Source organism: Caretta caretta, chromosome 2, assembly GCF_965140235.1.
Source record: "Caretta caretta isolate rCarCar2 chromosome 2, rCarCar1.hap1, whole genome shotgun sequence".
NCBI lineage: Eukaryota > Metazoa > Chordata > Testudines > Cheloniidae > Caretta > Caretta caretta.
In genome coordinates, this window is record NC_134207.1 from 195,373,689 (window position 1) to 195,495,584 (window position 121,896).

Here is a 121,896-nt window from a genome sequence, read left to right on the forward strand (position 1 = left end):
CTGGATTTATTACAAAAGATACAGTCTTTGTGATCTGTGGAACAGTTCTGTCCTACTGAGGTAATACACAGATAGCTCTTAACATGTCCATAGTGTGGAGTTTAGTCTCTGCCGGGGACTAGTGAGGTCTTGGAAAGAACTAAATGAATCAGTTGATTTAAATGGAAGTCTAAGCCCACTTTAGGCAGACGTGTAGGAGGGGAATGAAGAGTAACACTATCCTTCTGGGAGGTGGTACAGGTGGTCCTACCATGAATGCTTGACATTCACTCACTCTGAACAGAAGTAATAGCCACCAACGATGCATTCTTAATAGAAAATGGTACACAGAACAGAAGCACATCCAAACTGTGAGATGTAGACACTGGATCCAGGTGTCAAATCAGACCTTTATCCTGTGACATTATGTCCAGAACGACAAGCAGCTTGAATTGTGGTTGAAAGAGATAGGGGTATCATCTTTAAGTACCAAAACTGCAGTGTCTACACTAGGGCTATTAACATAACTTGAAGCCCTGTCATGTCATAAATTCCTAAGGACTCTAGGGATTAAAAGGCTTGGAGGGAAAATGCATAGAGTAGATTCTTGTTCAACTGAATCAGAAATGAATCCAAGATGGAGCCTGGATTCATTCATCCTGTGCAGCAAAATGTGAGATTTGTTGCTTAGACCAGTCATGAATATGTCTATAGTTGGAGAGCCCCATTTCTGAAAAATTCTGTGAAAGACAAAAACCGTGGAGGATGATCCATGAAGAGATTAGCATTGTCTGTTGATCTGATCTGCTAAACTGCTTTGGACCTCATGTAAGTGCAGAGCTCTTCAGTCATGTTTTAACACAATCAAGTTTGGAGCAAAGACAAAAGAGAAAAGAAGAGAAAAAAAATAAGTCTTGCTGATTTTAACTTCTGCTATTCAGAATCTAGTGACAGCAGTGAAATTGGCTGTAAGGTCAGTACTCTGCTGCCACTCGAGAAAGCTATGAGCATCGGCAGAGACAGGCACTGATACTATTCATGGGGGAAGAGGACTCAAAATGAAATCTGGAAGAACAGTGGAAACACACACAACCAACCCACCCTTCCAGACAGCCAGTCAAAGAAAGTGGTAAACCGGTCAGAGACCATCATCACATTGGCAGCTACAAACTTTGGAGGAGTAGTGAAAAGAAAAAGAATACTCCTTTTCCCCTACAGCAGCAAGGGGAGCATAGGATTGGGCTGCAAGTTTAACCAGATAGCTACTAGACAGAGGATGAAACAGCAGGGTGGATAAAAATCAAGATTTTTTTAAAAAAAGTTTTTTTTTTAATTTAAATCAGATTGTTCTGATAAAATGCTTTTGGAAGAAGAAACCTATCTAAAGATAGTTTTAATTAAGATATATTATAGCTCAAAGACATTTCATCATGGAATAAGGATTATAAATTCTAATTCTATAGTATGAGACAATATGTTCATGTAATGTTTAAGAAAAGTTTTGTAAATAGTTTCCAATAGTTCATGGATTAGGGACCCAATCTTACGGAGTTCCAGGGGCTTCTGTACATATTTAGGTTAATCTTTTTATCTACCTAATGGGACTCAGTGCTCAGTCTAGCACATACGATCACAGATGCTTAGTTTTGCAGTTCTCAAACTGTGGATTTGCGTCTCCAGAGATAACATGCTTGTTAACAGCAAAAATGTTTTTAATAAATATAGAGATAAGAAATAACAGACCTCAACCCTACTGTCCCTCCACAAATTTGTGTAGACAGAGTCAATCCCTTACCTCTCTCTAAAAGTACAAAGTTTCAAAAAGTTCGATGAATAGAAGATTGTTGGGGGCGGAATAGACCTGGACAAGGAGAAGAAGTCTGGAGATAAATGTGAGAAGGGAGGGACAGGCAGTAGAAACAAAAGTGAAACTGTTTGAGCAGCATATTCCAGTAATCTTGAGGTCTTTCTGAGTGTAGCCTTCATTGATTTGAGATCACACCATACCATTCTCTCACTAGAAGGGAAAACCTATAATGGCAGCAGGCCGCAGGAGAGATCCAGTTTGGGAATATTTTAATGAAGTTCCTCTACCTGTGGGTAAGATAGGCATGCACACAAAATGCAAACAGTGCAACAAAGAAATGCAAGGCCTGGTTGCCCAAATGAAACAACATAAAGAGAAGCGTTCCTTCTCAGGAGAAAGCTGCATTGAAGATGATGAAAGGAACATGTCTGAACATGCAAGATCTTCAGGATGGTAAACTTTTTTATTTCATACTTCTTTCTTAAGGACTGCCTGTCTTCCTTCTGGACTATTCTTGAATTCTCAAGTTTGAGCAAAAAATATAGTTGTTACTCTATGGTACTATCATTTTAGATGCAGCTGTGATAAAAAATAAATAGCTGAAATAGGCAGATCTTCCTTTTACAATTTTATCTCTAAAGTAGTACTTAGTGTCAGTGAATGCAATGAGTAATACTAAATGAGCAGTATAGTAATAATAATTAAATAACTTCATTGATTTATTTTGTTTAGAAGAATCCATCCTCAACATACAGGATTCTGAAGACTATCCACCTTCAATATCACCATCATTTTCTATAGTTTCAGCGTTATCTGCCAATGATAGTGTTTCAGTCACATCACGTATGTCACATAGCCACAGTATATCCATCACCTGTAGCAAAAAGAAGAAAAAAAACCTCCATCATCCAGAAACAACCATAGATAAGTTTGTGATAAGAACCAGCAGATTACAAAAAGAGGTGATTGATTAAAAAAATTGCCCTGTTTGTTTATGCAACAAACTCTCCTTTCCGTATGATTGAGAACCCACACTTCATTAACATGGTTCAGTCATTAAGACCAGGATACAGTCCACCCAACACAGCAGATGTCGCAGGCAAATTGCTGGATAAAGTGTATGAAAGAGAAATTGAGCAGTGTGCAAAAGGTCTAGAGGGTGAAATTGTTAACCTGAGTCTTGATGGGTGGAGCAGTGTCCACCATTATCCTGTTGTATGTGCTTGTGTGATAACAGAAGAAGGGAACGTCTTCCTTACAGAAACAATTGATACATCAGGAAATGCACATACAGCAGAATACTTACAAGAAGTAGCGGTAAACACTATAACAAACTGTGGAAAAAAATTCAAATGTCTAGTACACAGCTTGGTCACAGACAATGCTGAAAATGTATCCAAGATGAGAAGAGAGTCCCAAGCTAATAACATACGGTTGCAGTGCTCATTTGATGCACCTCCTAGCCAAAGACTTCAGTGTTCCAGAAATAAAGGCTAATGTTGCTGAAATTGCAAAATACTTCCATAACAACCACTTTGCAGCAGCTGCTCTGAAAAAAGTGGGAGGAACCAAGCTAACTCTCTCACAAGATGTGTGATGGAACTCAGAAGTGGACTGTTTTGAGCATTATAACAAGAACTGGCCAAATCTGATGACAGTTTGTGAACAAAATCGTGAAAAAATAGATGGCACTGTCACAGCCAAAGTTCTCAACGCTGGGCTTAAGAGAAATGTTGAACACGTGCTGAGTATCCTGAAGTCCATTTCTATAGCCTTGAACAAAATGCAGGGAAATAGCTGTTTTATTGCTGATGCTGTTGAAATTTGGAAGGAACCGAGTGAGATCTTAAAAAGAAATATGTAATGACAGAGTTAAATTACAAGCATTAAAAAAACGAATGGGACAAGCACTATCTCCAGCTCATTTTCTTGAAAATATTCTCAATACTCGGTACTAGGGTCAAACCTTAACTGCTGAAGAAGAGGAGTTGGCTAGGACATGGACATCCAGCAATCATCCCTCCACAATGCCAACTATAATAAACTTCAGAGCTAAGGGTGAAGCATTCAAGAAATCTGTTTGCTGATGATGTTTTAAAGAAAGCCACACCAGTGAACTGATGGAAGTCATATAAGCACTAAAATTCAGAGACTGTTGAAGTGATAATCTCATTTTTAACAGCAGCAGCTTCTTCCTCCGGTGTAGAAAGAATTTTTTTTCCTTTGGCCTAATTTGTTCCAATTTGAGAAATTGTTTGGGACCTGAAAAACCAGGCAAGCTTGTTTTTCTTTTCCAGATTATGAACAAATAGGAAAAAGAAGGTGAAGACGACTGAGTTAGCTGCAGAAGCCAATATTTTAAGTTTCTCACATTGACCTGACTGTTACAATCGATTTAATTTTGGGGTTTTTAAAAAAATATTTCATTTAACTATTTTAGTTAAAAATAAATTTAACAAAAACAAACCTGATTTTAAAAACTTGAATGTTTATCTCAATTCAAAAATTTATATGCTTGTTTTGTTAAAATATTATATGTTTGCTGTTGAAGAAAATACCCAGAATATATAATGTTATTGTTTTAGTTAAATAAAACAATTAAAATGTCTGTCTGGTGATGTTCTCCTCCTAATACAGCATGGCAATAAAATCCTCCAAATATTAATGATTAACCTGTTGACTTGGAGATAGTTCACTTCCCAATGACTTCATAAATATCTGCTTCCATTACCTTTGGTAAATTAAATAACCACACAATCATTAATTTTCTGATATAGCTGTAAAGCTAATCTGAAAAGCTTTCACTGTAAAAACGTATAGTGTGTACCTTCTAAAAATGAAATGTACATCGATCTCTGAGTTGTGAAGAATATGTATTAAGGTTATAACCACCAACAAAAATGCACTTTTACGTAGAAATCCATGATTAAATCAAGTCTTCCTGACTAGTGATTTAAATCAAATCCACCCCAGGATGAAAGATGAAGTCTTTGAAAAGGGCCTGCGGACAGCACCCCTCCCCGCTCTCTATAGCTGAAAGCAATGGAAATGTTAACTTCACATTTGCATACTATCCCAACAGCGACAGCCTCATTTTAGTATAAGTTACTAAATACTAGAGTTAAATTCCTAACAATTCCTATAGGTTGTATGTGCGAGTGGGTAAATTAGGGAAAAAAATCTCTCAGAGGGACAGACACACAGAGACAAACAAGGGGAAAAGAAAAAAAATAGGAGAGAGAGAGAACACAATGCAAGGAAAGGAGAAGTGAGGAGACAGAAGGATGAGGAGGAAGAAGAGAAGAAAAAAAAGACACCACAGGAAAACACATACCATGTTCAGTTATACAAAAGAAAAAGTAGAGTGACATATAAGTAGTGTGTTTGTTTCTTTTAATGAATTAAAAATACAAGTTAAACGTACAATTTTATAACTAAACATTCTTCAACAGTACATGACATAATGGAGCAAATAACCAATTTGTAAGCACCTAAAAGAAAATAAGGTGATAAGTAACAGTCAACATGGATTTGCCAAGAACAAATTCTGTCAGACCAATCTAATATCCTTCTTTGACAGCATAACAAGCCTTGTAAATAAGGGGGAAGCAGTAGACGTGCTATATCTTGATTTTAGTAAGGTTTTTGATACTGTCTCAAGACCTTCCCATAAACAAGCAAGGTAAATATAGCCCAGATGAACCTACTATAAGGTGGACGCACAACTGATTGGAAAAGCATTCTCAAAGAGCAGTTATCAATGGTTCAGCCAAGCTGGAAGGGTATACTGAGTAGGGTCTGCAGGGACCTGTGATGGGTCTGGGTCTATTCAATCTCTTCATAAAAGATTTGGATAATGGCACAGAGGGTTCTCTTACAAAGTTTGCCGATGATACCAAACTGGGAGGGGTTGCAAGCGCTTTGCAGGATTAGAAATTTAAAATGATCTTGACAAACTCAAGAAATGGTCTGAAATCAATAGGATGAAATTCAGTAAGGGCAAATGCAAAGTACTACACTTAGGAAGGAATAATCAATTGCACAAATACAAAATGGGAAATGACTGCTTCGCAAGGAGTACTGCAGAAAAGGATCTGGGGGTTATAGCAGATCACAAACTAAATATGGGTCAACAGTGGAATACTGTTGCAAAAAAAAAGTGATCATTTGGTGGTGTATTAGCAGGAATGCTGGAAGAAACGAGAAATAATTCTTCCACTCTATACAGCACTGATAAAGGCCTCGACAAGAGTACTATGTCTGGACACCACACTTCAGGAAACATGTAGACAAATCGGAGAAAGCCCAGGGCAGAGCAGCAAAAATGATTTAAGGTCTAGAAAACATGACCTATAAGGAAAGATTTGGAAAAAATGGGTTTGTGTAGTCTGGAGAGGAGAAGACTGAGGGGGGACACGATAACAGTCTTCAAGTACGTAAAAGGTTGTTATAAAGAGGAGAGTGATAAACTATTCTCCTTAACCAATGAGGACAGGACAGGTCAAGTAATGGGCTTAAATTGTGGAAAGAAACCTTTAGATTAGACACTAGGAAAAACGTCCTGACTGTCAGGGTAGTTAAGCACTGGAACAAATTATGTAGGGAGGTTGTGCAATCTCCATCATTGGTGCTTTTTAAGAACAGGTTAGACAAATACCTGTCAGGGATGGTCTTGATACTTAGTCAATTTCAGTGCAGTGGACTGGACTAGATGACATACCAAGGTCCCTTCTAGTCCTACATTTCTAGGATTTTCTCCTTGAAACTGCAGAGGGGTCTGACCTTGGGGAAGCAGAGCTACACAGTTTTTTTTTACACTTGCCAGTAAGCTTCAATTTGTGGGTGAACATGTAAACTTTTTAAGCCTACGCAAAGGTGTTAGGGGTACTTATAGCCACATAGTTCTTGCTCTTGACATATTCAGTCTCCAATTTCAGACTCTTGAGGGGGATTGGAAGGGTAATCTGAACCATGATTAGCAAGTCTCCTGTATATTCCATTTTACTACAGTATTTATCTCAGAAATAAACTAGTACCCTTGAGTAGTTTAAGGTTAACCCTAATAACTTTAGCTCCCACAAGTGGTAAATTGGACAGGTTTGTTGGAACCCTTCCATAATGCTGTCCTTGGCCAGCCAAATACAAACTCCAACTTCTGCGTGAACATGCAGATGTACACATGTTTAAGCCGGAATGACTAAATGAAACTGTCGTAACTTTCATCCCTCCCTCTGCCCTAATGTTTGTTTCTCTTATTTGTAGTATCACATCTAAAATTTGATTTTAAGCTCTTCAAGGCAGGGACCATGCCTTTCCACTAGCATTGTAAAGTACATAGCACACCTTTGGTCACTATAAAAGTAAACAAATAAAAAAATAAATAAAACTATAGTGTAGATAGAACCTAACAATGACCACATAACTGGATTTTACAGTGATGTTGTTAGGTCCTATCTACCCAACTTTTAATCAGACTGTAATAGGGCTACAGGACTACTATGTTGTAACTATGTACCCTGATACAATTTTAGATGTAATATAGATGGGCTATAAATTTAAGGTTACTAGTTTTAAACATATTTTAATTTAAGTATCAAAAAGCGCAGCAAAACATTAAAGTGAAGAAGCAGAGCAGCTGTACAAGCAATCATAGTAATTGGATTTTTGCAGTGACATGAATTTTGATTGGTTTATAAGATGAGAATTTATAAATTTAGCTACCTGATTAACATTTCCATTAATATGCTGGAAAATATCAATACTCATTTTCTCCTGGCTAGCTTTCCAATTTTAGGTTTGATTTTATTCAACCCTGAAAACTGCTCTTCCATGACATGGGGTGACACTGTAAGATGACTGATTAACACCACTCACTGTAATCACCTGTTATACCAAGGCGCTCTAGAATACTGCAGCATTTCTGTACCAAATTAATTACTGCTGTATTTATAAGCAGACATCTTTGGCTTTGACAACAAGTACTAAGACTTGTACTTCCTTGACAAAAGCACTGTTTAAAATGAATACTTAAAAAGATATTTTGCTTACTCTCTTAGTAAAACATACATAAAAAACACAACAGGACAGTAGTGCAACAACTGTGTTTAGAGATTAACAACACTAGAGGTAGACAGAATTGATAGTTCTAGAACATATTTGACCTTTCCATTGCATCTGATTACATACAAGTACTGAAAAATTTACAATACTTTTTCTAGCCAGGGAACTAAACATAGCATAAACATATAAGTTACTAAATACTAGAGTTGAGGTGAGGGTGACGGAAAGGGAGGCATATTAGCAATAACCAAATAAGAAGCCTAGTTCCCGTCATTAATAGCATGAAATGGATAAGATTCCAGACAATGCCATTACCGTTCAGAGATGTGAATAGCAGCAGTAAAACCAATCAGAACCTTGTTACTTCCACTCTGCCCCTAAAACCTTTAGCACAGCAGGGGCACTGGGGCTTTATGCCCGCAGACTCAAGAAAATTACCTATTGTTTACACAGCCCGTAATTACAATCCTTGCAAGTGTAAGAGCTAGATTTTTTTAAAAGCAAATTTTTATTTTGCAGAATGGATTGCGTAAGGTGTTTCTTCGGGGAAAGCATGATATTAAGCCCTTGTCATAAAAATGCTCAGTTCCAAATTACTACAAATGTGACTGGTATCTACTTATATACAAATTGTTGAACGAAACGTTAATGATGAAATTTAATTACGACCATCCAGACATTATACATTCTACTAAATGCAAATGTGGCTACAATGTACATATGTAATATTCTATCTGAGTTAAAAGCTGTTAAATGTGTGCTTGTATACAAATCTTTAACGTGGTACAGATGTGTTACCACTGAAACCTTACACTCTGATTTGAATTTTGTATATTTAAAATAGCAACCCTATTACTACATCAGCAATTTGCATTCTGAATTCTTTCCTTTTTACAAATGATTATGAACATGGCTTGAAAAATTTACAATACATTTTCTAGCCAGGGCACTAAACATAACATTGAAGTACAGTAGCTACAAAATACAGGGGGAAGAAAAGGGCAGCATACCAATCTCCTGGATCTAGCGAAGGGACAATAGTTGCAAGGGCATTCAGAACTAACTTCTTGATGTTCTGAAGGTCCAGAATTGTTTTGGATATTAGGAAGCATTGGGAGTAAAACCTGGTGCCCCAATACTGAGAGGGCACTTCTATGGCTCCCAAAGAACATAGAATCTGCACTTATTTCAGAACTGATTCGTGAGATGGGTCCCTGGGAAGGGGGGGAAGACAGGAATTGGAGGATATATCCCAATTCCACCATCTTTAGCACCCATTTGCGGGAGATAACGAACTGCCACATACTTAGGAAATGCGACAACCTGCTGCCAAAGGAGGGGCAGAGAGATAGAAAGTCTAAGATCTGCTACAGTCCAAATGCCATACTCAACAGGAATCAGATGGGCTGTTTAGAGGTGCGTGAATGAGGAGATAGCAGAGGTCTCCTCCTTTGCTGCTTATGTTTCCACTGGTATTGATCCAGCTGTCTAGGAAAAACAGATACCTGTCCTGTCACTCAAGCATTTCAGGCAAGAGTTTGCACCACTCAAAGTAAAGTTTGAAGCCTAGGGACCTAGACGTGGGTTTCCCCAGCACCAGGTGCACCAAGTACCACTAACAAAAACACACTGACTGCACATTCACAGAGGAAAAAATGACAGCACACTGTGACCACCAATGGTAAGATGGAACTGAAGGGGAGGGAACATCTCCACCCTTTATACCCTTGATTTGGAGTAACAGGGTGCAGGTGTGGTTACCCCCGGGTCCTGCTAGGGGAAACTTTCTGAGACCAATGCACAAGATGCACACACCCGTAGTGTAATGGACATCTGCAATCACTTGAAGAACTACGGAAGCACACAGAGAATAGAGTGTTTTACTTTTCCTCAGTTCACCCAAGAGCAGCTTTCACAATGGGAGCTGCAGCTGTGGTGACAGCAGCAGTACAACTAGGGCCAGAAGCAATGGCAGAGTAAAGCCAAGAGGTGGCCTCTGTATATACCCAGTTTTCAGGGAGCTAGGCTGGTGGGTATGTAACTGCCACCCAGACAGCGTCTCATTCCAAAACAACCAAGAGGCTCAGGTCTCCTCCTGCCAGAAACACCAGTGGGTTCTGTAACATTATTAATGAAGTTAACATTCTATTTTCCTTGGTTTAGCTGAGCCCTGTTCAGATTCCTTTCCTCCCTGCCCCGTATTACATCTGGGCACCTTGCTCTCCCCCAACTCTGTTAATGTTTGCTGAAGTTTATGATACAAAAGATTTTATATGACTATCAGTGACTAACTTTTATGTCTATTTATGCTTCATTTTCATGAAAACTTGAGACACCTAAATATTCATTTTACTGACTTTTATAGCATGCTCAGAAGTGCAGCAGAGCAACTGAGATCGAAGGAGTAGAAAATAAAAAATATTTGATCAAAAGTAAAGAGAAAAAGAAGGTAACTCATATTCAGCTAGGCATCACATTTCCCATACAATCTCCAGCTATCTGGATCTTCAGCCTTAACAGGTTTAAGAATGTGACTGTCCAGTTACTTAGCCACACTTTTTGTTGGAATCTTGTTCTCCAGAGTATGCAGTCCAGGCTTTCACCTTTTTCCTAGATGAAGTTCACAAACAATATTATTATTTATCTATAAAGCTTATGATTTAGGTCTTGTATACTTTACACTCTCTTTCTCATGTTTTACTTCTGCAGTTGAGATCACCTGGGAAACAATCTTAAATTCTCTAGATGTGAATGGTTGGTATAAGTGGGCAGCACATTCTCAGAAGTCCTTAACTCTGGAATGATCCATACTGCTAGGCATTTTTTTCTTTACTGGGTTGAGTGATCTGATTTGAAATTGATTAGAGTGTGGGTGAGATGGTCTTGCACTGGGGACTAAGTCTCATGTTACCACTGAGTCAACTTGTACTTTGTATTGTACATGTGCCTGATCATTAGATAGGAACATTTAAAAAAAATAAAGATCACTACATATCTGCCTGTTGAGCGTCAAGACAGCTTACACCCTAAATTTCCTAAAAACAAAAAGCACAAAATGGATAGGATTATCCAATTACAATCATACAAACATATTCCAACATGCATACAAACCACTTTCAGAATTAATTTCTGTACAATTTCTGGTCATAAGAAGAGGATATACATATATATATCTACATTTTTACAAATTTCAAAATATATTTGTGTCTTTATAAGCCATTAAAATTCAAACTAACTTTTACCATTCAATCCACTGAAAACCTGACTTTACATTATGAATTTAAAAAATGAACAGTAAAGCACAAATGAGAGGACATGTAACCTATAACTTCACTCTTTACATATGGGACTATAACTTTCAAAAACTGAAACCTAATAAAAATAAACCTCTGAAATCAATGCATTTTTGTCTTTTTTTTTTTTTTTTTTTTAAGTGTAAGGAGAAAAGATGCAAAGAATAAAAGATTAAAGGGAAAGCTTCTGCCATATTTCTAAATATTTCCTATCTTGATTCTGATTTTCTTTTTAATTAGTAATGCTATTGGAAATCTGATAAAGGATTTTTTTTTTGTAAGCCTTTGGATTTTCATCTAAAAAATTATTATTTTAAGGAAAAGTATCAGGTCTTTCTTGAACTATAAATATTATGTCACTGCAGTCTTTCCAAGAGAGGAGTTCTGACAGTTATTAGAGGCAAAACTAATCTTTGAATCAGTGACTAACATATAAGGTCATTCTGATTCCGGGCCTGAAGGCCACCAATCTGCTAGAAATTTCTTATTGTCAGCTGTTACTCAGAAGAGTCCTCACAGACCTACAATTTTTTTTAAAGATGGTGACATGACACCTATTTAAAATATTTTTTAATATAACCTGGTTAATAAACACACTAGGAATACTTAAGTACCACTACCAAAATGACTAAGTGCACCACTTTCAACTAAAATAAATGTTGCAGTTGTAGAAAAGGATGGAAGGCATAGTCAAAGTGATAGTAACATTTGACATGGGAAATTTTTTCACTTGTAAAAAAAGTTTGTTGAATGCCCTCCTCAACTCCAACACTGCTGGAATAATCAGCACACTAACATTATGCCACCAGTGACCAAGAAGTAAGAAGGCAAAGAACAGAACATATAAAGCCTGACTCCACTTCCCACAGGGTTTCTGCTTTTGAATTACCTTTAAGAAGAAAGAGGGTAGAAAGAGAGAGCTGTGGAATGGAAGAAGGAACTCAGACCAGCTCTTCACCAGTTAGTAAATTTACCTTGTTAATCATCCCCCCTCTTCTTCCATCCTGAAAGACATATCAGCATAGCTAGCAGAGACGGTAACCTTGTTTACCTGGTACTAAGTCATGTTAGCTGCCCTGCAATGAAGGAGGCCAATATTTAAATTTGCAGGACGAGTACGAGTAAGGGAAATGCAGAGATTTGATAAAAATAATCCCTCTTTCAAAATAACTAACATTTTCTATTATTCTCAATGGGAGTGAGGCCACAGGCTGAAAAAAGAGGCTGTCTCTTACTCCTGGGGGAATTCTGTGCCAAAAGACTAAAAATTCTGCATACAATATTTTAAAATTCTGTATATTTTATTTGTCAAAAGGAACACAATATAATCACACTGATTTCAATTATTTTGATAATTTATTTCAAAATGCCTGTCAGCAAGTATGTCTGTAAAAATATAGACAAATAGAAAGATTCAGGAATTTTTTTTTTTAACAAATAGATTCCTTACTAGGCATATTAATACAGAACTATGAGTAATAATTCATTAAACTACAATACAGAAATGTATTTCCCGCATCCCTCAGAAGCTGGGGAAAGGCTTGGAGGAGTCAGAGGTAATGGAGGAGTTGAGGGAGAGGGAAGGACCCCGAGAGTGAACCTGAAGGGTTGTTGGCTGTGGGTGAAAAGTATGGAACGGTTTCTTGGGGGGGGGGGGGGGGGGGGAGAGAAATGGTTAGGGAGTTGGGAAGCCTCCCACACAAAGACCCTGAACCTCTTCCATTCAGTCAGGCACATATGCCCCTGTCCCTGTAGCCCCCCCATACCATTCATCCACATGTGGTCCTGAAGCCCCCCCCACACACACACACTCAGCGCTTGGCTCAATGCTGTCCGGAGTACTAGCTCCAGAGCCTGTACTCCAGTCTGTCCCACTCATTAGCCCTTTAAACCTCAGTCTGTGACACACACATACCCCCAGCAGCCCCACTTGGCCCACTCTGCCTCCTAACCTGGCTCCACAAGAGGCTGCTGTGATGAAAGCAGCCAGCGGCTAGCTTTTAATGCTGGTCAGCCAGCTATTCTGGTGCCACAGTGGCCTCTGGTGGGAGAAAGGCAGAACTGCAGCACTTCTTCTGCAGAATGTATTTTCTATGGAGCAGAATTCCCTCAGGAGTGTTCTATGCACACATTTAATGTTTCCTGAAGTCCTTCTCACAGACTGGATCTCCCTAGGCTGAGTCCGTATTCCCAGTCTGTGTTTTTTCCTCAGCTGTCTGCCTGGGGTGGGGGTGTTCTCTATAAAAGTACTCCTGGGGGAATTCTGCATCACTGCATGTGCACAGAATTAATGTCCTCCACAGATTTCTTTGCTTCCCCACAGAAAAATGACTTCTGATAGAGAAGCAAAGGGAAGCCATAACAGTGGTCATGTGCCCCTACCTGGCAGCGCAGCCAGGTTGGTTCAGGCGCCTGGAACAGCCAGTTGAAATGTAAATGACCACAGGGGAAGGGGGGCGAGTTGTTCAGTCATGAATGTGAGAGAGAGAGAGAGAGACACCATCCCTCTTGCTCATTACTGTGGCACACTCAGCATGGAGGGGCAGCGCTTTGCGGTGTTTCTGAGGAGGTAGGAGTGGGGCAGGCTCTATCCCCTCAGACAGAGCAGAATGTATACTCCTGGGGGAATTCTGCACCACTGCGCAATGCAGAATTTTGCAGAAATTAACGTGCATGTGGAATTTCCTCCCCCACAGTAACAGGCTGCAGTGCTGCTAGCTGCCACTAGACCCGACAGAGTCCAGCTCGCACACAGAAGACACTGCTGGGGGGAGGGAGAGGGAGCTAGAGGGTTCCTGGCAACTATAGCTCCCAGCATGCCCTGAAGGAAGGAGAGAGCTGTGCACAGGAAACTCCATGCAAGCCTGGTACCGAGCATCAGACTGTTTCTCCCTCTGGATCCTGGGGGGTGTGGTGGGGGAGCGGGTCTTGGGGTGGGGGGGCTATAGCTGGGCTCCAGGGAGGAAGGGGTGCAGGTATATGGACAAGGGGGTTCACAGCTGGGATCTGGGGAGGGAAGGGGTTTGTGTGTATTGGCTGGGGTGCCCATGGCTGGGCTCGGGGGGGAGGGGTGTCTGGCCCCCCCCAGCCGGCCGGGGGATGGGGGGGGGAGGAGACAGAGAAACAGGAACTGGGTTGTCACAGGGGTTTCTTTAACTCTCTGCTCCTGCGGGAATTTGTGTGTGTGTCTGTATTGTTACAGACATACTTGCTGACAGGTATTTTGAAATAAATTACCAAAATAATTGAAACTGGTGTGATTATGTAGTGTTATTTTGACAAATGAAATTTGCAGAATTTTAAAATGTTGTGTGCAGAATTTTTCCCTACATTGTGTTCTCTACCTCCATCCCTGTATTTTATCTCTCCTTACTTCTTCCCACTCTCATTCCATGCACTTTCTCCATAGCGCACGCACACCCACCATATTTCTCTTTTCTGACTTCTCCAACAATCTCTTCCTGCACCCCATGCCAATACCTACAACCATCCATGGGACCCCACAAAGGAGTCTAGTGAAGTTTCCAAGTACTAATAACTAGCACACTGAACCCACCAGTTGCCAACAGATAAAGTTTGGAGCCAAGAGGCATTGTCCACAGACAATGCAGAGGTGAAAAGCCAACACAACTTCTGGGAATGGGGAGGGTGTTTGGAATCTTATTTGGATGGTGTCGTTGAACCCTGCTCAAGGGTTCCATTAGATGTCTCAAACTGAAGCCCCCACACATTCCTTGTGTTTCTCCTTCCTATACCAGTGTCTCATTGACACAATGGTGAAAAAGATCTCTACTACTCCCTCAACCTCCTGGCTCTTGCAAGGCAGTTGGCTCCAGTACTCTTTTAGGGATTGTCCTCCTCCCATGAAGAGTTCCCACATTTACTTCGACTGCTGAGTTTTTGTAAACAGTAGCAGAGAGAAACTGACCCTTGGGGATGTCCACACTACAAGCACTCCAGCTACCTCCCTGTAAAGCAGATACTTGCTACAGCAACAGAAGGGTATTTTTCATCACTGTAATAAATCCACTGTTCAAGAGGTGATAGCTATATCAATGGTAAAATTCTTCTCTCAACCCACTGGTGTCTACACTAGCGCCTGGGTCTGCTTCACTACATCTCTCATGGGGTGTGCATTTTTCACACCTGAGTGACATAGCTAGGTCAATCTAAGTTTTAGGTGTAGACCAGGCCTTAATCTGTTTCACATCTGCTTGATAGGTTCCGTATTGAAGATAACAATCTTTTAAAAAGAAAAGATGTGAAGACCTGCAAGCAACAATCCAGAAAGTAGCTTCCACCCATAGTAAAAGATTAAGTAAATGTAGCAAAACTGAGCAAGGCATCTCACTGGGAGCATAACACCAGTGCGCCAGAATCTGCACTACTTACTTACTGGTCTCTGGGTGGAGTTTAAGGTGTTAGTTATTACCATAAAGCAAGAAATAGCTTGGGACTAGCTACCTGAAAGATCGCCTCTTATTCTGTGCCTTACTGAGACAGCTCAAGTCAACAGGGGCGCCTAAGCTGAATCTCCTTCGTTTTAAAAAAGAGGAGGCAGCTGGCAGAGCATTTTCTGTGAGGGCTCCAAGACTATGGAATTTACTCCCCTTGGTCTGAAATGGTTCAGCTTTGGTGACCATCCTGGCATACTCCAAAAGTGTCTGTTCGACAGTTTTTTCAAGAGGGTTGAGTGTATGCTTCCCACAAAAAAGAAGAAGTGGGTGTGTGACTGGCTGAGTTCCTGCTGAAATGATTACTTTAATACTGGTAGGGTCTCAATGTATTTGTGGTATTGCTAATAATTTGTTAGGGCACCTGGAGATTTGGATAGGTGTCTTATTTTAAATCGAAATAAATAAAAATATTGAATTATTAAAAGAAAACCACACATGTATAGAGAATCATAAAGCCACTCGCTATAAAATAGCATTAGTTTTAAAATATTTCTTGCTGGAAATTTTTTTAACAAAAGTACAAAGTTATTCTACATTTTTAAGTTCAACTTTCATGATAAAGAGATTGCACTACACTACTTGTATTAGGTGAACTGAAAAATATGATTTCTTTTGTTTTTTACAGTGCAAATATTTGTAATGAAAAAATAAATATAAAATGAGCACTGTATACTTTGTATTCTGTGTTGTAGTTGAAATCAATATATTTGAAAATGTAGAAAATATCCAGTAATGGTATTCCATTATTAACAGCACGATTAATCGTGATTAATTTTTTTAATTGCTTGACAGCCCTTTTGTAACCAAGCTTGATACCACCCCTTACATTCCCTGGGAATTTTGAAAGTCCCCTTCCTGTTTGCTTGGCGATATGTGCAATGGTCTCAGTGCATCCTTCCAGCTCACCATGCCTGCTGCATGCACCGGGCGATCCCTCACTTGGAGCAATGCCGAGCTGCTAGACCACATCAGCATTTGGAGAGAGGAGGCTGTCCAGTCCCAGCTGAGCTCCAGCCGTAGGAATTATGATATCTACGGACAGATTGCACGACGCATGACAGAAAGGGGCCATGACTGGGACACACTGCAGTACAGGGTCAAAGTGAAGGAGCTGCACAACACCTACCACAAGGCGCAGAAGGCAAACCGCCGCTCCGGTGCTGCGCCCACGAGCTGCTGGTTCTACAAAGGGCTGGATGCAATACTCAGTGGCGACCACCACCTCCACTGCGAAAGCCACTGTGAATACTTCAGAGGCTAACATGCCAATCGAGAGTGGAGCGAGCCAGGAGGAGGAAATCTTGGACGAGGAGGGGGACCCAGAGGTAGAGGACGACTGGGAGATCAAAGATGCATGCAGCCAGGAGCTCTTCTCTACCCCAGAGGAGGCTAGCCAGTCACAGCTGTCAGAGGTTGGTGAAGCGCAAACAGGAGAGGAGGTCCCTGGTAAGTGGCTTTGATTTTGGGAATCGCTGAAGCGAGTTGTTGGGGGCAGGAGGGTTGCAGAAAGCAGGCTTGTGTCTGTATGATGCGTGTACCAGCACATGCCTAGTCTGAGTGGCAGAGCAAGGTGTTGATTGACTCCCTCACTTCACAGGAATCTGCCTCAGACATCTCCACAAACTTTCATGGAGATGCTGGGCAATCCGTTGCCAAGGGTTCTTTGACAGAGCTACTTTGTTTCCTGCCCCATTAAGGGTAACTTTCCCATGCCACTCTGCCGTCACAGGGGGGACAACCAACCACTGCGGCACACAGGCAAGCTGCATAAAGGCCAGCACGGAAGCCGGAGTTTGGAGAAGACCCCCACTTGAGTCCCTGCTCACCCTCAGCAGCGAGATATTTTCCATAATGAACACAGTCTGTGGAAAATGTGGGGACAGGAATGATTATAAGCCCCCCCCCACAGTGCTGGCTCTCCTTAAGAGCCATGTGCCCAGTACTGTCCTTGAACACTGATTTCTCCTGCCCATACTCACCATTTTGGGGTTCTTGTGGCTCATGTGTGCTTGCCTGGTGTCAGCCAGTTAGTGACAGGTATGTGAACAGTGGCTGTGTTTCAAATAACCGAATCAGTGGTCTGTGTGTTGTAAACGATATTGCTTCTGTAAAATGTTGCATTTTGGCTTCACAGATATGACCTTCAGAGCCCAGCCTCCCTCTTCGTTATTGCCAGCTGAACGGTTGTGCAGAATTAGGAAGTGGCCATGAAGAACTAAAGAGGACTTTCTGTGTGATGTCATGATGCACGCCACAGCCGAAAAACAAGAACTGAAGGAATGGCGGGACAGCGAGAAGAGGGACCAAAAGGAAAACACGGAGCGCCAGAACGAAGCCACGGAGCAGCTCTTAAACGTTATGGAGCACCAAGCGGACATACTCCAGGTGCTAACAACACTGCAAACTGAGCAGCTCCGCTCCGCGCCTCCCCTCCCCTGCAATTGCAAAAAACTTTCCCATGCGCTCCCAGACACCACCAACACACTCTTATCAACCTCCTCCCTCCAGTCTGTACTCGTTGCATTCCTCCTACTGTCACAGTCCAGCGCTGCGGACTCGCAGTACTCACTGCACTCAACACCCATCCCTCTGCAGTTTAGCCCCACAGAAGTACAGTACCCGTTGCATTGTACTCCAGAGGACAAGACTGCATATGATACCTGAACATACACAAATTTTTAACCATCCCGGGACTCCTCCTGGGACCCTCCCTTCCCCCCATCTACCACAGTGCTAATGTGTTTTTTTATTTGTCCCTCTCTCCTCTGGTTGTAATTTTTTAATAAAGGAATTGTTTTGGTTTGAAAGCAATTTTTATTCCATTAATTGAAATCAAACAGAGCCCTGCAAAACAACACGCAATTTTCCTAAACCTTCACAGTGCATCATCTGCACCAATCACGATCACCTCCTAGCATTACAAGCACCACACTCCTAACCATAGCAAAAAGTATTAGTGGCTTTCAGATTCAAATTGCTGCCTCAAGGCATCCCTGATCCTTATGACCCCGCGTTGCCCCCTCTAATAGCCTGGTCTTTGGCTGTTCAAATTCAGCCTCCAGGTGCTGAGCCTCAGCGGTCCAGACCTGAGTGAAGCTTTCATTTTTCCCTTCACAAATATTATGAAGCGTACAACACGCAGCTATAAGCATAGGAATATTGTCATCGGCCAGGTCCAGCCTCCCATATAGGCAGCGCCAGTGGGCCTTTAAACAGCCCAAAGCACACTCAACAGTCATACTGCACTTGCTCAGCCTGTTGTTGAACTGCTCCTTGCTGCTGTCAAGGCGCTCGTGTATGGCTTCATAAGCCACAGCGTTAAGGGGTAGGCAGGGTCTACCAGGATCACAATGTGCATTTCGACTTCCCCTATGGTGATCTTCTTGTCCAGGAAGAAAGTCCTTGCTTGCTGCTTCCTGAACAAGTCAGTGTTCCGAAAGATGCATGCGTCATGCACCTTTCCGAACCAGCCTGCATTAATGTCCGTGAAACACCCATGGTAATTCACAAGTGCCTGGAGAACCAGAGAGAAATACCCCTTCCAATTAACGTACTTAGGTGGTCTGGTGCCATAATTAGTATATGCACGCCATCTATTGCCCCTCTGCAGTTAGGGAAGCCCATTTATGCAAGCCATCCACGTCACGCACGTTGCCCAGAGTCACGGTCTTTTGGAGCAGGATGCGATTAATGGCCCTGCACACTTCCGTCAACTCGCATCCAACGGTTGACTTTCCCACTCCGAACTGGTTAGCGACTGATCAGTAGCAGTCTGGAGTAGCCAGCTTCCACAGTGCAATCGCCACGTGCTTCTCCAACGACAGGCAGTTCTCATTCTTGTGTCCTTGCGCCGCAGGGCTGGGGTGAGCTCATTACAGTCCCATGAATGTGGCTTTCCTCATCTAAAAGTTCTGCAGCCACTGCTCATCATCCCAGACGTGTATCACAATGTGATCTCACCACTCAGTGCTTGTTTCCCAAGCTCAAAAGTGGCATTCCACTAAGGACAGCAGCTCTGTGAATGCCACAAGCAATCTTCTGTTGTAGCTACTATGTGTGGCGAGATCAACGTCGCACTCCTCTTGCCTTTGTAGTTTAAGGACTACTTCCACTGCCACTCGTTTCGTGTTAGTGAAAGCGAGCAGCATACAGTGCAGGATCCATTCCTGCGGACCGAAGAGGCAGAGTGCGCAGTACACAAACCGTTGAAAGATGGCGCCAAATGCAGACGGAAGCACAGAGATTGCTGGGGTGCGAAGCAATGCATCACGGGCATTGGGTCAGGACCCACGATCCTCCGTGACCCCCTCCACCTTCCCACAACTCTTAGTGGCAGAATAGGAAGAGATGCTCTGTGAACCACTCCGAATACCGATGCAAGTGCTGCAAGTGTAAACACACTGCTGCGCAGGCAGCTGACAGCGTGAACACACAACAGCAGTTTCTCCTTCAGCGCTCTCCAAGTGGCAATGTAACTGCCAGCGATGTAACTCTGCCAATGTAGATATACCCTTGGAAGGAGGCAGGTACTGAGATTTTTACCTGGGCATGGTTCCTAGACTCTGCTTATGGATTCTTTCTAACCAGACTTTGACTAGTAGTCTTGTAAATTTAAAATTCTACTCCTAACTGCTCAAATGGAGGAGCAGCTCTTTCTCCTCCTCCTGTCTCCTTGCACTGAGACAGCTGCAATGTACAAGGGTCTCCTCTACTCTATCTTTCTTCCAGATCTTGCATAGTTGAGGTTCTCTTCCCCACTAAATAGCTGTAGTGCCTACTGCTACACTTCTGGCATGTAGCATCATAACATTGACATGATTCTTGATATTTTCACTGCTGCCCCAAGACTTCCAGTATAACCACTGGGTTTTGTTAACTTTATTCTACAGATGATTGGCAAAGCTACATGCACAAACAGATAGCTTCAGTCTATCTGTTTGTAGTCAGGAAGATGACTGCATCTAACATACTGTTTACAAGCAGAATGTTACCTTTGCTGCTATAAGAGCTAGAAATTTAATTTTTGTTTTATCCTTTTTTTTAAAGTTGATACTACATCACCTAACTCATCACAGCACAATTCCCATTCATCTGAGAATGCACCTTGATAAATAAGAATAACGGGAAGAAACTAGGTGAAAATTTAGGCCTTATAGCAGGAAAAACTTCCTGAGAGCAAAATCTATTGCAGTTGGAAACTATTCCGAAGTGTAATAAGTCCTTTTACCTAAATTTAGAACAGAAAAGCAAAAAAAAATTATATAGGAGACAATTCCTGAAATAGCAGAAGATGCACCAAATTTAATAAATCCCTTCTTCTCTAATTTATATTAATTTAGATTTGCATTTCAATTTCACTTATTTATATTTACACAATAAAACACTCTTATAACAGGCCAATGCTTGAACTTCAGAGTATCCTTTACTTTTGCTTTTTCAGTACTGAATTTGCATTAAAATGATTTAACACAATGCTTAAGAACAAAGCCTTCTTGATGTTCTTTACTTCTGTGGACACTACCTCTGCCCTTAAATACCATAATTTGCAAACTAAATAAGAAATAAAAGTTGCACCCAAACTGAATATTCAAGTGTGCAAATTGAAATGTACAATATATATTTTATAAAATCAACAATAAAATGTATACTCAGTATTTCAAAACATAGAGCATGTCCTTCCCTCAAAATGATCAATCATAAGAGACCTCACACCTAAAATTTTGGCTTGTTTAAAAAAAAAATATGAAAATCAAATGAACAATGCAAAAATATCTTACTTAAAGTTCTAAATACAGGGCAACTTCCTAGAATGGTCTCAACTAACACAAGATACAATATTTCAATTCCCCACACTCCTGCTGTCTTCCTCTTAACCACAAACCTTGCTGCAAGGACTAGAACAGAAACTAGTGCAGCATTTCTTGATCTTATACATAACATGGTTCCATTCCCTCCAACACACAAGAATCCACTTTATTTTCTAAAGATTCCCAAATATCTTTACATACAAATGAAAGCAAACACTAAGAAACCTCAGGTTAAAAAAACCTGGGCACTTTGAAATATCTGGTAGTAAATCAGTGTCACCCATTTTATTGTAATGCCACCAGTCACTTTTATGAAGATTTACTTCCTGAGGTGCAATTCTTATTTTCCTCCCTCCCTGGCCAAAAAGGAATCCAATGAAAGAATACTATGAAGTGCTACTGCACATCTGGAGACAATGATGTGACAGAAAGACTTCATATGAAACTCTAGTTCCTTTTTGGTTCATTTAAAAAAGCACCGATCATACGGATTTCAATATCTCCAATGACAGGTTTCAGAGGAACAGCCGTGTTAGTCTGTATTCGCAAAAAGAAAAGGAGTACTTGTGGCACCTTAGAGACTAACCAATTTATTTATAAATTTATAAATAAATTGGTTAGTCTCTAAGGTGCCACAAGTACTCCTTTTCTTTTTGCGAATATCTCCAATGTAACTCAACAGCCCACCTGCCTGCTGTTGCCACAACTTTTCCCTTGCCAGAAAAAACTGTATTTTGTACCAACCCTCCTAGCTGCAGCATGCAAAATTCAACACACAGGAAGGAAAAAGGCAAAGCAATAAGGCAGCTTCATTTTAACTCCTCTCTTCCAATTACACCGATTTCCCCATGCTCCGCAAAGCCCACACACATTGGCTGCGTATTGCCGCTTCTGTGCCTTACCTTCGGCTCCCGCTGCCTCCCAGCCCGCCGCCTGCCTGCGCCTCCTTGCTCGGCCCACGGCCCCCTTCACCTCGCGTGTCCCAGCACCTGCTGCCCCTTCGCTCCCAGCCCAGCCGCACCGCGTCCTCTCGCGGCTCCCGCCCCCCGGCAGTGGGGACAGGCGCAGCTCAACTTGGCGAAGTGGGCGAGCGGCGCCGCGGGCCGGTGCCCGGCCGGGTTGGGCCGTTCACTGGGGGCAGCGCCCCGCCACCGGAGCTCAGGACACCGGGGGGGAAAGGGGGGGGGCAGCGCGTTCATCGCCCATCCCAGGGGCAGCGCAGCGATCAGCCCCGACCCCCGCCGGTCCCGCCACCCCACCCCAGGGCGGCGGCGACTCACCAGGGGTCGAACTCGTGGATGATGCTCTCGAAGCGGATGACGGCGAAGAGCCGGGAGCTGAAGCCGGCCAGCCAGGCCAGGAAGAGGATGGTGAAGGAGAGCAGCGACTGCCAGCCCGCCGGCTGCGACAGGCCCCCCGACAGGCCGCCTCCACCCGCCGGGGGCCCGCCGGCAGCCGCCGCGGCGGAGCCGCTGCCCGTCCCGGGCCGGCTATTCCCCAGCGCCAAGGAGCCGGCGGAGTTGGCGGGTTTGTGCCTGTGGTCGGGGGCCGAGTGCTCCGCCATGTTGTACCCCGGGCTCCTCGCAGTCCCTCCGCCTAGCGCACGGGTGGGCGGGGGGGAGGGGGGAAGAGGGAGGTCCGCCCGCTCCCTGAGCGCTACGGCGGGGGCTGTGGCTGCCTCACTGGCTTCCCCCGGCCGCCGCCTCGCCGAGCCGGGATCTGCCTCCAGACGCAGCCGTCAACATCCCAGTGCGGCGCGAGGCAGAGAGAGCGACCGGGGCGGCGCGCGCGCGCGAGCTGGGGGGGAGGGGGGCAAGGAGGAGCGGAAAGGAGGGGCCACAGGCTTAGAGAGGGGGCGGGCGGAGGGGGAAGGAGGAGCCGGCAGGAGGGAGGCAGAGAGAGGCTGTGCACGAAGCGGGTGGGGGGCGGCCGCGGCGGAGCGCGAGGCAGAGAGGTCGGCCGCGCGCGAGCCAAGGGGAAACCGTCGGGGGAGATGACGTGGGAGACAGTGGGGTGAGGCTGGGCCATGAGACGACCAGAAGGCCTAAAGCCGCGGGCGAATCAGAAGAGGTGTGAGGATAAATGAATGGGAGTCTCTTTCCCCCGCCCGTCTGAAAGAGGGCGGAGCTAGCAGAGGGGCGGGGGCATAGAGAGGAGGGAAAGGGTGAAGGGGGAGGAGGAAGAGGAGCCAATCTCCACCTTACCCTCTCAGTCAGGCCCTCCTTGTCAACCTGTCACAGAGCGACAGGTACTTCCAGGGGGCAGGGACAGGCCCATTGTCTCGGCCAACCAGTACAGGCGTGGCAGGGGAAGAGGCGGCTTTACCAACAGCGACCAATGAGAAAGCGACAGTGCGAAGTGGAAGACTGTGATTGGCGGCTGTTTCCACCAATTTTATTAAAGCGGCGGGGGGGGGGCGTAGTTTAACTGTCTCGTAAGATAAATGCGGTAGTTGGGGATTAGGAATTGCTGGGGTTGATAACATCGTGCTAGGGCTACCTGCTTCCTGTCCGGGGGGGCTCGTGCAGCGCCCGTAGGGTGGGGACGCGGCGGGAAGTCCCCGCTCGTCCCGCAGCAAGGCGGAGCGCGGCATGCTGGGAGTTGTAGTCTCGGCTTGGCTTCGCTTTGGGCCAGTTGCCTTGGCTCGCTGGGCTCGGTGGCTGGTACGCCCGGCCTGGCCCAGGTAGCCAGGGCCTGCTCTGACCAGCTGTCGGGAGCAAGGCTGCGAATGCGGAGGACGTGTGCGGGTGAAGCTGATGCAGCCTGGTGCCTTCCCTGGTGGGCACGAGTGTGGGGGGAGCAGCCAGGAGTTGTTTCCCCATCTGCTTGGGGTCAGGGCCTGGCCCCAAGCGTGAACTGTTCCCCCTCCTCGGCCGCCGCCTATTATACTGACACTATGGTCGGTAGCCCTGCCTGCCCCTCTCTGGCTGCAGATGGGGAGGGTGAGGCAAAAGCTCCTGTTCAGGCCATGTCTATCTCCAGTTGGCTGGGGTGCTGAAACAATTTTTATAGTAGGAATGCTGAAAGCCATTGAATCAAACTGCAAATCCTGTATATAATAGAAACCCCTTTAAGCTAGGGAGTGTGGAAGCATACCCAGCATCAGTAGTTCCAGCACAAATGGCAGCTGAGATATGCCTGATCTTCTGTGGCAGGAGAATTGGAGAGGGAAGCAACTCAATGCCTGGTTTTGCCCCAGTCTCACCTGCCTCTTGTTCTGTTGTGTATAGGTTCTTAGACTGTGCTCTTCAACCTAGTGTCTTGGTGCCTTCCAGTAGTGTAATTAAGCAACCTGATCACACATCTGTCACATGTTTATCCTCTCCTGGGGAGAGTGTGAGGCGAAGAAGAGCAAGTGCATTGTGTCTCCAGTTGGGTTGGGGGGAATCTGCCTCCCAAACACTGTGAAGTGTTGCTAGCTGTCATGACTTGCTAGTCTTGCAATATTTAGTGTCTTTCTTAAAGTCCCATTTCTTGAAGATCTAGAATTGCATAAATTCAGCTTTCATTTTTAAAATAGTTTGTAGTGGAAACAAGTTTGGAGGCAAATTTTAAAAGAAAACTTCTATTTTTAAATGGTTCACTAACTTTGGGGGCCTGACTCATTGGGTTCCTGACTTTTTGAGCATGTGAGATTGCCTGCACTGCTGCAAACTATATAACCAGTCCTGCTGCTGTGATCCTAATCAAGGAAATGGAAACAGAGAGAGATCCTCCATTCTTTATATGAATTGTAGTGTGAGATTAGGTGCTGTCTAGGAAAATGCATGGGGCTTCTGCACTGTTGAATACTTGTACCGCTAACTCATTATGTGGCCTTCCCTTAGGTGTAATTTTCCAAAACGGTCACTCAAGGTTTTGGTGCCTCAATTTTGGGCATTCAACCTGAGACACAAAAGGCCTGATTTCAGAGGTAATGAGTACTTGCAGCTTCCCTTTCCGTTACTATTTATGCTCAGCACTTCTGAAAATAAGGCCCTAGCTGTTTCAAGTTACATGTTCAAAATTAGTTCTTGCCTTCTGTGTCTCTGTTCCCTAGCAGTTAAGAATAATTTCCTTTGTAGGTAATTGGAGATACTTAGCTGAAAGATGCTATATAAGTGGAAGGCAATATTGTTGTCCAGGAGGGACTTTTGATTACTTTTTCCTCAATATTTGAGTTATTTTACTGTGGTGCTTGGTAGCAATAAAGAAGCTGAGCATATAGTAAGAAGCATCCAAATCTTGACACAACACCTGTCCTCATCAGAACATGAGAATTTATGTAATTTGTATAACAACTCAAATAATTACTACTGTACAAGTACCACAAAAAAGATAATATACAATCAATATTGTATATCAATAGATAAATCTCTTTTAAAATAGAGACCCCCCCTTCCTGCAGGCTTGTATGCACGGGCACAAGAGTCTATCCACATGGATCTTACTGAACTCAGCCATAGTTATTTTACTGTTTGATATATGATGCTTTATGTAGCATAACTAAATATCAAGCCTGTTTGTTAACCTCTTCATCTCACATGCACTGGGGGATTTTAGATTAAGGTCCAGGAAAACTGTGAGAAAACTACAAAATAGTGCTGCCAAATGTATGCATACTTTAAAAAACATTAATGTAGCTTTTTAATATAATAAATTTGCTTTGCTAGTCATGTTCTAATAGGCCAACAATATGTCTGAGGGAAATGAAGTTAAACACACTGAATGCCTCTCTGCCAATGTTCCCACCCAGATTTTTTTAATTGGTTCATGAGCAAAGAGCAAATGTGTCTAAAAGTTTGCCAGTAACAATCTTTTTCTGATATGGACTGATTTTTATTTCTGAACCTGTCTCATTCCATTCTTCTGGTGAGATGATTTGCTATTAACAGTTACTATCCAATCTTTTAGCAGCAACACTTCCTGGCAGTGATGCAGTAGAGAGATATTGCTTTAAAGGAATGATGGTGGTGTGTATAGGACAGTGGTCACCAACCCATCGGTCGCGATCAACTGGTAGATCCTGGAGCCTCTGCCAGTCAATTGCTATCTCCGGGCCACTAAAAGTCCGACAGTGCAGCGGGGCTCAGGCAGGGTGCCTTCCTACCATAGCCACACATCGTTCCAGGAAGCAGCTGGCTGCTGGCACGTCTCTGCGGCTCCTGGGGAGGAGGAGGCGGCTCCGCACGCTGCCCCTGCCCCCAGTACCGTCCCCATGGCTCCCATTGGCCAGGAACTGGGCAATGGGAGCTGCGGGGGTGGCGCTCGCAGGCGCAGGCAGCGCACGGAGACCTGATGCCTCCCACCCGGAGGCCGCAGAGAGATGCCAGGAGCCAGCCGCTTCCAGGAGCGGCATGGGGCCACGGCAGGCAAGCAGGCAGCCTGCCTGAGCCCCACTGCGTCACTGGCCAGGAACAGCCTGTGATATGCGCCTCCTGGCCGGAGCCTGCACCTGGCACTCTCTCCTGTACCCCAACCCACTGCCCCAGCCCAGAGCCCCCTCCTGCACCCAAACTCCCTTCCAAACCCTTCACCCTCTCCTGTACCCCAATCCCCTGCACCTGCCCGGAGCCCCCTCCTGCACCCAAACTCCCTCCCAGAGCTTGCACCCCTCACTCCTGTACCCCTGCCCCAGGTTCAGCCTGAAGCCCCCGCCCACACTCCGAACCCCTTGGCCCCAGCCCAGAGCCTGCACCCCCTCCCGCACCCCAACCTCCTGACCCAGTCCGGTGAAAGTGAGTGAGGGCGTGGGAGAGTGAGTAATGGAGAGAGGGGGGAATGGAGTGACGGAGGGAGGTGGGGCCTTGGGAAAGAGGAGGGGGAAATCCTGGGTTAATTTTAAATTCCAAAAGTGATCTTGTGCATAAAAAGGTTGGAGACCACTAGTATAGGAGGTCTTTCCTACCTCATCCCCCCCCATTTCCCTCCCCTTCCGCCCCCCCCCCCCCCCCGCCAGTTGTGGAGAGACCAGGAAAGGATTCTATATACTGAAATGAGCCTGGAAAAGTACACGGAGCATCAGAAACTTGGTTTACACAGTTCTTGGCTTGGTTTACACAGTTTAATTATTTTGATTAGGCATATGATTTTTTTAAAATTAAAACAGTTAAATTGATACAAATCCTAATATGGACATAATTATGGTACTATAATTTATCCCTTTAAGCCTATTGGAATAAGGAATACCAGTATCCACATGTTTATATCTGTATTAACTGCAGCCAGGCTAGTGGGGTTGTACTGCTTTAACTATACCATTATAGTTAAAGCTATACAATTTTTGCATGTAGATAAGCCCAGAGAACTTGATTCATTTGAATGCTAACACAAGGTAGAGTGTCTTCTGATCCCTGGTAATAAATTACTCTATTTCAAACTGTTCAAAAGTCTGGACCTCTGAATATCTCAGAGCTCAGTCAATGAATTTCAATGGTAATAAAAAGCATATTTTTGTTAAAAACTCTCATTAGTGTGTCTGTAGCTATATACTTGAATTGCTCTGTTCAAGTTGGAGCATGAAATAAGGATATTAATCTTCATAGTAAAACAGATAAAAAATAGGACATTGAAGACTCACAGGATCATAGTAGTTAGGAAAGGAAAATACCTATCCTCTGTCAGTGCAGTACATACAGTTCTCCAAAAAAACAAAAACAAAAAAACCCATAATACAATTCTCCAGTAGAGGGTGTATCTTGATGTGAGAGATTGATTTACTTCTGTGATCACTTAAGCACCAAAAATAGTACTTTCTGCTCCTTCCATCTCCTTACAAATCCTTACCTTGGGTATTGCAGGGTTTCTTTTTATTTTAATGGAAGATCAGCGCTAAGGATCGTGGACAACTGGTTCTTTCTTTGCCCAATGACCACTTAAAATTTCTCATGCAGAAGAGCAATTGTCTGTTATGACGATTCAGAGGAAGACTGAAATATCCCCATTCCCTGAGGAAAAGTTAATTTTTATTGTGTTTTTAAAATCTTCACATTTCCTTAAGGGTAGAGTTATAGTACTCTGATGGCTGTAGTATTAGATAATGAATGCTGCAATTGGGATCATGGCAGAGTTGTTAAAATTGGAGAATATCAGAAGTTGTGTTTCTGTAAAAAGGAAAACGTAAAATCAGAACTCATTCTCCAGCTGATCTACAGTGCATCTTTGACACTGAGCTGTGCATCTTTGACACTGAGCTCACTTGTGACAGAATGGCAAACAAAATTCATCTTGGAGAAAGTGGACAAGCAGGTCTATCTTGCATTTTTAATTAATTTATCACAATCAAAAGAAAAAAAATCAAACTAGGCTGTTTAGAGTAGGAGAAGATGCTGTAGTCTAGTAAGCCGTATACGGTCAAAGAGCAGTTCTAGTTTGACCTGGATGAGCTGGTCATTTTTAAACAGACGCCCAAATTCCTACTTGTCCTGTAAGAGACGACTTTAGTTATCTTAACTTTATAATCTTACGCTTCAAGACATTTCTTTTACCGGTGACTAGAGCAACGGATGTAACAACAATAGTGTACTGAATATTATGGTATTGTATAAATGAATTTAGCAAAAGGGGATTTGTGCCATGGTGAAGAGCTCAGTTAAGTAACTAGATAAGCTTATATTTGTTTTTAAAAAATGTATAGCACTATTTAAACCACAAAAAAATGTAAAACTTGAAATTCCCAGGGAAAATTATGTGCAATAGTAGCATGCATTTCAAAAAAGAAACTCTCTTGTATTAAGCTTTTTCTACATACACACACACACACACAGCATTGCTTTAACTAAAATTGATTTTCATTTAATCTCATGCCAATTTATGCAGATACACTTAAATCCAAACTAAACTGATATAAGCCATTTGTAAACTGATATAACATTGTCAACAAAGGAGTATGCACCAACTTAACTATAAACAGTTTTTGAATTTGTTTTAGTTGAACTGGTGCAATTTTTGTCTTTAGACAAGGCGTTAATCTACCATTATGTCTAACAGCAACATTTTGACTCAAATCTCATTGCCAGTAACTTTCTACCATAGCTTCCCTTTTCCAATCTCTAGAATTGAGTTGTGAAATGTAGAAAATAAGTTATCAAAAAAGTAAATTTCAAAACCCTAATCAATGCTGTCTTGTTCCCTGTTAAATGTCCCAGTTGTTTATTTCTTGCTTTCCTCTTCGTCTGCATTTTTCCTCTCCAAAGTTTTCTTTTCTTCTATACTGTATTTTGTATATCATCCCTTTCCCTTTGATACTTGTCTCTGTACTTCTTTTATTTTGCTACCGTTCCATTGTTCCTCTCCTGCTCCTTCTTTTTCCCGTTGTTACTCCTGGTGTACTTCTGCCCCACTGCGCAATGCATAATTTTGCAGAAATTAATGTTTTTTGCACAGAATTTCCTTGCCCGCACAAAAATGGGCTGCAGTGCTGCTCGCTGCCACTAGGGGCCACTGGATGTGGCAGAGCCCAACTCGCACATAGAAGATACTGCCAGAAGGATTCCTGGCCACTGCAGTTCCCAGCACACACTGGAGGAAGGAGGCGGTGGCAGCGCGCAGGTAATTTCACACAAGCCTGGGACTGAGCATCAGGCTGTTTCTCCCTCTGGGCTCTGAGGGGAATGGGGGTGGGTGTCTGGGCAGGGGACCTGCAGCTGGGTTCTGGAGGGGAGGGTGCAGGTACCTGGGCGGGGGGTGCGCAGCTGATCTCTGCGGGTGCAGGGGATTCGGGTTTATTGACTGGGGGGGAGTCCCATGGTTGGGCGCTGGAGGGGAGGGGTTGTGGGTGTCTGGTCCCCTGGCTGGGCTTGGGGAGGCCAAGGGGCAGAGAAACAAGAACTGGGTTGTTATAGGGTTTTTTTTAACTCTCTACTCCTGGGGGAGTTTTTGGGGATATCTGTATTGTTACAGACATACTTGCTGACGGGTATTTTGAAATAAATTACCAAAATAATTAAAACTGGTGTGATTATGTAGTGTTATTTTTGACAAATAAAGTGTGTAAAATTTTAAAATAGTGTATGCAGAATTTTTATTTTTTTGGCACAGAACTTTTAATTTTTTTGGTGCAGAATTCCCCCAGGAGTACTTTGTAGTTTTCCCTCCAGGCTCCCCTTTTGTACTAGTTAGCAGGTGTGTTTTGTCCTCTTCCCCTTCTCCCCCAGGCTAGGGTGCCCTAATATGCACTTCACCCCATCCCCCATGGGCTTTGCAGTTGCAGGGAATCACCACAGCATAAGGAAGCCTTGGCCACACCCTCTCCTGTCTCTAGCTAGCCCCTGAGTAGGGCTAACCAGAAAACAAGAATTCAGTTTTCTGAAAAATTGAGGTTTTGGAATTTTTGTTGTGATGGAGAATGAACCTGAGACCTTCTGAAACTGAGAGAGAGGGAGAGAGAGATAATCTGTAAATGGCTAATAGCCCAGTTTGGGTGCTCATCTAAGATGTAGGAGATCCCTGTTTAAGTCCCCGCTCTCCCTCATGAGTGCCCTAGTCACTGGGCTATTCCGGGGTGTATCTGGTTTTCCTCTCTTTGCAGTGGTCCCTTTTCCTGTCAGAATGACCAAGGTAATTCTAACACTAGACGGGTTTGGTTTGTTTTGTTTTGTTTTGTAATGGCTACCGTCCTCAACATGTATATGCACTGGGACCTCTCAGACTTGCAGATGTAATGCCAACAGACCCCGGTCATCAGCGGGCAGGATCAAACCGGGGACCTCTAGAGCAGGGGTGGGCAACCTTTTTGGCCTGCAGGCCACATCGGGGTATAGAAATTATATGGCAGGTCATGAATGCTCACAGAATTGGGGTTGGGGTGCGGGAGGGGGTGAGTGCTCTAGTTGGGGGTACGGGCTCTGAGGTGGGGCTGGGGATGAGGGGTTTGGGGTGCAGGAGGGTGCTCCGGGCTGGTATGAGGGGTTTGGAGAGTTGGGGCAGGGGTGTGGGGAGAGGCTCAGGGGTGCAGGGTCCGAGAGGCGCTCACCTCAAGTGGCTCCTGGAAGCAGTGGCATGTCCCTTCTCCGGCTCCTATGTGCGGAGCGGCCCCCAACCCCCGGAGCGAGGCCATGCCACAACTTCTGGGATCTGCTTGGTGCGGCCCCCAAACCTGGCGCCCTGGCTGGAGCGGGGCTGATCGCATGGTGCGACCCCCAACCCAGCACCCTGGCTGGAGCGCCAGAGCGGCCCCTAACCCAGCGCCCCAGCTGGAGCGGGGCCGAGCCGTGTGGTGCAGCCCCCAACCCGGTGCCCCAGCTGAAGCACTGCAGCAGGGCAAGCCCCAGATCCCACTCCCCAGCAGGAGCTCACAGGCCAGCTTAAAACGGCTCACGGGTCGTAGTTTGCCCACCCCTGCTCTAGAGCTTAGTGCACAAGCCTCTACCGCATGAGCTAAAAGACAAATGGCTGTTAGTTAAGGCTGTAGAGCAGACTCATTTTCTTTCTCTCTTTAAGTGGTCTCGGTGCCACTAGATGGGACAGAACACCACACCCAGGAGGTTTGTGGGTTACATACTTCCCCTAGCTGAGGAAGCTCATCCCGAGCTTCAGAGTCTTCCCCGTTGAAATTCCGGATGAGCCCCCACTTGTAATGCCGACAGACCCTGGTTGGCGGCAGGCAGGATCAGACTGGGGGACCTCTGGAGCTTAGTGCATGAGCCTCCACAGCATGAGCTAAAAGGTAACTGGCTCTTAGCTAAGGCTGTAGAGCAGACTCATTTTACCTCTCTCTTTAAGTGGTCTCAATGCCACTAGATGGGACAGAGCACCACACCAGAAGGTGTGTGGGTTACACAGATCTCTGGGGTACCTGTCTTGAAGAGTTGTGGTAGCTTGTCATTAGTATTGTTAGTAAGTGCCTTAATCATAACTTGGTTATCATTGATAGAGGCTTTAGAAAAGTGTTATTACAAAATGTTAATATTATTAATTGTTTAGTGTTGTTAAGGAAGGGCTTCAATGTGACCAGCACATAAAACCATGTAAATACCATTTTCTTGGCGATATCTACTAAATACTCCTATCAAGCAGGTGAATAATAACATTTAGCATATAAATAAATTCTTATCGGTTGTATTTATTTTAGGTCCTTTGAAGTCATGGTTCCTAGGCTCCCATCATGCTATGACATCAAAGCTGTCAAGTACTTCTCCTGGAGGATTAAGATAATTTTTTAAAAATATAGGGTTCTGAGACTGCTCAGTTGAAATTAATAGGTGTTTTGCCACAAATTCCAATGGGAGCAGGATCAGGAGCTTGGTGCAGAAGCCAAACCATGTACTAGTGTTTTTTTGTGATAGCCGTGACATCATAGCAAAGTGCATGCTGTGGTATCAGAAGAACGGTGCCTGGCAACTTTTGTGTTCTTGAAAAGGGGGAAAAAATTGAAGGCATGATCCAAAGCTTGTTGAAGTCAGGAGAGTCTTTTCATTGGTTTCAGTGGGCTGTTTAAGGAGTGAATGTGCTTTCTACACCCTAAGCCTAATTAATGGATACATTCCTCACAATTGTTGAAGTAAATGGATTTTTTTTATTTGCAGGTCACCTTTAAAATATGGACATATTTGATCAAAGTCCAACAATTCTGAATTTATTTTGGCAGGTTGTTTAGCTCGGAAAAGTACTACCATAGTAATAAAGATATTGTCTTTAGTCCATTAACTAATTCATGTGGAAAAATTCTGAAGATCATGTAGTGTAATGTCAGCAAAGAATTCCCCATGCTTGAAAAATTACCTTTCCAAGCTCTGTGCAGCTTTGTCCTTAAGCAGGGTTGTAGCCTAAATATACCTAGCCCTATTGTCTTCAGAAAATTTCTATTACTAGTATCTCAGACTGTATAGTGTCCTCTTTCTTTGCATTTTCTAAGTTCCTTTCTGATAAGTTAGTAAGTTCCTTACTAAGCAACTGCTTCACAGAACTAATCAACTAACTGCATCAGAATTGCAAAAGAATTTATAAAAAGAAAAGGAGTACTGTGGCACCTTAGAGACTAACAAATTTATTTGAGCATAAGCTTTCGTGAGCTACAGCTCATTCATCAGATGCATTCAATGGAAAATACAGTGGGGAGATTTATATACATAGAGAACATGAAACAATGGGTGTTACCATAACGCCACTAGCCATCACCTTCATCCCCCAACTAAAACCTCTCCAACGCATCATCAAGGATCTACAACCTATCCTGAAGGACGACCCATCACTCTCACAGATCTCGGGAGACAGGCCAGTCCTTGCTTACAGACAGCCCCCCAACCTGAAGCAAATACTCACCAGCAACCACACACCACACAACAGAACCTCTAACCCAGGAACCTATCCTTGCAGCAAAGCCCGTTGCCAACTGTGTCCACATATCTATTCAAGAGACACCATCAAAGGGCCTATTCACATCAGCCATACTATCAGAGGCTCGTTCACCTGCACATCTACCAGTGTGATATATGCCATCATGTGCCAGCAATGCCCCTCTGCCATGTGCATTGGTCAAACTGGACAGTCTCTACATAAAACAATAAATGGACACAAATCAGACGTCAAGAATTATAACATTCAAAAAAAAAACAGTTGGAGAACACTTCAGTCTCTTTGGTCACTCGATTACAGACCTAAAAGTTGCAATTCTTCAACAAAAAATCTTCAAAAACAGACTCCAACGAGAGACTGCTGAATTGGAATTAATTTGCAAACTGGATACTCCCCACTCCTGTGGTAATAGCACACCTTAAGTGATCACTCTCTTGTTACAAAAAGAAAAGGAGTACTTGTGGCACCTTAGAGACTAACCAATTTATTTGAGCATGAGCTTTCGTGAGCTACAGCTCACTTCATCAGATGCATACCGTGGAAACTGCAGCAGACTTTATATATACACAGGGAATATGAAACAATACCTCCTCCCACCCCACTGTCCTGCTGGTAATAGCTTATCTAAAGTGATCAACAGGTGGGCCATTTCCAGCACAAATCCAGGTTTTCTCACCCTCCACCCCCCCACACAAATTCATTCTCCTGCTGGTGCTAGCCCATCCAAAGTGACAACTCTTTACATAATCAAGTCGGGCTATTTCCTGCATAGATCCAGGTTTTCTCACATCCCCCCCCATCCCCATACACACACAAACTCACTCTCCTGCTGGTAATAGCTCATCTAAACTGACCACTCTCCAAGTTTAAATCCAAGTTAAACCAGAGCATCGGGGGGGGGGGTAGGAAAAAACAAGAGGAAACAGGCTACCTTGCATAATGACTTAGCCACTCCCAGTCTCTATTTAAGCCTAAATTAATAGTATCCAATTTGCAAATGAATTCCAATTCAGCAGTTTCTCGCTGGAGTCTGGATTTGAAGTTTTTTTGTTTTAAGATAGCGACCTTCATGTCTGTGATTGCGTGACCAGAGAGATTGAAGTGTTCTCCGACCGGTTTATGAATGTTATAATTCTTGAATCTGATTTGTGTCCATTTATTCTTTTACGTAGAGACTGTCCAGTTTGACCAATGTACATGGCAGAGGGGCATTGCTGGCACATGATGGCATATATCACATTGGTGGATGTGCAGGTGAACGAGCCTCTGATAGTGTGGCTGATGTTATTAGGCCCTGTGATGGTGTCCCCTGAATAGATATGTGGGCACAATTGGCAACGGGCTTTGTTGCAAGGATAAGTTCCTGGGTTAGTGGTTCTGTTGTGTGGTATGTGGTTGTTGGTAAGTATTTGCTTCAGGTTGCGGGGCTGTCTGTAGGCAAGGACTGGCCTGTCTCCCAAGACTTGTGAGAGTGTTGGGTCATCCTTTAGGATAGGTTGTAGATCCTTAATAATGCGTTGGAGGGGTTTTAGTTGGGGGCTGAAGGTGACCGCTAGTGGCGTTCTGTTATTTTCTTTGTTAGGCCTGTCCTGTAGTAGGTAACTTCTGGGAACTCTTCTGGCTCTATCAATCTGTTTCTTTACTTCTGCAGGTGGGTATTGTAGTTGTAAGAAAGCTTGCCAGTCCTTGCCTACAGACAGCCCCGCAACCTGAAGCAAATACTCACCAACAACCACATACCACACAACAGAACCACTAACCCAGGAACTTATCCTTGCAACAAAGCCCGTTGCCAATTGTGCCCACATATCTATTCAGGGGACACCATCACAGGGCCTAATAACATCAGCCACACTATCAGAGGCTCGTTCACCTGCACATCCACCAATGTGATATATGCCATCATGTGCCAGCAATGCCCCTCTGCCATGTACATTGGTCAAACTGGACAGTCTCTACGTAAAAGAATAAATGGACACAAATCAGATTCAAGAATTATAACATTAATAAACCAGTCGGAGAACACTTCAATCTCTCTGGTCACGCAATCACAGACATGAAGGTCGCCATCTTAAAACAAAAAAACTTCAAATCCAGACTCCAGCGAGAAACTGCTGAATTGGAATTCATTTGCAAATTGGATACTATTAATTTAGGCTTAAATAGAGACTGGGAGTGGCTAAGTCATTATGCAAGGTAGCCTGTTTCCTCTTGTTTTTTCCTCCCCCCCCCCCCCCCCCCGATGCTCTGGTTTAACTTGGATTTAAACTTGGAGAGTGGTCAGTTTAGATGAGCTATTACCAGCAGGAGAGTGAGTTTGTGTGTGTATGGGGGTGGGGGGGATGTGAGAAAACCTGGATCTATGCAGGAAATAGCCCGACTTGATTATGTAAAGAGTTGTCACTTTGGATGGGCTAGCACCAGCAGGAGAATGAATTTGTGTGGGGGGGTGGAGGGTGAGAAAACCTGGATTTGTGCTGGAAATGGCCCACCTGTTGATCACTTTAGATAAGCTATTACCAGCAGGACAGTGGGGTGGGAGGAGGTATTGTTTCATATTCTCTGTGTATATATAAAGTCTGCTGCAGTTTCCACGGTATGCATCTGATGAAGTGAGCTGTAGCTCACGAAAGCTCATGCTCAAATAAATTGGTTAGTCTCTAAGGTGCCACAAGTACTCCTTTTCTTTTTGCGAATACAGACTAACACGGCTGTTCCTCTGAAACATCTCTTGTTACAGTGTGTATGGTAACACCCATTGTTTCATGTTCTCTACGTATATAAATCTCCCCACTGTATTTTCCACTGAATGCATCCGATGAAGTGAGCTGTAGCTCATGAAAGCTTATGCTCAAATAAATTTGTTAGTCTCTAAGGTGCCACAAGTACTCCTTTTCTTTTTGCGAATACAGACTAACACGGCTGCTACTCTAAAAGAATTTATGTGATTTTGTTGTGAACAAGAACCACAGTGCAATACAAAGCAAGAGTTTATGGGCACTTTGAGGATGGTGTAATTTCATTCTGTTGTCACAAATAGATCTGAAGTGGTATTCTTGAATTCAGCAATGACTTTAAGTGGTTGATGTGAATTTTCTGGACACTGCAACCGCATCAACTGATTTTAAGGGCTCATAACACAAAGACTGAGTTACATCACGACAGTTACTAAGGACAGTTTAGTGGAGTGAAGGCAGTATATGGCTCTAAAATATTCTGTAATGCCTGATAGATTTATATCTCAGGGAATCCCTTATATGAAGAATGTTGTTCATTTTAGACCCCAAAATTACAGCTATTCTACATCAATGTGCGGGTATCTCAGCTTTTATTGTTGTAAAATATTTATCTCAGATAAGTTGAATGTTTATTATAAAAAGTCTTGCTCTGAGGAAATTAATCCCATAATGTTTAAAGCTTGCTGCCGAATCTGTCATTTCGTCCTTTTGGGAGGGTGCGGGGGGAAGAGGTTCTGTACTTGAGCCTTGGGAGACTGAGGTACATACCAATAAATGCCGGTTACTTTTTGAAACTGTTTTTGAAAACTCATCTAATACCTCACATTAGTTTACCAAACAGTCTAATTCCCAAAAGAAAACAGCCACACAATTTGGAGAGGTAGAAAATATTACGCTTTTTCTGGCGTGGCTTATAATTATAACTAGATTCAGAGACACGTTGCACATATGAGAACATGGCCAGAGGACAGATTCTAAAACCAAGGCAGTTAAGCCAGTATACAAGTGTGCATGCGTGAGAGAGAAAGACAGACAGACATCAGTCATGTGATGTGACTTTGGGGTAGTTTATTTGCCAGTTCAGGGAAGGAAATCAGCCAATGTGAGGTAGATGTTCACAAATTCAAAGAGTCATGTAACAAACAATCTTGTAACTCAAGCAACCCATTCTGATGAACTTGACTGTGCATTACACACTAGAGAACTTGTCATATCTATTATTTACTCCTTTTATGGCATTTACACTTCTACATTTTATATGGGTGTCTTTCATCTGAGGATTTCTAAATGCTTTACAAATACTAGTTATTCCTCACAGACAGGCTGTTGTTATCCTCATTTTACACATAAGGAACCTGAAGCACAAAGTTCTGCAAGGTCATTCAAAGCTTTTCAGATGTGTGCTCTAACACTAGACCATACTGCCTTCCATGACATGGAGTGGTATAAAGGATTGATCAGCACTCATGGGGGAGATATGTATTTAGAGTGTTTGTGTATATTTAATTGCTCTTCCAGGTATATATGATATGAAATTAGCATGTCTTTTTTTTCCTTCTTTATTATGTTGTGTCAAAGTTCCTCCTCTACCTTGGTGGGTCTTGTACTTATTGGCGGATTTGCTCGCCTTGGAGCGTCACGACAGCCCTCAGTTTGGCTGTTTTTGTGAACCCACAGTCCAGGACAACTCCTCCTGTGTCTGACCAGGAGTTGGGAGGTTTTGGGGGAAACCAGGCCCGCCCTCTACTCCAGATTCCAGCCCAGGGCCCTGTGGAACATAGCTGTCTGGAGTGCCTCCTGGAACAGCTGTGCGACAGCTACAACTCCCTGGGCTACTTCCCCATGGCCTCCTACCAACACCTTCTTTATCCTCACCATAGGACCTTCCTCCTGGTGTCTGATGATGCTTGTACTCCTCAGTCCTCCAATAGTACACATTCTCACTCTCAGCTCCTCACACGCGCACCACAAACTGAAGTGAGCGCCTTTTTAAACCCAGGTGCCCTGATTAGCCTGCCTTAATTGATTCTAGCAGCTTCTTGATTGGCTGCAGGTGTTCTAATCAGACTGTCTGCCTTAATTGTTTCCAGAAGGTTCCTGATTGTTCTGGAACCTTCCCTGCTCCCTTACCCAGGGAAAAGGGACCTCCTGCACTTGCTGCTAATCTGTTTGCTTTCTATGCTCTCCTAAAGCCCCCTGGCGTGGGCTTTTCTTACTTTTTGACCTCGCTTCAGTTCCCCCCCATGACCGGGCCAGACGCTTTTTCTTCGTTTTGGTTTTTTTTTTTGCTGTTTTTCTTTGCTGCCGTTCGAGTGCTGGTCGGCTGCCAGCTTGCTGCCAGCCTCCCCACGCTTGCCCTCCGATGCTGCTATTGCTTCAGCTGAAACCCCCGGAGGAGCAGGGGAGGACTGCCGACCCGCTCCCCGGAGGAAGGGAGTGGAAACCCCCAAACCCAGCTGTTTGCTGTTCGTTTGTGGACCTGTAATTAACCTACAAGTTATTTTTTTTCTTCTTATCTGCTTGGCATTTCTGGAATGCTCCACAAAGCCCGGGAGCGAAGACAGCTGACAAAGACATCGCCCAGGGAAGCTACAAATCATCGTGGAGGGGGCCGTAAGACTGAGTAACTTTTGAACTGTACTCTCGTGTGGGGGAAGTTTGACTGTGTCTTAACTGCGTTTGTAGGGCCATAAGGGGTGTGGCACGGAGCTGCCCCCCAATCCATCGGTGCCCGCCCCCCAACACTACTACAACCGTCACGGCCCCCCCGCCATCCGTCCCTGCTGGCAACTTGCCATCTGCTTCTGGATTTAGCTGCTTGCTCTGAATTTCGTCATCTGGACCAGACACAACATCCGACCAAACGAGACTCTTTGGACAAACGCGCGTGGGTCCACGTTCCCCCCTCCCCCGGACTGCCAACCCCACAGTTTGCCCCTACTACCTAACCCCAACTCCTGTTTCCTACCCCTGTCCAGTCTGACCCATTTGGCCCCCCTTCCCTCGCCTGCAGCCCAACAGGGAGAAGCGGTTAATCTGCTTCCCCCTCCCCCCTCCTCCTTCTGGTGCCTCCCCGTCTCTCCCTGCTTACAATGGCGGGGAATGAGAGGGGTGAGGCCCCTCTAACAACCTCAGCTGCTCCTCCCCCACCTACCCCCCCTGCCCAACCCCCAGGCCTCCCGCCCCCACCACTGCTGCCAAAACACCTGTCACCGCCCCCACTGGGGCATCGGCAGCAGGAGGCACCAGGGTGACTACTGCCGTTGCTATGCCCACCGCCCCCCCAGATTCTAGGAGAGCCCCCCCAGTTGGCCGGAAAGACCAGGGTGTGAAGAAGGGAAAGGGCCCCGCTACAACCACCAGGCCCTCCATGACAGGGGCTGCTCCCACCGCTGTGGCCTCATCATCGACCATGGCGTCTCTCCCCACTGTTCCCTCCACCAGCTCTGCGAGCGTCCCTCCCCCGACCCCCAGGACGTATGCCCGGGCGGTAGCAGCCCGCACCTGCCGCCTCGTTATCTCGCCCACCCACCGCCTCCGCTACCATCAGTAGCGGCCGGGCCCCTTCCCCACCATGACCAGGAAGCACGGCGTCCATTGCCTCCTGGTGCCCCCCTCGCCCCAGGTGGAGAGATACGTGCAGGCTTTGGCGAGGGTGGTAGGACCTACGGCTATTGTGGCGGCCTCCAAAATGTACAGGAAGATCGTCCTTTTCTTAGCATCGGAGGCTGCCGCCCAGGAGGCAGTGGAGAAGGGCCTGGCAGTGCAGGGGGGTGTTCGTTCCCCTGGAACTGCTAGAGGACCTGGGCGTCCGCCTAGTCCTGACCTCCGTCCCTCCTTTTCTACCCAATGCCGCCCTGTTACCCGCTCTCTCCACCCTGGGGAAACCCGTTTCTGTCATCAGCCCTCTCCCGTTGGGCTGCAAGGACCCCACCCTCCGTCACGTCCTTTCGTTCTGCCGGCAAGTGCAGCTTCTACCGCCACCAGCGGCGCATGACGGAGAGGCGCTCAAGGGGTCCTTCCTAGTCCCCTACCAGGGAGCCTGCTATCAGGTCTTTTACTCCACGGGAGAAGCCCGGTGCTACCTCTGCCGCTCAGCGGGGCATGTCCGAAGAGACTGCACCTTGGCCCGGCGGGGAGGGGCACCCAAGACCCGGCAGGACATCGGCTCTGTCGTTGCCGACGCCCCTGGCTGCGTGGTACCTGAAACCACCTCTCCTCCTGCTCGATCCACCACTGCTCCTGCCCGGGCCCAAGAGACACCTTCCCTACAACGCCCAGACGAGCGAGGGAGCCCCGCCCTTGCTGTTAACAATCCAGCAGAGCCCATGGAGGAGGATGCAGCAAAGATATTACCGGGCATAGGAGAGGGCCCGCCCCAAGGAGAACCGCCCCCCCCATGCTGCCTCACCGTTACCCCCCCCCCCCCGAGTCCCTGAACCATCGCCTCTGCCCCCCGACACGACCCCTGCTAACCAGCCGCCAGACGATGCTATGGAGGGCTGGACCCTAGTCCAGGGAAAGCGAGGCAAGCGGAAGGCTCGAGCTCCGCTGCACCCATCCGATGCGGAGGCCCCCTGGAAGACCAGGAAGGGAGGCACTGATACTGAGCCTTCCGCTATGCCCACGAGTGAGATCCATCCGCCGGTGTCGGGAGGGGAAGACAAAATATTACTGGAAGGAAGAATCTCCCCTCCACGGGAGACCCTCCCCTCCGAAACCCCTGAGGAAGCCCCTTCTGCCCGAATATCACCCGAACCTCCCGCGAACCCCGAAGCGACCATCGTAGTGGGCACCACAGGGGAGATCCCCGGGGTGGCAGAAGACAACCTCTCCTCCCTGTATGAGGAGATCAAGGCCCTAGGTTTGACCCCGGTCGCCCAGGGAGAGAATGACCTACTGCCGGCTGACCTCGATCTGGGCAACCTTACCCCAGTGCCCCTTTCCCCATGCTCCCTCCCCCTAACTGCCCTCCCGGGCGGGCACCCTACAGAAGGTGGTCCACCACCTGATGCCATGGCTGCCAAATCCACCACAGAGCCTGCACCTAGCATCACTGGGAGCCCCCTCCCCACCCCCTTCACCCTCGAATCTGTTCGGGAGGCACCACCTCTCAGCTGCTTGCCTCCCGAAGCCCAGAGCCTCGCCTCTGAGCCTGCCCCCACCCCTGTCCCTGCCCAGTTCACCTCTTCCTGCAATGCTATTGCCGCCCCTGGGGTTATTTCTTTCCCGTTTTTTGTGGATTTCCCCCAAGGAGCAGGCTTTGCATTTTCCTGCCGCGACCCATTAGGAGCTGCAATTTTCCCTCCGCCATCCCCTTCTACCCCAAGGCTTGAGACGGACCTAATAACTTTAGCCTGTCAGACACCCCATCGGTGGTCCGCACCCTGCCTGCCTGCCTCAGCGGACCACAAGGCTGCACCAAGAGCCCCACTAGGGAATAACCGGGAAATCGCAAACCCCCCCCCCCCCCCCCATGAGCTGCAAAAAGCATTGCGGGAGTTTTTAGAAGACATCCGGGGCTCCCGCAACAGGGTACAGCTAGCTCTCCAGCTATGGGGGGACTTTGATCAACTCCTCCAGGTCACAAGGGCCCTTATAAAGGAGGGTAGAGGGAAAGGAAGGCACGGTGCCGCGGCCTACGGGCGGGCCCACAGCTTCCATGATGATTTACTCACTTACGGGATGGGTCACGGATTGTTGCGCGACCCGCCGGGGGCCGCGAACACCCTTGCCAACAAGGAACCCCCAGCCCTCCGCATGACGCCTCTCATTATCGCAACTTTGAACACCAGAGGCTGCAGGATGGCTCTCCGCAAGTCCCAGGTGCTCTCTTACCTTCGGGAAGGGGGGTACTCTGTGGTTTTCCTGCAGGAGACCCATATGGATCTGACCGCCGAGGACAGCTGGCGGCTGGAGTGGGGGGACGGGGTCTACTTTAGCCACTTCATGATTCAACAAGCTGGAATGGAGACCCTGTTCTCCCCCAACCTACGGCCTGAGCTGGTAGGGGTCACTGAGGCCATGCCGGGCCACCTGCTGCATCTCCGAGTCCGTATGGAGGGGCTCGTGGTCAACCTCGTTAACATCTATGCCCCGACAACGAGCCAGAAGCGGCTGCAATTCTATCAGCGGGTGTCCGACTTCCTCGGCACCCTAGATTCTCACGAGTGCCTAGTCCTGGGAGGGGACTTTAACACCACCCTCGAGGAACAGGGCCGCTCAGGGGCTGAGCTGAGCCCGGCCGCCGCAAACATTCTCCAAGGAATAGTCGAACATCACTCCCTAGTGGACATCTGGCGTGACCATCACCCAGATGACACTTCCACGTTCATCTTTGTCCGGGTGGAGGCCCATCGGTCACACCACTCTCGGTTGGACCGTATTTATTTATCCCGTTTCCATCTTTCACAAGCCCACTCCTCCAATATTCAGCTGGAAGACGGTGCCCCCCTCACGGATCCGGTGGAGATGTGTGGGAGGGCCCGTGACTTCTACACAAGCCTTTTCTCCCCGGATCCGACCGATCCTGGCGCTTGCAAGGTGCTCTGGGAGGAACTCCCCGTGGGCAGGGTGGGCGACCGAGACCGACTAGAGCTGCCTTTCACCCTGGCCAAGTTCTCAGAAGCCCTCCATCGCATGCCCACCAATAAATCTCAGGGCATGGACGGGCTGACCGTGGAGTTCTACCGCGCGTTCTGGGACATCCTTGGCCCAGACCTAGCCACTGTCTGGGCTGAGTCTTTGCAGGGCGGGGTCCTCCCTCTTGCGTGCAGGCGAGCGGTGCTCGCCTTGTTGCCGAAGAAGGGGGACCTCCACGATTTACGAAACTGGCGTCCCATCTCGCTCCTTAGCACAGGCTACAAAATCGTAGCGCAAGCAATCTCGCTGCGGCTAGGCTCGTGATGGTGGACGTGATCCACCCAGACCAGACCTATACTGTCCCGAATCACAGCATTTTTGACAACCTATTTCTAGTCCGAGATCTTTTGGAACTCGGGCGTAGAGACGGTCTGTCGTTCGCCCTCCTGTCTCTTGATCAGGAGAAGGCGTTCGATAGAGTGGACCATGGGTACCTCCTGGGCACTCTGTAGGCGTTTGGATTCGGACCTCAGTCTGTGAGTTTTCTCCGGGTGCTGTACTCTTCTGCGGAGTGTCTGGTTAGGCTCAACTGGACCCTGACAGAATCGGTCAGCTTTGGGCGAGGAGTACGGCAGGGGTGCCCCCTCTCGGGTCAGCTGTACGCTCTGGCAATCGAGCCCTTCCTCTGTCTCCTCCGCAGGAGGTTGACAGGGTTGGTGCTGAGGGAGCCAGAGCTGCGGCTGGTCCTGTCGGCGTACGCCGATGACGTGCTCCTCATGGTCCAGGACCCGGGCGACTTGGCACAGGTGGAGGCTTGCCAGGCCATCTATTCAGCAGCCTCCTCCGCCCGAGTCAACTGGGTCAAGAGCGCTGGCTTGGCGGTGGGGGACTGGCGGCAGGTGAGCTCCCTCCCACCCGCGCTTCAGACTATCCGGTGGAGCGCGGGTCCACTGCTCTACCTAGGCGTTTACCTTTCTGCCACTCACCCTTCTCCGCTGGAGAACTGGCACAATTTAGAAGGCGGGGTGATAGAGCAGCTCCAGAAATGGACGAGGCTACTCCGATGTCTCTCCCTCCGAGGGAAAGCACTGGTGCTTAACCAACTAGTCCTGTCCACGCTCTGGTACTGGCTCAACACCCTGGTCCCCGCCCCGGGTTTCCTGACTAACCTCCAGACATCGATTCTAGAGTTCTTTTGGTCAGGAATGCACTGGGCCCCTGTTGGGGTTCTTCATCTACCCCTGAAGGAAGGAGGGCAGGGCCTGAAGTGTCTGCACACTCAGGTCCGTGTCTTCCGCCTCCAGGCCCTGCAGAGGCTCCTTTATAGTGCAGGTAGTTCGACGTGGAGCATACTGGCGCACACCTTCCTGCGCCGCTTCCAAGGGCTCCGATACGATCGGCAGCTCTTTTATCTCTGCCAGAGACGTTTTCCGCGAGACCTCTCCAGGCTGCCGGTCTTCTACCAGGACCTCCTCTGGACCTGGAAACTGTTTTCAACAACCAAGTCGGTGGCGGCCACCGTGGGAGAAGATCTCCTCGCAGAGCCCCTGCTATACAACCCCCAGCTTTGTCTGCAGGTGGCGGAGTCCCCCTCGGTGCGCCAGAGTTTGGTCCTGGCGGAAGTCACAAGAGTCGGAGACCTCCTGGACTACGTCCGGGGAGACTGGCTGGATCCCCTGACGCTCGCTCAGCGCATGGGGCTCTCGAGACCTCATACCCCCCGGCGCGTACTTCAGGAGGTGGCCTCTTATCTTATCCCGCCCACCCTCTACCCCAACAAACCCCTCACCCTTTCACTGTGAACATGAACTGCAGCCGGTCAGCTTCCAAATTGCGCCACGGAAATATCTATACACACTCACGCTTCACGCCCACACTGTGGTGTCCCGCCCCGATACAAAGTGGCGGGACCTCCTGCCACCTTTGGAGGGTGAGCATCCCCGGTGGGCCAGCCTGTATTCCACCTTGGTCCCGAGGCCCCTCGGGGACATTAGTTGGCGGCTCCTTCACGGAGCTGTGAGCACGGGCGTGTTTTTGACACGGTTCACCCCCATCCCGGATACTTGCCCTTTTTGCAACATGAGGGAAACCCTGGTGCACGTATATTTAGAGTGTGCCAGGATGCAGCCCCTTTTTCGGCTCCTCATGAATATTTTATTAAGCTTTTGGCTACCCTTTTCCCCTCACCTTTTTATCTATACACTCCCCATCCGTGGCCCCACAAAGTCGCGGGATCTCCTGGTTAACCTCTTCCTAGCCCTAGCTAAAACAGCCATCTATAAAACCAGAGAGGGGAGGTTGGCCAATGAAGCATCCTGCGACTGTAGGGCCGTTTTCCGATCCTCAGTACATTCACGTATCCGGGCGGAGTTCCTCTGGCGGCGTCCACTGAATCCCTTGATGCCTTCGAGGAGCGGTGGGCGCTGTCCGAGGTTCTCTGGTCGGTGACCCCGTCCGGTTCCCTCCGTCTGACCTTTTGATTGAGAGGAAGAGCAAGAGACCCCAGCCCCAGCCGTTGCCACTGTGGATACCATCATCACTGTCACCTAGGAGGGGTCCTATCAAACGTGGGTGTATATGCCCCCACCCCCAATCCGCAGCCGTGCCCATCTTGTCGGGCACTCTCAGGAAAGGAATAATCGGTGACACTGGGCGTGGCACTAGGTAACTCGAGGGGGTGGAAGACCATGGGTGTCGAGGAAGCACCCCCTCTTTAGGCCACCAGGTAACTCAGGTGGGTGGAAGACCACGAGTGTCGAGGAAGCCCCCCTGCTCTGGGCCCAGGCTAGCCTGAACACTTCTCCCTCCTGAAGGCTGCTGTGTTATACCTTGCGTCTGCTTTTGTTCTGTTGCATAGTTTTGCTTTATTCTTTTTGGTGATTCCTTGTAAGTGTTACACAAATAAAATTCTTTTCTGCTTCAAAAAAAAAAAAAATTACTCTCCTGTAGCCATCTGGCCCGACCCTGTCACAATGTGTAATGACACGAGTTATGCCAGCAGAGTTCTACGAATGTTTATTAGTAGTGGTTGCTGCTGGAGCAGAGGAGAAAGTTCAGACATTTTTGTTACCTTCATGATTTAAAAAATATTCCCTGTCATGGTGACTAAATTGTAAAAAAGAAATCTTTATTATCTAGAGGATATTGCCCATCATATGTCATTTTAAAGTGGTGAAATTTTGAGCCGATATTACTTGCTAATTTTATGGTGTTCAGGGTCTTAAGCTTACTTCTGTTGCTTACTCAATAACGACCTGATCCTGCAAGGTACTGAGGACTTCTTGTGACTTCACTGTGAACTGAGGGTTCTCAGAACTACCCAGGAAGTGCTCCGTATTGTGCAGGATTCAGCCCGAAGAGCAGAGGCATGTTTTGCCAGAACATTTGTACCATCTGTGACATTGGAGGCTTTTATAATTTTTCAGGGAAAAGGCATGTACTCTACAGGGCTTCAGACTGTGTTAAGAACAACACCCAGAAAAGGTATTGAGAGTCATGGTGAGCAAAATATAGGCACAAGGGCTAATTTAACCCTTCATGGACTCTTGATTGAAACAAAATTCCAGCTCCATATTTAACTGCAATAGTATAAGAGAGACGTATATCAAGGGTCTGATTTCCATTACTCATCTACTTTAACTTCCAAGTCAACAACTAGTCTGTTGAGATTCCTGGACTGGGTCATTTGCATTGTGATATCTTTTTGCTGACTAGCAAAAGTGATTTACTTTACCTAATCGTTTTGGCTTACACACACTAGTCTTGTTTATATAACATTTAGAGTTTGCTAAGTGCTGTACATACTGATAAGACTCTGTTCCTGCCCCCAAAGAACTTACAGTATATAAACTTACACTCATGCTACTGTCTTTTTCTAGATTATGCAGTTTATTAATGTCAAGAATAAATTCAGAAATCGGTAGGTTAATGGATCCCTTTTCTTTTGAGAATACTCTAACAGTCTTGATGTATAAGGTTCCAAACAATTAGTCAGTGGTACTAATAAAAGCATTAGCAACTTTGCCATTACTCTTAATTTGCTGAGTCTATTCCCTTTGCATCTCCTTGGTGTGACTTCCTTTTTAAGCTAAGACACACACTATGGTTTTTACTGCAGACAACGAATATGATTTGTGTGAAAATCTTAAACCATTTTTTTAATCTGGGCTGTTAATTACTGATATTTGAATTATTATGCATGCCAGTCTTTTCCTGTTTGTGAGATGAGTATCTGAGACTGGTAAGGACTAATGAACATTATTAGACTATGAATTTTTGCTCTCCTTTAATTCAGACTGTGTCAGGGCACATGTTGGTATGTGAGAAGAAAGTGTTCAAACACTGTCGTAACAGTATTCAGAGAACTAGTCAAGCTAAGGAGAATGCAGCAATGTCCCAGTTTTCTACCTCCTACCTAACTCTTGTAGTTTAGAGTGAAGTGCTGCTTCCTAAAACTCTCACATAGAGGTTTAATGTGATTTTTTTAATTAGAGGTGTATGTGTATGCGTGGGGGGAGGGGGAATGTTTCCCTGCATAATCACAGATGAGCAGAATGTGTCTCATGCATTCACTACTGGTCCTCACACCCAGATATCATGAAAACTGTGAATACCGAATGTGAGAGCTGTAAGGTCGTTCATTTAATTCTTTATTTTAGCTGAGATGGAGTATGCTATAGTAGATCAGCCAGATTCTCTAGAGTATTATAAGCACTTGCTGCCAGCATAATAGCACGATGTTCTGGAATATGATAGAGAGTGCTAAAAATTCTGAACCACAAGGTCAAACCCTGAATGCTTCCAGATATGCAATGCAGAATCATATTAATTTATGATTTCAGGGAATTGTCTCTGTCTCTGTTACAGATTAAGAGAGTTTTAGGGAAATGCAGATCCCCAATAGGTTTAAAAATGTGATTTCACTATTTTAGTTTCTCTGCCACTGTATTCTCTAATTACCCTTTCGTTTGTGCAGCCAACTTTGTGATACCTAATCTCTTGACAGAAAAGCAGACCTACTCAGCTTCCTAAGAGCAGATGCCAAAACTCCCCAGAAGTCTTAGAGTTGTATCTACTTAGCTTACGTCCTCTATGGAATAGGAGTGTATGAAATCCATAACATACTTGGTTCCTACTGGCCTGGGAAGTCAATGCCTGTGCACATGGGTTTTCAATGTCGCAGTTGTACATACTTGTGCTATGCAACCAAGTTCACTTTGAAACCCATTCTTTTCTCATCCCTAACCACCACCATGTATTAATATCACCCCACAGCATTTTAATAGGTTAACCAGAGTTAGGGTCCATCTCACCAAAGCACTGCTTTGCAAATTACTTTACCTATTGTTTATTTAAGAAACTGAATGTGGAGATGCTTTATGATCTTACAAATGATGAATGTTTAATTTGGCCTGAATTGCGTTCTGGCCTTTGTGTGTCTATTAGAACACAGAAGTGAGGCATTTGCCTGCTTTCATTGGGTTGAGTAGTCTCTGTTCTCCCTGAAGATTTGAGAAGTGTTCTTGAATTATAAATGAGACACTAATCATGGTGGTTGGTGTGTTGGCTATTCAAAACTAGTGTACAGTGTATATATCACAAGGAAATATGCACCACATATCTAGTTAGCCATCTATGAATGTTTGAAAAATATCCTTTCTTAGTCCTAACACACTGTACACTTTTAGTTGACAGAATTCTCTCTCACAGTGGCAAGGGAGCCACAGATGCTAGATGTTCTGAGCAGCTTCATTGTCCACATGCATGCAAAATCCCCTGGTTTAGCTCAGGATCTTCTAGCTACCATGACATCCATAGAACTGTCCCAGGTCACAATCGTGGGACTGTCCCTCTGGCTATACTATGGTGCTGGTATTTTGGCTGGGGTAAGAGATAAAACATAGTGGCGTTTATACTCATGCTATGAACTGATTTTACCCCTGCATGATGAGGCTGGAGTGCACCTTACCTTTGGAGCAGAGAGCTTGTTTTATTGTCTGACTTGGAAGCTAATGGAATCTGTTGGGTTTTAAAGGGCTCTGAAGAGGAATGCTTTCTTATTGACAGATCACTGGTTTGGTGGGAGATTATAATGAACTTCTGTCCCTGACCATCAATACCAAGTGGCTCCTAAATGCCCTCTATCTCAGGCGCGTCCTTGTAGACCCTCATGGTATTCTGATAACCTGCAGCAAGTGAAACAGTAAGGAATGAAATTATAATGAAAATCTTGCTTAAATCTAATTAAGAGAAGCATAGAATGTTTGAAATCTTATACTGTGGCTGTGGAGGAATTGAAGAAAGATGTCTTTGACTGTACCATAGAATACATTAATTCCCATTGCTGGTGTTTAACCACCTGGTCAATCTAGGCTATTTGCATTCCATAACAGAGTTAAGTATTTCTTGCTGTGAGGCATTTTCAAATTCTTTTGTGGATAAGATTGCTTGGATTCAGAATGAGCTGTCACCTGAAGATAGACAAGATGAAAACTTCTGTCTACCATCTGCCAACTGAAAGCTTGGGTGGAACATTTAAACAAGACTCAAGGAGAGGGTGAAGAAATTTGTCATCAGAGACCCTTAACACTAGGATCAACTGTTCCTACCTGCCACTATTCTTTGCTAACTGGGAAGTTCCCCAAGCCTCCACAGGTTTCTCCCCCTTCAATTGGTTGACAGCCCCTGGACACCCTTGTTTTATTACAGGAGTCCTGGGAAAGCCAGGGCCATAAGGAGAAAATCTTGTCTAATATGTCAAGGTTGTACAAGTAGCTTTAAAAGTTGGGAGCCTTCACTTGCAAGAACCTACAGGAGGCCCAACAATGTCAGGCAGTGATGCACAACCATGGAGCCTGGTTATGAGAGTTCAAGCCGGGGGACCAAGTTCTTCTCAGCTATTGCTGAGCATAAAGACCATGTGTGGTGGTTATCAAAGGCCAGGGCAGGCTAAACCTCCCTGACCCATGCTGTCGCCATGCCCATGTTCTGCCAGGAGGACCCGCCCTCCCTCTCCTCTACCCTGAAGCCAGTAGGGACTCAGCTCCAGCCAGCAGCCTGGAGCTCGGGCCCGCCAGCGGAACAGGGGACAGTATGAGGAGGAGGTCGGGCAGTTCTTGCGGGGAGCCCGGCCGACCCGGTACTGGTGCCGGCCAGTGGCTTGGCCCAGGGCTCCTCCAGCCACGGGGGCATGTGTGTCTTGGGGCTCCTCCACCCACGGGAGGGCCTTGGGGCTTCGGCAGGCATGGGGGGCAAGGCCTCAGGCAGAAGGTGGAGGGCCGGTGGCTTAGCATCCCCAAAGCGGGGGTTCACCCAACACCCATGAGAAAGACCAGGCTACTGACCGAATGGCAAGAGCCTTTTGAGGTGTTGACATCTAACATGTCAACCTACTTAAGGCCTGGCATGACAGAGAAGCCTTCCTCATCATCCAGCTTACCACTGACCCTGGACTAGGACTTAAGATTCTGATAACAGAGGCTGATAACACTGTCAAGTTGGGGGAGAAGCTTGGGGCTGAACAAAAAGCCCAGATGGATCTGCTGGTACAAGCATTGCCTCAGGTATTCTTCACCCTGCCCATGGCTGTACTTACCTGACCTATAATCACATTCAGACCTATCCTGGGCAGATGGTGAGGGAGAACCCTTGACTACTGCCTAAGAAGATGTGCAACATCATCAGGACCAAACTCCAAACAATGCTAGACCTGGGCATAGTATAGGAATTCCACAGAATGATGAAGCCCTATAGTCCTTGTCTCAAAGCCTAATAGCACAACAAGGTTTGCATCAACTTCCTCAAGATAAACGCAGCCTCCAAGTTTGATGCATAAGTCTTGCCACAAGTGGATGAGCTACTGGAAAGGCTCGGGGTGGCCAGATATTTGTCCACAATTGATTATGCAAAAAGCTACTGACAGATTCCATTTACTCCAGAATCCAGGAAAAAGATGGCATTTGCCATGCCCTTCATACTGTACCACTTTCTGAACATACCAGTAGGGCTGCATGGAGTGTCTGCAACTTTTCAGAGGCTAATGGATTGGGTGCTCCTTCCACATGCACACTATGCCACAGGTTATCTATATGATATATTAATATATAGCCTAGATTGGGACAGCCATGTATGTCATGTCACCACAGTAATAAAATTGATCTCCAGAGCGACCAGATTGCCAACCCAGCTAAGGTTGTGTTGGCTCTGGACTAGGGCTGAGGGGTTCGCAGTGTGGGAGGGGTCTCCGGGCTGAGCCTGGGGCAGGGGGTTGGTGTGCAGGAGGGGTTGAGAGGTGCAGGCTCCAGGAGGGAGTTTGGGTGCAGGAGGGAATACAGGGTGCTGGCTCTGGGAGGGGGCTCCATGATGGGGTACAGTGTTGGTGTGCAGGAGGGGGTATGAGATGCTGGCTCTGGGAAGGGGGTCAGGGCTGGGGAAGGGGGTTGGGGTACAGGAGGGGGTTACGAGGTGCTGGCTCTGGGAGGGGGTCAGGGCTGGGGCAGACAGTTGGGGTGCAGGAGGGGGGTCAGGGCTGGGGCTTGGGGTGCTGGAGGGGGTATGGGGTGCTGGCTCTGGGAGGTTCAGGGCTGGGGGTTGGGGTGTGGCCTCCCGCCGGGCAGCAGTTACCTCTGGTGGCTCCCGGTCGACAGCGCAGCGTGGCTGCTGCTAAGGCAGACTCCCTGCTTACCCTGGCCTCACGCTGCTCCCAGAAGGGGCTGGGGGAGGGGGAGGGGCAGGGGGCACGTGGCTCTGTGCACTGCCCCTCTCTGCAAGCACCACCCACGCAGCTCCCATTGGCCACAGCTCCCCATTCCTGGCCAATGGGAGCTGCAGGGGTGGTGTTTGCAGAGAGGGGCAGTGAACAGAGGGAGACCCCTTCCCCGCCATGGGGTTGCTTCCAGGAGTGGCGTGGGGCTAAGGCATGCAGGGAGCCTGCCTTAGCGGCAACAGATCACAATCAACTGGGAGATCCTCTAGGATCGACCAGTCGATTGTGATTGACCGGTTGGTGACTACTCCTCTAATAGTTGGACTGTTTCACACCTCTTGTTTTTCAGGAATATTCGCAGAAGAGCTGGCAGGGGCTGCAGTAACGTGGAGTTTCACCCCAGATCTGTTTCACCCCACACAGTTTGGTTTTAGGCCTGGATATAGTACAAGAACTGGACCTAGGATCAGTTTCTGGTAATGGATGAAGATAGGGCGTCCATAGTGAATCTGGGTGTTGGGATGAAGTTTGTTTGCGAGTTAGGAATGTTTTATGGGATCCACTTTTCTCAAGTCTATTTGGGCATACTTTGCTTAACATTTGTGATTTTCATTGTTATAATGCACCCAGGCTCTGATACAGCATAGCACTTAAACATGTGAGTAGTCCCACTTCAGTGCTTAAAATTAAGCTCATGCTGAATGTTCTGGTAGGTCACGTAGCACCCCACTCTGGCTCAGAAGGGGTTAAAAGCCAGCCCTTGGAGAGGGCTGGGGCTGAGAGAAAAGGCTAGGCTGATTGGGGAAGCAGCCACAGCTGGGTCCACGCCCCAATCAGGTCACAGCAGGCCCTATAAAAGGACTGTGAGCCAGCAGCTAAGGAGACACTCTCTCTAGCTGTAGAGAGAGAGAGAAGGACCTGGCTGCTTGGGAGAAAAAGATACCTGGAGTGGAGCAGGGCTATGGGAAGGCCAGAGGAGCTGGGGAGCTCCAGCCTGGAAAACCCCAGGCTGCAGGCCTTGCTAAAGGCCAAGAAAGGTACTGGGGCTGCAGAGGTGTAGCCTTGGAATAGGCAGAGGCAGCTGGTCCAACCCCCCTTGCTGATGAGTGGTTTACAGATTGCAGTCTGCCCCAGTGAGCGGGGGCTAAATAGTGACTGGCAGTAGCCACTGAGGCAAGGTGGGGATAGAGGGCTGGGGGTTCCTCTGGGTGGGGAGACCCAGATTGTGGGTTACTGCTGGGGGCAGAACCATGACATAGAGGGGGTCCGGGATGGACACAGGGGCCAACAGCAGGTGAGACACCGGCCTGCAGAGGGCGCTCTGGGCTGGAAGAGCTAATTCCTAGGACGACCAGTAGGAGGTGCTGTGCTGGTGAGTCTCACCTTGCTACAGTCAGGACCATAAGGAATTGTATGGGCACAAAGGAAAATGTGCCTAAATATTGAGTATTCATATGTCTAAATGAATATACAGTGATACTGTCTATTCATATCATGCTTAGTGCAAACTGATACTACTTTTAAGACAATTCTACTCTTCAGTTATTCATGTATTCAAAGTCTGTAAAGGGCATGTCCTGGAACAGAGACAATTTTTGTAGTTCCATTAGATAAAATATCCTTGCCAAAGATACATTCTTAGTTTATTTAGCATTTATATAGTGCTAAGCATTTACAAGGTCCTTTGTAGTTCTTTCAGTCTAAAGGCCAGATTGTGTGCTGCCCTGTACAGATATACAAGCGTGGAAAGAGTTCAAGGAGCTTCCTGGGCTCCCCTTGCGTCCCAGTACAGGGATTGGGCACAGTGCCAGTCATTGTACTCAGGAGCCTTTTCTCTTTGCAAAATAAGATTAATTCCCATTGCAGCCCATAGGAGTTATGTGTAGCTTACAGTGGGAAAAATCTACCCTGCGAGCACAAGGACTTCACAAGTCCAGTGGTGGTGCTTGATAGCTGAATGGGGTAAGGTTGAGGCTCTGGCTCACCTCAGTACTGCACTGGTTTGTAGGTGTGGGGAGTACATGCTGCACCCTTTCTAAAGGGCCACAATACACTTTCATTCATGGATACATTGTGCCTTGTCTTGAGCACAATGTTTCTTAGAGCTCTCACTGGGACAGTGCACCTATGCATCCTCCTCAACCTGGCTGGAAGCTTTGCAGCCACATTTTGGACCTAAATCTACATTGTATACACTTAGTTTATATGTATAACTTTGTTATTTCATATTACTTCGAGCATACAACAGGCTGTGTTGGACTAGAGTCCAAATGTAAATGTCATAAAGCATACTATTTAAAAGTATATGTGTGAAATGGTATTTAAATCTGAATCACTGATTTTATTTTGTTGCAATTTCAAAACCATTAGTCGACTTGTCAGATTACTCAGCCTTATCACCTAGTATAATGAAGCAGAGTTTTCTAAAGATGCTGCTATCAAGGAATGCTTGTTTTATTATAAAAAAGTCATTGGTCTCCATTGTGTACTTCATGACTCATAGAATTTCGAGATGGAAAAGACCTGGTAGGTCATCTCGTCCATCTTCCTGCCACTGCAGAATAGATCCCTACAATATATTTTACAGTCCTTTAGCTAATCTAGTTTTAAACATCTCCTCCTCAAGTAATGGGAATTTGACCACTTCCTCAGGAAACTATTGAACAGTGCAGTAAAAATGATCTTTGTGGTGATTTCCCTGATATTCAGCATAAATTTACTCTTTTTTTTAAATAAAAAGGATACCACCAACTTGAAACCTAGTCTGTTTAAAAAAAACATGGGTTAAATATATTTGCAAATGCTATATCTCTCCAAGTCCCCTGGTCAATTTTTGTGGTTTTACAATCACATTTCCCTACATTTAAAAAAAATATTTTGCTCTCCCCTGTTAAAGACCCACACAAGGAACAGGCAGTACGAGGGCTAGCCCATTGGAGGCCCTAACCAGGTATATTTTTGCCTCCCAATACTAAAACAGGCAAGTTCTTATAACAAAAAGTGAATAGGGCCCCCCTTGAACTGCTTGGGGCCCTAAGCAATTGCTCAGTCTGTTTATGCCGAGTGCCAACTCTGGGAATGGGGAGAGGGGGGAACTGACTATCATGGGGAAAACAGTGAAAATGACATTTGAAAAAGCACCATCAAATGCCTTGAGTATATAAATGGGGGAGAGGGAGAAGAGAATGGAGATTCCCCCCGTCTAATCTTTCTGTTATGGCCATTTTAAAGTTAACTTGTAGCAACAATAGGTAAACAAAACCTGATTTTTTTTAAGTTGACATCTTTAATTTCATCTTATTAGTCCTATCCCTACATACCCTTGTACTACTGTGACACTCTGTACCTCAAAGTAGCACCCTGGAACCTCCATATTCACCACTGTCCTATGATTATGTGTTTTGTACAAAGTATGGCTTGTGAAGTATTACTGAAGTCTTGATTTGTTGAACGCTAATATCCTGTTGGATTGTATGTACTATCATTGTATGCAAAATTATGAAGTATTGCTATATATGTTACTGAAGTAAGTTGTGAGATTGAGAGATGCTCACAACTGTCCCTTCAGTAGGGATGAAGGAGCAGCTATCACTGACCACATAGACATTAATGGTCCATCAACAAGAATCCACTCTCTGAGAGAGTACGTATGCAATGAAGACTACCTGACCCCACATCACAGCAAGGATCTTTCTAGCAGCTGGAAGAAAGTATAAAAGAGGACAATGACATCATCACTTGGCCTCTCTCCTCCCCCATCTGAATGCCTGGAAGACTTTGAACTAAAGAGATTGGTCCCGGGCTGGGAGGGATTCCAGTCTGAGTATTGAGGAACTGAGCTGCCTGTAACATCTCAGGGTGAGAGACTGCTTGATTCAAATCTTGCTTAGCCCATTAAAGTTAAAATTTAGACTGTTTCTATTTTTATGTCTTAGGTAACCAGCTTTGATCTCTATGCCTGCTACTTGTAGTCACCTAAACTCTGTCTCTCTGTAGTTAATACATCTGTTTTATATTTTACTTAAAGCAGTGTGTCTTTCGTTGAAGTGCTTGGGGAATCTCAGCTCAGATTACAAAGGCTGGTGCATGTCCACTGTCCTTCAAAGAAGTGGCAAACTTATTTATTAGCTTGCACTGTCCAAGGGAATCTTGAGCAGTATAAGATGGTGTATATCTAGGGTGCAAGGCTAGGAGCTGGGATGATTTGCTGGTGCCTCTCTCTGTATGATTAATGAGTGGCTCAGGGAATATTCATGCAATTTTGCTGCGTGTATGGCTCCACATCTTTATGTACTGCGATCTCTCAGCCATCAACGAGAGTTACTACTTGTCATAGGTTTGTGAGAGTTGAGGGGGCACAGCGGTCCTGCAGTTCCAGGTTGTATCCTGGGGATCCCGTCACAACTACCCTAAACAGTTCTTCCTCCATCGGATGGATACCATGGAATTGCTTATAGTCACTTCTCATGTACTAAGGGAGTTGTCATTTAGACAAGCTGTTCATGTTCTTTTAATTTTGTTTTTATGTGAAAGGTCAAATATAAAGAGTATACAAAAGATGCAGGACTCTAACATCCTATTTCATTCTGCTTCTGGCTTTTATTAAACTCTTGTTCCTGCTCAAAGATGCAACAGCAATCATTACTAGTGGCTCTAGAGTACATTTCAGCACATCTACTTGTCCATAGATGCTATTATCCATCTCTTCTCAGTGGGAAAGTTATGGGATAATGATTTGCAGTATCTTCTAAGACTACATGCAGTAGAAAAATGATTACTGCTAATCTCTGAAACAAAAAAAATCAGTTTAATTAAACAAGCACCAAAACAATAGAACAAATATGTATAGCAAAATAAGGTAAAGTTATATTTCCTCCTGTCCTCATCTTTTGTTTTTGTTTTTTTTAAAGTAGTCATTAAATGTATTGTCTTTCTTAGCCTCCACACTCTCTGCCCAAAGTTTCCCAAAATAAAGAATAATCTACAGGCCAAGATCTCAAAACTGGCTTTTAGGGTGGCCTGAAAAGCTACTCTGTGCTTAAACAGCGTGGTGGTTTAAGGATTTTTAGGGAGCCTATCTGACCAGAAGACTTCAGGGAGCCTTACAGTATACCTCCTGCTGGGTCCCCGCTTAAGACAATCTATCAGAGCTGGAATGAAAAACCACCACACGGATATGAACTCACAACACCACTTTATTTACTAAAGGAGGAGGAAGGGGAGGAGGATGGATTAAGGACACTGGAGATTTGGAATATAAGCTCTCTCTCTTGTGCGCGCTCTCTCTCTTAATAAAGCAAAGATGTTTTTCTACCTCCAGGTACTGCTGGTGGCAAGGCTACAGAATCCTGACTGGTGAGATCAGTGATGAACACCAATGATGGATCACAGGTGTCGAAGACAGGTAAGTAACCCTATCTCAGACCCACCCTATCCCTCTTTGCGTCATCTATGGGTGAGTGTCAGATCTAACTAACCGGATCTAGTCCAAGAGTGCACGTCTGCTTCCCAAAGGAAAATAACTAACAAACACCAAGATTACAACTTCGGTCAGTGAGCGGCTACTACAGGCCAGTAACTAATGTGGAAGGTGTACCACACCACAGAGAGAGAGAGCTTTAGACGCCTCAGCCCCAGAGATTCCAGCGCTCAAGAGCCCCTGGCCCCTCCCTTCGTTTGTTTATATAGAAACCGGTTACTTAGCAACAACTGTTTCCTGCTCTTTTCACTTTCCCACCTTTTGCCCAAAATAAGGGAAGAAGAAACTGTCACAACATGGAGCTCACCTTGTTCTTATCCAGACCAAGATGGCCACCTAATAAACAATACCCTAAAATCCAACTGGGTGTGTGCCTTCACCTGCCACTGTTAATTACAGCCCTGCCAAATTCTTGGGGAAGGTTAAATAATTTAATGATATAGGGTTTCATCACCTGGGCATCTAACTGTATTTTATTTCTCTCTACAAGAGATTCATAAATAAACAAGGACTGTCAGAGCAATGGATTTAGACAAATCAAACTTAACAGAGAGCCTTCTAAGAAGGCAGACAGAGAAATCAGCCCCATGATGGCCTGAAGCCATTTAGCATTAAAAACAATCAGGCAGACCCACTTCAATTTTTTACAGCTCTCCCACCAGTCTGAGATTGTTTATCTGAGATTTATTTTCACAAATAGCCATCTTTATAGTATTATCCTCATCTAAAAATGAGACAATGGTTTCAAGTCAAGATATGGTAATACCCAAATCTGTTGCCCTTAATTCCAGCACTTCCATAGTATTTTATTGGTATCTTCTAGTAGAAGTAATATAGTACTTCATATCTTCCAAAAACCAAACAAACAAAACCCAACAGCTCTACAAACATTCATGAGCTATGCCCTCTGAGCTGGGTAAATTTTCTCTCTTAATTTATAGATGTATAAACTGAGACTGAAGGTGGTTAAGGGACAAATTTTCACAAGCAGCCTGTAATTGTAGTTCTCTCAGATTTTGCCTGCCAAACCTTAGAAACTTTTAGGGCCTGATTTTTTCAGAGACTCTGAGCACACTTGTTCCTCCAGTTGGCTTAATTTGGGGAATCCTAGGTGATATCAGTAGTCAGGAGTATGAGCAAAGGAATGTAGTTCACATAGTATCTGGAGTGGAGGAGGATGGGGTTTCCACACTTTCACCTTCCCATATGAGCATTTCTTGCCTTTGTGAAGTGGCAGCTGAGAGGAGTGGATTATGGAATTCTCTCCCATCCTTCATCCTGCTTCCCTCAGCAGTCCAACTTAACTGGGTCAGTTACTCAATGGAGAAGGTGAACTGGTAACAAGATGATAGGAAGGCAGAGCTGTTCCATGACTACTTTGCTTCAGGCTTCGCACAAAAAACGTGTGACTGGATTACTTGTGAAGTCCCCACAGACGACAAAGGGGAAGGAATGCAGATCGGGATAAGTAAAGAACACATCAGAGATCTTCTGACCAATTTGAACGAATTCAAATCAGCAGGGCCAGATGCTATTCACTCAACGGTACTGAAGGAATTAGCTGAAGAAATCTTCAGTACCTGGGAAGCTGCTAGGGTAGTGGTTCTCAACCAGAGGTATGTACCCCTGAGGGTAGGCATAGGCCTTCCAGAGGCTACATCAACTCACCTAGATATTTGCCTAGTTTGACAATAGGTTACATAAACACTAGCAAAGTCAATACAAACAAATTTCATACAGACAATTACTTGTTTATACTGCTCTGTATACTGAACACTGAAATGTCAATACAATATTTCTATTACAATTATAAAAATAATTGGATGGTAAAAATAAAAAAGTCAGCAATATTTCAGTAATAGTGTGCTGTGATACTTTTGTATTTTTAAGTCTGATTTTGTAAGCAAGTAGTTCTTAAGTGAGGTGAGGCTTGGGAAATGGAAGACAAATCAGACTCCTGAAAGGGGTACAGTAGTCTGGAAAGGTTGAGAGCTACTGTTCTAGAGGTATGTATAAAACATTCAATTTGTGACTACCTAGCAGCCAGCATGGATTTACCAAGAACAAATCATGCCAAACCAGCTTGATTCCCTTAGTTGATGGGTAACTGATTTGGTGGATAGAGGTAATACAGTGGACATAATAGACCTGGACTTCAGGTATTTTGACTTTTGACACAGTCTCACATGGACATTCTGATAAGTAAGCTAGAGAAATGTGGACTTAACAGAACTCTCATTAAGTGGATACATAATTGGTTAAACAACCGAAACCAAAAAGTACCTATTGATGGAATGATGTCAGATTGGAGGGAGGTCTCAAGTGGGGTTCCACAGGGATCTGTTCTGTGTCCGGTGTGGTTTCATATCTTCATTAATGATCTGGATGTAGGAATAGAGAGCATACTGATTATGTTTGCAGATGACAGAAAGCAGGGGGGTTGCCAATACTTTGGAGGATAGAACTAAAATTCAGCAGGATCTTAATAAATTGGAGAACAGGGCTATAAACAACAAAATGAAATTAAAGAGACAAATTTAAGGTTCTACACTTAGGGAAGAAAAACCAAATGAACAAATACAGAATGGGGAGAAACTGGTTTGGCAGTAGCATTGCTGAGAAGTATCTGGGAGTCGTGGTAGATCACAGCCTCAGCATGAGTCAGCAGTGTGATGCTGTTGTAAAAAAGGCAAATGTAATTTTAGGTTGCATTAACAGAGCCATAGCATGCAAGTTATGGAGGTGATAGTACGGCTCCATGTGGCGCTGGTTAGGCCTCAGCTGGAGTACTGTATCCAATTTTGGTCACCAATGTATAGAAGGATGCAAAACGACTGGAAAGGATCCAGAGATGAATGACAAAGATGATCAAAGGGATGGAATGCAAGTCATATGAGCAAAGGCTGAAGGAACTGAGTATCTTTAGTTTGGAAAAGAGGCAATTAAAGGGGGATATGATAATGGCCTTTAGATACTTGAAAAGCTGCCGTTAAAAAGATGGAGAAAAATTGTTGCCTTTTGCCACAGGGCAAAACAAGAGACAATGGGTTCAAACTACAGCATAGCAGATTTAGATTAAATCTCAGGGAAAAACTTCCTAACTGTAAGAACAGTAGGATAATGGAACAGACTGCCTCAGGAGGTTGTGCTTTTTCACTGGAGGCTTTCAAAAAGAGGCTGGGTCACCCTCTGCCTTGGCTGGTTTAGACACAACAAATCCTGCATCTCGGCAGGGGGTTAGACTAGATGACTCTTGTGGTCCCTTCTAACCCTGTGGTTCTATGATCCTTGTTCAATGTGCCTTTCCTTTGTGATCATGATTCTTTCCGCTCTCTCTCTTATTGCCCCTCCCTTCTTACTCCCACAGTCCCTTCTCATAACTCCTCTCGTATGCTTACACAAGGAGTGTCTCCAAAAAACTCTATAAAGTTAGTTTTTTTTGTCTGGGAATTTGTTTTATTTAAATTACAAAATACTTATGTGAAGATGAAGTTAAGGATGAGAGTACATATCACTCAGTTTTACCTGCTGCTTGCCTTCCATGTTCTCCTATGTGCAAACACACATCAGTTCTTCCCTCCCTCCTTTCCCTACATCACGCACACCTGTTTTCCTTGCCCTTCTGAGTGGATATAGAATCTCCTGCACAATCCTTTTCTGTGAATTTTCCCATCTTGCCCTCTCTAATTTTTTTAAAAAGAAATGTTTTGGAAAAATGGTCCATTTTTGTTGCTATTCTTCAGAGCTGAAAGTTTATCTGTCAGAGGCTGGTAGGGAAAATCTTCCAAGAGAAACTTACAAAGATGGGCTAGCTTTCCAACAGCTGCCACCTCCCACTGTTCTCAATAGGAGTGAAGCCACATTGTTTTCAGAGTAGATGATGGAGAGGAGCACTGTGAGGTAATGAATGGAAGCAGTGGCCATCTTTGCTAAGGGCAGCTTTATTGGCTCATTCCTTTGAGATGTCTGCCATCTGAAACTGGGCAATTTTTTGTGGACTTCTGTAAAGAACAACATTATTCTTCCTATTTTTCTCCAGATGTTGCCTATGTATCAGATTTCAGCAATCTTTAGCTATTTGGAAAATTGCAAGAGTCCGTGTCCAATACTGAAACTATCCAGGACAAAACTAAAAAACTGACCCAGGGAGCTAAATTTCTTAGGCTAATTTTAATTCATAAATCAGTTTATTTCTAAATTCTTAAAATCATGCAGTGCTCAGAGAGTAAGTACTCTAATTTTTGGGTAGAGCATGCTGTATTCTTCAAAGTAGTATCCTGTAACTGCCATATTCATCATTTGTATATGGCTGTGATACTTCATACAAAGCATGCCATGTAAGATACTATATGAAAGCTCATGATCTCCTGAAACTCATTTCTCTCCAAAATATGCATATCATTATTGTGTATGAAGTTATTGAAATATGTTCTCAGTTTGGGAGACACCCACTGCTAGCTCTCCAGTGACAACAAAGGTGGTGACCCACACCCAAACAAGTGTTAAGCGACCATCACAAGCCATTGACCAGCAGGGGAATTGTAAAGAAGAGATTTACAATTCTGTAAGAGACAGTTGTGCAGGCACTGCACAATGGGGATTGCTCAACTCCTGTGACTCAGCAAGGCCCACCAGGGCATGCGTGGGCCAGTATCTTTTCTGGCTCATAAATTGAGAGTATAAAATAAGGGACAGTGGTATCATGAGTCCACCTCTCTCCTCTCCCACCTACGCTGAAGGCAACAAGAATGCTGGGACGACAAGGACTTCAAACTGAGGAGATTTAGCCTGAGTATTAAGATCTATCACCTACCTGCAATATCCAGTGGGGTGAGAAAAGCCGTATGATTCAAATCCTGCTTAGTCTAAAAGTTTAGGATTTAGAATGCATGTTTATTTTTTATTTTCTTAAAGTAACTACCTCTGACCTTTATGCCTACCACTTATCACTTAAAATCTTCCTGTAGTTAATAAAACTTGTGCTGTTTAAGAGAGGGTCTTGAGCAGTGTAAGATGGTATATTTCTGGGGTGCAAGGCTGGGTGGGGGTGGGGGGCTGGAAGATTTGCTGGTGTTTCCCTGTGCATAGTTCTTGAGTGGCTTGGAAAACATTCATGCAATTTAGCTGGGTGTGCCTCTGTGTGCTGGGGGCTGACAGCAATGCCTGCAGGAGTTTGCTGCTTGTCACTGGCAAAACATTGAGAGAGACAGCCCAGGCTGGAGAATTAAGGGGAAACAGCAGTCCCACAGTTCCAGGTTGTACCCTGGGAATCCCATCACAGCCATCTGCTATAGGTATGAGCTGCTAGGATTATATGTATTACTAAATAAATGAAAAAAACAGTGTAAAGTGTGTGTCATTTATATTTCCAGGTTGAAAGTACTGTCAGAGTTCTGTCCCTTAACTGATTGAGGGTAAATTTTGAACATGAACCTGTCACTAAAATATTTACTTTCTGAAAGGGAAGGAGTAGCAGAGAATGTATATGACTGTATGACCCCCATATAGGCATTATTTTCTTGTGTGAGTCATTAATTTGGTGTGTGATATTTAACATGCTCTCTGACATGCTGATATTCATAGAATGTCAGATATTTATTTATAAACTAATTACTTAAGTCAGAATAGTCTTGTTATCAGATTTTTTAATCAAAACCCTGGGGGGAGTGGTTGGATAATCCTCTTTGTATATTTTTGGGATTAAGTTTTAATAGTTCATCTCTCTCAATGTTAGTTTGAGTTTAGAAGTTCTGAGGAAGGCAGGCTTTTGAATAAAGGTCCAATTTAAATATAGAAAAGGGCACTATATTTTACCTACAGATATTTAGCATAATCTAGCAAAATCTGCCATACTTTTTGATGTTTATTGGCAGAAAAAGCCTGATAAATATCAATAATAAAAAAAAAGCACTTGCAGTGTGTTTTAAGAATATCGTGAAGTCACAGTAGTGGTTCTACAGTTAAGGTTGTAAGTCACTTTCCATTAGAAGCTCAATATTGAACCTGTCTTTGATTTTCACAAAAAAAAGTTTTTCTCCCTAAAATTTGTTGTCATGTCTAGTGTAAGTAAAATGCTCAGACAAAGTTTGAGGTTAATTGGACAGTGTGGTTTTTGAGTGGTTGGAAATTGCAGGGGAGGGAGTGTTTTCATAGAATCATAGAATATCAGGATTGGAAGGGACCTCAGGAGATCATCTAGTCCAATCCCCTGCTCAAAGCAGGACCAATCCCCTGTGTATGAAGGTCTTAATTTGTTTGAAAAGTGATATAAAAATGCCTTTGTCCAGGCATTACACAATTGTTTTATTCATTAGTACTAGAAAGCACCTAGTAAATAGATCTTTTTATCAGATAAGGTGCAATATGTTGCAGTTACTATGAAAATTTTAATGACAGAATTCCATCAGAATCTATTTTATTTAAAAAGTTTTTGATCAGTCTAACAAAGCTTACCAGCTCTGCTAACATACCCAACGTAATTATGCTCTCTAAGCCTAATAGCTTTGGTTCAAGGAGTGTAGTAAGTCTACAGGCATCCTAGGTTTGTACTGACTGTAACTTTCTTTTAAAAGTGAAAATTATTGTAGATCCTTGTTTGTTCAGTGAGGTGGGGCAATAGGAAATACTTACACACGTGCTTTCCTTTATGTGCTCTAGCCCCAATTCAGCAAAGCACTTAAGCATGTGAGCAACCCCATTCCTATTTAGCAAAGCACATAATATTGAAGCAAATGGGACATATTTATTTATATTACGGTAGCATGCAGGAGCTCCAGTCATGGACTAAGATCTCATAATGCTAGGCATGTACAAACATATAACAAAAAGACAGTCCCTACCTTGAAGAGCTTGCACTCCAATCAATAGGACTTAGATTGGAATAATGATCCTACAATTCAAGAATTCCTAAAGGAGAGCACTAGTATATTAGCTGAGTTTGCTTAAGTACATTGTTGAATAAAGATGGCCTTAAGCGTGTGCTTAAGTGTTGTGTTTTTTTGTTTTTTTTTTTAATCAGGACCTGTGAGAAGTGCCATTTGAGTTAAAAATGACTCTTCACAACATGTAAAATTAAGTACACGTAAGTCTTTACAAGTCAGGGCATAAATCTTACATTACATTTTCCAGTTGAAAATAAAATTGATATTGTCTGACAGCCAATAACATATCAAAATCTTAACGCCTTGCCTTTTGAATAGCTGAAACTCCTAACATCCCAGGATAATTGAGAAACATGCTTTCCTCATTTTAAAACTCTACCCGCACGTTATGATTTTATAAATATTTGAAAAGTTAAGGTTAAATCAACATACTCCTGGGTTTTACAACTGGCGTGCTTTCTTCTTCTTTACTGCTCTCCTTCTGTATCAGGGATCAGCAACCTTTGGCATGCGGCCCGTTAGGGAAATCCGCTGGTGGGCCGGGACGGTTTGTTTACCTGCAGCGTCCGCAGGTTCAGCCAATCACAGCTCCCACTGGCTGCGGTTCGCCGTTCCAGGCCAATAGGGGCTACAGGAAGCGGCGCAGGCCGAGGGATGTGCTGGTTGCCACTTCTCGCAACCCACATTGGCCTAGAACGGCAAACCACGGCCAGTGGAAGCTGCGATCAGCTGAACCTACGGACGTGGATTTCCCTGATGTGTGCCAAAGGTTGCCGATCCCTGTTCTATACACTTGCACTTCCAAAAAAGTTCAGTACTGGACTGAGTTCAGTATCTTGTTTATTTATGTAATCTCTCTCTCTATAGAATTTTTTTAGTAAATTTGTTTTGTGCTGTCAAGGAGACAAAGTATGATTCCTTTCAGTTAAGAATGTTGATAATATAATGGGTGAAACTTTGGGAATGAATAATCAAAATGCTGGTGTTTTAATTCCCTAATAGAAAAAGATAAGGGGTCAAATTCATTCCTGGTGTAACTCCATTGCAGCCTGTCTGGTTCTTTTCCTCCCTTAATAATTATACTAGCATAAATGCTGTTACAGAAGCCCTGATTAATGGCACTAATGAGACATCATTATTCTCTGATAGATTTCTCTTCCTTTCACTCTGCTAGGTAGGGGAAAACAAACATGTCAGTCCTCATCACCTTAATTTCTGATACATGATAGTTACTGAATTTTTGACGTGGCCTGTAGTAGTTTATTTCTGTAACTATATTAAAACATCAGTAAAATGTTATCCAAAAATAACAAAAAGATATCAAGACTGCTAGGCCTAAAATTAGATGTAACATCTTGTAGATGCGTGCATCCAAGAGTAGGGTGATATTTCAATATCTACCTCACTACTTAATTTAGGTGCTGGTTTCCTTGGTAATTAGTACCCTATCTGGTCACAAGAATGGAGCTGACAGGCAGAGTGGAAGGTAAGTCCCTATGTGTGATCATGACCATAAACCACACCAGCTTCAAAAATTAATGATACAAAGGCAGTTATTTGTACAAATATTGGTGGGAGGGGTAGAAGAAGAAGAAAATTCTAAGGGCAACCTTTGAAGTATCAGTTACTGAAATTCAAATCTCTATCAGATTAGCATATTATTATTTGTATAACTAATAAAAGAGAAGGCTAGTATCAGAGAATAACAATGTGGTATCATTAGTACCCCTAACCTGCATATATGTAACAGCTATTTATGGTAGTATAATTGTTCAGAGAGTAAAAGAATGGAAAGAACTTCACACAAACAATGCAAGTCATGCTGGACCTACATCTAGATTGGAATGGTGATAATCCTACAATTCAAGAATTCCTAAAGGATAGCAATAGTATATTAGCTGAGTTTGCAGTAACTCCTCAGCTGTTCAGAGGCATAATTTAGCTCAAATGTCTGCTGCAATATAGATCCATACTTTCATCACCATCCAGAAACTGACATGGGATCTTGTGCCTCTTCCAAGACAAAAAGATCACTAATGACCTCAACCCTCTGAGGGTCTCCCAGTACCTTGCAGAAAATAGGGTTGGTTGAAATTGTCATCTATAACTGCTAAATCAAAACTTTGGATTTAACATCTCCTGAAGTGGTCAGGATTTGATTAAAAACTAAGGTATAAAACCAGTTGAACAATAACAGAATCAACTGTTTTCAGTCAAGAAGTGGGAAAGAAGCCTGTCACAGCTGTCTGTTTCCAATTCCTGTTTTTCAGAGTGCAAATCCAGAGCCACTGTAATCATGACTAGCTGCCTTTTCAGGTAAAAAGGCTGTTTCAGTTATTTTAAAAAAAAAAATGCTTCACTGCCATTAATTTGCTGTTCACCTTCTTTATACAGTATGTTACATTTAAAATCTTAGTCCCACAGGTGCATTTTAGCTCTGGAAAATTCTTTACACTGCTTCATGAGGGATGGACTAATTCAGATACTGTATATACCACCTTCTAATTTGGAAAACATCCAACTCCTAATCCCTACCGCAGCTGTTAAGAATTGGTTCTTGACTATTAAAGGTTTACAAACAGGGCAGTTCTATTGCTAACATTAGTAGGCTTTTCCCCCCGTGAGTCAATTAGGCAATACTAATATAATCAGACCTCCATCTAACAACCCGGCTAGAAAGTTTTTAAACTGTTCTGCAAGGAATCTCTAGCTTCCTGCCTTCATACCTTCTCTGAGAGGTGACCTATTCTCAGAATCAAATTCACTGATGGAAGCAAATTTGCACCCTCTAAAATAGCATGATGTAAGTGGGAAGGATGGGGAATTCAGATTGGGCTTCACAGGAATCTGTCAACAGTAGCTGCTTGGGAGAGGTGTAGAATCAGCATCGTTCCCAGCAGACCAGCTCTGTGCCTGGGCAGAGTAGGTATTATGGGTGCCATTGGACCTCATTCCAAGTGGACTTTCTAATTCCACAAGGGGACCTACAGCTTGAGTTGACCTGGCAAAATGAACTAAGCCCTTAGAGCTCTAGTTCTTCTTTTGTTTTTGAGCTCAGTTGGATGAAAGAAAGATAGAGCTAGGAGTCAGCAGCATGCTAAACATCAGAACCTAGACTTTCCTGCTAATCCTTTCAAAGCCCTTATATACACCTGAACAAAATACAGTCTGGTGGAACTTCTTTTGTGAATGCTATTAGGCTGATTAGCAGTTATTCAAAAGGACCCCCTGGGAACATTAATAAAGGAAGGAATGGAGCAACTCAAAAACAGTCTTGTTGATGCCTGCTACTGTTCTCAGATGAGTCAAAAACCACACGATCAACTGCATCAGAGTCAGCTGATTGAAATAGCAATATCAGCATGGATTCCCAAACTTTATCCATCAGGAGACCATCTGTCCACACCACCAGTGCTGTTTCTGTGGTGTACCTAGATCTTAATCCAGATTGACAAAGATCTAGCAGTTCTGAGGTTCTCACTACAACTTTCTCTATAACCTTAGTCACAAATGGAAGATTAGATACCAGGTGATAATTAGATGGATTGATAACACCATTCGTCTCAAGACCCTTAAAGGGTGGACCATCAAAACATATCCCAAAGCCTGACAAGGTAGGTGCATCCCAACCTCAAGGACACTGATTGATCCATGACAAAGGCAAAGTTTCTAAGTGCTAAACCTCCTGTCTACACACTAGATCAAGAGTATGAACAGATTTGTGAGCTGAGCCATTAACTTCCAAGGGTGGTCCCATGGTTGAAATAAAATCCTGAAATGATTCAGAAGATTTAAAAACAACAGAAACCACTGGTGAAAACAATAGTTTAGGACCGAAAGTGAAGAATACCTTATTTATCTGAAACTTAATTTTGTCTAGCTAAAATCCACCCTCTAATTCCCCAAGTGTAATGCAAATTGAACACTAAGGACTGAACTGTTTAGAACAGCTTATGTCATTTTACTGTGTCTTAGTATAATAGGGCTTGCTACTTGAGAGAGATTAATAAATTCTACTGCAATACAGATAAATAATAATTGAGGCTAATAGTTCTTCCTCTTGTGGAAAATACCATAAGCTTTTGAACAATCAAGGATAGTTAGGATCTTGATTTAACATCCCATTCAAAAGAGGTCACCTCCACTGGCAAGGTATTTTGTTACCCCATTCTGGGCAATTGGTACTGTACCAGCCCAAAGAAAAGTGTACTATCATTAACACCACCTCCTGCAACACCTAGGTTTTCTTAAAAGATCTCCTATCCAACTATTTAACAGGCCCTCAAATCAGCTTAGTTTATGAGATCACAGCCTGAGGAGGCCTGGACGGAAAATTAGAACCACTGAACAAAGAAAATGCTGAAATTTCATCTTCTGTAAGATTTCCAGTTTCATTAGCCTGATTGAAAGCAGCATTTCGCTAACTGTAAAACTGCAGCAAAGCTCAGCATAGATAGTGCATTTAATGTATGCTCTGAGCAATGAAGCCGAAACTATTTTCAAGTAATTTTCTTCAATGTTGGATTCAGCCATCCTATAAGTCTTAATAACATTGGACTTTTCTTTCTTTGAACAGCAATTGGTGCTACTGCCAGTGCAGGCCTAAGTCCTCCATGACAAAGTTGTGCCGTTATTTCATGTAGCATGATGTTACTCATCATCATGTAGCAATATAATATTACAATATGATGCTGTCACATCCATCCCAAATATGTTTTTTTCAGTTCTGTAGTTGTATGAAAGACTGTCAAGCCCTATCAGAGACTCTTAAGGGTATACCTACGCTTGGAGCTGGAGCTGGCGGTGTGATTCCCAGCTTGAGGAGCTCTGATTTGGGGGTAGCATGCTAAAAATAGAGTATAGCTGCAGCAGCACAGGCTGCAGGATGGGTTAACCACCCTGAGTATTTACCCATCTGAGACCATTGGCATTTACTTGGATGGCTAGCTAGTTGTGCCACTGTAGCTGTGCTGTTTTTAGCATGGTAACTTGATCAGAGCTGGCATGAGTGTGTCTCCTCAAGTCCTCCCCGTCCCCCAGATGTAAGAGTAGACACGCAGTATGTCTACACTGCATTCAGAGGTGTGACCACAGCATGTGTAAACATATTTAAACTAGTTTTGATCTGGCTAGCTTTAATGACAATAGCACGATCCCTGCAGCTCCCACTGGCAAGGAGTTATGGGGGCAGTGCTTGCGAGGGCGGGCAGCAGATGGAGACATGCTGTCCCCCTTTCCCCAGGGGTGTGCAGAGACTTGCTAACGACCAGCCGCTTCTGGGAGTGGTGTGGGGCCATGGCATGCGGGCAGGCAAAGTACTCCATTTGTTCCTCCCTCATCAGTTACACACACTCAAAATGACTGCCTAGGAAGGAGTACTGCAGAAAGGGATCTGGGGGTCGTAGTGGACCACAAGCTAAATATGAGTCAACAGTGTAACGCTGTTGCAAGAAAAGTGAACATCATTCTGGGATGTATTAGCAGGAGTGTTGTAAGCAAGACACGAGAAGTAATTCTTCTGCTCTACTCTGCTCTGATTAGGCCTCAACTGGAGAATTGTGTCCAGGTCTGGGTGCCACATTTCAGGAAGGATGTGGACAAATTGGAGGGAGTCCAGAGAAGAGCAACAAAAATGATTAAAGGTCTAGAAAACATGACCTATGAGGGAAGATTGAAAAAAATTGGGTTTGTTTAGTTTGGAAAAGAGAAGACAGAGAGGGGACATGATAATAGTTTTCAAGTATTGTGACGGGGCAAGGCCAGATGGCTATAGAAAAGTAGTGGGAGATAGATATATTAGCTCCAGGCTAAACAAATCCCTGGTTCCAGGATAAGTGAAATGGCAGCTGCTCCAGGTCAATTAAGACACCTGGGGCCAATTAAGAACTTTCCAAAAGGCAGGGAGAATGCTAGGTTGATTGGGTCACCTGAAGCCAATCAGGGGCTGGCTGAAACTAGTTAAAAGCCTCCCAGCTAGTCAGGTAGGTGTGCATGTCAGGAGATGAGGGAGGAAGTTGTGCTGTTGGAGAGACTGAGTAGTACCCACCATATCAGGCACAAGGAAGGAGGTCCTGAGGTAAGGGTGAAGTGGAGCTTGAGGAAGTGAGGGCTGCTGTGGGGAAGTAGCGCAGGGAATTGTACATGTCATGTTTCTAAAAGGTCAGCTACCATAGCTGATACTATTCGGGTCCCTGGGCTGGAGCCTGGAGTAGAGGGTGGGCCTGGGCTCCCTCCCCCCCACCTTTGCCCTCTGATTAATCACTGAGACTGGGAGACAACAGAGACTGTGCAAGGGAGGATAGCTTCTCCTCACCTCCCTTGCTGGCTTATGATGAAAATGGCTCAGTAGACTGTGACCCTTGTCTCTAGAGAGAGAAGGGTTACATGGAGGGTCACAGTGAGCCTCTGAGGCTTGTGAAATCTGCCAGGAAATGCGGGACCCACGGAGGCAAGGACAGAGCTTTGTCACAGTATGTAAAAGGTTGTTACATGGAGGAGGAAGAAAAACAATTCTTCTTCACCTCTGAGGATAGGACAAGAAGCAATGGGCTTAAATTGCAGCAAGGGAGATTTAGGTTGGACATTAGGAAAATCTTCCTAACTGTCAGGGTGGTTAAGCAGTGGAATAAATTGCTTAGAAAGGTGGTGGAATCTCCATCATTGGAGATTTTTAAGAGCAGGTTAGACAAACACCTGTCAGGAATGGTCTAGATAATTAGTCCTGCCATGAGTGTGGGGGACTGGACTAGATGACCTGTTGAAGTCCCTTCCAGTTCTATGATTCTATAATTCTATGATCTTTCTTAGGTATTAGATTTAAAATAGTGTTTTCTATCTTTTCCCCCTACCTGGAGTTGACTGTACATTAATACATTTTCTTGTAATTGATGGCATTTTCCATTATTATTTTCTAGCGTCGGAACATGTCCATTACTCACCATAATGCTGATAATAATTTTGCACCTTATTCCATTGCTGTCTTCAAACAGATAGCTCCTGTTTGCTGCGCTAAGAAGAATATAGAAGGACTTTAACTTAGTGTGTCTCATAGGTTAAATGTTGACAAGAATATTTCAAAGGCTTTTTTTTGTTTTTGTTAAGCTTGCCCACATTCTGACGAAAGCATTTGTATTTTAAAAAAAAAATCTGGTGATGATAATTGAGGGAATTCTGTATTGTCTTGGCTACATAAAATTATTTCTAGAATGCAGACAAACAGAAAATGAGATTGGTGGTGAAGATTTGAAAAAAGAGATCTTCCCTGAGTTAGTAGTACTGGTTTCTTTGCCTCTATGTATTGATCCTCTGTCTAAGAGGTCTTCTGAAGTGGAGATGTTACTCAAATGGGCAATGGGCCTTTCCAGATGCCTTACCATCTCCAAAGATAACAGCGTGGGGAGCAGAGTAGGGGAAAGAGCAAATCATAGTACAGCGTGGGTAATGTGAAAATATCCAGAGAGTTTGGACAAACATGCAATAGAAACCTTTTGGAGCTTATGTGCAGGGAAAGCAACATTTATTTTTGATATTATTGTTTGAATTACAGTAGCGCACAGAAATCCCAATATGTTGGGTGATGTACGAACACATGTTAGAAGATAGTCTCTGCCTCAAAGAGCTTACAGGGCCTGCTTCTGCCATCAGCTCCACATAGGCAGACCTTTGTGACCACGTGGAGCTCACTGAAGGATCAGGGCCAAAATGAAAAGAGACAGCTGGAGGTGATGAGGAAGGGAGGGCAAAGGTAACAGTGATTGACACTTGGTTACATATACTGGCTATGGAATAATTAGCTGGTTTCAAGGCAAAATATTTTTTAAAATATAAAGGAATCAGAAGTATTAATAATCTCAGTAAGTCCTACTGGCCACTCATCTTGGCATTATCAATTTACTGCAGGCATCATGGTAGAAGTGTACAAAAACAACCATGCCAGCTTCAATGTCCTCATTCATTTCTTAAGCATCTTGATTTCTTGGGCCTTTAATTTGTTCTGACATCCTGTTTTAGCTTCTCTGTTCTGCAATGTTTTAGTTCTGCACTTTTTGCTCTTGCCCTTTTGTTCAGTCTAGCAGTGCTCAGCAAAACCCTCGCCCTTGTGTTACTGTTTATGATAGACACTGACTTCCAAAAGCCCAGTATGTTAAAAACCACTCGGTATATTCCAAATGAGCCCAACTCATTTATAATTTAGAACTCAATTTCCTGATATTACTATGAACATTACAGAAAAATAAGCTATATCTGTAGACCTGATGGATGTCAACATCAATGGGAAATGAATTACTCTTCATAGAATATATGGATGTTGGTAATAATTACATAGCAAGGCAAACTTAAAACAAGTCATGATCCATCACTCATGACAAAAATCACCATATTCAGATGGCACAGCAATGTTCTGAACAATTTGTCTTGTTTTTTTAAAAGATAGAACAATACAAAAAAATTGGTTCTAATTGTATGAACAGCAAGATATCCTCATAAGCATAGTGCTAAATGACCAAATTCTCATTGGATTTAATTCTGCAGTTTATTTTCTGATTGTTTCCTTAAAGGTGAGGGGGGAGACATTTTTCTCTCTTCTTGCTCCACAGCCTGCGAAGAGCCAAATACAGTAGAAACATGATATTTCTGCTGTGCAGATGGGACAGGCCATTGAGAGTCTGTATAAGTGGATTTGTAGCAACCCTTATGCCACAGAGCTAAGCTCTCTTGTGGTCCAGTTTGTGGGGGTGAGTAATGTAGGAGAGTGAGGTGGGAGTTTATGGGTTAGATAAGAGAATAGTTAGTAGGTTCATTAACTGTACATTTCCACTGTCCTCAAACACTGTAAATTGGGGTTGGAATAGAGGGGTATGGCTGCTTCTAAAACCTATGGGCTGGGATAGCAGCTGCAGGCTAACTGTGTTGGTGGCCCATGCCTTGAGTATTGGGTTTTGGGAAGGTTCTCCTACATAGTTCTCCCATACAAAATATGGGAGTTCTTCATAGGGACTGAGAACTTCACCCAGGTAAACCTACATAGCATGCCAGACTGTGGTATAAGTAGAGATTTCCTGAAAATAGCTGATTACTGTTTAAAGAAAGGTAAAGTATGCCTCAAAGCTTTAAACTCTTTATTCAGTGTCCTAGTTGGTTCTTGCAAACTGAAATCTCTTACATTTTACTATTTAGGGAATTTATTTGGTTGGTTGCTATTAGGTTTCCCTTGCTGAGATGACTGACATTTATGTACTTCCTGGGTATGCATGAGTAAAATAAATCTAACATCTTTAAACTATCCAGAAGTGAGAGAGGTGGATCCACAGTTAGTTACAATGCACACACATTCTGCCCTCCAAACTATATACAAGTTGTTGTACTTCAACTACAGAGCTTTCTATTTAGTAAGTATCTCTTTAATTGGATGAACTATTTTGGGCAGGGGAACTCATCTTGCAGAAGACACTGAGACATTTATATCAATAATTAACTTTACAAGAATGTTATCCTTGGTGCTTAAAAGCCTTTACAATGTGTCTATGATTGGTACCTGTGCAATGTGTATTTCCAGTGACCATTGTCTGATACACTATCATTAATGTTCTTCACAAAAACAAAGAGGAAAGTTTTTTCCAGTAATCATTCTTGACTCAGAGTCTAAGCCCTGGTCTACACTAGGACTTTAGGTCGAATTTAGCAGCGTTAAATCGATGTAAACCTGCACCCGTCCACACAATGAAGCCCTTTATTTCGACTTAAAGGGCTCTTAAAATCGATTTCCTTACTCCACCCCTGACAAGTGGATTAGCGCTTAAATCGACGTTGCCGGCTCGAATTTGGGGTACTGTGGACACAATTCGACGGTATTGGCCTCCGGGAGCTATCCCAGAGTGCTCCATTGTGACCGCTCTGGACAGCACTCTCAACTCAGATGCACTGGCCAGGTAGACAGGAAAAGAACCGCGAACTTTTGACTCTCATTTCCTGTTTGGCCAGCGTGGCAAGCTGCAGGTGACCATGCAGAGCTCATCAGCACAGGTGACCATGATGGAGTCCCAGAATCGCAAAAGAGCTCCAGCATGGACCGAACGGGAGGTACGGGATCTGATCGCTGTTTGGGGAGAGGAATCCGTGCTATCAGAACTCTGTTCCAGTTTTCGAAATGCCAAAACCTTTGTCAAAATCTCCCAGGGCATGAAGGACAGAGGCCATAACAGGGACCCGAAGCAGTGCCGCGTGAAACTGAAGGAGCTGAGGCAAGCCTACCAGAAAACCAGAGAGGCGAACGGCCGCTCCGGGTCAGAGCCCCAAACATGCCGCTTCTATGATGAGCTGCATGCCATTTTTGGGGGTTCAGCCACCACTACCCCAGCCGTGTTGTTTGACTCCTTCAATGGAGATGGAGGCAATACGGAAGCAGGTTTTGGGGACGAAGATGATGATGATGAGGTTGTAGATAGCTCACAGCAAGCAAGCGGAGAAACCGGTTTTCCCGACAGCCAGGAACTGTTTCTCACCCTGGACCTGGAGCCAGTACCCCCCAAACCCACCCAAGGCTGCCTCCTGGACCCAGCAGGCGGAGAAGGGACCTCTGGTGAGTGTACCTTTTAAAATACTATACATGGTTTAAAAGCAAGCATGTGAAAGGATTACTTTGCCCTGGCATTTGTGGGTCTCCTAGATGTAGTCCTAAAGCCTTTGCAAAAGGTTTCTGGGGAGGGCAGCCTTACTGCGTCCTTCATGGTAGGACACTTTACCACTCCAGCCAGTAACACGTACTCGGGAATCATTGTAGAACAAAGCATTGCAGTGTATGTTTGCTGGCATTCAAACAACATCCGTTCTTTATCTCTCTGTGTTATCCTCAGGAGAGTGAGATATAATTCATGGTCACCTGGTTGAAATAGAGTGCTTTTCTTCAGGGGACACTCAGAGGAGCCCATTCCTGCTGGGCTGTTTGCCTGTGGTTGAACAGAAATGTTCCCCGCTGTTAGCCACAGGGAGGGGGGAAGGTTGAGGGGGTAGTCACGCGGTGGGGGGAGGCAAAATGCGACCTTGTAACGAAAGCACGTGTGCTATGTATGTAATGTTAACAGCAAGGTTTACCCTGAAAGAGTGTAGCCGCTGTTTTATAAAATGTGTCTTTTTAAATACCGCTGTCCCTTTTTTTTTCTCCACCAGCTGCATGTGTTTCAATGATCACAGGATCTTCTCCTTCCTAGAGGCTAGTGAAGCTTAGAAAGAAAAAAAAACGCACTCGCGATGAAATGTTCTCCGAGCTCATGCTGTCCTCCCACACTGACAGAGCACAGATGAACGCGTGGAGGCAAATAATGTCAGAGTGCAGGAAAGCACAAAATGACCGGGAGGAGAGGTGGCGGGCTGAAGAGAGGAAATGGCAAGCTGAAGAGAGGGCTGAAGCTCAAATGTGGCGGCAGCGTGATGAGAGGAGGCAGGATTCAATGCTGAGGCTGCTGGAGGACCAAACCAGTATGCTCCAGTGTATGGTTGAGCTGCAGCAAAGGCAGCTGGAGCACAGACTGCCACTGCAGCCCCTCTGTAACCAACGGCCCTCCTCCCCAAGTTCCATAGCCTCCACACCCAGACGCCCAAGAACACGGTGGGGGGGCCTCCGGCCAACCAGCCACTCCACCACAGAGGATTGCCCAAAAAAAAGAAGGCTGTCATTCAATAAATTTTAAAGTTGTAAACTTTGAAAGTGCTGTGCTTAAAGTGCTGTGTGGCATTTTCCTTCCCTCCTCCACCACCCCTCCTGGGCTACCTTGGTAGTCATCCCCCTATTTATGTGATGAATGAATAAAGAATGCATGAATGTGAAGCAACAATGACTTTATTGCCTCTGCAAGCGGTGATTGAAGGGAGGAGGGGCGGGTGGTTAGCTTACAGGGAAGTAGAGTGAACCAAGGGGCGGGGGGTTTCATCAAGGAGAAACAAACAGAACTTTCACACCGTAGCCTGGCCAGTCATGAAACTGGTTTTCAAAGCTTCTCTGATGCGTACCGCGCCCTTCTGTGCTCTTCTAACCGCCCTCGTGTCTGGCTGCGCGTAACCAGCAGCCAGGCGATTTGCCTCAACCTCCCACCCCGCCATAAATGTCTCCCCCTTACTCTCACAGATATTGTGGAGCACACAGCAAGCAGTAATAACAGTGGGAATATTGGTTTCGCTGAGGTCTAAGCGAGTCAGTAAACTGCGCCAGCGCGCCTTTAAACGTCCAAATGCACATTCTACCACCATTCTGCACTTGCTCAGCCTGTAGTTGAACAGCTCCTGACTACTGTCCAGGCTGCCTGTGTACGGCTTCATGAGTCATGGCATTAAGGGGTAGGCTGGGTCCCCAAGGATACATATAGGCATTTCAACATCCCCAACAGTTATTTTCTGGTCTGGGAATAAAGTCCCTTCCTGCAGCTTTTGAAACAGACCAGAGTTCCTGAAGATGCGAGCATCATGCACCTTTCCCGGCCATCCCACTTTGATGTTGGTGAAACGTCCCTTGTGATCCACCAGAGCTTGCAGCACTATCGAAAAGTACCCCTTGCGGTTTATGTACTAGGCGGCTTGGTGCTCCGGTGCCAAGATAGGGATATGGGTTCCGTCTATGGCCCCACCATAGTTAGGGAATCCCATTGCAGCAAAGCCATCCACTATGACCTGCACATTTCCCAGGGTCACTACCCTTGATATCATCAGATCTTTGATTGCGTGGGCTACTTGCATCACAGCAGCCCCCACAGTAGATTTGCCCACTCCAGATTGATTCCCAACTGACCGGTAGCTGTCTGGCGTTGCAAGCTTCCACAGGGCTATCGTCACTCGCTTCTCAACTGTGAGGGCTGCTCTCATCTTGGTATTCATGCGCCTCAGGGCAGGGGAAAGCAAGTCACAAAGTTCCATGAAAGTGCCCTTACGCATGCGAAAGTTTCGCAGCCACTGGGAATCGTCCCAGACCTGCAACACTATGCGGTCTCACCAGTCTGTGCTTGTTTCCCGAGCCCAGAATCGGCGTTCCACAGCATGAACCTGCCCCATTAGCACCATGATGCATGCATTGGCAGGGCCCATGCTTTCAGAGGAATCTGTGTCCATGTCCTGATCACTCACATGACCGCGCTGACGTCGCCTCCTCGCCTGGTATCGCTTTGCCAGGTTCCGGTGCTGCATATACTGCTGGATAATGCGTGTGGTGTTTAATGTGCTCCTAATTGCCAAAGTGAGCTGAGCGGCCTCCATGCTTGCCTTGGTATGGCGTCTGCACAGAAAAAAGGCGCGGAACGATTGTCTGCCATTGCTCTGACGGAGGGAGGGGCGACTGACGACACGGCTTACAGGGTTGGCTTCAGGGAGCTAAAATCAACTAAGGGGGTGTCTTTACATCAAGGAGTATTTCAGGCAGGACTTCACGGAGGGTTCCAATAAGAAATGGTGCACCTAAGTTATCGTTCTTATTGGAACAAGAAGGTTAGCCTGGCCTCTGATTTATACATGTCTAGATTTACCTCGCTGCACCTTCTCTGTGAGTGACTGCAGTGTGACCTAGAGGAATGAGTCCCCTAGACAGGGGAGGGGGGGAAGCAAATGAGTACAAAACAAATCTGGTCTATTTCTTGTTTTGATCCACTCCATCTATCTTTTACATCTTTGGCTGGCAGCAGACGGTGCAGAAGGACTGCATGCCATCCACATCTCATGGCTGCTCGGCAGAAGATGGTACAGTACGACTGCTAGCAATCCTCAACTCTTGCCTGTCCGGCAGAAGATGGTACAGTATGACTGCTAGCAATCCGTATCGCCTGCCTGCTCACCATAAGACGGTTCAATAGGACTGACTGCAGGACTAAAGAGAATGACCTGGTCAAGTCACTCCAAATTTAGTCCCTGCGCCCATGTCTGTCCAGGCGCTCCCAGCCGACGTGGCCAGGAGCACCTCGGACATGACGATGACGGCTACCAGTCGTACTGTACCGTCTGCTGCCACAAGGCAAGGGGTTGCTGCTACTGTGTAGCAATGCCGTACCGCGTCTGCCAGCACCCAGGAGTCATAGGGTGACGGTTACCTGAGCAGGCTCCATGCTTGCCGTGGTATGGCGTCTGCACAGGTAACTCAGGAAAAAAGGCGCGAAACGATTGTCTGACCTTGCTTTCACGGAGGGAGGGAGGGAACGGGGGCCTGACGATATGTACCCAGAACCACCCGCGACAATGTTTTAGCCCCATCAGGCATTGGGATCTCAACCCAGAATTCCAATGGGCAGTGGAGACTGCGGGAACTGTGAGATAGCTACCCACACTGCAACGCTCCGGAAGTCGACTCTAGCCTCGGTACTGTGGAAGCGCTCCGCCGAGTTAATGCACTTAATGTACTTAGAGCATTTTCTGTGGGGACACACACACTTGAATATATAAAACCGATTTCTAAAAAAACGACTTCTATAAATTTGACCTTATTCCGTAGTGTAGACATACCCTAAAAGTAGTTTTATGGAAATGGCTGTTCTGGCTGCTTCTAGCCAATAAATTAAAGTTCCAGAAAAATGCTGGAAAATAGAAACTGCAAGATGGAAGTTGTACTTAGTTATCTTTTCTTGTGACTTCAGGTAATCTGAGTGGATTTCAGTTCAGGGCGTATAGGCAATGAGATTAATGAAAGGTCTTCTTCTTGGAAGCTGCTATTCATCAATCAATTAACTTAGGAAATGTTTTAAAATTCTAATCTTCCTGTTTCAGCTCTATTGAATTAAAATGTGACACCCAAGCAGTTAAAATTTCACCCTGAAATATATAATATGACATAGTATGTGAACATCCATCTGCTTTCTGAGGTGAGCAGATGTGGCCACTTTTACTGCAGTGTAAAATAAGGAAACATTGTACCTTCTTTCTACAGAAAACTGAAATATGCCAGTAATATGTATTCATTTTTTAAAGTAAGACTTAGCACATTTTGTCTGAATTAAAGTACTTGGGGGAAAAAAAGGTGACAGATTTTGTTATAGTGGGGTAATCTTTATTTTGTAGTTAGTCATATTCTTGGATTTATAGATATTTAATAATTTAAATATCAAATCAGTTACATCAAAAAACACAGGACCTTTAGCATGAAGGTTGAAATGTCATTCTTTTCCCTCTCCAGGTTTGCCTCATTTGTTAGAAGATATGTCTAAATTAATATAAAAGATTTGTTTTTAACACTTATTAGCGAACATATTTCAATTAACATTTTAAAATCCTGATGTAGTCAGGACAAGGTGTAGAGGTGAATTCTATAGGACAGCATAGGATTCATCTCTGCCAGCTAAAATACAGTTTGCCCTGTTTATGCTACAGTTTTAAAATGTTAGTTAAAATATTGTAAAACAAATTTTGATTTTGATTTAGACAGGCCCATGGGGGTCTTTGATCATAGGTGAATTTGCATCTACTCGGAGTTTCTCTGTGTGGGAACAACATAGTAGATTAGCCTCAGATCTTTCTGGAGTGAAATTTGGCTTCCAATATGGTTGACATATTCTGACTGAGCTGAGAAGTACACGACTATTTTAGGGTGCAAGAAAAGATTATGTACTCAACACTGGTAATTACATTTGTATATACCTGTTTTGTATGTGCAGTGTAGGTCGGCAGTTTTGAAAATTTGGCCCTTATTTCTAAAGATGGGAGGAGTCAAAATTTAAGACTCCTTTTTGATAAGATTTTTTTTTTAAATACAGATTGAGTTGTGTTTAAAAGGATACCCGTATATAAAACCAAGCTGGAGAAAACAGATTTATTGAAAAAGCAGCTGAAAACAAAACTGATAAGCACTCAACAGCTGACTTCTCCAGCAGCTGCTAAATCAGGTACAATTCTCTGGTCTTGAAACATAAGTAAGGATAACTCAAGAAAACTTTTGAAAAAGATCAGTAAGAAATGGAAAATTTAGAAGCCTAAGAATTTCTTGAAGAAGTTTGAGACTTTCTTGCTGAACAATTTGGAGGGACAGGTATAAGGTGCCAATATGGGACTGATCAGGTGGAGGATGATAATACAGGGCTTTATTTAATTTGATTTCTGCTGGAGTCCCTATCCCAAGGTATTTTCCAGGTCCATGTTAAAACTGGGATTATTTAACATATTAGTGAGCTGGAAGATGAGACATCAAAATTTGTGAATGATGCAAAATATTTAGGTCCTCAAGTTTAGAGAAGAGTATGAGCAGTTTCAGAAGGACCAAAGAAAACTAAGGGTATGTCTACACTACGGAATAAGGTCGAATTTATAGAAGTCGATTTTTTAGAAATCGGTTTTATATATTCGAGTGTGTGTGTCCCCACAGAAAATGCTCTAAGTGCATTAACTCGGCGGAGCGCTTCCACAGTACCGAGGCAAGCGTCGACTTCCGGAGTGTTGCACTGTGGGTAGCCATCCCACAGTTCCCGCAGTCTCCACTGCCCATTGGAATTCTGGGTTGAGATCCCAATGCCTGATGGGGCTAAAACATTGTCGCGGGTAGTTCTAGGTATATATCGTCAGGCCCCCATTCCCTCCCTCCCTCTGTGAAAGCAAGGGCAGACAATCGTTTCGCGCCTTTTTTCCTGAGTTACCTGTGCAGACGTCATACCACGGCAAGCATGTAGCCCGCTCAGGTAACCGTCACCCTATGACTCCTGGGTGCTGGCAGACGCGGTACGGCATTGCTACACAGTAGCAGCAACCCCTTGCCTTGTGGCAGCAGACGGTAGTGTCCCCAGCAGTGACCCTGGGAAATGTGCAGGTCATAGTGGATGGCTTTGCTGCAATGGGATTCCCTAACTGTGGTGGGGCCATAGACGGAACCCATATCCCTGTCTTGGCACCAGAGCACCAAGCCGGCGAGTACATAAACCGCAAGGGGTACTTTTCAATAGTGCTGCAAGCCCTGGTGGATCACAAGGGACGTTTCACCAACATCAACGTGGGATGGCCGGGAAAGGTGCATGATGCTCGCATCTTCAGGAACTCTGGTCCTTTCAAAAGCTGCAGGAAGGGACTTTATTCCCAGACCAGAAAATAACTGTTGGGGATGTTGAAATGCCTATATGTATCCTTGGGGAATCAGCCTACCCCTTAATGCCATGGCTCATGAAGCCGTACACAGGCAGCCTGGACAGTAGTCAGGAGCTGTTCAACTACAGGCTGAGCAAGTGCAGAATGGTGGTAGAATGTGCATTTGGACGTTTAAAGGCGCGCTGGCGCAGTTTACTGACTCGCTTAGACCTCAGCGAAACCAATATTCCCACTGTTATTACTGCTTGCTGTGTGCTCCACAATATCTGTGAGAGTAAGGGGGAGACGTTTATGGTGGGGTGGAAGGTTGAGGCAAATCGCCTGGCTACTGGTTACGCTCAGCCAGACACCAGGGCGGTTAGAAGAGCACAGGAGGGCGCGGTACGCATCAGAGAAGCGTTGAAAACCAGTTTCATAACTGGCCAGGCTACGGTGTGAAAGTTCTGTTTGTTTCTCCTTGATGAAACCCCCCGCCCCTTGGTTCACTCTACTTCCCTGCAAGCTAACCACCCTCCCCTCCTCCCTTGAATCATTGCTTGCAGAGGCAATAAAGTCATTGTTGCTTCACATTCATGCATTCTTTATTCATTCATCACACAAAAGGGGTATGACTACCAAGGTAGCCCAGGAGGGGTGGTGGAGGAGGGAAGGAAAATGCCACACAGCACTTTAAAAGTTTACAACTTTAAAATTTATGGAATGCCAGCCTTCTTTTTTTGGGCAATCCTCTGTGGTGGAGTGGCTGGTTGGCCAGTGGCCCCCCCACCGCGTTCTTGGGCGTCTGGGTGTGGAGGCTATGGAACTTGGGGAGGAGGGCCGTTGGTTACACAGGAGCTGTAGTGGCAGTCTGTGCTCCAGCTGCCTTTGCTGCAGCTCAACCATACGCTGGAGCATACTGGTTTGGTCCTCCAGCAGCCTCAGCATTGAATCCTGCCTCCTCTTATCACGCTGCCGCCACATTTGAGCTTCAGCCCTCTCTTCAGCTTGCCACTTCCTCTCTTCAGTCTGCCACCTCTCCTCCCGGTCATTTTGTGCTTTCCTGCACTCTGACATTATTTGCCTCCACGCGTTCATCTGTGCTCTGTCAGTGTGGGAGGACAGCATGAGCTCAGAGAACATTTCATCACAAGTGCATTTTTTTTTCTTTCTAAGCTTCACTAGCCTCTGGGAAGGAGAAGATCCTGTGATCATTGAAACACATGCAGCTGGTGGAGAAAAAAAAAGGGACAGCGGTATTTAAAAAGACACATTTTATAAAACAGTGGTATACTCTTTCAGGGTAAACCTTGCTGTTAACATTACATACATAGCACATGTGCTTTCGTTACAAGGTCGCATTTTGCCTCTCCCCACCCCGTGGCTACCCCCTCAACCCTCTCCCCTCCCCATGGCTAACAGCGGGGAACATTTCTGTTCAACCACAGGCAAACAGCTCAGCAGGAACGGGCTCCTCTGAATGTCCCCTGAAGAAAAGCACCCTATTTCAACCAGGAGACCATGAATGATATCTCACTCTCCTGAGGATAACACAGCGATAAAGAACAGATGTTGTTTGAACGCCAGCAAACATACACTGCAGTGCTTTGTTGTACAATGATTCCTGAGTATGTGTTACTGGCCTGGAGTGGTAAAGTGTCCTACCATGAAGGACGCAATAAGGCTGCCCTCCCCAGAAACCTTTTGCAAAGGCTTTGGGAGTACATCCAGGAGAGCTGCGAATGCCAGGGCAAATTAATCCTTTCACATACTTGCTTTTAAACCATGTATAGTATTTTAAAAGGTACACTCACTGGATGTCCCTTCTCTGCCTGCCGGGTCCAGGAGGCAGCTTTGGGTGGGTTCGGGGGGTACTGGCTCCAGGTCCAGGGTGAGAAACAGTTCCTGGCTGTCGGGAAAAGCGGTTTCTCCGCTTGCTTGCTGTGAGCTATCTACAACCTCCTCCTCCTCCTCCTCATCGTCTTATTCATCCCCAAAACCTGCTTCCGTGTTGCCTCCATCTCCATTGAAGGAGTCAAACAACACGGCTGGGGTAGTGGTGGCTGAACCCCCTAAAATGGCATGCAGCTCATCATAGAAGCGGCATGTTTGGGTCTCTGACCTAGAGCGGCCGTTCGCCCCTCTGGTTTTCTGGTAGGCTTGCCTCAGCTCCTTCAGTTTCACGCGGCACTGCTTCGGGTCCCTGTTATGGCCTCTGTCCTTCATGCCCTGGGAGATTTTGACAAAGGTTTTGGCATTTCGAAAACTGGAACGGAGTTCTGATAGCACGGATTCCTCTCCCATACAGCGATCAGATCCCGTACCTCCCGTTCAGTCCATGCTGGAGCTCTTTTGCGATTCTGGGACTCCATCATGGTCACCTGTGCTGATGAGCTCTGCATGGTCACCTGCAGCTTGCCACGCTGGCCAAACAGGAAATGAGATTCAAAAGTTCACGGTTTTTTTCCTGTCTACCTAGCCAGTGCATCTGAGTTGAGAGTGCTGTCCAGAGCGGTCACAATGGAGCACTCTGGGATAGCTCCCGGAGGCCAATACCGTCGAATTGTGTCCACAGTACCGCAAATTCGACCCAGCAAGGCCGATTTAAGCGCTAATCCACTTGTCAGGGGTGGAGTACGGAAATCGATTTTAAGACCCCTTTAAGTCAAACTAAAGGGCTTCATTGTGTGGACGGGTGCAGGTTTACATCGATTTAACGCTGCTAAATTCGACCTAAAGTCCTAGTGTAGACCAGGACTAAATGAGAAATGTGATGGTAGATGAAATACAATTCAGCTAAATGCAAATTAATTAATACAGATTGGATGAAATTATTGCAACCATTCATACACAGTAAGGTACATCTACACTTTGGACTGGGGGTGATATTTTGAGCTCAAGGAGATGTGTTAACTCTGATTGTGTGAGAAATAGAGTGTTGCTGTGGGGGGACAAGTGGTGGGAGGGGCTAGCTGCTCAAGTATTTACCTAGCATCTCAGAGGGGCTGGTACAGGATTGGGCTAGCTTCTTATGTGAAAAGAAAGCCATAAAAACAAAAACCCATAACTCAAGTCAACACTGGCTGAACACTCATCTGTTGAAGTGACAGGAGAATCCAACAACTACAAGAAAGGAATTGAGTATAGTAGAGAAAATATTATAAATCTATTATATGAATTGATGGTATCCCTTCATCTTGAATACTATGTTCATTTCTAGTCATGCTATCTCAGTTAGGATATTGATGAAACGGAAAATTCCAGAGAATGGCAATGAAAATTATTAGAGGCATGGCAAGACTTCCATATGTGGAGAGATTAAAAAGATTAGGGTATTTACAGAGGTTCAGAGATGAATAAGAGGTGAAGTGAATGGTTTAGAGGAGGCCAGAAAGGTGCTCTGATTTAATTGTTTCTCAGAATATGAGAACAAGGGCACGTACAATTAAATCAATAGCTCAGTTTAAAACAGATAACAGGAAATGCCTTTTTACAGAAAGTGACACTCACTGTTTCAAGACATTGAGGCAAAGAGTTTACAGGATTCAGAAGGCTAGACATTTCTATCTCAGGTAATTATTTATGGCTCCCATTACCAGAGGATCTGAATACCATTAATGTATTTATCCTCACAACACCCTTGTGAGGTGGGAAATTACTATTATCTCCATTTTACAGATGGAGAACTGAAGCACAGAGACTAGGATTGTGTCTACAGATTTTTAGTAAGCCTCCCACCCTGGGTCAACAGATTCAGGCTAGCAGGGCCCATGCTAGTGCTCTAAAAAGAGATGTATAGGCAGCATTTTGAAGGTACAACTTGGGCTGGAGCTCTGGTTCTGAAGGCTAGGGTGGGGGAAGCCATGAATCCTTGCATGAGAACTTTCTAAAGATTATTTCCATTTCTATGCCTAATGTGACCAAAGCACATAAGTTTTCATCTATTGATTTAGGATAACAGAGTCTGCTTCTCTCCAGTAATGTTTCTAACAAAAGGATTTATCTTCTTTTCCATCCAGGAGATATGCAAAGTCTTTGCCAGCACACCATCTCAAAGGTGTCAATTTTCTTCTTGTCAGCAGCATTAATTTCCCATGATTTGCATCCATCGGTCACACTTGATAAAATTAAGCTTTCAGCAAGTCAAACCTTTGTATGTTTTGAGATGCCACGGTTGTCATGGGGGTGGGGTTCAATCCAGACCGGTGTGTCACCATTTTTCCTGCAAGCGTGGGTGCCTTAAACTGTATTGCTGCTTTAGTTCCCAGCCTGGTGTGCTCACAGCCATCCTATCAGCATGCAGGTCATACCTTGAGTGTCTGTGCTAGAGAGCCCTGGTTCAACAGCTCTGACCCCAGAAGCCTGTCTAGAGACCCACTCTGGCTTCCACCAACCTTGGTTACTACTTGCAGGGTCAGCCCAACACACTCCCAAATTTTCCACAAGCTATGTGCCCTCCATTGTCCAGCCTTCTACTGAACAGTTCAGAGAAATAATAAGGTTGGTTTGTTCCTTTGAAGAGACAAAAACCACATCACAGCTTATTAACTTAACTGGGACAAATAAACCATTCTGTTCAAAGACAGCACTGAGTTGGTTGATAGTTAAAAAACCCATCAATAACAAATTTATTAAGAGGACATAGGTTAAGTGATGCCATGTAGAAGAAATGAAGTTCAAAATGGTTACAAGCAAATAAAAGTGAAAACATTCACCTAAACTGTAGGGAGGTTGCCAACGCTTTGGAGGTTAGAGCTAAAATTCAGAGGGATCTTGATATATTGGAAAACTGGGCTATATACAACAGCTGGAGTACTGTGTCCAATTTTGGTCACCAATGTATAGAAAGGATGTAGAGAAACTGGAGATCCAGACAACGATGATCAAAGGGATGGAATGAAAACCGTATGAGTAAAGGTGAAGGAACTGGGTATGTTTGGAAAAGAGGAGATTAAAGGGGGATATGATAAGTAATAAGAGGGACAGTAGACCAGACGTGGAAGAACCGGCAGGCAGTAAGGGGCTTCTTTATTCTCCTGGCCTCAATTTTATAAAGCCAGAAGTTTCCTCAGTGAGTACCAGTCCAAGTTTATCCTGGTGTTACTACTGAAGATAAATGTGCCTTCAACTATGGTGGTCAAGGACTCGACCTTTCTAATTGGGAAAATTTCTTACCTCAAAGAGTAGCCTCCTCACTATACAGACCCTTCTCAGGCAGCCAAGTCCAGGCAGCCATAATCTCAGTCCACTCCTTCAGGCATGAAAACTAGCAAGGTCATCAGGCCAACAGGCATAAATAAACAACAGAAAATTGTCATCTGGCACAGTAAGTGCCCCTGCATGTGTTCACAAGCAATGCCAACATGGGTGGACAGGATATTAAATGATTAATTGACACTCAAGTTTGTTATTCATTGAATTCCATGCTCTTCAGAAGGATTTTCTATTTAGTCTTAATGTTTAATTTTCTTTACTGAGCTAAAGAACTTAGTTTTTTCTAGGCTATGAGAGTGTCTCAACTGGCGGTTTCTTAGAGATGGAACCAGACCTCCCTAACAGTTGTGCTGGTGCTTTTTCCAGCTTCGTTTTCATAATAGCCCTCACCACTTCTCTCCCAGGACTGATGGCTCTGGCTCCAGAGTCTCCTTTCTGTCATCCTGTATTGTGAGTGCCTCTAATGAGGCATACAGATTGACACAGTAATCTCTCCACCGGTGTCTGATATCATCACCTTCAATGAGGATTTTGCCATCATGATCTTTTATTATGTTCAATTGCAGGGAAAAAATTCTGGTAACAAGTCTAACCACTGTGAATATTCGTTTTATATTATTGCTCTTTCTGGCTTTCAAGTTCTCACATTTTGCTCTGATGTATTTACTCTTATCTTGTCTAATTTGCCTTTGGATCTGTCTTCTAAATTCCTTGTACAGTACTCTCTCCTACATTCCTGAGTCTCCAAGCCATTCTTTTTCACTCTTTGTCATAAAATTAAAACTTCCATGCTCAAAGCTGTCAAAGTATATATTTCAAAAAGTCAGCATCAAACTGCACTATGGCTTATTGAGAAGGTATTTGAGCTGGTGGAACAATGACAAAGTTCATTTGAGTTGTTCTCCTTTTCACACGTGACAATGCCTGAAACATATTCTGGACAGAAGCCATGTATGTAGTTTTTGTTGATTCTGGACAGATCTAAATGCAGTGGACCTGCTGAATGTCTTATCTTTTTTAATTTTATGTTTGAGGCAATCAACTGATGGCTTGACCCTCTAACAGGGGTGGCACCCACCTCTCACAAGCACCCCCTTGACCGAATGCGTGTACCTGCATTATCACTCTAATTGCAGTAGGTCTTCTGTGACTCAGCCCTCCAGCCAAGTCTCACACAGTCTGAATGTGAAATACAACCCCCTTCCAGGGTATATAGTCCAACAGGGGCCTATCCCAGTACCTAACCCAGGCCTCTTCCTGTAGCCTTCTCTGGGCTCAGTCTTTAAGTAAGCCCAGCCCTGGTATTGAGAGATGCCTCCCTGGAGGCAATGTCTTTGCCCCTCTGGACTTTTCTGGTACAGCCCTCCAGCTGGGACACTAAACAGTTCAGGTCCCCTTTGGGGAGTGTATTATAGTTCAATATTCAAGCCACGTCCCCAGTGGCTAATGGGGGGGGGGGGAACCTGGGCCCACCCACTTCTCTGTGTGCCACTCCAGGGACCCTACAAATAGCAGCATCCCTTTAACTAAACTGCATTGCTGCTATGATTCCCTGGGCCACTTCCCCTCAGCCCCAGCACCTTAAGAACACTTCACCCTCACCATAGGGCTGCAGGCTTTGACCTTCTCTGCTCCTGTGGTCCCTACCGGCAACTGCTCTGTTCACAGCCATGTGGCTTCCTCAGCCAGCCAGGAACACCACCCACGCTCCCCTAGCACCAGGCAACAACTGTTCTCTGCTCTGCTCTTTTTATATGGCCCTGCTGGGCTGCAGCCTCTCACTGATTGACTGTGTCCCACGCAGTCTCTCTACACTGCTTGGAGGACTCATCTCCACTGCTTCTTTCTGGGACAGGGTGTGGAAGGACCATGAGGCCACCAGCAGTGGGCCTCAGGGCCTGGTACACCCTGTCACAGACCCTCAGTGTGCACTTGGGAAAGTCTTTATCTATTGGATGGTCAAAGTCTAGGGTTGCTGTATCATTACACAGTTGATTTGGGTTCTTGTCATACTGTCAGGTGACCTCCATTTGTCTAGGGTATTCGGTGAAGATGGTGTTTGGAATGACCAGGAGATTAGACTAGCAGGATTCAACTAAATGTCTTCCTCTCTCATTGTGTAAACCAAGACCATTGTTTCCCATTACTTCTTTATGAGAGCTTAAACTTCCAACTTTCCCATTCAAGTCCTCAATTACAAGGGAGATATCTTTGCTTGATGTTTTAATGAGTGTCTACTCAAGCTCTTCAAAGAACTCATCAGTCCCATAATTGTCAGCTGCAGTTGTAGGACTGCAAACCTGTATGATTGACATGTTGACTGGCTTGACATGAAGATGAACTGTAATGATTCTATCACTGATTGGGTTATATCCAAGCCCACATTTTGAAGTCTCCTTGGATAAGACAAATGCGACCCCATTTTCACTCATTTTCTCAGATCCTTAGTAGCACTCTGCATGTCCATCCATTGTCATGAAATGGCCCTTACCATTCCGTCATAGCTCGGACGTTCTGCAGCTGTTTATCTTTTATCTTTCCAATTCTTTGGTCACAATGGTGGGCTTCCCTTCGTATGTACTCCTCACACTCCATATTCCTACTCTGATGATTCATTTAAGAAGGTTCAGATGACACTTTTCTTTGATGCAAACTTTAAGCACTGTACTTTCTGACACATTTTATACAGCACTATCATAACCACACCCAGTACTCTTAGTCACCAGAACCTCCTCCCGAGTATAGTTTGTTGCATCTTCTAATCTGGGAGGGTCTCAGTGTCCACCACCGCATGTGGATTAAAGGTTTGCCTTTGTTCTGCTATGAAAAATCTCATGGGAGAAATTACAGAGAGTTGTTTCCCATTGCCTTTCCTCTAGTTTGTGGGTGCCATTAGTGAAAATTCATTCATTTAACTCTTCCATCTTTTGATGGCATCTCTTCCACGAGGGTTCCCACAAACCTTCCCAGGCACTCATCCCACTGAAACTGTTGGCATTTTCCTGAGGTTTGCTAAGTTACTTGAATGCTGCTCAGCACTTGGTTTTGGCCAGTTGCCAGGTAGACTGCTTTTTGTCTGGTCCCTCCCCTTTGGCTTATCTGGCTTGAGTGGCCCTACCAGGAGTTAAAGCTCCTGGCAGCACAGCTCTCAGGGTCACTGGAACACACAAGCCTTCCCACCATGTCAAGATGCAGTCCCCAGTTACACTAGCTAAGATAAAAATGTTTAACAGATATCCATTGTCATGCTTCCCGACATAAGCCAACCTCTAACTTCCTGAAGTTAGGAAGAAACTCTGCACATAATAAGCATGTTGTTGCACAATTGTCTATTAGGGAGGTGAGTTTACACCTTTCCCTGTAGGATAAGGTTGTGGCTACGGTAGGAGACAGGATACTAGATTGCATTGCCTATTGGTTTGATACGGTATGACAATTCTTAGGTGAGAAATAAGCCTGTAAAGAATTTATCGATGAGGAATTGAAGGAGTCAATGAACTTACGCTTTAAACTTTGATCCTTGTGTTCAGACTATTTTTGATGATATTGGTTTTAAAAGAATTTATCTTGTTTTTTTTTTTCTGCGTGACCCTGGAAATTGTAGAATGTGGGGCTGTAAAAGGTCTTGGAAGGTATTACATTTCTGTAATACTTCAGTGTAAAAGAATCTTACTTTATGGGGTTATATTTACCTTACAGGAAAACAATAAATATACTGCTTTGCGCTTGAGTTACTGTTTCTTTCTTTGGGGTATAATACACTTTTCTAGACTGGCATGCATGATAAAGTATGCATGAACATTTGTTCTTGTTTCCTCATTTAATTTTTCTTCTGAGTATCTCTGCATAATCTTGGATATGCATAAATATGTAAATATGATTCTAATACTTTGCTGAGGAACCTGTTAAAATTTCAGAATGATTTGGACTCTCTTTTCTTTTCTTTTCTTTTTTCTTTTTCTGTTTTCTTCTACTTCAGAGGTCGCCAAATGTGGCCCACAGTTTGTGGAGGAGAGGCATATGGAGATCCCAGCAGGCAGTGCTCCATATCAATTTGAACAGAAGGGTGTTTGGATCAAGATATAGCATTGCATGTCAGGATCTCTAGTCTCCTGAGAACACACATCTATATTAAAGATGGCTGCAGTCTACTCCTTTTTAAGTAGATCAGCTTGGCCCTTGGGATCTGCACAAGTTGCTAATGTAGCTCTCAGCTGGTCAAAATTTGGGCACCTAGTTCATGGCAAAAGAACTATAAAACGAAGTAAATTTACATAAAATGAGAACTTTATTTCCTGGATGTTTTCAGTTTATTCTGGGTTTGTAAATTTACTTTTTGGGTGTCAATTTAATTTCTCTAATGATTTGACCAGTGCAGGACTCATACTCTTGTGTTTCATCCTGCAGTGCAAATCAGCTCGTGAAACTCCCTGGTTCTTGAGATTGGTGACCCTCTGCAGGCTGACTTGAGGATTTTTTGTCCTACTAAGCATGCTCTAACCTCAGGTATTGCAGGCCCAAGAACACTTCAGACAGCAACTTTTCAGCTGTGATCAGTGAGGAAGCTTACTCTGGGAGCTGCTGCCAATGGTTCTCACACAGCTCTAGCTGTTGTTGCTGCTGCCCCTGCTTTTTGTCATTATTTCCTTGATTCCCAGTCAGCCTCATTAATCTGAGGCTTCCTCTTCCCTTCAGTTCTTGGTATCACTTGCATTGAAATATTAATTTAGTCTTTCTAAGGCTTGCCTGAGGTGCCAGCTATTTAGCAATCGGGCTTTCTTCTTTGTGGCTACTGCCTAAGGCTTGGATGTTAGCTATTCCCACGGCTAGCACTCCTGGAAGCTTGTCTTGCTACCAGCTCATGTCTCTGAGTCAAAGTTTCCCCATGCTATTTTCAGTTATTCAGTATAAGCCTTCAATGGCTGCTGATGATCTTTGTGTTGTGTTCTTCTGTTTTATTAGAGAACCGATAGGAGAGAAATGGCTAAACTGGATGTGTTGATAACAGCTGCTTCTTGCACAGTGACAACGACTTAGCTGTGAGGCTCTGCTGGGCCAAGACTGGCTTATCAGGATGGACTTTTGCCTTGATGAACCTGATCTAGTGCTTGGAGCACCAATGTCCCTGTTGGAACACAGGTGCTCCATTTCCTCAGCCCTTCAAAGCAACCATGCACCTCAACGCTTTGGTGCCTTGAATAACTCTGTGCACAAATGCCTTGGCTCACTGGCACCTTGTGAGATGTGATGCACCCACACCTCCATTTTCTTGACATGCCGGTGCCTCCTCCACCTCCACACACAAACGCCCCAGCTCTAGTAGACAGACAACTCAGCTAACAAGCACCTTAAGTACTTTGTGCACCAGCACCTTCATTGCCCTGGGACACCAAAGCCTCCTCTACTCAGCATCCAGGTGCCTTAGCTCAATGGTACCTTGAGTAACTTGGGCACGAGCACCTCACCAGTCCCCACATACTTGTATCTTTACTGTCTCCGAGTGCAGGCTCCTTGCTGACCCCAGTGATGCACAGGCAACACCACTGGCTAATGCATTGCTGCATAGGCAGCTGGACTGTTTCATCAGCCTCCACTGCCTTGGGTCCCTCACTCTTCTCTGTCGAACTGTGAGAATAACTGAATTTTTGGAACTGTAAAATTTTAGAAAAAATTGTTTTGGGTCACCCAAAATGAATTTTATTTTTTGTCCTGGTGAACTGAATATGTCAAATATTTTTTGTTTCTGGTCAAATGAAGCATTTTGTTTGACCTGAAATGAACCATACAGAACCATGACTTTCAGTTTAGTTTCACTTTGGAGTTTTTCTTTATCTTAAAAAAAATTAAATACAATTGAAGGAAAATTCAAAACGAAAAGTCATTTTGAATCTAGAAGTCAAACATTTAGTTTTGAAAATGTCAAAAGAAAACATTTCAACTTTGTTTCAGTCAGAACCCTGCACTCCACCCCACCCCTGGACAAAAAAATCTGTTGAATTCAGCGTGAGTTTGCTAAATGTTTCAGTTGATCTGAATCTGCGTTTTTCATCAGAAAGAAGCATCCTCCCAAAATGTTCACCCTGCTCTACTCCTCTGGAGTCGTCAGTGCCTCGAGTTATGGCACTTCAGTCTTCACAGTGCTTCAGCATGTCTCCTGGCACGTTGGTACCTCACGTGATACAACAGGTCTATCAATGCACTGGCACCAACAGGGGATGTCAGGGTCCTCAGTTGCCCAGTGCTGTAAGGACAAGGATGTAGTACGAGACTGTAAGCTGTTTGGTCTTTATTATATGTGCACACAGTGCCCAGTGCATTGGGGACCCATTACCTGACTAGGGCATCTAAGTGCTACCTACATACAAATATTAAATAATAATAATTAATAATTAATAATGATAACTGGAGAATCATGTTTCCCTGAATTGATGATTAATTCCTGCTGTTTTATGATGCACTGGTGCCTAAATAGAAAAGATCAGACCTGAAATGCCTCCATACATTTATAACATTTTTAAAAAGCCATTATTTGCTAACTAACGTCAATATTAAGAGACTTTTTAAAACCAAAAGTTTCATGTGGATCTGACTGATGGAATTATCTGGATGGACTTTTGCCGTGGTGAACCTGATCTTGTGCTTGGAGCACCAATGACCTGATGGTACACAGGTGCTCCACTGCCTCAGCCATTCAATGTAACCAGGACTTCCATTCTGGAGTTGGCTTTGTGTTTTTCAGTAACTGTGTACCTTGGAAAGTATGTTAAACTGAGCATCTCTAGTAAAATTCATAGTAAAATCCTTCAGAATATTTCCCCAAAAGTACTGGCTGCAGCACACAAGCAAAGATAAACATCTGTGCCACATTTCAGTGATCTCTTTTAAAATAGCCAATACCCTTACATCACAATAATGACTAATCACTTGATACATTTCCTGTTTTTTACACTGAAAACAATTTGGTGTTTGTTTCATTTCAGAAGACCTTATACTTTGTTTTCTATGTGGAGGGGAAAAAAGAAAGGAAATTTGCCTTCAAGCTAAATCTTAATTTGTAAATTTTATTCTCAAATTAGGGTGCAGTCCTGGATGTCTTTTTGAGGTACATGAGAAAAACTTTTCCTTGTTACAAGCAGTGTTTTGATATGGTTGTCCTTGATAATATTCAACTGAGAAGGAAAAATGAGAATTCAGAACTGTGTTAAAAATATCATAATCTGAGAATTCTTAGTTTCTCTAAATACATTAGGGAACAGCTTCAGTTTACTATACTTTAAAAAAAAATCTAATCGATAGTGAGTTTCTCAGATGAAATTTCCTCCTTTTATACAGGCATGTTTTTTGAGAGATAAATGTAAGCAGTACTGCCTATAGCCTTACTGGAAGATCTTAAGGAAGCCTCTCCATTTGCAAACTTTGGGTATGCTACTAAAGTTTATTTTGTTTTTGCAACTTTAGGAATTATGTATGAAAATGATTTCATCCATTTCATAATGAAATTTTCAGGTGGTACAAAAAATGTTGCTTCTGGATTTGGTGCAATCCATACAAGCTCAAGTGCAGTGTGGAGCCCTGACTCAGTGGGTGCTGTAGGCACAAGATGATAAATACATAATAAAATAATACATGGATCCTTTTGTACTCCATTATCTGAATAAATTGGGTACAGGGTGTGTGTGTGTGGTGGGGGGGGGGGAAAGTGTTGGAAGTCCTTATAAGTCCCACTGACATACTCTGGCCATTGCTCTTTTTGGTCCAGCTACTCAGGCCAAAGCTGGGCACTGGATCTGAATCCAGTAGAATTTACATATTTTAATACAGAACTAGAAAACCCTCCCTGGCTACAAGTAAGGCCTCACTCATACTGTCTCAGGAACACTACTCAGGGGAAAGCCGTCCTGATGGTCATCAAATCTGAACTCTGGCAAATCAAAGTCAGACATAAGTTTCAGAGGCATGGACCCCTCAGTTTTGGATTGTCATTTTTGCAAAAATTTTAATTACAAAACCAAAACAAAAATAACTTGAAGCATTCTCAGTGGAGTCATTCTGATATTATTTATTTGGGTATAATTGCATAGCCAAATAAATAGCGGTAGAAAGAACTATGTGTCGATTGTGAGTGGCGGGGCATAATGCCTTCTCATCACCGAATGTGGACTGTTCTGGGACTGTTCAATCTCTAGTTTCATCCATGCTTCTCATCTTTTCTCATTATTGTGTAATGTGATTGGAGAAGTGGTGCAATTACATGAAATTAGTATTCTTCCTCTTAGTTACTTAAAAATTACTTTTAAAAATCTTTGGAAATATTGGGATTGTAAATTAATGATTTTTACATGCAACTTTAACCTGAATAGCACTTCTGCACTAGATCACTCCAACTCAGGCATCATGATAGGCTTAGAGGTCCTATTTAAATGAGCTGAGAATTCTCCAACAGTTAAATTCTGTGGGCACAAACTGGATTTTAATCAACATTAGGCAAGCATCTCCCCATATCACCTGTTTTAGAGCTAGAGATTCCCTTGTGTCCCTTTTGCATCATCTCAGGATAATGCTGGAGTACTGCATTCGTTACTCTCCCCTTTCCTCCCCCCCCCCCCCCGCCTGCCTGCCCGCCACTGTCTAAGGGATCAGTCCCCTGTAAGACTCCAATGTTGATGAGCATGTGGTAATATTTCCCTGCAGTATATGTAGCCACAGTTTTTGCGTGGGATGTGGATGGGGGATAGAATCTGATGAGTATTACATATCAAGTGAGGAATAGCGTGTATTCTCTCCCACACTGCACAAATGGGTGCATGTAAAAGTGTGTTTTCTTTCTCCCACTTCATCATTAGTCACATTTTCCATCTTTAATTTCTTTACATTCAGGTAATTCTATTTTATGCTTTATCTCATAATTTAATCTTTCCACACAGCCTTATTCCCGTTTGTCTGTTATAATAGCTTACAGAAAAGTAACCAAACACTGCTGGAACTTTGCTTTTCATTTTCACCATGTTGTACATTTGATCCTGATATTTAACTAGCATATTGGCTCTGCCAGATTTGTAATTTCTTTTTGTCTGCCAGATTAAGGCATACAGTATGTTCTTTTATTATGGTTCTGTTCAGAATAAGATCTAGGAAGTATGAACATGTCTTAGAAAAAATTCCCTGTTTCATTTTTATGACAGAGGGAAAAGATGGATCTGTGGCTAAGCATAGGAGTTCTGTGTTCTCTTCTTGGCTCTCCTGTGATCACCTGGGTGACCGTGGAGAAATTAGTTATTTCTCTGTAGGCCTCAGTTTCCCCCTCTCTAAAATGAGGATCATCCTGTTTTCTACTTTCCAGAGAAAATGTGAATCTTAACTCAGTAATATAGGTACAGCTCTCCAAGGTCTGCGGATAGAAGTCCATAGAAAAGTTCAAAGTATTGTTACTAGTTTATTTTAATATTCCACCTCTTAACTGTATAACAATATCAATATTTACTTTTTGTAAAGTAGATTTTACTTGAAGATTTCATAATGGTCTCCTGTGACACTGCTGGTCTGGGAATTAAAATATTTAAGGTATTTTTTTCTAAGAAGGAATTTTAAAGTGCTTTTAGAAGAGTTTGGATATTTCTCATAAAAAAGTGAGTGAGTTAGCAACAACATTTCAATATTTGAATCAGATGTTCCTTTTTAAACAGAAAAATTGTACTTAGGAAAAATGGCTAAATATTTTGTGATGTTTTAGCTGTATGACTCCCATTTATCTGTAGGGTTCCCATTGGCTCTAATTGTAGCCATTTTTCTAAGCCTTGCAAGCTGCTCTGGAAACAGAGGAGTTATTTTTTAGTTCCAGTATTACAGTACCAGAAAATGGAAAAATAGTCAGACTGCTTGTCAAACAATTTTTATTTAATCAGTGCATATTATAGGTGAGGTTACCTGCCCCACCTACTACTTTAATTGCTCAATAATTCCCACCATAAAACCTTGTTTTCCATTGCCTATAATTTAGCCAGTTTTTAAAATCTTTCCATACCAGTTGTTTGCTCCAGCTGATTTTTTGTTGTTGTTGAAAATTTCGGCCCAAACAGTCCAGCTATTTCTGAGAACAAATCTAAGAAACATTACATTGGTTTGCTCAAATTCTTGAGACTTCTTTGAAATGCTCTAGCCTTGGAGCAAGGATTTGAAAATTGTCAGGGGAGTGGCCTTTGTGTCAGGGATGTGCCTTTAGCTTGATGGTAGTGCAAAGATATAGGAGACATATCTGTATTGTGAGCACCTGACTGTCTCTCCCTCCCAAATCAGACACATGACACTCTTCTCCATGCTCCATCTCCTGGTTTGATTACTGCAGCCTCCTTCCTCTGTATACTCTTTGACATCTATATTGTTCCCCTTCAGTCCATCCTAAACATGGCCACTAAAATTCATCATCTTCACCTACTGATCTGATCACATCACCTCTTTAAGTTTTCCACCAGCTCATTTTCCACTGCATGAATTTAAACTCCTTGTCTTTAAAGCCCTACATAACTCTGCTCTGGCCTACATCTCTGCCTTCATGCTGAAGGTGTACATTTCAGCTAAAGGAGACATACCTGCGCTAGTGTGCTGAAAATAGAACATAGCTGTGGTGGGGTGAGCAGCAGAGGGGCTAGTCACCCTAAGTACATACCCGTCCAAGTCGGTAGGTATATACTTGGGGTGGTTAGCTTGTGCCACCAGGGCTACACTCAACTTTAGTCTCTTATTATATCACTATCCCCCTTTCTCCATTCTGCTAATGATCCCAGCCTTCATTTGTTTTTTCTATCTCCATTGGTTTTTTTCAACACTTCCCCTGTCTGTGGGACGCCCTTGCTATTCTGATCAATGACCTACTACTCTCTATTCATGCAGGTCCCACCCAGAGTCTTCCTTCTTTCAGAATGCCCACAAGAAGTGAATCCGCAAAAATATTAATATGGAATTAAAATAAAAGAATTTTAGTCATTCATTTCTCTTGGCTTCTCAGTACATCCTGTCTATATTATGGGGCAGATCCCAAGCTGGTGTAAGTCAATGGAGTTATATCATTTTACACATTGAAAGCTCTGACTCCCTAGTCTTGTTTAGATTGCATGCCTTCGAGGCATCACGCATGTTGGTGAGTTAGCCAATAATAATGATAAATTAAAACAAAACTGGGAAAAGTATGGTTTGTGACAAACCTAAACATATGAGGTTTAAAATATGCATTTAGGTTCAAAATGTCTTGAGACAGTATTTTATTTTACTTTATGTTACCATACTACTCAGGGGTACATTTTCAGCACTGCATCAGAGGTTTCAGCAGCAAGGTTTCCATTAATGTACATGGGAGTAATGCTGCCAAATCTCAAATGTCACAGCATAAATTTACTTCTATATATGATACAGCAAGTGTAATAAAAATGTTTCCCGACAATGTACGAGGTAAGTATCAGAGTCTGATGCATTCTTGCATATACTATGAGAATTCCACTATATAAACGTTTTTGTAGAGAAGATAACACAAATGTGAAAATAATTGAAAACTGAAATACAAATAGCAAATACAAAACTGGTATAATTGGACCTTTATGCCCTTTTAAAATATTATGCTGAACTGTGACAAGACTGCAGTTATTAAGAAATGGACCACAGTAGAAATAATTCTGTAAGAAGAATGGACTAGAGTTACAAGAAATATGAAATGAGAATCTGTAATGATGGGAATAGAATGAATTTGTAAAAGAACATTTGGACACTTCTAATATCTGAGCACAGTTAAGCATAAATCTATGGTTAATACTAGAAGCAGTATTCTCAAATTATGACGAAAGTAGGCACAAAAAACCCAAACATTGCAAAAAACAGAATTTATTCCTAAGTACTCTTTGATGTATAATTAGGTAGATACGGTTGTATTTTTTCCTTTGAAGATATGTTTTCTTGCACTCCAACTGACTTCATAATGATTATTATACTGAGTGGAATTATGTAGCACAGAAAGGTTTTTACTGTGCTAAAATTGTGTTCTAAACTAAGCTCCATGCCATTCACAATTTTAAACTGACCAATTCATACAAAATAAGTGAGAGAGAAATGTAAGAAAAAGAAGTTAATGTTCATGAAAGTTGCCAAATTAAAATATTGGAAACTGACGTCCTCTATTTAGTCTCAGAAGGAGAAGTTACGCACAATCTTCCCACAAAATGGGCATCAGCTATTACCTGGCAGGGGCACCGCTAGGGTTGAGAGAATAAATCAGTCTTTGTGCCCTTTGTCTCTGATGCTGACTGTGGCACGGGGTCTGTTCACTAGGAAGACGCACCAAGGGAACTGACTCACTTCCCACAGGTCCCGCAGGTATCGGTTGGTACCAGCTTTCCAACCCTGGCTTGATTAGAAACCGTGACCTAGAGATGAACAGCTTACCAGTCACCTCTCTTAGGAGCTTTTTCTAATTTTTAATGTAAGTAACATGCAGTGAATCCCTTGTGCTGCTCCTTGTGCTGCTGAATGTGCATCTATCATGACAAATATGTGGAGGTGATATCTATGTGACACACTGGAAATTCATGGGATAGATATTTTTCACACATCTTTAACTGACTCACCAGCCCTCTAGTCACTAATCCATCTCCCTTGGGACTTATTCTAACATTCAAATGAGGTGAGCTCCCAGCCGCTGTCATTGACTGCAGTGGAAGCTGTTCAGTGCTCAGCACTTTTGAAAATCAGGCCATTTGTTTCAGTGTCTAACTATGGATTTAGGAGGCTAACTCCAGACATTTTTTAAAAAAAAATCCTGGACAATTTTTTCTAAGATCAGCACATTTAAGAAAATTAGAGTAAAACAGCTCCCTGAGAACCCAGGTTCATATTCTCTAAAATCTTTTAAAAAGTAAAAAAAAGAAGAGACAATCACCCTAGGCTTGGTTTGCTCTTCTGTACAGCTTATTCAGAGTGATTAAAGATGTGAGTTTTATCTTGGTATAAATATCTGTCATAAAGTGTTCGTGTGGCTGACAGGCAACGTTTGATGTTTTCTTATGAATGGATTTGGATGCCTTTCAGTGGCAGAAATTGTAATATTTATAATTGCCTTGGACAGTGTACTGTACGGAACTAAATGTCCTAAGACATGAAAGTAAATCAAGTCAGCCTCGGGTTTTCATTCACTGCAACTTTTGCTGCTTTGATTTTGGTAGGCATTGTACTGTAAATTCTTTTGTTTGTTTTTTGGTTTGACATTCACCTGTTTCTTTCTCTTTTCCTCCTCTCCCTGGCCTTTATTTTCCTTCCCAATCACTGACTGATTTCTTTCTTGATTTTTAGAATTCATTGAAACCGGGGCATGAAGGCAGAAATGACTGACAGCAGGAAAACAAGTGTTTGCCAACAGCCCTTACACCACCGAACCAGAACATGAAACCATACAGAGACAAACCATTCTAGTTTCACAGTGCCACTGAAGTGAAATGCCAAAGACAGACAAACAGTCTAGCAACAGTTTCAGTGTCTGATGTTAGTAACACAGTGACTCATCAACACTGAAAATTAGTATTATTTAATCTGTTTATTATGGTAGTGCCTCAGGGCCAGCCAAGAGCAAGGCCCGATTGTGGTAGACGCAGTAGAGACAGCTAGCAGATGGTCCCCACCTCAAGAGCATACAATCTAAACAGAGCAAAAAGACAAAGGCTGGGGGAAGGGGGTCGAACAGAAAAGCAGAGTCAACTCTGTGATAGTGACACTGTTCATTCCATTCCATTTCTGGGGGAAGGTGGGTGGGTTTAGTTAGAAGGGAATCAGCTAAATGGAAAGAAAAAGGAAGGGGAGGGGGACAGGGCAAGGGAGATGAGGACAAGATGGTCAAGAAGGTGGACTGAGGCTGTGGTGAAGAGACTGGGAGGGAGGGGGACATGGAGCCGGAGGATATCAACATTTGACATCAATCACTGACAGCACTGCTAGTGTCATTATGCATTAGAACCTGTGCCAGCACTTAACATCAATTATCTTCCACAACAGCCAAGAAGAGCCTCTCTCAGCACCACCAACTAGTGCCACTAAATGAAACCACTACACCATCTACAACCATGTTGAGGTGGAGAAGGGGCCACAAAGGTGAGTTGGTAAGACCATAACAAAAAATTGAGATTTGTAGGGAGCTGGCTGTGGAAGAAAAGAGCAGTGGGCAAGCCAGCCCACTGCGGAGGTGGGAGACAAAGAAAAGCCTCTCAGCCCCTCCTAAGAACCTGCCGGCAATTTAAGAACGTTTAGGTCATAAATAGAGACTGCTTAATATGTTAATAACACAGATTAGTGCCTTTTTTTAACATGATTTTTAATCTGCCAGTGTCCCTTTTTAATAAAATAGTTATTTTTGAATGACCTTCCTTGTATTTTACAAGGATATATGGTATTAAAATTTAATAGCAGGAACAGGTAGAATAGAAAATAAAAAGGACATGCAGGTTTTTTTGGTGCAGCAGGAGGAATCACAGTTGACCTTGTTCTGTTAAAACTCCCTTCATATTTTGGCCTTGACTTTGCAAATGGCTCCATGTGAATATGTGTCCACATGGAGGCCCATTGACCTCATCTGGGCTCCGTAGAGAGAAGCTTTAAGGGGCAAAACCTTTGTCTCTGGCCTTTGCCCTGTCCACTCAACCAGCTGCTACACTGTCACTTTGGAACCAGTGGGTCAAGCCATCTGGCTTCTAGTGAGGGATGAATCTCAAAAGATTTGGATTCTTATCTAAACTTCTTTGGTGTAGAAATCAGGTGGGACATCTTGTGAGAACATGGGCTTCTTGAAAGATTTACAGTACTTCCCAGTCAGTAACAGCCTGTCAGCCTGAGTGTTTTGGCGCTTCCAAACCAAAAGGAGGAAACCCCTTTTTCAGATATGGGTGCCTCTGCAACATCTTCAACAAGTACCTCAAATATAATTGGGGGTCAAGGTGTAACTATAAAGACACATAAACCCCCTCAGACAGGTTTTTGTTATTCCATTACTTTGCAGATTCATAGAGAACTGACTTGAGTCACTTTCTTTCTGTTTGTTCTGCTTTATTGTTCTGAGTCAAACTAAACTAGTTTAACCCTACTCGACGCTGGTGCAGCATGTCTATATAGTAACTCCTTGCTTAACATTGTAGTCAGAGGTGAAAGTGGGCCGGTACGGCGTACCAGTAAGAAGTGGCTGCCAGTATCGGCCCCATATGCAGCTGACTTTAAAGCGCAGCCATGGCAGCACTTTAACGTCACTGCCCCTCTTCCCCCGACCCAGGACTGCCGACGGGTAGGCACCCTACCGGCAGGGTTGCTGACAGGGTGGGGCAAGCAGTGGTTAGAGAGTGGTTAGAGGTGGCAGTCCTCCTGCACCAAACACTTTCATTTTTTATCCACAGTGAAACAGCTTCAACAGCAAGGATTGAGGGAGCCCCATATCAGGCTATCCCAGTGGTTTGAGTGTGCTTCTAAGAGGAGGGAGACCTCTGAAGCTGGGTCTCCCACATCCCAGGTGAGTACTCTAACCACCGAGCTCTAAGGTGGGCAGCACTGCCATCACCTGTTGTTTGTGGGGCAAGGCTGACACCTAACTCATTCCCAAAGAAACTAAAGAGGTTTCTAAGCCACATGACTCTAGAAGACAGTTCCCATTTGTGGATTGCTAGTAGAGAGAGTCACATCCTTGCAGCATGGACTTAGGTGCCTATTCCAAAAGAAAAGAGGGGCTTAGCACACACCACTTTTACTGGCACCTTCCACTGGCTAGTGTAGGTAGCTGTCCACTGGCTTTTGTGGTTTGCATTCTAAGGCACCTCTCTCTCCTCATGCATTGTAAAGGGAACCTAAGCATCTAACATAGGCTTTGTGGATCACAGTGTTGTTCCTGTGATTTTCTAGGTGTCTAAAACTTAGCCACCACAATGCCAAGTATTGGAATGTCTAAGTCCCTTTGTGGATCCGGCCCAATGTACTTAGTCTAGTGACAGCTTAGAATTGTTCCTTCTGATCCTTATTTATGCTCTCGCTCTGCATGCAAGGCAGCTGCTAATAATTAAATCATAATCAATACTTGTTAGATTAAAGCCAACTCTGCCATCATACTTCAGGGCTTGACTGGTACGCTCTTGTGCTATTTCACCACAACTGAGGTTAACAATTCACTACCATTGTTAAAGTGGATCCTGAGACACATCTTGGAGTATTTAAGTAAATAGCATGGTTCTCATGTTTTCTTTCCTTCGGTACTTCCAAATATAAAACTCAGTCAAAGTTTTTATTTTCTAGTAGTATTTCCAGTCCTGAATGCTACAGATATGCAGACATGATGTTGGTTTCTCTAGCGGGCAGCCATACCAAGGCTACAGCTGGACAAATAGCAGTGATAAGCAGTTGTTTGTTTGATCAGAACTGAGATACACCCTAAACCAGGGGTTCTCACAACAAATTGTTTGGTGGCCTCAGAGTGTGGCCACCAACTCTTGCTGGTGGACACTCTGTCAAATTGTCCAAAAATACTTAATTAACTTTAGGAAAAACAAATAAATATGCACATATACATGTACAAGTCATTGTAATTGATTCATGTAGGTTGTTGGGTTTTTTTGCAGACTCAGTAATAAAAATAATGTTATATAATGTCAGAGTTGGAAGGGACCTCAGGAGGTCATCTAGTCCAACCCCCTGCTCAAAGCAGGACCAATCCCCAATTTTTGCCCCAGATCCCTAAATGGCCCCCTCAAGGATTGAACTCACAACCCTAGGTTTAGCAGGCCAATGCTCAAACCACTGAGCTATCCCTCCCCCCTAAATGTATGGTTGTATTTTGGTGCTGCCTCCCCTGACCCTTTACCCATTGCCTTTGGCCTCTGCTGCCTCCTGCAGCTACTCACCTACCCCCCTCCGGACCACCCAATATACAGAGGGTTAAACAGTTACAGTTCAAAGTGAGTGATAGCAGTTCTTGTTTGGCAGAGGGAGGGGGAGATGGCAATTTATTGTAAAACATTTTTTTCTCTGAAATTGCAAAAGACCATTTATTAATTTGACATCCTGAGGTGTATAAATAAAGTTCCATTTATTCCAAAAGCACCTATTAGCTTGTGATAAGGATTATTGTTCAGGCAGGTGTGGAAAATAGTTTATGCCCAAGGGAAGGCTGCAATTTTACCTGTTTTTTACTAATAATAATTCCATAGCATAGGATAACCTTGTTAGACTGATCTTGCAACTTGTCCTGTGTGTGGATGGAGATCTGCTGACTTCAGTGCAGCCCTGTCCTGGCACATGGGGTTTTCCTGTGTGGAATCAGCTGCAAATCAGAGCTTTTTGAGTGATCCTAGCACTTGAAGCTGTTTACCCTCCTGGTGATTCACTGTTCATTATAAAAAAGAAAAAACCAAAACATTAATGGCTTGATTTTTTTCAGAGGTGTTAAGCATCTGCTGTGAGAGTGGCAGTTGCTCAGCACCTCTGAAAATCAGGCCTTGAATTGTTGGATCATACAAAAGTTTCACCCCTTGCTTGGGAGTTAGTGTAGATTTATGGATAGTGCCCAGGATTGGGGCTCAAGAGTGCTAGAATCTATTCCCAGCTCCACCACTGGCCTGCTGGGTGATGTTCGGCAAGTCACATCAACGCTCTGAGGCTCAGTTTCCCCACCTGTGAAATGGGGATAGTGATACTTACCTCTGTTCTCTGCTTTGAGAGATACTGACAAAAAACACAATATAAGACCTATGGGGAATTCTTTCCTCACAAAAGGCCTGATTCTGTCAGGTAATGAGCATTTCATGAAAGGCATTGAGCCTCCTGGACTCTCAATGGCTTCAACTGGATTTCACTGTGTGCTCACCACCTGGTAGGACTGGGTCCAAACAATGCAGCATTCTCCAGAACAGGGTGCTTTCTCCCCCATTGTGAAAGTGTATTACATTTTCTATTTCCCTATTACTTGGGGATTGTATTTTGGGAGTCTTCAGACAGAATAACAATAGGGCATTTTGGATTAGCTCTGCATTGAGCTCTAAAGAGTTAGAGTGCAGCTGAGCCAGTTACTCATGTTCAGTTGCGTCTGCCTTCCCATTGTTTGGGGGCTAAATTATCCTGAGTCCCATGCATAATAGTTAATTCTGAAAAAAGAACAGGAGTACTTGTGGCACCTTCGAGACTAACAAATTTATTAGAGCATAAGCTTTCATGGGCTACAGCTCACTTCATCGGATGCATAGAATGGAACATATAGTAAGAAGATAGATATACATACAGAGAAGGTGGAAGTTGCCCATACAAACTGTAAGAGGCTAATTAGCTCATCTTAACTAATTAGCCTCTCACAGTTTGTATGGCAACTTCCAACTTATCTGTATGTGTGTATCTATCTATCTATCTATCTTCTTACTATATGTTCCATTCTATGCATCCTGTGAAGTGGGCTGTAGCCCACGAAAGCTTATGGTCAAATAAAGTTGTTAGTCTAAGGTGCCATAAGTCCTCCTGATCTTTCTGCGGACACAGACTAACAGGGCTGCTACTCTGAAACCAGTTAATTCTGACTGCAGCAGCACTCACGAATGGGTGTGGAACTGATGCACAGTAGGATTCCTTTCAGCTGCACTCTGCCAACAAGTGCTCATCGTTTCAGCAGCTGCTGTTTCTGCTGCTCAGGCCCCGCGGAATTGTACAGGCCAGTTTTCCCTTCACTTGCAGAAACAATCCAACATAGCTAAACTAGCTCTGGGTCAAAGTGCTGACCCATCGGCAGGTGTTCAAGAGCCAAGCCAAGCAACTCATCAGTTTGCTCAGAGGACAGATATTAACATTTTACTGTCTCTAACACTCTCTCACAAACACACAGAAATCTGAGTATGCATATGCAGTATAGCACTGTTATTTTAAGACTTGCTGTGTTATTAACATTACCCATAATATAAGGCTACTGCTATAATAACCTTGCACTCCACTTACGCAAATCACATATACTCCTTCACCACATGAAATACTTTAATGAGGAATGCAACTGATTACTCAGTGACAACTTCGGTACTCAGCCAACAGAGCTTCTCAGGTAGCTAAGGTAATTTGCTAATTATAGTATATAGACGGTTATTTCATTCCCTTGTATCCTAAGGTACAGAACACAGTTCATGCACAGAATTATTTTATTAGTTACATACAAAAATTGTTAGCTTGCTTTTTTTAAAGTGGGGCAAACTGACAAAACGTAAGAAATCCAGAGTACTCCTCCATAAACACACATTGTATAGTTGGGGAAGGGACAGCTGATTGAGAAAGGCAGCAATCTGATTAGCTAACAATGTTATAATCTGTCTTGATATAAACCAGCAGTTGTGGAGAGAATCACAAAAGCCTGCTCTTTTGCTTTCTTTTGTCTTTTGCTGCAACAGATTTCATTAGTCACTCGGCCCTTCTTCCAAGGATTCTTGGGAATTTAACTTAAATGATTATTTTGTATGGTTTCTTCAAGGGGGAGAGTGAGTTGTTCTAGGTGTGCCAATTCTATTTGCATAATGATCCCTGTACTTGACAGTCCAAATGCCTAAAGCCATCAATTCAAGAATCATTGCTGCCTGATGAAGCTACATCCTCAGTTTTAGGGGGTTCTAATTTTATACATGAACCAAGAGAGTTATTTCAGAAGGTTTCCAGAATGATTTCTCTAGGCAACAAATGAATGGCCACATGTCATGGCAGTCTGCAGCAAGCAATAGAGGCAATCAGCAGGGCTGCACAGAGGTTTGTGGGGCCCCAGGGCAAAATCTGAAACTGAGGCCCATACAAAAAAACCCCAAACCCCTACCATGGAGACAAAAGAGGCCCCGGAAACAGGGGGAGGGGGTGGGGGTGTTGGAGAGCAAGCCTGCCCCTCACTCACCCTGCAGAGGCAGCTCCTGTCCCACCGGGATGGGCTTAGCTCTCCACTCCAGTTGTTGTAGCCTGGCACATGGGGTTGCAGCACCACTCAAGTTTGGCCCGGCCACCTCTCTGTCATGACAGAGTGGGGAGCATGGCCCGATCAAATTTGAGAGAGTGGGATTGTGACCCTGTGTGTCAGGTCACAGCACCACTCTGTCCAATTCCACTGGTTTGGGGATCCACTCAAATGGGGGGCGGGGCTGAGGCAAACTGCCCTTACCCTCTCGCCCTCAACACTTCCTGGCAATCAGAGCAAACACTGAGCAATCTGAAATGAATTAATGACATGGTAGTGGCCCTGGAGATAATAAGACTCTTTACTCCTATATCCTGATTTCATGTTTATAACAAATTGTACAATATAAAAAATTGTATACGGTAATGTATGTTTGTAAACAAACAAGATAAAGTGGTAGCTTGAAACAACTCTACTTTTAATTAGATGCCCGCAGCAGGAGATGTGTACTCAGTTGCGTACAACGTATGTTCTGCTCTCTTAAATTTGATTACCGAGAACTTAAAATCAAACTGCTAGTTCACTGGACAGAAGTCACTACATTACATATGTATACACCTCCCAAGAGTGATAATCCCTGATTATGTCTTGGAAACTATTTTAAACAACCTCACCCCATAGCTCAGATCATTAAGGCAAAGAGGAACCATGATATTATATTGTCTGAAGTTGGCGTGTGGAGGCATTGCTTTAGAGGAAGTATCCCATCCTCCTTTGGTTATATGCAGGTTTAACCTTCGTTTGATCTGTGAGCCCTGTCAGTTTTTGCTTGTGATGACTCTGAGCAAGAGGGAAAGTTCAGGAGGCAAGTTCCTCCTGAAGCAGTGATTCTAGGACAGAGACTGTCACCGAGAAACCTTGTCTACACAAGGAAATTTTAAATTTCCCTTTGTTGCTAATACTGGGTCCCTGGAAGTTTTCTTAGCAATGCCAGAGCCCTGGTGTATTCAGGGCTTTGGCTACAGATGCCATTTCAGCACTGTGTTAATTAGACTTTCTGCCAACAGAGGTTAGATGACTGCGGAAAATGATGTCTGCGGCTGGCAGGCTGTCTACATGACAGCTCCTAAGAATGCTGAGAAATTTTTCAAACATTTCCCTATTACAGACAAGGCCAGAGCTGCTAATACAGCTCTGGGGTTTGGCTTTGGTAATTTTAGCAGTGACAGCTGACAGACTTTTAGTGCATGCCAGTAGAATCCACATGGGCCAGTTAGTGCGTGACACGCTAGCGTGAACTAAAGCACTTTGTAGACAAGCTGTGTATTGCCTGTGGTGACTAATTTGTCCCAACCGTGATGAGGGCTGTGAGGGTGTTTGCCTTTAGGCATTTGTTGTTTTGGATAGACCTGCAAATTTCCTGTCTAAGAATAAAATGTGTGTGTTTAAGAAATTCCTTTGCAAAGCCTGTGTTCCTTATTGTAACTGCTCTGTGGTTCCCGAGGGCTTAAACTGCAAACCACAGGTAGGTGGGACTCTGGGAGAATATGCAAAGCAGCTGATGAGGCTTGGGAGGTCTTAACACTGATGTTGGGGCCTAGGGCAATTGGACTGTGGGATCCCACATCTCAAGGAAGGGTTTCAGATAGGAAGTTGTCATCTGGGAGTGCTGGCTAAAGGACCAGAGCAAGAAACAGTGTCTGGACTCTGCCCTGGGAAGCACATGAGATCCAAAGGGTGGCTCTAACTACAGTACACTGGAGACCACTCACTAAGGGGCTCAGCCAGGACTGTGACTAATTATTGTTTTTCATGAAAAAATTCCAGAAACTTTAATTGAAAAACATCTTCTGTGAAAATGTTTCATTTTTCAATGAAAAACTGAAGCCAAAAATTAAAACATTTTAGGTTTCATAAAAACAAAACAAATTAAGTTTTTGTGTGTTCTGCGTTTCTGTCCCCTTTCTTCCACTTTCCAACCACCTCCCTTTTTTTATAGTTGCAAAAAGGAAGAAATGGCTCGGGGAAACAAAATCTGAAGAATGTTTCAAACTAGAAATGTCAACCAGCTCTATCTTCTCCTATCCCTTTTTCATGTATTCTTTCTTCTATTGTCCAGTACAGCACCTTACCCATGAAAATGAGCTTCACCGTCTATAAGTCAGTTCATTCCCAACTACAGGTGTTTTTTGCTGCGCACACAGCATTGTAAGTTAGCCCTTAATGTGTGCTAGGAGCTAGTATTTGTGTAAGGGGGATCTGTTCAATGGAGATGCTGGTAAGCCTGGTAATGGAAGATTGTACTGTGGGTTTTTAAAGACTAGGCTCATATGTGCTTATTCTGCATTTCCCCACCATTTCCTATTTTAAGTTTTCCTTATCACCTTGTTTGTTTAAATAAAGCCACTCTGGGTGGCTTGCCCACCTTCCGTGATTAGTTTGTGTTTTTGACTCCTTGCTCAAATTGGTTTCAGTGGTTCACTCATTTTCCCTATACAAATTTCCTGGTGTGGGTACCCAAATGGAAGCATTCTTTCATCTAAAATCTAGTAGTGGACTTCTCTTCCCAGATAAAACATCACTGGAATAACTAAACACTATAGACCACAATTTCCTAACTCAAAAAGTATTGCATCCAACACTGGGGAATTCTATATTAGACCTTGTATTGACAGATAAAGAGGAACTGATCACAGAACTAAAAATTAGTGGCAGCTTTGGTATAAGTGCTCTTGAGTTGGTCACATTCGTTATGTGCAAACCGAAGTCCAAACCAGTAAGCCCCCCCCCCCCCACACACACACAAAATGCTTGAAAAGTCCAGTTTCACAAAACAATTAAAAGGCAAATCAGGTGGGAGAAAGAATTTAAACAGAAAAAAGTGAATGCCAATTGGGAACTGACTAGATTTGACTAGATGACCCTAAAACCATCTAGACTTCTGTAAGGCATTTAACTTGGTACTGCACAACATTTTGATTAAAAACTAGTATACAAAATTAGCATGGCACACATTAAATAGATTAAAAACCAGCTACCTGACAGGTCTCAAAATGTAATTGAAAATGGGGATCATCATTGTCGAGTGGGTATGTTTCTAATGGGGCCCTGTAGGGATTGGTTCTTGGCCTTACACAGCTTAACATTTTTATTGGTGACTTGGAAGAAAACATAAAATCATCACTGAGAAAGTTTGCAGATGTGGGAGTGGAAAATAATGAAGAGTGCAGATCACTGATACAGAGCATTCTGAATTGCTTGGTGCAAGCAAATCATATATGTTTTTAATACCACCAAATGTAAAGTTATACACCTAGGCACAAAGAATGTAGGCCCTACTTACAGGATCGGGGACTCTATCTGGGGAAGCAGTAACTTTGAAAAAACTTGGGGGGTCTTGGTGGATAATCAGCTGAACTTGAGTTCCCAATGTTATGCAGCAGCCAAAAGGGCTAATGTAAGCCTTGGATGTATAGACAAGGGAATTCAAGTAGGAGTTGGGACCTCTGTATTTGACACTGGTGCAACTGCTGCAAGAATACTGTGTCTAGATCTGGTGCCCACAGTTCCAAAAGGATGTTGCTAAATTGGAGAGGGTTCAGAGAAGAGGCATGAGAATGATCAAAGGATTAGAAAACCTGCCTTTTAGCGATAGACTCAAGGAGCTCAATCTATTCATCTTAACAAAGAGAAGGTTAAGGGGTGACTTGATTGCAGTCTATAAGTACCTGCCTGGGGAACAGATATTTGATGATGGACTCTTCAATCTATCAGACAAAGATATAACATGATCCAATGGCTGTAAATTGAAGCTAGCCAAATTCAGACTGGAAATAGGGTGTACATTTTTAACTCTTAGGGTAATTAAGCATTGGAGCAATTTACCAAGGGTCATGGTGAATTCTCCATCACTGGCAATTTTGAAATCAAGATGGGATTTTTGTTTGTTTGTTTGTTTAAAGACGCTCTAATTCAAACAGGAATTAATTCAGTAAGTTTCTCTGGCCTGTGTTATGCAGAAAGTCAACCCATGTGATCAAAGTGATCCCTCCTAACTCCAGTAAACCCAGGTCTCCTGCTTAAAGCCTGTGGACTGCTGTCTATAAGATGCTGCCCTTGCCCAGTGCCAGTGAGCAGAGTTCCTGTGAGGGAGGCATAAAATATGGCACTTTATTGAATATGATGCACTCTACCATGTTCAGTCTTCTATAATGAATATGACCAAAGTAGTAAAATCTTGTGCTAGTGCTAAGTACTATTGGGATCAGGGTTCTGTTATATGTTGGTATCTATTTGGCTATTGTCAAGTAAACCTGATTTCTAAAGCTTACTTTCTCTTTAGGGCTCTGACCCTAGACATCAGCCTCTTCATACTGTCTGATGTACAGCAAAAAGAATTAGTTGTAAAATACATACTGAACAAGAAAAAGGAAGAAAAAAGAAAATATATTTAATATTTTTAACTCAACATACCTTTGGGTTTCTCTGCATGTCTTATGTGTGCCAGTCTTTTTGACTGCAGCCTTCTTGGGGCAGGGCATCCTTCAGTGTGTCCTATACAGCACTGTACATATCACTGATGCATAATATTTTTGGATTCTAATTCACATCTGCAGTGTAACGTCTACCTTTAGAAGCTAATTTATATGTTGTAACAGTGCTGCTGGTAAAAGTTGGTCCCTGGGCTCCTTTAGTATTTTCAAGGCTTGTTTCTTTCTTTGCTTTTGTTTAATACTGATGACACATCCCTTAAGGATAAAGGCATTTTAATAAACCTCTTCTAGCAGCAAGGAATTTTGGCACCTGCTTCAATGTTGATAGCAGAGAGCATCTGTACCATTTGCTGTGATCATGCAGAGAGAGAAAGAGTTGACTTCATTTCTACAGTAAAGTCTTGACTATAATTTCCCTTGATTGCAGTCTAGGTTCATTTAATTTGCACTCAAGGGCCCTTCAAATAAAGTGATTTCTACTGGATGAAAGATCTTGCTACAGCCGAGAGGTCAAAATGTAACTTACTCCAGTGGTTCTAATGAATTCCACATATCTGCTATATCCAGGATGTGCTAAGGAATCCATTTTGGATAGTGAAAAAAAGGCAAGAACTGGATAGCAACTTGGAAATGTATTTATGGAAATCTTCCCATCAGGCATAAGAGGTCCCCTAGTACTTGGAACATGCAAACTCAAAGATTTTCCTTGTTATTTTCTAAGTCTTCCTTTGAATAAAAATTATTTTATTAGCTTATGATCATCTGCAGATATAAATGCCCTGGTAGCCCTACTAAGGGACTGTAGTGCCTTGTTATAGATTGGGGAAAGATTAAGACTGAAAAATAGTCCTATAGAGGGGAGAGGTATTTGCTGGCTCTTACACAAATGCATCTTTCTCAGCAGGGGTTACGTAAAAATAAACTCCAGGAAGAAAAGAAAAATTACCAGCACCGACCCAAAAGATACAGAGCAGGAGAACAAGGACAAAGACTATTAATTCCCTTACCTCCTTCCTTTGTTTCCAGGGGCAATTTGAACACCTGTGGATTCCCTATACACACACTCAAAGAGCATCCACTCCTATATTTTAATTTTTTTCTTTCCCCCTAGCCCTTTGCTTACTGCTTCTAATTAAAACTAGACGGTGCATGTAGTTATAAAATAAATAAAATGTCTGTGAATGCAAGGACAGGCTGTAGGTAGGAAGTGGCATGCTTCTTGATGGGGAAGGGACTGCTAGGGTAGGTAAGAGCACGTTATAACTGTAAATTTCAGTTGTTCTTGGAGACAGCTTGACATCTGTTATATATACTTCATGGGAGCTAGAGGCACTCTGTGGAGAAACACTGCTGGTCAGTGACCTTGGATACAGAGAACAGCCGGCACCACGAATAAGGTTAATGCCACTCCTACTTTGTCAGGCTTGACAAAGCCCTGTCTGGGATGATTTAGTTGGGGACTGGTCCTGCTTTGAGCAGGGGGTTGGACTAGATGACCTCCTGAGGTCCCTTCCAAACCTGATATTCTATGATTCTATGAAGGTTCCAGACCCACTGAAATGCTGTCCAATGCCACCTTGTGAAACAGTGGCTATGCTCTTTCCCCTGAGTTAGTTTACTAAACTTAATAGGGATCCAGTCATCATTGCTGTGTGTTAGTTTGATAAAGAACATACGTATATTATGTGTGAAAGTTCAATGTAATGTACATGACTTGAAAAGAAAATCTACCTACAAACAGACTGGGACAGATTTGCCCCCATGGTAAACCAGATGAAGTGAGCTGTAGCTCACGAAAGCTCATGCTCAAATAAATTGGTTAGTCTCTAAGGTGCCACAAGTACTCCTTTTCTTTTTTCAGTGCAACACCGCTGATTTCAGAAGAGTAACACACATTTAACCAAGGGCTGAATTTGTCCCATAGGGAGGTAGGAACTGCTATACCACCTCAGACCTGAGATCTATCTAGTCCAGTATCTTGTTTCTTGACACTGGCCAGCACTGGTTGTTTTAGAGGAAGGTACAAGAACCCTACCATAGATGGAGATGGGATAATCTATGCCCCATATTAAATCCCTTCCTGATTTCTAAGTATGTCTACACAGCATTCTGGAGTGAGCCTCCCAGCCTGGGTTGACAGACTTTGGCTAGCAGAGGTCACGCTAGTGCTCTAAAAATAGCTGTGTAGCCAGCACTTGGAAGTTGTGGCGCAGGCTCTAAAGGCTAGGGTGGGGGGTGGGCCTCAGAGCTCGTGCACCAGCCCGAGGCACAACTTCCAAGTGCTGTCAGTACAGGTATTTTTAGAGCACTAGCACGAGCCCAGGTCTGTTGATGTGGGTTGGGAGCTTGCTCCAAATTGCTGTGTGGACATACCCAGTGATGAGCTGCCAAAAGCTGAAGAACTGGTTCCTTCAGTCGCTCCGGGTCTTTGGTGGCACTAAAGGACGCACTGCTGAAGTGCCACCCAAGACCCAGAGTGAGTGAAGGGCCTGCAGCCGAAGTGCTGCCGCAGACCCGGAGTGCAGCCGGGTGAGTAAAAATTAAAAAGGGATTCTCCGGGGAGACAGGAGTTTGCCCACCCCTTTAACAACCAGTTCTAAACTGGCTTCAAAATTTAACAACCGGTTCGCACGAACTGGTGCGAACCGGCTCCAGCTCACCACTGGACATACCCTAACAGAGATTGGCTTCAGCCCTGAAGCATGCAGTTTAATAGCACTTCCAAAATTTTGTTATTATACTAATTATAACAACTCTGGATATTCTTATCATCCGTATAAGTGTCCTTTTTGAATATATATTTTGTTGCACAAGATTGATTTGTAAGCCTTTTGGGAAGCCCATTATCATCAGCTTTGATATCAATAGGTCTCTTACTGTTTCCAAACTCCTTTCATCTCTGGCAAGGAAATAAGACTCTATATTTAAACAAGCCAGACTTCTAACACCAACCCTGTGATGAAGTTAGGAGAGAACGTGGGTGACTCTTGGAGCTGTTGTAATCCAGCATCTGGTAGGTGGGGGTAGAGTTTGCATTTATTTATTTATTTATTTGTTTAATGTTTTATAATAGGATGGATAAAAATCCACTTCTAGCATTTATGAAACTTTTATCAGTTGTCAAGCTTATTTTCATGTTTATCTACATTCATAAGAATTCACCTAGAATATTAAGTTTCAAAATGCATTTCCTTTTCTCTCTCGCATTTTCAAAACAGGAAAAATAGTTATCCGGAATTCATTAAATGAATGATTGAAAAATTACCAACATGTAGGAAATGCGGTTCTCAGCCAGTGGTATGTGTACCCCTGGGGGTAAGCAGAGGTCTTCCAGGGGGTATGTAAACTAGTCTAGATATTTGCCTAATTTTACAATTAGGTTACATGAAAAGCACTAGCGAAGTCAATACAAACTAAAATTTCATACAGACAATGACTTGTTTCTACTGCTCTATATACTATATCAGGTTTTCTCAACCTGGGGGGGGGGTCATGATTTATTTTGTAATTATAGGGTAAAAATGAGAAAGTCAGCAATTGTTCAGTATTAGTGTGGTGTGACACTTTTGTATTTTTATATCTGATTTTGTAAGTAAGTAGTTTTTAAGTGAGGTAAAACTTGGGGGTATGCAAGACAAATCAGACTCCTGACAGGGGTACAGTAGTCTGGAAAGGTTGAGAAGCCACTGTGCTATATTAATTATTTTTTTTAAGTTCTCAGAGATGATCCACTAGAGCAGCAAAGCAGATTTTTTTCTTCTCTTAAATTGGCATGTCATGTAATAAGCTGTGTGTTTTTACAAAGTTAAAATTGCTCTTGTGAGGACTGTAGGCTGGCTTCTAGTGCCAGCTGGGTTTTGTCGTTGATGTGACATCACTAGTAATACTGTGTGCTGCCAGTGCTGAGACATCACTCAGAGCAAACCCAGGCCTCCACTGCAGGATTTGATGTCACAGAACATAGGACCTGATCTGAGATCCATGGAAGTTAATGTAAAGACTCACATTGACATCAGTGGCTTTGGGTCAGGATCCTACTGGGATGAGAGATTATTTACAGATTCCTATAATGCTTCTCACTGGGGCAGCTAACAACAGTTTTACTTATTAATGTCCTGATTGCCTTTTTTTAGACATTTTTTTAAGAGTAGCAATAACAGGAATGCCAAACCTGATGTTCACTGGAGGACTGGTTGGGGCCTGTAGCCATCCCTGCTTACCAGCATGGCTCTGCTGAGGCTTGCCTCAGTTTTCCCTTCACTTAGGTCTCCTTAAAAAATCCTCACTGTCCAGATAGTCAAAACATTCCCCCTTCTGGGGGCCAATTTCAGTTCTGCACAAAAGTATTTCAAAAGAAAACTTAAGCTGCCCCTCCTCCCTGAGGTTCTGTCTTCTCCTCAGAGTTCAAACACTCTTCTGTTCCAGTTCCAAACTGGGCCTTGGCTTTCCTTCTTGACAGTCTGTCTTACAGCTCTCCCAGCACCTGTTGCCTGGACTGTTGCCTTCTCCACAGGCCTTCCCTGCTGGTGTCTCCTCTCTGTCAACTCAGGGTCTTGAAGGAGCTTTCATACTCCTTGCAATGTCTGCAGACATCTGACAATACCCTCACTCTGTCACCCCCTTTATAAGACCCAGATACCTTTCCTTAAGCCCTATTGGGCAGGATGTAATCAGTCCAGGTGCACTGGATGCTGCTTCCTCTTAGAGGGGCCAATCACTGTGTGACAGGACCTCAGAAGCTGTAGATTGTTAGGACTTGTCTAAACACAAAGTTACGCAGATATTACCAGAGATGTGATTTTAAAATTTATGTAGTTAAACCAGTGCAGAAGGCTGCATGGAAACTTAAATGGAGATAAACCTGGCTTATATTGCTGTGGCTTAAAATGATTAGGAACAAGTTTGAACTAAACCAACATAAGCTGCTCTCAAACAAAAATAAGTGTCGAAAGAGGCTTTGTTCCAGTTTAACTAAACTGGTCTGCTCTTGTACCTTACTGGAGGAAATCAGGGTGTTTTCACAAAGACATGATTTCTCCAGTGAACCAAAATATTAATTAGACTGAAGTTGAAGAGATGTAAACAAAACCAAAGAGTTTTAAATAACCTGATTAAAAGTCTCATCTACTGTCAGTTACCCAAGTTCAAACTCTGTAAGTAGATGCAGTTTCCATTACAGTCAAAGAGAGTTGCACTTGCTTATTCTAAGGCTAAATTTTATCTCAATGGGCCAAAATTAACCAGAAGTAAACATAACCTATTCCAGTTGGAGTCTATGGAGATACAAAATAAAGTTAGTTGCTTTTCCTTGTATTCTCTCTTTTCTTTTCCTCAACTTTTTGTCCCATTGGCTCATTTTGTATACCTATAGAAAGCCTAAAAGGTGCTAGTTATACTACTTTACCATTACAAGTGCATTTACACTTGTTTTCTTACACCAGACACTATGTACATCACTGCTGAACTTGGCAGCTAGGGGCAGTTTTTCCTTACAGTTATACCCTTACATTCCCTACCAACTCAATGGGATTGTATGGGTGAAACTGAGTATAGAATTTGGCCCAAGGCTGCTGCATGTTAATTTTTTATAAGACAATTAACTTCCCCTCCTCCCCCCTCCAAAAATTCCAGTTAAAAGAAAAAGCAGTTAACAAAAAGTGGCAGAAAACTCCCACAAGCTTGTGCCCTTGGACAACTTGGGCTAGATTGTCTAACCTCATCATATTCATTGACAATGCAAAGGATTGAAAAACATCACAAATGGATGCTGGGAAGTGCAAGTTTTAGAGGCTCCTGACACAAGTATATGTATGATGGATAACCATTCAGCCATGGGAGCTGAGTCACTAACTTCCAGACTTCAAGTGTTACATTGGCAGCGTCAGGCTGCCTTCCAAGGTGTGCAGTCCAAGAAAAGGAAAGGTGAGCCATTCCACGTCATAAAGCAAGGAATAACATCCAGTGGGTGGAAGACTTGCTTTTGTAGCCATTGAGCTCTGGCTTTAGAACACAGGAGGCCTGCCCAAAAGTAAAAGATTTTAAAGTGGCACTTAAATAGGAAACTCTTAGATTTAGGGTGCATGTGTCAGAGAGGGGTGGAGATAGGGGAATACCACAACCTGTGAGTGGTTAGTGCATTTGGTTAATTTAAGTCTCTTCTTTAGTATAGAGTTCCCCTTGTGGGTAGGGGAAGACAGGCCTACTACATGCTGATGAAAATGAGCAGTTTAAAAAATAAAAGCCCCTGCTGGGGTTGGCATAAGAGAATCAAGTTTAGTCAGTTGATACACAGCTGAATGATCTGTCATGTGAAATCACAGTCTGGAAAAAGCCTATACTCTTGGGGTCATTCTGTACCAAAAAATTAAAAACTCTGCACACAATATTTTAAAATTCTGCAAAGTTCTGTAGATTTTATTTGTCAAAATAACACGACATAATCACGCCAGTTTCAATTATTTTGAACATGTCTAACAATACAGACATACACAAAAATTCCCCTTAGGAATAGAGAGTTAAAGAAACCCCTCTGACAACCTGGTTCCTGTTTCTTTGTCCCGCCCACCCTGAGCCCAGCCACGGGGCCACCCTGGCCCACATACCCACACCCCATCCCCCCCAGAGCCCAACCACAGGCCCTCCGTTGTCCAGATACCCACCCCCAAAGCCCAGCTGTGGCCCCGTCAGCCTGGATACCTGCTCCCTTCCCCCAACCCCAGAGCCGAGGGATCCAGAGGGAGAAACAGCCTGATGCTCAGTCCCAGGTGTACATTGCATGCCGCCCTCTCCTTCCTTCAGGACATTCTGGGAACTACAGCTGTCAGGAACCCTCTAGCTCCCTTTTCCTCCCCCCAGCAGTGTCTACTATATGAGAGCTGGGCTCTGCTGGGTCCAGTGGCCCCTAGTGGCAGATAGTAACACTTCAGCCCATTTCTGTGGGGGAAAGGAAATTCTGCATGCATGTTAATTTCTGCAAAAATCTGCATTGCGCAGTGGTGCAGAATTCCCCCAGGAATATACATTCTGTTCTGCCTGAGGGGAGAGAGTCTGCCCCACTCCTACCTCCTCAGAAACACCTCGAAGCCCTGCCCCTCCTTGCCGAGTGTGCCACAATAGCGAGCAAGAGGAGCCGAGTGTCATTCTCTCTCTCACACATGACTGCCCATCCACACCCTGGTGGTGATTTATGTTTCTACCAGCTGCTCCGGGCTCCCAAACCGACCTGCCTGCGCTGCCAGGGGAGGAGCACGTGACCACTGTTGCGGCTTCCCTCTGCTTCCCTTTCAGAAGTAATTTTTCTGCAGGGAAGCAAAGAAATCTATGTGGGACATGAATTCTGTGCATGTGCAGTGACACAGAATTCCCCCAGGAGTAAGCCTAGCAGCACAGGAAATCTGATACCTGAGTACACTGAAGACCTGAGCAACCAAAGTCTTTGAAGGAAGAAACCTCATGATAACTCACAAATAATGAAAAATAGTATTGAACTTTATCCACGGGCTAGCTGGCTGGGAGCCCTATCTACAGCTAAGATGAGATGTGCCAAATTGAAGTTGGTCAAAGAAATGCACCTACTGCTGGAAAGCAGCCAGGAAGCAGATGGTCAGGCGGGAGCTGACTTGATGTCCCATCTGACATTTCAGCATCACAGGGTGAAGCATCGAGAGACAACTAACCAAATAAAAAAAAAGTTTCACCAGTATGCAGAAATGAGAGAGGAAATTTACTGCTGAATTAGGTGTACCAGCAGCATTAGCAGATTGGAGTCATAGCTTCAATTATACCAATAGGGATGTATAGAAATGTAGTGTTCATTTCCAAATAAATACAATATTGCCTGCAAATACTTATATGTTTTTTTTACTGTTTGGATTTGAGGTCTGTGGCGGGGTGGCAGGGGGGGGAGAGGGTTGTAATGGAATCTTGAGAGGGTTTTGATTAATTGGTGTTTGTCCCAGTAAAAACTGTAGTCTTGGTAAATGTCTGTTGTTGAAGACACTGAATTAAATGACTCCCCTTTTATTCAGTTTTTATACTGATTTCTGTTATACAATTTAGGAACTGACTTCCTGGGGGTTGAGGGGGGTATTAATGATTAATTTAAGACAAATTCAGTGGAACTACTCTACTAATGACAGAGAGCAGGATTTGGTACTTAGTTAAGTATCCTGTCTCCACAGTTGCTGTTATCAGATGCTGCAGAAGAATACCAAACTGGAGATAGAAATTTCTTCCCGATACCAGTTTTATACCCTGGGGTAGTTTTATACTGTGACATAGGTGGATTGAGAACCTTTGTTATTCTTCATAGTGTAACTTGATATGTGCTGTGTTTGACGGGGTGCACAGACCCCACACAGATGAGAAAGGCACCAAATGTGTACCATTTGCGGGGCTAGCCCTGCCCCTCCAGCCCTGTCAATTACCTGTGGTAGGAGAAGGCCTTTAAAAAGGAGGAAACAGTAGTCAGTCATGGGGGGACAGCTTATCCGGACCAGGAAACTGCTGGAGTGACTTCTGAAGCCACATGGGGTATGTCTACACAGCAAAGAAAACCCCATGGCTGGCCCATGCCAGGTGACTGGGGCTTGCAGAGCTTAGGCTGCACAACTGTGTCATTGGTGTGTAGACTGCCAGGCTCAGACCGGATCTTGAGCTCTGGGATCCTCCCACCTTGCAGGGTCCTAGAGTCCAGGCTTCACCCTGAGGCTGGAAGTCTACCCAGCAATGAAACAGCCTCGCAACTCAAGTTGACTGACACAGGCCATCCGCAGGTTTTTCTTTGCTGTGTAGATATATCTTTGGAGAACAACCATCCAGATCTCCACCCTGACCCTACTCCCAGGGGAAGCCTGACAGAGTGAGCCCAATTCAGCAGCCCAGCCAGAGGGACTCCTTGAAAACCACTCACAGACGCTGTACAGATAGTGGTAGTGTTGCCTTTTCCCCCTTACAGGGGCCCCGGAGGAAGTTATGCTCAGGTGTGGTGGGTCATTTAACTTTCCTTTTGATCCTGCATCAGAAGGGACTTCAAAAGGCAGGGCCCCTTTGGAAGAAGTGAAAAACTGGGGCCTGTGGATGAGCCACCCAGTGTAAATAACTGGGCATGGCCAGGGTCCTCTACCACTTGGGAGAAAAACCTAAGGGGATTCCTTTACACTATCCTTAGATCCACATAAATAACCCCTCATCTCTTCCCAGTTAGTCATCTAGGGCAGAGGTTCTCAACTCGGGGAGGGGTGGGGACCGGGACGGGGACCATGTCAAACTTTCTAGGGGGATGCAGTGAGCCTTCTAATAATTCAGTAATTTGGCTGGGCCAAATCTGAGTGAGTGGTGTTGTGACCCTGCCCATGGAGTCACAACATGGCTCAAATTTGTCCTTTTTGTGAACTAAACTTGAATCAAAACTCTTTGTAGATATAAAATGTTCGTATAGTGATGTGTGTCTGAGTTGGGGTATTTCCCTCCGCCCACACTTCATATTGTGGCCAGGACCTGAACCAGAAGATGCAAACTACTGTGAGAAAAGCTGTCTCACAGGATATCTGGACAAACCAGAAGTAGAAGTGCTGCAAGAAAATATCTTCTCACAAGGTTCCCAGGTGAACTTTGCACTAGTGCACTCTTGCTATTGTAAGGGGTGAGTGGACTCCAAGAAAAAAAGAAAAAAAAAAATCTAAGGTCAGGAGTGATTTAAAAAAGATTGAGAAACTCTGATTTAGTGTGTGATTTTTTTTTTCAAAACCACTGAAGTGTTTCTCCCACCTTAATTTTAATTGAATTACATAAATTATTGAAGACGAATCTGTAAAGGTCAAATTCTTGAGAGCATTGACTCCACTGAGATCTGTGGGCACCCAAGAGAAGAATTTGGGCCTTTGTGGAGGATAAGTCTACAACAGTGACTCTCGACCTTTCCAGACTACTGTACCCCTTTCAAAAGTCTGATTTGTCTTGTGTACCTCCAAGTTTCACCTTGCTTAAAAACTACTGCTTACAAAATCAGAAAAAAAAATACAAAAGTATCACAGCACCCTGTTCCTGAAAAATTGTTGACTTTCTTATTTTCACCATATAATTATAAAATAAATCAATTGGAATATAAATATTGTACTTAATTTCAGCGTATAGTATTTAGAGTCATATAAACAAGTCATAGTTTGTATGAAAATTTGATTTGTATTGACTTCGCTGGGGCTTTTTATGTACCTGTTGTTAAACTAGGCAAATATCTAGATGAGTTGATGTACCCCCTGGAAGACCTATGTGTACCCCCAGAGGTACACATACCCCTGATTGAGAACCACTGGTCTATAAAGTACTGTAGCAGGCTGTGATCCTGAGCTGGCTTTCCCAGATAGCCCTTTAAATTACTTCCACCCAGCTCACCTGGACTGGAGACAAAATTTGAAACAAAAAGTTTTACACCAAAATGTCCTTTCCTTCACAGGCATCTCTGCAGGGATGTCATTTTCCCAGTGCTGCTCCACAGCTTGAAGGCAGAGTTAAAACAATTTAGAGTATGTCTTCACTGCAGAGTTAACTCAAGTTAACACCTCTCAAGTTATCCTGCCCCAAGTGATGGGGGAAGGGATAGCTCAGTGGTTTGAGCCTTGGCCTGCTAAACCCAGGGTTGTGAGTTCAATCCTTGAGGGGGCCATTTGGGATCTGGGGCAAAAATTGGGGATTGGTCCTGCTTTGAGCAGGGGGTTGGACTAGATGACCTCCTGAGGTCCCTTCCAACCCTCATATTCTATGACAGCAGCCATATTGCAAAATAACACTCAGGCTACATAGAATGATTGTGTCAGCAGCTGTCAAGTTGTGCTAACTCGAAGTGTAGCTTATAGCTCTTTAAGGGCCAGCCAATTCAAGTTAAAGCACTATCACGCTCGAGGTGTGTGTGAGAAAGAGAGAGATTCAAAGTTAGGGGCAACACTGGAGTTATAACTTGAGTTATCTGCAGTGAAGACACGCCCTCCGTCTCATTTCCAATTGCCTGGGAGAGGTTAGCCAGCAATCTTCTTCTTACCAGTGTCTTCCCTATTATGAGGGAAGATGTCCTGGTTAGCTTAGAGGGAAGACCTGCCCCACCTTACACTACAAAGTCACTGGTCCCCATACAGAGAACCGTAGCTCAGGGTTTTTCCAGACACCTGCTGTTACTCTGGGAGCACTTTCTCCCTCTCAGTGTCTACCTCTGCTATTTTTTGGGTATC

At 44.0% G+C, this 121,896-nt stretch overlaps 1 protein-coding gene and 1 long non-coding RNA gene across 2 annotated transcripts in view; one reads left to right on the forward strand and one right to left on the reverse strand.

Moving 5' to 3' along the window:
• STT3B (STT3 oligosaccharyltransferase complex catalytic subunit B) overlaps positions 1 to 23,217 on the reverse strand; it is a 76,594-nt gene extending 53,377 nt beyond the window's left edge. The window contains exon 1 of the mRNA XM_048838664.2: positions 22,684 to 23,217. Coding sequence (XP_048694621.1) covers positions 22,684 to 22,967 — 284 coding nt within the window. The 5' untranslated portion in view covers positions 22,968 to 23,217. The remainder of the gene's footprint in view (positions 1 to 22,683) is intronic.
• Positions 23,218 to 57,061: 33,844 nt separating this feature from the next.
• Positions 57,062 to 99,695, forward strand: LOC125631659 (uncharacterized). The gene is made up of 4 exons (XR_007355004.1): positions 57,062 to 57,104; positions 64,198 to 64,260; positions 66,331 to 66,376; positions 99,611 to 99,695. It is a non-coding gene; the product is annotated as an uncharacterized LOC125631659 (long non-coding RNA).
• Positions 99,696 to 121,896: the final 22,201 nt, after the last annotated feature.